This window comes from Anomalospiza imberbis, chromosome 6, assembly GCF_031753505.1.
Source record: "Anomalospiza imberbis isolate Cuckoo-Finch-1a 21T00152 chromosome 6, ASM3175350v1, whole genome shotgun sequence".
Lineage (NCBI taxonomy): Eukaryota > Metazoa > Chordata > Aves > Passeriformes > Viduidae > Anomalospiza > Anomalospiza imberbis.
In genome coordinates this window covers 53,234,515-53,338,440 of record NC_089686.1, presented here as the reverse complement: position 1 = coordinate 53,338,440, position 103,926 = coordinate 53,234,515, and the positions used below count along the sequence as shown (strand labels likewise).

General features: G+C 37.2%; 2 protein-coding genes and 1 long non-coding RNA gene across 5 annotated transcripts; 2 read left to right on the top strand and 1 right to left on the bottom strand.

Annotated features, from left to right (window-relative positions):
- The first annotated feature begins 6,108 nt into the window (after positions 1 to 6,108).
- On the top strand, positions 6,109 to 11,145 carry SVIP (small VCP interacting protein). Its single transcript, XM_068194193.1, has 4 exons — positions 6,109 to 6,289; positions 7,195 to 7,245; positions 9,470 to 9,583; positions 10,383 to 11,145. Exons 1-4 carry the CDS (start codon positions 6,227 to 6,229, stop codon positions 10,395 to 10,397), a joined length of 243 nt encoding a protein of 80 aa, XP_068050294.1. The 5' UTR covers positions 6,109 to 6,226; the 3' UTR covers positions 10,398 to 11,145.
- Positions 11,146 to 15,304: 4,159 nt separating this feature from the next.
- On the bottom strand, positions 15,305 to 100,776 carry GAS2 (growth arrest specific 2). Of its 3 annotated transcripts, none has more exons than XM_068194196.1 (8): positions 100,604 to 100,774; positions 91,338 to 91,497; positions 84,806 to 84,930; positions 68,798 to 68,939; positions 59,856 to 59,919; positions 55,198 to 55,342; positions 51,905 to 52,012; positions 15,305 to 16,626 (listed from the first exon to the last, which is right to left on the bottom strand). In XM_068194196.1, the coding sequence occupies exons 2-8, from the start codon at positions 91,477 to 91,479 to the stop codon at positions 16,408 to 16,410; spliced, it is 945 nt and encodes a 314-aa protein (XP_068050297.1). In that variant the 5' UTR covers positions 91,480 to 91,497; positions 100,604 to 100,774; the 3' UTR covers positions 15,305 to 16,407. The 3 variants fall into 3 exon arrangements, with proteins under 3 accessions (XP_068050297.1, XP_068050296.1, XP_068050298.1); XM_068194195.1 differs by having other exon boundaries at positions 91,338 to 91,498; positions 100,609 to 100,772; XM_068194197.1 differs by lacking the exon at positions 15,305 to 16,626 and adding an exon at positions 36,778 to 37,952 and having other exon boundaries at positions 91,338 to 91,498; positions 100,609 to 100,776.
- LOC137476131 (uncharacterized) lies at positions 28,425 to 33,348 on the top strand. Its single transcript, XR_011000263.1, has 3 exons — positions 28,425 to 30,190; positions 30,983 to 31,082; positions 32,481 to 33,348. It is a non-coding gene; the product is annotated as an uncharacterized lncRNA (long non-coding RNA).
- Positions 100,777 to 103,926: the final 3,150 nt, after the last annotated feature.

Here is a 103,926-nt window from a genome sequence, read left to right as displayed (position 1 = left end):
CCACTCAGGGCCACACGTCCCTGATGGCATATGCCAGTCATTTTCCCTGTGAAACAAAACTCACCACTCCAGGTTCCTGGTGTCAATTTACAGGATGCGCTTGGCACTGTCAAGGCATCACTAATTCGAGGTGGTGGCAGCTTGGATCTCGGACACATAATTCCCCGTTCAGATTTTTTGGAGGAAGATGACCAGTCAGAGCCACAGGTACCTATCACAAGTGCAGGCCCATTTCCCTGGAAACCAAAGCTCACCACTCCACATTCCCAGTTTCAGTTTGCAGGATGCTCTCAGGACTGTCAGGGCAGCACAAGTTCGATGTGGTGGCAGCTTGGGTCTGGGACACATCCTGTGCCATTTGGATTTTTTGCAGCCAGCGGACCAATGAGGGCAGTAGGTGCAATGATCACGAGCTGCAGCCCTTTTTCCTGTGAAACTAAGCTCACCTTACCAGGTTCCCAGTGTCAGTTTGCAGGACGCGCTTGGGACTGTAAGGGAAGCACAAGTTCGAGGTGGTGGCAGCTTGGGTCTGGGACATATCCTGTGCCGTTTGGTTTCTCTGGAGGCCACTGAACAGGCAGGGCTACTCATCCCTGATCGCAAACACTGGCCCTTTTCCCTATGTGAAACAAAGCTCATCACCCCAGGCTCTTGATGTCAGTTTGCAGGATACACTTGGGACTGTTGGGGCAGCAGAAGTTCGAGCTGGTGGCAGCTTGGGTCTGGGACACATGCTGCGCCATTTGAATTTTGTGGAGGCAACTACCCATTCAGGGCCACAGTTACCTGAACAGGAACGCTGGCCATTATCCCTGTGAAACAAAGCTCACCACTCCAGGTTCCTGATGTCATTTTGCAGGAAGCGCTTGGGACTGTCACGGAAGCTGAAGTGCACGGTGATGACAGGTTGGGTCTGTGACATATCCTGCGCAGGATTTTCTGGAGGTAGGCAAACACTGAGGGCCAGAGGTCCCTGATCACAAATGCTGGCCCTTTTCCCTGTGAAACAAAGTTCACCACTCCACCAGGTTCCTGATGTCAGTTTGCAGGATGCACTTGGGACTGTGAGGGAAGCACAAGTTCAAATTGTTGGCCGCTTGGGTCTGGGACTCATCCTGCGCTGTTCGGATTTTCTGGAGGCATCTGAACAGGGAGGTCCCTAACTATGAGCGCCAGCACTTTTCCCTGGGAACCAAAGCTCACCAGTCCCGGTTCCTGATGTCAGTTTGCAGGATGTGCTTGGGAATGTCAAGGCCTCATGACTTCTAAGTGGTTGGGTCTGGGAAATATCCTATGCCATTTAGATTGCTTGGGGGCGGCCGCCCACTCAGGGCCACACGTCCCTGATGGCATATGCCAGTCATTTTCCCTGTGAAACAAATCTCACCACTCCAGGTTCCTGATGTCTGTTTTCGGGATGCGCTTGGGACTGTCAGAGAAGCACAAGTTCGAGGTGGTGGCAGGTTGGGTCTGGGACACATGCGGTGCCATTTGATTTTTTTTGAGTCAGCTGTCCGTTCAGTGCCACAGGTGCCTGAACACAAATGCCCGCCCTTTTCCCTGGGAACCAAAGCTCACCACTCCAGGTTCCTGATCTCAGTTTGCAGGATGTGCTTGGGACTGTCAAGGAACCATGGGTTTGAGGTGATGGCAGCTTGGCTCTGCAACACATCCTGCGCCGTTTGGATTTTTTGGAGGCAGCTACCCATTCAGTGCCACAGGTACCTGAACACGAACTCTGGCCCTTTTCCCTGTGAAACAAAACTCACCCCCCCAGGTTCCTGATGTCAGTTTGCAGGATGCGCTTGGAACTGTCATGGCGCCATGAGTTTGAAGTGGTGGCAGTTTGGGTCTGGGACGCTTCCTGCTTCGTTTGGATTTTTTGGAGTCCGCTGCCCAATCAGGGCCACATGTCCCTGATCATGAATGCTGGCCCTTTTTCCCGTGAAAAAAAGCTCACCACTCCTGGTTCCTGATGTCAGTTTGCAGGATGGTCATGGGACTGTCAAGGCACCACGAGTTCGAGGTGGTGGCAGCTTGGGTGTGGGATGCATCCTGCGCCATTTGGATTTTTTGGAGGCGGCAGCCCTCTCAGGGCCACAGGCCCTTGAACACAAATGCTAGCCCTTTTCCCCGTGAAACCAAGCTCACCACCCTGGACATGCTGGAACTCCAGTAAGAGCTTGAATCCAAGGCGGCAAGGTAGTATGCCACCGTTGACATTGCTAACATTTTTTTCTCCATTCCTCTGGCAACCTAATGCAGGCCTCAGTTTACTTTCCCCTGGAGGGGCGTGCAATACACCTGGAACCGACTGCCCCCGGCGTGGAAGCACAGTCCCCCCCTCTGCCATGGACTGATCCAGGCTGCACTGGAAAAGGGTGAAGCTCCAGAACACCTGCAGTACATTGATGACATCATTGTGTGGGGGAACATGGCAATGGAAGTATTTGAGAAAGAAGAGAGGATCATCCAGATTCTGCTAGAAGCCAGCTTCGCCATCAAGAAGAGCAATGTCAAGGGACCTGCCCACGAGATCCAGTTCCTTGGAGTAAAGTGGCAAAACAGTCGGCATCAGATTCCAGCTGAGGTCATCAACAAGATCACTGCAATGTCTCCACTGACCAGCAAGAAGGAAACATAGGTTTTCTTAAGCGCCATAAGTTTTTAGAGAACACACATTTCTGAGTTTAGCCAAATCGTGAGTCGTCTCTACCTAGCTACCCGCAAGAAGAACGAGTTCCACTGGGGCCCTGAACAGTAACAAACCTTTGCCCAGATTAAGCAGGAGATCACTCATGCGGTAGCCCTTGGCCCAGTCAGGACGAGATCAGAGGTGAGGAATGTGCTTTACTCTGCAGCTGGGAACATTAGCTTGTCCTAGAGCCTGTGGCAGAAGGTGCCTGGGAAGACACGAGGCTGACCACTGGGATTCTGGAGCCAAAGTTACAGAGGATCTGAAGCCAATTACACTCCCACAGAAAAAGAAATCTTGGCTGCCTATGAAAGAGTTCAAGCCACCTCTGAGGTAATTGGCATGGAAGCACAACTCCTCCTGGCACCCTGACTACCACCTTGGTGCTGGGGTGGATGTTTACAGGAAAGGTTTCCTCTACCCACCATGCCACCGATGCCACACAGCAAATGGACTGCCCTCATGATATGGTGCGCCTGTATTACTGTATTAGAAACCCAAATTGCCCTGAGATTTTGGAAATAATTACAAACTGGCCAGAAGGTGAAAACTTTAGTCTCACTGATGAAGACGAGCAGGAACAAGTGACACGGGTTGAATAAGCTTCACCATATAACCAACTACCAGCAGAGGAAACACGCTATGCTCTTTTTGCTGACGGTTCCTGTTGCATCGTAAGGATGAAACAAAAGTAGAAAGCAGCTGTATGGAGACCCACATGACAGGTTGCACAAGCTACTGAAGGAGAAGGTAGATCAAGTCAACTTGCTGAACTCAAGGCCATTCAGCTGGCCCTAGACATTCCTAAAAGAGAGAAATGGCCAAAGCTATACCTTTATACTGACTTGTGGATACTAGCCAATGCTCTGTAGGGCTGACTTGAAAAGTTGAAAAAGGCCAGCTGGCAGCGTAGAGGAAAACCAGTCTGGGCTGCTGATGAGTAGAAAGGCATTGTCACTCAGGTAGAGAAGCTACCTGTAAAAGTCTGCCATGTAGATGCCCATGTCCCCAGGAGTCAGGCTGATGAAGAACACCGAAACAATGAACAGGCAGATCAGGCTGCAAAGATAGAAGTGTCAAAGATAGACTTAGATTGGCAACATAAAAGGGGGAGTTGTTCCTAACTTGATGGGCCCATGATGCCTCAGGTCATCAGGGCCACCTATAAGTGGGCATGAGACTAAGGGGAAGATTTAATCATGGAGAGTATTTCTCAGGTTATCCATGACTGTGAGACGTGCTGCCATCAAACAGGCCAAGCGAGTGAAGACTCTACAGTATGGTGGGCAATGATCCAAATATAAGTATGTGGAGGCCTGGCAGATTGACTACATCACACTGCCCCAGACACACCAAGGCAAGTGCTATGTGCTGACCATGATGGAAACCACCACAGGATGACTGGAGACTTACCCTGTGCCTCATGCTTTGGCCTGGAACACCATCTTGGGCTTGGAAAAGCAAGTCCTGTGGAGACATGGCACCCCTGAGAGAATTGAGTCAGACAACGGCACCCATTTCAAGAACGGCCTTACCTGGGCCAGAGAATATGGTATTGAATGGATATATAATGGATATATCATATCCCTTATCATATACCAGCTACCAGGAAAGTTGAACAGTGTAACAGACTACTTAAGACTACCCTGAAAGCACTTGGCAACGGAACCTTCAGAAACTGGGAAATGAACTCAGCAAAAGTGGATAGTCAACACCCAAGAGTCCATCAATCAAGCTGGCCCTGCCCAGTCTGAACCCTTGCACACAGTGGATGGAGATAAACTCCCTGTGGTACACATGAAAGATATTTTAGGAAAGACTGTTTAGATTAGTCCCACCTCAGGCAAAGGCAAACCCATCTGAAAGATTGTTTTTGCTCAAGGACTTAGTTATACTTGGTGGGTAATGCAGAAAGATGGAGAAGCCCGCTGTGTACCCCAGGGAAACCTAGTCCTAAGTGAGAACTGTGTGTAAAGTTTCATCGTGTAGAGTTCATTGATTTGGGTATGATGCAGATGGTAATAAAATAAGGGGTGGATAAAGTCTTAGGTTGGAAATGCAAGATGTGGCTGGGGGTGTGTATTCTATTGCCATCTGTTAGATGTGGGGCAGTTATCTTCTGTTAATTGGGCCGCCTGTTGAAAACAGGTGGGACAGTTTTCTTTTTCTCTTCCACAACCAATCCTCCCTCCAGAAAATATCTTCTGTTAATGGGCCATTGAGTCTCACTGCATGACTGAAAAAATTCCATCATCCCATTGGGAGATGCTCCGCCCAGGGGGAGGAGCCAAGAATTCCTACCTGGATATGATCTGAGATTTGGAACACCACAGCAGCTTTTTCCCCACTAGATTCCCAGAGGAGCAGCTGCCTTTTCCACTGGATTCCCAGAGGAAGACCAGGCCCATCTACACCACCACTAGAACTTCAGAAGAAAACTACACCATTCTACAGGATCACTGTTTCAACAGAACCACATTTGTCACTCCAGGAGGACTGCAGCCACCATTGAATGGGACTGCTGCCACCACCCTGACCCACAGGGTATCAGGTCATATTCTGACTCTGTCAGTTTTCTTTTATATTACTGCATTTTTATTTTTTAATTTTTATTTTTTTCCTAATAAAGAACTGTTTCTCCTACTCCCATATCTTTGCCTGAGAGGCCCTTAATTTCAAAGTTATAATAATTTGGAGGGAGAGAGTTTACATTTTCCATTTCAAGGGAGGTTCCTGCCTTCCTTAGCAGACACCTGTCTTTTCAAACGAAGACAGGGGTCATTAAGATCCCTTCCAACCCAACCCCCTCTATGATTCTACTGTCACATGATTCAATGACTAATTACAGATGCATGGAACAAATACAAAAACTTAAATTTGTACTTCACAACAATGAATGACACCACAAGCTCATTAAATAAATGCTAGGACAGGAACAAAAAAGATAAACCTTGATAAAAATTACCGAGGTAGGCAAGAAGCTTGGCAGATGTTGCATGATCGATTATTAAGAATACATTTTATACTCCTCACATAATCCTTGGGGATTGATATATGCATCAACACTCAAATTCAGGAAATGTTGTTGAATACGGTAATGCTGGAGTATACTATAAATAATTGGAAGAGAAGGCTTCTTTCTTTTCTCTCAAGAAAAAATTGTAAGAAACCGCAGAAGAGCCAGAAAGTGACACCTTCAATCACCTGAGCAGAGACAGATCTGCGCTGGCCTCACCAGCTAAGCTCCGGCAGCGCCGACGGAGGGCAGCGCCGGGCGGGGCACGGCATCGGAAATGATGGCTACCGGCGGAGCACGCCGCCAGCCGGCCCTGAGCCCGGCATCGGCCAGGAAACCAATCGCACATTTCTCCCTTTGCCGTCACAGAACACCTTCCATTGAATTCACTACCGGGGCACTCGCGCGTCCCCGTTCCAGCCTCCGCCCCGGCCCCGCCCGCCCCCGACGGTCCCAGGCCGGGGCGGGCACTGCCGGCGCTTCCTCCGCGGGGCTTGTGGGTGGTCGGGTTGGCCATGGGGCAGTGCCTACCCTGCATGGGGGGCGCCGTCAAGGACGTGGTGGAGACGCCCGACCCGGTGAGTGTGGGACCGCGGGGGCGCTGCCCCTTCCTTCCCCGCGTTGTTTATCAGTGACGCCTGGCGGTGCCGCGATGAGGGCGAACGCAGTGGGCGGTGACCTTCCTTCCTCAACATGGAGGCCCGGTCGCGGGGCTGTTGCAGTGCCCCGGGAGGCAGTGGCTGTGCTGGGGAAAGGGAGCCCGTCCTTCGGCCCCCGGCCCGGGGTGGGGAGAGCTGTTGGGCCGAGGCCAGCCGGGGCACCCCGCAGCTTGGGGCCTGGCGCCCCAGAACCTCGTGCTGCGCTGCCCCACAGATCACGCGTGGGCACTGTGGTTGTATGGAGACCGGGAGTTTAGCGTGAGACGTGTTGGTGCATAATTGTGGCCAACGTGACCCCCATTTTTACAAGAAGTAGGAAAAGCTGTGCTTTTTTTCCCGGTGGATAGTGATGCTCGCTTCTAACTACCCTCCACTGCGTGACATTTTTCCTAGGTGAGTTAAGAGCCCATCTCTGGTTTGTACCCCTCATGTGAGGATTTCATGGGGGAGAAGGGAAGGAGCCTGCTTTGCCTGGGAGAGCAAGCATTCCCCTTTCCAGACTCTAAAAGAATGTTTCATACGCTGCGTGCCGTTTCACCGCAGTCTGGATTTTTTGAGTGAAGATGCAGAATAGCTGAATAGTGATTTCTGGTGGGGTTTGACTGTATATATGTCAGCAGCTGCTCTTCTGGCATATTAGTCACTAAAACCACTTCATTCTTGCAGGCTGGCAGTGCATGGAAAGATTATGCTAATTGACTTGAAGTTGTCATTTTGTGGGAGTTAGTATCACAGATTTGAGTTGTACTTAAAAATTAAGACTTTAAAAAGAATGCAGAGACTATATTGAAGTAGAATTTCATTGTCTTTAACATTTTATCTAGGAAATAAAAAGAAGACAACTAGCAGAAGCCGCTGAAAAGAGGCAGATGGAGGTAATGTCTGATAAAATGTCATTTGTTGAAATTATTTTTAGATAACTGTTTTATGGAGAGAATGGCTGTGGCTTCTCTGGTGACACTGGGTATCATGTTTGGATTGTGGGAATTGCAGTTGAGTACTTTCCTGGTATTATTAATGTTGTGCATTTATACCTTTTTTATATGTATTAAGAATTTCACAGGTAGATGCTCTAAGTCCATTGCAAAGTAACTGAGATTGTTTGGATAGGAGGTATTTTACAGTAGTTTATAAAAAAACCTAAGAACTGGAAGAGCAACTTCAACATTATTTTTTCCTTGTTCTAAGACTTGAAAACAAGAGATGGAGAAGTATTCAAATAAGAGATGGGAAAGTATTCAAACCAGAGTGGTCAAACAATTGTTGCAGTGGCAATTTCAAGTACACTTGTTCTTTTCTTAAAAATGCAGGTTGTATGCACTTGCAGGTTCTTCTTTATCAACAAGGCAAAAGTTTGAACACGTTTATCAGCTCAGATTCCAGCAAAGATGTAGTATTAACTTAGTCTTTTGTCTTTTTAAGGTTGCCAAGCTTTAACTGCTTAGATATCTTAAAAATTAGCAGAGGTTGGATACAAATGTTCTAGTAGAACAGCCAACCTGTTTTTTTCCTTACATGCCTTTAGAAAGACTTATAGCATATGCTCTTATTGTAGATTTTGAATGGTGTGTCTTAGAGACCACAGCTGAACTGTGGAGAGAAAAGATTGTTATTTGTGTTAATGTTAGTGACATGACATATTGAATTATGAACTGGCCATTATGCATGGGGACCATGTTGACCTGGTTTGAAGGGAGTTTAGTAAATAATTGGAGCAACAGCTGAGTGATGCATTAGACTCCTTAAAACCCTTGATTTTGTGTCATTCTATGTACAAAAAGCAATCCACATGTTGTTTTCAACCACAAATGGGTTTCAGTCACAAAGAGATTTTTAAGCATAACTGTAGGAAATAGCTAGCTCTTAACTGGCTAAAAAGCTTTCCTGAGAGGAAGGAGAAATGAAGCAATTAGGGTTGTGGATGTCCTTGAAGCTTTGTGGGACCCATTATGCTGACAAAGAAAAATGGAAGTATCACTGTTACTTTAGCTCTTTGTCTTCCAAGAAAACAAAAAGTATCTACCAGGATTTTTGAGGACTATCTTTGAGGTCATTTTAGCCTCTGAATGTTGGGTAATGGAGATGTCTTTCAAGCAGCCATACTTAGTTTCACCCTTGTGAGGGGACAAGAGAGTAGATCAGATGTCCTTCCTTTTCTGCTTAGTGTTTTCTTGTACATGCTTCTTAGCTGCTCATTATCCCTCCTGACATCATATGAGCTGTTCTTCCTTTTGGGGTGCTGCAGACAGTTTGGGAACCTGACTCACTTGGAAGCCCAGTTTCCTAAGAGGCGGAGAACATATGGTCTAAGTAGGTTGTTATTTGGTGGTAAGATTTGTCTTGGTATGCCACTGAGAATTGAGCTTATTGTCTGGACCTTGAAATTCAGGTGAGAACATTGCTGTTTTGTCTCGATAGATTTTAGCATCTTTTGTATAACTTCTGCTATGTTGTTATAACCCTAAACTTGGACAAGAATCAGTTTTTAAAACATTATATTTTTTTTTTCCTATTTCATGGTGTTAACTGTAATTCTGATGCTCTTGCCATCTAGTCTAGATTGTCATTAAACAGTTCTACAAGGATATGACGCAGGCAGTTCATGACAGATTTTTCATTTGGTACTCCTGGTACCCACACACCCTGTGACATTTTGAAGGGTGGACTATCACGCAGGGTATTTCTCACAGATCACAGTTGAAAAATTGACCAACTTCACAGCCTGGGCTAGCACTACAACACAGCTCTTTTTTTCTCCCCTGTTCTTGAGGGTAAAAGTAGGCCCTGACACTGAAAAAAACAGACTAAAAATTTCTGGACTTTTGGGAAGTTCTGGTTCTGCATCTGAGGATTAAATATCTTCACCTGGATGTAATAACAAAGGGAAACAGAACCACCCTCATTTACCTATGGGACCAAGACTTCACAGAATGAGGAAATATCCTGGAAGGGCTATCTTGATGTAATAGTAGCATTACTAAGTGCTTCAGAGTTTTCATGCAAACCACAGTTCATAAAATAGCGTTGCCAACACTTGCAGTTTGGTTTCTCTCCAGAAAAATAGCTAACTTGGTCTTACTGAAATGTGTTTTCTCCCAGGCTTCCTCTCGAGGTATTAAGAATGCTTACTCCGTAGAGCAGAAGAAGAAGAAACAGGAAGAAATAGACAGAAGAATTGCAGCTTCACGTCCTGGAGGAGAAGGAGGACTGAGAGTAAGTTGAAAAAAGAAACAATGTGATACAACTATTCTTATATTCACTTTGAAAATCTGTTTTGTCATGTAACTGAATAACTTGAGGAAAAACCAAGAGGAAGGGAAATGGATTAGAAATGGAAGCATGTGTCATTGTCATGCAGTGTTCTTAATGAGACTTCATCACTAGGACAGAAAGAAAGCGGCGATGGCAGAGAGCTTTTTTCCCTCCCCCCACCCCTGTCTTCCCAGTTTCTACATATATGATGCATCAGTTTTACAGGTCTCTTAGCACTGGGGACCTCATCACTGTGTTATCCTGTACTCAGTGTCCCTTTTCAGTGCTGGTTAAGATTATATCTCTTCCTTCAGAGCTTATAGAAAACATTTGAACTAAGTAGGGTGATGGTTTTGGGTTTATATGTCTCTCATTACAAAACAAATACAGTGTTGGCGTAAAATTACTACTATTGCTATTCTAATGTGCACTTTACCTCAGAAGGCCAGGCAGAGAGTTAATGAAGAATTACAATCTCTCCAAAACAATAGATGTATCTGATAATTGAAACTCAGGCTTTGTAAACCTTCATCTTTTGCCCTCATTACCTTACATGATTCAGGAGGCAGGAGTTTGTATAAGTTGCCACTGATACACTGCATGTCCATCACTTGCTGGGATAAAAGATTGAGAATTTAAAGATGAATGGAGAATTTATTGTAGTTCGACAACCTTAACGGTGTTTGTTTGCTTTGGGTTTTTTTCCTTTCTTTTCCTTATCTCCATACAAACCTGTGGTGTGGTTTATTTGTTTCTTTAGTGGCAGGTTGGATAACACATGACTTCTGAAGAGAAGATGATTGATGTTTACTGCCAGTAACTTGTCAATTTCTGCAGCCAAGTGGCACTTACTCATCATGTGCTGTTTACCTCTGAAGACTCAGCAGTACTTTTCCATTGTGGGACAATGGATGTGGAAACATTTAACAAAGAAACTTAAGAACTAATTCTGAACACTATGGTTTTTCCAACTTTGTTTGTTTGTTTGTTTTCCATGCATGTTTTATTGCTTCCCTGTCAAGACTTCCTGTCAGCTGGAAGCGGCCTCCTTATGTGTAGTCAGTCAATATGTGTATACTATCTGGTCAGCTGATGTCTGTCTGTCTGTGTATGACTGGCCTGAACAAGCTCAGGTGCCCATGTGTTGGTTTTGATGCTTATTTCAAGCTCTACAATTAAACTTTCTCCAAATCCTCATGTAGAAAGTTTTTCATATATATATATGTATTTGAATATGTGGATGACAGCATTTTTTTTCTGTTTCCTAATGACTCTTGCACTGCTTAGGAATTTAGTGCCTTTTTGAAAAAAGAAGAGTCATGGTGGGTCCTTAGAAATGGAGTAATTTTGTGACTAGTAAAAGAAAAAATAGAAACCTTTATACATCCTGTGTACTTAGATCAAGAATGTAATTTTATTATATGTATAATAATTGTTCTCATTTTCTCATGTGGGTTTCTTTTGAGTCTGTAAGTATTTATATTGAATACTGAAAGTTAAACATGAAATTAAAAATCCTGTTATTACTTGTATTCATTTATTACCACAAGAGAGCAATGCTAACCTTGTCAGGATTTTGAAAAACCAACAGAAAAACAGTTACTATGCCACCATCTTGCCAGTTCATTTCCAAAAGTTTCTGTGTTATCTATTTAGGTGGACTACTTCTGGTGCAAAAACATTTTCTTTTCCCCAGACAGCATTGTGCACGTTATGCCTGGGCTCAGTACCGCAATTGCTGCATTTCTGACCTAGTCAAGATATGGAGGCTTTTTTTTCACCCCTTGAACTATGTATTTTGTCTTTCACATCTCAGTACTGCCCAATGTTGTCCCGAGAGTGCAGTCTTGACAGTTTCCTGGCTTAGCCTTCAGAATTGCATTGAGAAGGGAGAACTTCCAATATTAACATAATGGTGTTTGGGCTACAAAAAGCTGAATCCTTGGCTGAAGACTGCCTTCCGTTTCCTTTGATTGATGGCAATTGCTGTCTTCAGTGTATTAACTGTTCATTATAAATTTTTTAAAGTCAAGTGAAAATGTATTGAGTTATCAAAGGGTATCTCAGACATTAATTTGAAATGAGAATTTGAGTCTAGCATCACAGTAGGTGTCCTACGAGACACTTAAGTAACACCTACACTTAGCTGGTCACTTGGGGTATTTAAAACTTGAAACATCTTTCTCTTCATTCTCTGTCATATGCTTCCCCGAAACTGCAAGGGGAACAAATAACCATGTCTCTTGTCATCCAAGCCTCTTCTTGCATTAGTGCTATGAACACTTTCATTTAAAGCCATTGAAAGAACCTAGAGAAAACAATCACATTCATCTCTCTCTCCATCCTTTATGTAAAAGCCAGAGTTCTCTGTGCTTCTTAAGAGACCTAGTTTTGAATGTTGGATTTATTCCACAGCTAAGGAACCACATCAGATGATGTGGGAGTGTGTAGTTCTAGATTATGAATCACCTACATAGCTGTTTTAAAAGATGTTCCTATGTCATACATATCCAATTGGCCAGGCTCAACTGATTGGGAATTATTTGAGTAAATAAAACCACTTACTGTTAAGGTTAAAGTTTTGTTTCAGTTGACAATGAAAGCAGAAACTACTGCAGATCAGTAGTGTACAGTATTAGCAACCTGACATGTGCCACTAAACAGGCTGAGAGCCACGTAGATGAGAGCTGCTCTCTCCTTATAGATGTCTTCCCTGTCTTTCTTATTGTTTAGTGCAGCAGTAAGTTTATGTGAACCACAACAGGAGTTTTGTCCTTATTTCCCTCAATCCTGGAGGTTTACTTCACCTCAGAGGCTGTAAAAATGCACCTTTTCATATAGATTATCTAGATGGTTGATATTTTGTTTACATCAGTGCAACTCTTTTTTTCCTTCATCTTCTGAAAGCGCAGTCTTGTACTTCAAAAACTGGTAGGTCAAAGCCCAGTGCTGGTAAACTGGGCTGAAAAGCTGACTCTCCATGACTGTGATAGCATCATCTTTGTTGCAGTAACAAAGTGAAACCATTTGCCACTCCATATGGTTAAAATACAAAGATTATGCTAGAGAGAGAATATTTGTAGCAGATGTCCTGAAATTTGGGAAGACACAGAAGCTGTGTCTCCACAAGTTTGGGCAGCATCACAGTGGACCCTGAGGAGCACAGATGACTTCAGCATGTGGATTTGGTATAGTGACAAGACTAAGTACTTGAGACGCAGCTCATCAGGCACAAGCAGTGCCAGCAGTTTTTCCAGAGTCTGGGAAAGCCTGTCCAGCCCCATCAACATTTGTATGATCCCACCTGTCTGTTACACCTTACCTTAGTCGACACACCAGAGGCTAAGAAAGTAGGAGACACAGCAAAGGAGCACTGTGCCTCCTTCCCTTGTCAGGTACTCTCAGGCTGCTGCCAATGAGGCAGTACAATGCGTAAGCCCAAAAAGAGCCCATCCCTTGTCAGCATCTCTAGGGAGATGCTTCTGTAACTCTGTGTTGTGGCAAACAGCTCATCTTCCAGATCTAAAGCAAACGTGTGTAATAAATTCAGGATTATGTCTTCAGTTATAAGAAACTTGCTGTACCTTCCCACACATATATTGCCTTCTCATTTCACTCATCCCCACCAACAATTCTTTAACTAGCTGCCATAGATTTTCCATATCTTCTCTAAAATGCTGTTGGAAAAAAAGGTGGTACTGCAAAAGAAGGAGCAATTATCCCTATAATAAAGATGTGAAAAACCCCTATCCTCAAACAGTGATGTAAATAATCCTGCTTAGAAAAAAATCTCCAGGTAATTTTTAATGCACTTCCTATAAAGAGCAATAACAGATATCACAGTTACATTTCCAAACTAATTTTGAATGGCTTCCAGCATGATCATGATCCAGCAGTCATTTTTGGCATTATACAATAATAATTTTTTTTTGTAAATAATTTTGCATAATTTATCAATTTTGAGATTAAGCACAGTTTATTCGCAGGCATCTCCCATGGGGTTTGGTCTACGAGGACTTTGAGAAAAGGCTTTGTTGTAGCTCCTATCATTTAAAGTTTTTAGAACTTCAGCCTCCTCAACATTCACATTCAGCCAATTTACACAGCAAGATAGTTAAAATCACTGCATCATGGAAAATGACCTAAATTTGTTCTGCCCTTATCACTGCAACAAGGGCTGTATGTCTTTAAGCAAGATTCTGCTGCTCAGCTTTAGCTTTATAAATTGAGCCATAGGTTCCTAACAAATTTTCCAATTCCTACATTGCTGCAGGACCTGATACACTATGAAAATACTATTTATCAGATTAGCAACACTTACTGCCAACCCCTCCTTCCAGACTAACCAGTTTACTGCATTTCTTTGGTTTTTTGTTTTATTGATGCTTTCATTTCCTCCTCTATTATTCACACTCACATAAATGCAGTCAAAAGCAGTAAGTCCCACCTGCATGTTTTTTACATCAGGAGGTACTGGCAATACTTTAAAATAAAATCCTATAGTCTCCCATTCTGGAACTCACAAAGTTGAAGTTTTAAGTCAGGAAGTGTTTTAATGTGATTTTTTTTAAAGACATTTGAGTAGCCCAAAACAAAAAAAGACGATTTTGATAGGTACAGTCCAAGCACATAAAGGGATTCATGTTTAGTTTAAAATCTTGATTTGGATTTACTGGGACTGTTGAAGTTTACTATTAAAATAAACTTGCAAATGCCTTTTTTATAATTATCTGCACTGATCTATTAATATGTAAACAACTTAAAATATTTAAAAAACCAACATCATAATAACAACACTAACTTAGTCTTGGATGATGGAAATAAAGGTTGAACTTGAAGATCTTGGAAGTCTTTTCAACCTCAATGATTCTGTGAAATCCAATTAATTATGTTTAAAAACCTAGCCATTATTTCTAAATAAACATCTTATATTTTTACGAGTGATTTTTCCCTTTCCTTTTAATTTGAAAACACATCTCTCAGTGCTTATATTAAGATCATGATTTTTTTTTCAGCTATGCTACATTTTTTATAAAATGATGTTGCTTGTGGTCTGCTTTCTGCTCCCCTATGGAGGACATATGACAACTTCTGTGACTACTGAGACTTCCTATGGCTTTTCAAAAGATTTATTGCTGAATATGTGTTTAATCTTCCTAGAAAGTGTTTTAAAATAATAATAAAAGGCTGTAACTTTGGAATTATGTCCTGCTACTTTGTCTGCTGCACCAAGCAATTGTGAACTGTTTGTATTCAGCAGGTATTTTTAGATGGTGAGGTAGGCCTTTTCCACAGAAGTGAGATACAATGTGCTGATTTTAATAAGGCATGAAACATGAAAGGTGGTCTTGATCCTTTCTAGCCCACAGACATTTTTCTGTCACAGAAGCAGATCATAAGACCATTTAAAAAAATTTAACATAGAGAAAAATAGAGAAAATAGAGAAAAATACTAGTCAGGACTAAATATTTCCAGGATGTTTTTGATTTTTTTTCCCTGCAAAGAAAAATTAATTTTCAAAAAATATAGGGATTTCTGTGTTACCTGTTTGCCCCTTTCTTTGCGCAACTCATTATTAGGGCAGCAAGCAGTGTTGTGCATTGTAGGCATCCAGTCGGTAGCAGCAAAGTAGAGATGAGTGATTACAAATAATAAGAGATTCAAAATATATGAGTATATAAAAAAAAATGATTTCATTTTTAAATTTATACAGTCAGTGAAACAATCCTATGAAATGATTTTTCTAGGATGTTACAAGGCACATAAATTACCAAATATAAACATAGAAAAGTAGCCAAAATCATGAAGCCCACATACACCTTTAGCTATATTAGAGGTGTGTGAATGATTTATGAGAATGTGAATCACTTTATTTACAGGGTAATGAATATTTCACATTTAACAATAACCAACAACGTTAAAAAGAAGGGGAAGGAAAAGCTCATATCCAAGAACAGTGCCATCTTTTATGACTCCAGAGGGACTTGCATTTTCTGAAGCTCGTCCTTGGGTCTGAGGGCTTCACGCCTGCTACTGCTTCCCTTATGGGCTGCAGAACATCACCTGGTATAACCAACCAGCTCTACTCTCTGACACAGGAAGGGGCAATCTCTCCACTTCCCCATGCTTCCATATTGGGCAACTTTGTGAAAGAACAGAAAGGATATACACATAGATTGAACACTCAGCATTGTCTTCAGCTTTAAATAGTAAAATGGTGTGAAGGGGCTTTTTCTTTTAAGTAATGGCTTTGAGAAGTTGTTTGGCATGCAATAAGCCATTATATTCTACTAATTAAGAAAAGATTGCAAAACATACAAATAGTCAATTTTTATTTCATTTCAAGAGACATTACCAAATAATTTCTCCAAATACCCATTTTCCACCTGCATATATATATTTCAACTAGACTAACAGTCAGGGATTCAAAGTAATAAGATTTTGGTACAAATATATTTCATTGTGTATTTTCTTCTATTAACAGGATCACTCCTTTATGTAGCTTTAAGAATACAATCACATAATAAAGAGTAATAATTTGGCTAAAAAGGTATGTCTGTTTATTATCTGATTGTGGTAATCTGCCTATCAAGGGTAATTTGCTATGAAAGATACAGTACTAGAAATAAATAGTTCTAAGTTCAAAGATCTTCAAAATGGGGTGTCATTTCCAGTCTGTGTTAAATTTGCAAAATTCCTTTTAAAGCATTAACTAAATTCACTAAACTTGGGAGAATAATTTGGACCTACATACATGAAGTCCCTCTTACATGAGAAGCTTATTTCACTTAATTTCCTTCTTGGTTTTGTAATGGGCAGAAACAACCAGATAATTGTCTGGATTCATGTCCCTGATGTTTGGAGATTTGCTCTGGATTGGAGACGTTTTCCCATCTACTCGGGAGATCTGAAGCATTCGGCATGGGTCATGCTTCAGTAAGTAACCTGCAAAAGTCTCCCAGCCTCCTCCAACACGAACCATCACATGCTTGTTGTGCAGCATCTGAAATTACATAGGCGGGGAAAAAACAAAAACACTCTTGAGAGGCAACCATTCACAAAGAAATCATACTTTTTTTTTCTGTAAAAAACTGCTTACTTTAATTGAAAGCCAAAAACATATGATGATAGTACATAAAAGGAAAGGAAATACTGTACAATAAAAGAAAAGGAAAAGAAATAGTAGAGTGTTTTTTATTTGCATTTTAAAAGTAATTTTTTTAAAAAGGTAAGAAAATGAGCTGGTATTTTAAACTAAAGATTTTAGTATTTTATGTAAATAAATGCTACACGTTTTTCTAGTCTTATAGCATGGAGTCTTTCTGTTCCTCATGTGTTTAGTAGAAATATGTCAGGGAACATGAATACTTAAAGTTTTTTTTTTTTTTAATATATTAGTAAAGACGCCATTTTACATTGACTTGAAACTGATTTTCTTTACAGGAGTAGTAAAGGGCAAACAACCAAAACAATTTCCCCTATCTCTGAAATATTTAAGAAAAAAAAAATTAAGAAAATGAAGTTACATTTATTTTAACAAGTCTTGCTGGCAATACATTCTAATAAAATAGTTTAATGCTGTAATTAAAATAATCCAATGAGGTACATCAGAAGTAATTTATCTGGGTTTGGAAACACCTTAATTTTCTGCCTAAATTCAAATAAAATTTTTCTCCAAGTGCCAGTGTACCTTCTCCCTTGCCTACCCTTGAATTCAGTTGGTGATTTTACTAATTTCTTCCTTTTGTTTCTCCATGCTGAACAGTAAAATAAATACCAGTGAGGTATCGTAAAGCAGCACATTCTATATTTTATTGGTTTATTTTATAACCAACGTAAATTCCACATTGAAAAATGCTTTGATCAGGATATCTCATGAAATGCTAAGCAACATTTAGCTGTAGTACCAGAAATTAAAAATTGGTCTGGTGAAAGGTTTCTAGAAGACATTTGACAGAGTCTGAGTTTTTGAATTTGGATGTATGGCAGTGATGCCGATATCGAGATGTACAAAACTCCCTTGAGGGATGGCAGTATTTGCAGTTGATACTTAGATTTTACATAAACCTTTTGTAACACAGCATAGCAAACAACACAGGAAACATCCGCAGTCAAACAGAATCACACATAATAGAAGGCAAAAAATTAACTTAAAAAAACTCCTCAACCAAAGAACCCCCCCACCTCAGCCTATTGTTTGAATTCTGTGACATCAGGAGACAGATTCACCTGGAGTGAAGAAAGCATGGCCAGCTGTACAACTTACTGAAGTTTGAAAATCAGTTTACGTTTATAAGGAATGGAACTCTTCATTAGAATAAGCAGCTGCAGATGAAATCTTATTTGACAGTTTTCATTTAAAACACTTACACAAGGAAATTCTTGCTTGTGCACTTGGTTTTTATGTGAAACACAATTTACAATCAATTATGGATACTGAAATAAAGTTACTTCTGATCCATCATTAAACTCTCAGTTTAATGAGTATCTCTCAGCTATTGAGTCTGCACTGTTGCTCTGGGTTGTATGAGTGTTTGCTTCTACAATAGCTGTACACAAATGAGGTTTTTCTCTAGATTTATGGGAGTGAAAAGAGAATCAGACTTTTTCTCTCAAGGTTTGTATTTTAGTTTCAAGACTTTGAGGTGACAAGGATATGAGATTCGAATCATGCCTTTAGTGTGGACAATATATAATGAAAGAAGCAAATGATTTTTGCATCAAGTTTGAAAACTGAAGTTCAACTGGAGACAGAGCTTTAAGACAGTCTAGAGAATTTTATTTAGCAGCTTCTTGTCTTTGAATGTCTTAAAAAGCTTTTGAGAAGTGCCCCAAAAGCTTTTAACATTAAAACAACTTAAGCCAAACTGGTGCAATACAACGTGGGGTAGGGAGGGGTTGATTGTGCCTGAATTTCAGCTTCCCTATATTATCATAGGGTGATTCATGTTCAAGAGCAGTTAGTACCTGGGCTTTTGATTAAGATGCAAAGTTAGCAAAAAGTATATTTGGTTCAATTTTCCTTGCTGATTACTGTGCAAACACACTATAAACACGCTATTTCCTGATGCTTAGGTTAAATGCACATCTTTTGTCTTTCCCTTCTTTGATCTTTATCTTTTATGTTATTATACTATTACAAAATTCATTGAGTGTTTGCTTTCTACAGGCAGAGTTTTTCTACATCCTAAATGTAGTAACTGTTTATGCTGTGCTGTGTCACAAATGCACCATTTTACTCCAACAGTTATATTGTGATGTTAGTAACATCAGCATGAATCCAAAATAATTCTGCTAGTTTCAGAATTGCTCCAGCCCCACAGAAGTATGAAAGACTTCTTGGCATGGGAAAAAAACACCAACAACTTGCTCTACTTTCTAACTGAAAAAGCAGTTTTCTCCCCAAAATGCTTCAGCTGAAGATGAAACTTTGAGATTTCATATTCCATCCAATTCACCTTTTCAATTGCATGAGATCTCTGAGAAGAAAAAAGTTGGATTCTACAATAATAAAGTTTATTAGTACCAATTTAAATACATTCATGGTGTACATGTATTTTCACACTGCTATCCAGCCAACTAAAACTAAGAAAATCCTTTCTGAAAAAAAAAAATCGAACATATATTTATGATTGCCATAAATTCCATTATTTCAGTCTGAAGCAGGTCTGTCACTAAAGCTCTTTTCTCTTGAATCTGTCACTGAATCTACAGTGAACCAAACATATAACAAACCAGAGGACCAGAAACAGCATTACAGAAGAAGAAATGATAGATTGTTTTGGTAGGCACCAAGGCTGTATCCAGAGATAACAAGGGAAATAGTTAATAGAAGTTAGGTGACACTAAGCTGTCATTGCATAGGACTTTGGCTTCAGAGTAAAATATAGTCTAGGCAGTTATGGTTTTCAGATACTGTAAGTTTGGTGAGTTTGATGCCTTATTAAAGAGATAGTCTGTATGTAAAGACAATAAGTTTATCTAAATAAGCAGCATTTTACTGACTTGAAAAAAATCTATTCTGTTTTATAGGAACTAAAAATCTGGCCCACCCAATATAGTTACACTTCTGTGGATGCTGACAGTTTAGTCAGAAAAAGAAACAGGTGACTTTTGCAGGCATTGTCCTGGGGAAGTTATGAGAAAGCATTAAAACAAGTCTTATCTTAAGTCTCTGCAGCTGGTGTTTGTGAACATGTGGAACATGTTATATGTGATGTTATGGAAAGATATTTACAAAGAGGTGTTGTTTATAATTAAGCAATGGGGTGACAGGTGTCATTAAGAACCAGTCAGGTTCTGGGTGAATGATGTTACTTATAAAAACATTAAGTTTTGTAATAAAGTAGCTTTTATGCCTTCTGAAAATGCATGGAGTGTTTCACCTTCATTCCCATTCCTGACTCAATGGTGACACACTCGGATTATAACTTTCTTTCAGAATATTTCAGGATGTGAGAGGAAGAAGGAGGAATTACATGCTATAGATCTGATCCAAGTACTACAAAAGCCAACACAAAACCCCTGCTGGGTTTTGGAATCTGAAAGTTAAATGTAGCAACCTAAGGCAAATAGTTAGTTGGTATGACTTTATACCAACTTCAGAAACAGTGTAGGCTACATACTGGGAGAATATTGACTAAAAAATTGAAGGTGTTTGGCAAAATAATGCAGACCGTCACCTGGCTGTGCAAAAAAAATTACACACTCACAAAAGTGAAATATTAATGAGATTGCTAATGATAAGAAATCAAATTTTACTGAATATAAGCCACTTAAGACTTACTGTCATGTAGATGTATCTTGTTGCTTGTATCTTAGGACTTAAGGATCCTTCTTTGAATGGCGTTCAGAGCAACATCATGAACTGGGCTTCTAGATCAATACATTTCACAGTATCCCCAGAAACATCACAGGTCAACACTAAGGAAATACCACTGTTCTGAAGACTTATGTGCATTACTGTAGCAGACTGCTGCCCACAGCAAGCTTGAAGGCTTTGCTGCCTCCACTGAGAGGTACACACACCCATCCACTCACCCACAAACAAGGCACCCTCAGATATGGTACCTCTAGGTGATGATTCTGCTGCAACCCCCACTGATGCTATTTAGGAATCATTTTGCTCCAGCTTGTCCGTACCACTTTTGATGATCTACTCTCCTGTCTATGAAAAATAAATTACTTTCTCAAATCTCAGCAGTATTCAGCATTCACTAACCATTCTTAGTAAAAAACCAAAGTGAGAGCAGGATACAAATCTCAGACCAGGAATGGGACTCAGATCTAGGCTTTTAGTCCGCCCCAGTGAGTCTCTGGGCCTGTATCTAGAATATGGTGTTGTCAAGTAATGACAAATTATTCTGCAGTGCGACATTTTCATGGAGTAGGACATCTCTTCCACATAAGAGACTGTAGTATTTCTCTTCCCAGTTGTGAGAAGAACTGATGTTTGGTGCTGGCAAAAGGTGAAGTCTTGGAATTTGATGCACATATCTATATGGAAAATGAAAAAATATTATCTGCAGACTTGAGACACTACTGCTTCAGGAAACAGGGCCAGCAAAATTAGTCTTCAAAATCCCCAGAGATTCCAATGCTTGGCAGTTACCCAGGTCTGCTTGAAGGTGACCACTGAAAATTCTCACATTTATCACTTAATGTGGAAGCAGGTCTAGCTTGGTGAAGTCCTGAGAAAGACTCCAGAAGACTGGCAGCGTGCAGAAAAGTCTGTCCAGCTGTATGCCTTCCCAGAGGCTCTGATGACAGTGGTTCAACATCCCTGACAGTCACCAAAACATGCAAAAGTTCTTGCTAACAGTCCATGCTAATAGTCCATTCAAACATGATGGCTGGGGGCTGGCCAACAAGAGGACACCACCATAGCAAGGCATTTATACAAAATTAGATGTTTTCTAAATTCATTCAAACAGAGATGTGAATTTTCAGAAATTTATAGGTAACTTTGTTACTACATGAAGTTTTTCTACTTCTCTGAGAATTCAGTGACCTGAAAACACCAGAGTGTGTAACAGGCTCCTGATTATTTGCTTGTAAGCCAAATGTAGACATTAAAAATATCTCATTAGCAAAGATTATGCAACTTCATCACTAGAATTCCTCATAAAATTTACAGAAAAATCCTGAAGTATGATCTGATTTAATCATCAGCCAGGTTCTATTTAGATACAGTCCTATTTTAAAATGTTTATAGACACTGTAGCATAAATATTATAAAATAGCAGTACTACTCTTACACACAGAAGACTCACTTACACACAAGGAATCATGGGAGTAATTCCCATCAGAATATGGAAGAAAATCAGCTTTCAGTGGGAAGGCTAGACAGCTTCCCTCCAACTACACTCTCTCTGGGCTTTCATTCCCCTTTTGTCATAGAATTTGTGTCTTCTTAGAGAAATGTTTTAGTCTAATAAAACATTATTTTAGATTTTTAAGGAGTGACTTATGTGCCTGAGTGCATGTCCAAGGGATTAAAACGAAACCTCACCTCTACAAACTGAAAAAGTGCAAATTATGTAGCCAATTCCAGGTACTAATTATTCAACTATACTGAAGTAATCTATTTGCAGTCTATTAATGTATATTTTGGCAAATGATAATTTGTTAGTCCCTTTATTAGTCCTATTATCCTAAAAATAAGTAAAAATAAGTCTTTCTCCACCTGAAAACCAGGAAATACAAACTCCTGATTTTCTTGTCATCCCTCATTAAGTCACATTTTGCCTAGCTCCCCTCTTTATATAGGATTATACAAAAATTTTTTGTATAAAAATGTCTACTAATTTTAAAAGTTCCAGATGATGCAACCTCAGCCATTACATATGGATTTGTTTAAAGACCAGCTCTGACTTTCTGTGTTGTCATTCTAAAACCCCAATAAAAGAGTCTGCACTTCCTCTCTCTTCAAGCACCGTGATAATGACATGGAAAATAGATGGCTCTCTGGATTAACATCTTCCTCTCATTTTTGGGGAGTTATATGTTGTAAATCACACTAAACAAATCTCTCTTAGTTGGAAAAAAGGTCATAAATAAGCTCGGACTGAAAAAAATATGTCAAGAACATATGCTAATTGCTTGTCACAATATTTCTAGCTATGCTACAGTTTGGTTTTAGAATTAACATACTTTCTGAATTATAAAGAATTTTATTCTAATGTTACATCTTGGGCTGTATCAAACACATTAACAGGTATCCACTTAATTCATTTAAACAACCTCTGTTTCAGATTAAAAGACCAAACAGATTTTGTTTATGCAAACACAAAAGGCATCTAAATAATAATTCAGATATGTAAATACACAAAGGGCTATTTAAACATTAAAAGTATTAAACAGAAAATGGCAGGTGTAACTATCTACTTTTTTTATTTTCAAAATTTAGCTGTCACTTCACTCTGTAAACAAAATTCATCAAAGAGGACTGTAGACATCTCTCTGCATGCAGGACATTGAGGAGGTCAGCTACAGTGAAGACGGTGGTTTTAAGCAAACCCTTATCCTTTCAAAGTTAAAAGTAAGTGAGGTTTTCTGCAAAACTGTACTCAGTACTAAATGCCATGTAATCCTCCTAGGCAAAAACTATTATGATAATAAGAGTACCAAATTAAAAAAAAAAAAAGAATGGCAGCAGAGCAGTATATTATATGTAGTGGCATCTTTAAGACAAGCACTATCTTTTACTTAATATATGGCAAGATCACTCATCTGCCCAATGAAGAATTTAGGGTTCCATTTCATATTTTGGTACCATTTTCCATATTCAACTCCAAACTGCTTCAGATACCTGCAGCAGACACACATTAATAGTGAGGGCTTTTTTTTCAGCAGTAAGAATGAGATAGTATTATTATTGTGATCTATCACAGATACCACTGTATCTTCAAAGAAGACTTACTCTTTAAAAATAGCCATCTCTCTTCAATTAAGACATAATGAGAGACTCATAAGATTTAGTGGGCAACAGACACCCCTAATAGTCACAATTCTAGGACAGAATTTTTTAATTGTGTGTTTTCATTCAATTTTATTCCCTACCCATATTTTTGCCATTTTTCTAGTACACAGTTGAGTATTCAGGATTTGTAAAGTGATACCAGCTTATAGTATCATTATAAAATACAATATTAGGTACTATAACTTGTTACTGTAATATAATATTGTATTATATTATTAAATAGATATTACCTATTGTTTCACACTTTAACCTAGTAATACATTTTGAAATAAAGTAGAGATGGAAATGTTTAAATATATAAATAAAGTGAAGATGTACTCCTCGCTGGACACTTAATCAGTAACAGATACACTTTTTTACCAAGTGAAATCAGTTACACATTTTCAAGAAATGAGTGATGTAGTTCTTACTGACGTCAATGGGAAGTCCAATTCTTCAAAATGTATTTTGGATTATGTGTTTTGGAAATCTGAGCCAGACCCTTTTGCTAAAATAAGTAAGATTTTTTTTTTCTTTTATGAAAAGGCCCCTAGGATAAAGGTTTTAAAACCCTAACCATTATATCCGTTGTTAATTAAATCCAATCCTTTCAAGCAGCCTTTTCGTTCTCCTTTTCATCTCACAGATATTTCTATGAAAAGATGTATAACAACATCAGCTGCTTTATTTCACTAAAAGACATAGCAGAGAGCTCTGTCATTTAGAATAGGAAGTGAATTGCTTCCACCCAACTCATCTTTACTTAATTGATTAGTCACTTTGCTTGTGTGTTGATTTCTCCTTTTTCTAAACTGATATTACTGTCCATTTGGCAACTGCCTCCATTTTCAAAACCACTCCTTTCTGTGAAAAACTTAAGCAAACAAGGGTAAGTAAAGCAGAGTTAAAATGAGATTGCCTTTGTCTTTTGGGATTCAGTTTCTTTTCAAGCCTTTTATATTTCATTTGTAAATGCCTTAGAGATTACAACCTCCTTTGAGATTTCTACCTCATGACTTTCCAATTTATTTTTGCAATAATTACTCAAGTTGTTAAACTACCTTATCAGTCAAAAATCTTGGTTTTTACAGTGCTTATGGATGCTAATATAAGATGTTATATTTTTGGCACAGCGCTGGTAACACAACTGGGAATATGAAACATCTGTGCTGAAGACAGGCAGAAAAGTAAGTGACTAGAGATTCCACTGAAATCAGACTGCTATAGCTCAAAAACAAACACTTCATACATTACTATACCTTGTTGGTATGACCTATATTATGTTAAAACACTGCTTAAGCAACTTATAATTCATACATGATTGCAAATTACTCCTAGCAGGAAGGCAAGTGGAAACTGTAAAACCATTTAAAAATCTGGGAACAGTGCTCCCAAGTATCTCAACCCTTTGCCTTTCACCATTGCACAGAGCTAAATCCTACTCCACTCTTTCAGTTTGTGCAGAAAGCAAATCTCCACCAACCTGCACAGCAATATGAAATGAAAACAAAAATTGACTTAGATTTAGTCACAGCTCAGGAAACTAGCATGTAATCAGATCAGAAACCCAATACTACAGGGAAAAGGTTTGCAAACTGTTCCTAGAGAGTTCCCCTAGAAGAGGTACAGATGTGAAAAAGCTGATGGCTTACTTACATCTGGATTTATAAAGGTCTGAAAGAAGCTAGGAAACACATATTTGATCATGAAGACACAGAGTGTCTAAAAATGAATAGAATGCTAAATTATTAAAGCCCTATGTGATCTAAGAGAAAAAAGTAATTTCACAAGCCTGCATTTATAGCAGAGAGCAGGTAAATTATATGTTTGCAGTGGTATCAGGAACAATGTACCAGAAAAATCTTCCATTTGATGTATCAGCAGAACATCATGCTAGGACAGCACCACAGCCTCCCAAAAGGGGCAACAGCAATTGCTGAAAACAGTACTCTGATAAATCTAACAGGGTATTACTGAAGACCAGCCAATTGTGGATTGTGAGAAGTACATCAACAGCAGGGTAGTGACAGAATAAGAAAGTAGAAAACAGGATGTGGGGATGAGCAAAATGATAACAAACAGGTGGCCTAGAAGTACCCACTGGAATGTTAAAAACAATAGTACTTGAGAGCCAAGGTGTCCTGTGGTGGTTGATACTGTTATTGTATTCCATATCTCACCACACATATCTATCTGTGCCAAAAAACTCTTACTGTCTCTTTCAGACCCTGATGCCTTGAGAAGGCTAGAACAGAGGCTAGACAGAGTTAAAGAATAAAGTAGGTATTTATTAAAAGGCTTTAATAGATACACCTTGGGCAGTACAAGAGCCTGGCCAGGGCTACACCCAAGATGAACCAAAATGGTCACAAAATGGATGACTGGTCATGAGGTCTCACACTTCCATAAGGTTTGGTCCATTAGCATATTTGAGTTAATTATCCAGTTATAGCTTTAGGAAGTCCCATCCTTCTTGTTTTCTCTCTTCCCATGCTCTTTGGCCTGAAACTTATAACAGTTGTCCTTGGTCCCAAGCTAGAAAAGGAATTATTTTGTCTGCCTACCCTGTGAAGAGAACTTGCTAGCACTTAATATGAAGCTCAGAACTACACAGCTAAGCAGCACAGAATCTGAAAATATGAAAGCTAAAACTTAAGGCATCACCCTGCATCTGGGACCCTTGTGTATGTGGGGTTGTGATCATGGGCGTTTTCAAAATCTCCCCACCCAGGTGGTTTGCTGCTTTTCACCACAAGCTGTTTGCTCGTGGGCTGCTTGGTCTTTGCTCAGGGAAAAGTTTTGGTTTTTTCCTTTTTTTTTTTTTTTTTTTTTTTTTTCCCTTGGCTTGGAGAGAGTGTAGTTATCAGGTTTGAGCTTCCTTGGGGGGAGTTCCGCACATTCCTTCTGGTGACCCTGCTCCAGGAAAGAAGATGGGAGCAGAGCTCTTGCTGTTTTGTGGCAGCTTTGGGTTTCCAACTGTAGCCATTTGTAGAAAGCACATTTTAAAATTAGAAACTGTTTCAAAGTTGTTATGGTTTGACATTGGTGCAATGCTAGCGCTTCCATGAAAATGCACCTTCTTAAATAATTGTTGTGAGATGTGATCAGGAACAGAGTAGAGCAGGCCTAAGCTTAATAACAAAGAAAAAACTTTATTAAACTACTACTACTATAAAAACTACAAACATTAAATCCAGGATGAAGACTTTCTAAAACACTCTTCCTCTTCCCACCTAATTTCTAAACAAACTTACAGTGAGACACCACTTAGGATCCTGATTAAGTTGCCACTCTTCAGATAATCAATACTCAGTCTATTAAGGGAGACAGGAGTTTCTCCTGTGCCCTTAGGAAACACAACTGCCACCCTTGTGTTTCCATGTCACACATGGCAACTGCCTGGAGAAAATCTGCCATGGTGACACTCTCTTTTTCATGTCACAGTGCTCTCACCACCGTGCGTGGACAGACTGCTCATAGGGCTCCTTTAAGGATGCTTTGCTAAGGACTAAGAAAAACAACAGTCCAGTTTCTCATCTCAGGACTACAGTCCCCCTCATTTCCCCCTGGAGCTGAGGGTCTAAGAACAGAGATCTTCTTCTTCTCTTCTTCTTCTCTGAAGACAGAGGGCCTTTCCACACTCTCTTTAGCCTTCTTTTGTTCTCTCCACTCCTCTGTTGGTAATCACTGAAACAGGTCTTTTGGCTTACCAACGCATCCTCTTAAGTGCAGCCTCTGTCAGGAGAATTTGGTTCAGTCTATGGCTAACAAGAAAAGTCCAGCCGCAAGCCACTCCATCATCTCCTCTCAACTCAAAAATTTCTTCTTCTAACATCTCGGATCTCAGACTGTCTCTCTTCTACTTTAAATTAAGGAGGAGTAATATTTTACAAAGCCTTCATTTCTCAGAAAGGGTTAAAAGTTCAGACTCCCTGGACGGCTGAAATCTCTGCCCAGCAGCCGATTCCCAAGGCCAAGCCTGGGCGCCTTCCCCCCCCACCCCCTTCTCCTCTGCGCCAGCAAAGTTACAGGTGCTGTCCGGACTCTCTGTCTCTTCCCTCTGAGGGGGGACGACAAAGGCATCTCCGCTTCTCTCCACCCTTCCGTCCACAGGAGCTGGCTCGGTTCCAGTCCTTCTACCCCTCAGCTCACCTCGACCAGGCCGCATGGCTTCCCCTCCCCCACCCAGCCCCATGCCTGGGCAGGGGAGGTCCGCACAGCACCCTGACCGGAACCAAGAGAGCGAGCTCTTGGGAGTTCCTGCTTTTAACCCCCTGTGTTCTCAGAGGCGTATCCATACCTTCAGTGGTCACTTAAGGTACCAATATCTAAACTTAACCACTAATTGGTTTGACTCAACTTCCTAAAAGAATTCACTTCCATATCAAACCACAACAGAAGTGAACTTTGCAAACTCTGCCAGCAGTGAAAAAAAAAAGCCAGTGAGGTGCTGGGGCTGGGACACCTGGTGTCCCCCAGTGGCCTGGTCCTCCTGCTGCCACCTCACCACTGCGATGCAGAGCACGGCAGCAGCGGCGTGGACCCCACATGAGCCAACAAGTTTCCATCTGCCTCTAGAACTGCCCTTCAGCTCCTGCCTTCCTGGTAGGGGCTGTCACCATCCAGTCTTTTGTTCCTGGGGCCATGCAGTTGCCTGGGAGGCACCATTTTAGAAGTGAAGGGTGTGATGTCATCTCCCCTCCATGTCCTTCAGCCATGTGGCTGCCACTGATGGGCGCCATTTTGGGAATGGCATTTCGGGCCTCTCTTTGCTCTCACGGGGTTGTGAGGTCTAGCAGTTTAGTAACAGTTATTTACTTTTTCTTTTTTTTTTTTTTTTTGTCTCCTGCCTGTTGACATTCTGTTGGTTAATAAATTTTTGTGGGTTTTTTTCACTTCGATCTACTCATATTCATTCCTTATTAGTGGAAAGGGATTGTATGAACTCTTAAATGGAGACAACTCATTCCAGAATGTTCTCCATTAAATTGTCTCAAACTAAGAGACAAGGGAAAGAAAGTTTATTTTCAGCAGACATCTAGGAATAAGAAAGAATCTAGCAGCCCACTGAAATCCTGAACTGATGTAGCACATGGGATAATGAAGGATAGAGAGGGAAATCTCAAGGCAACTCACAGTAATTACAACTTAAAAGACTGAAAGGACAAACTGGAAGCGGGACTGTCAACACTGTCCCATAAAGTACGGGATCCAGCACAGCAGTGATTTTTAGCTGATACACAGTCTGCTGAAAAGATAGTAGAGATTGTTCCATAGTTTCAGTGATAAAGAAAACTGCACATGATACCTGACCTCAGGACCTGAGATATTTCCAAAGACCCATATGGAAAGCTGTGCCTGGGAAACTGAAATTTTACAGGAATGGGATAGGAACAAAGAAAGATCCACTTGCACAGTGAAGTGAATGGAAAGATTTCATGAAGCCTGACACATTGAAGAGCAATCCTTTGGTTAGTGTAGAAGTCCCAGTTTGAAGGTGAGCATTTCTGCAGTCATTCTGCGTATCATTAAGGATACTTAGAAACCATGAAATAACATCTTGCCTTCTGCAAGGCAAGTGAGGAAATGGAAATTTTTCCCTTTTCACATTGCAAAAAATGCAACATCCTTTATCTTTTTGTGCATGGCAAGAGATGAAGCCAATATGCTTGGTATAATGGCAAAAACACTAACGCACAGACGTTCAGCTATTTGTATACCTGAAGCAGCCAGGAATTGTTTTAGAAATTGAAACCACAGTCAGGTAAATCCTGTATGGCACAGATAGCTATTGACCTCTGGAATTAACAGTCGTGTTTCTACAAAGGGAAGGCATTGGGACGGACTGTAGCAAAGATATTGCCGTTAATGAAACTGCTTATTTCTGTTTCCAGACAATAGCAGGCTCATTGAAATAATTATTCCAGGTAGTCCTGCCTAACTAACTGAAATTGAGATACATTTTTGTATTGATAAAAATAATATGACAGTTTGGACAGTTGAAATTCTTATTCTTGATTTAATTTTCCCTCAAACGTTACATTTGGCTTCTGTCTGAAACTATTTTATAGAACTTGGAAATACCATATGTTTCATGTCTAACACTAGATCTTGCTTTACTGTTTGAAAACAGTATCCGGTATAGGTGAGCACTCTGTGTGCAAGAAATAACACAGATGCAGAAGTAAACACAATTCCTGTTCATTAAGAACACGTGTATTTCTGACAAGTGAAGGAATTTATGCCCTGGACAAAAATTAATAGTGTCAAGGAAAATTATTTAGACATGGGATTAATGTTCAGAATGGTATTTGCAAGTAAAGGGACTGTGCATTTCCAAGCACTTTGGGTGACATCTGGTGCATTGAGGTCTGAGGGCAATTAAGGTGACACTTTTTTGTTTCTTACTCTCTAGACACACATGTCTGGGCCAGCCACAAGGAGGACCTTGTCCCTATCAACTGAAATGTGTGATATTAAGCAGAAATCTAGTTGCTCTTAGCTGCAAAACTGACTCATAAGAAATATTTTATGCAACACTCAGCAGAAGAGATGATATGGCAAACAGATGAAACACATAAAAAGAAATCAGACAGAGTTTATGAGAGTAAGTGAAAGTGTCAACTTGCAAATGGTATGTCTGGATGGAGTTATGGAAAACCATATGTACTAAAATCAAATAATAGGGGTAGGGGAAGACTCTATTTAAGAAAAAGAATTAAAAAAAACCAATAGCATTAGCCTGCTAAAATAAATTTATGAGAGATTTCTTAAAAAGAAGAAAATGACTTTACTCTTACCTTTGAATAAAAACCCAAACAAACAACTAATTTTCTTAACTGTAATGATTAATCTTTCTATTAGCATTTGGAGCCCTGAAAAGTTTCTCTTAAAGAAACCCAAATAGATACAGACAATTCTCTCTCACTTTCTGAAGTCAACTGAAAGTTTTTACCCCTCCAGAAATACCTCTAAAATTATGTATTAGAGCAGTGAGGTAGTATTCAGAATAAGGCAGAAGCAGAACTTAATAAGAAATAAAAATATGAGTTCTATTTATGAACTGTGCACAAATTTAAAACAGAAACCCCACTGAATACAAAAAGGAATTAATTTTACCCAGACTATCAAGATTCTCCTAAGTTACATTCCTTTAAGGATGTTGAGTCACTTACAGAGTGTATTCATGCATAGTGATCATCTATTTAGATTTTGCCACTGAATTCAGCTAGTCTAGGGTTTCATCACGCAAATGTGTGTGGGTTGCATGTGAACATGCTCGTGTTATAGGATTGCAGAAGTACATGAAAATGTTCTTATGAATCCTGGAGTGCCATCTGTTCTCTAGCTATTTTTTCATTACTCATTCTGTCTCTTCTAATTTTCTGCCTCAAAACAGCCAAATAAAAGAAAGTACCTCCTGCAACTAAACAAAAAACTGCATATCTTCATCTACAGAATTCTTCTCACTGTCAGCCTCTGGAAGTGATGTGCATGTGGTAAGTGACAGTTGTTTTAAGTCCAGCACTGACTGATTTCAGTTACCACATACATCCAACTCTAGAAATTTATGGGTTTCCCTGTCTGTTTTTTTCTTTTACCTTCCAAGTTGCTTTAAACAGATACTTTCAAGTGTATGCAAGATTAATGCAGAAGCTGGAGTTAAAATGCTTACTTGTTTCTTTTATTATGCGTCCCCATCCTCTGGGATACCAGCACAGCAAACCCAGCAATACCTTCCCTGTAGTTGTGATCTTTGTAATATTTGTCACAAAAGTGATTGTTGGCCATTTTCCCCAGATCACCGACTTTTGCCCCCTGTTGAAATAAAGATGCTGCCAGTCCTTTAGTGGTTAAAATCATGACCCATAAATTTTAAAATTGTGTTTAAGGTATTTCAATTTACCCAACATTCAAAATTAAGTCTAGCTGAGATAGGTATGGTAACATCCTCAAATTGACCATAGCATTTCAGTTTAATATGTGAAGTCCAAAATAAATAAATCAATCAATCAATCAATGGCACATCTAGAATCATCGCAATTGAATTCAGTAGCTTAGTATAGCCTATTAAAAAATTCAACCCCAAACTAAACCAACCCACCAACAAATAAATCAAAAAACCCCCACAAACCCAAAACCATTAAACACGCCAAGTCAGGATTGCAGTAATAAGGAAAATCATAAGGAGGCAGGCAAACATCACAATCAATTAAAAGCCTGAGAAATAAAATAAAAAAATATACTCCAGAGAAATGAAGATCACAAAAAGGATAGCATTTTTCATTTCCTCATGCAATAAAAACTAATAAAAATGAAACATTTCCAGATACCTTAACAAGGAGCTGAACACCATGTATTTTATGCTGCAGATTTATCTTTGGGAAGAACTAAAAAATATATGACACTGTAGAATCTTCTGCACTACTAGTCAGTGTCACAAATGCTTTGATTTTTAGATGCTTTTCTGCCTTCTATGAATTTATTTAGGCTTAGCAGCTGCCTCATTTGGTTTGGCACTATCAAGTAATCAAAAGGAAATTCAATAGTTTTAAAGTGAGGGTCCCAACAAAAGAATACCAGAAAGATTTGAATTTTTCTGGACATTTTCAGAATTGTCTTTACACTTTCAGATGCAGAAACTGCCTACATATTTTTGCATAAAAACTTCAATAATGCCTTTACAACTCCGACTTTTTACTTCCTCATGGTATCACTTTCAGGAATGTCAAGTGCTGAGGTGTCTGATCCAACCCATAAGAGAAAATAATATGTAATGACTACAATAGTATTTCACTTCCTCAAATTTATGAGATGTAGGTTTAATTATAAGCTCTAAAGACATATTTTTCACATGTCCTTCAGCAAGTAAATATATTGTAATTCTATACCTCAAGTCTCTAGGCTTGGCATAACAAGACTTACTTGTTCCATTTCATCTGTGTACAGGCTTGCTGGCTAGTCAAAAGTCGAAACTGTGAATATATGTGGATAAAATATCAACATTAAAAAGTACAGTTTCTGATAATTGAGATAAAACCACTCAGAGGGTAGCAATAGTTGAAATTAGGAGTTTTTAACATTTAACATATGCATAACATAACTCCTCACTGAATGCTTGCAGATGAAATTAGTCTATGCACAAAATTATTGAGTTGTCTATATGTTCCTGAAGATGAAGAACCTATAGTGCACAATTTCAATGTGCATTAGCCCCTGCCTTACTGTGACTGAAGCTTATTAAAGTAAACATATAAAAATAAAGAAACAAACATAAAAGATAACCACCAACATGATGCATGGCAATGATGGTAGCTATGAAGTTTAATTAAAGTGAGACATGTAAAACTGGGGAAGTTTCATTCATATGACTACACTGGCCTGTGGAGATCATGTACTAAAATCCAGAAGTTTTCCAAGAGAAGCTGTAATATGATTACAATCAATTTATCCCTGTGCCAAAGAATGAATGTTCTTTTAAAAAGCTTTTTAAAGCAATACAATATACTAGCCAGACATAAAGCCATTTGTCCTTGGTTGCTTAGCAATCCTAGAATAGAGATGTAAATAAATTCATCCAGCCTTTATTTCCGACTGATTCAAAATTACATTCTCTTGTCCAATCATCATAAATATATTTAACAATATAGTCCCTTAGAAAAAAACTATTATTTATACTATCCTCTACAAAAAGACTCATTAAAATGTAGCTATATTGAGGATACTGCTTACAAGAATCTCTTCTAGTAGCATCAGCAATAAATAAATAAAATTGAGATACATCTATTTTTTTCAAGCATGAGTTATACTTCAGACATTTAATCCATCTTCTTTTCCGCCATCTTTCCTCTACAGGATATTTATTTCCTGTACTTTCCATAACCTAACCCACAAGCTTCATGGAAGTCTGATCCCTGGATTACAGGTGAGAGAAAATTAAAACCTCCTTAGGAAAAGAGGTAGAAAGAAATGAGCATCGAAACAGAGAGGAGTGCAAACCCTATCTTTACAAGTGCCCATGGCAATCCAGTACTCCAGAATGGCAAGGAGAAAACATGGAGCTGCTCTTGTTCCAATCTCCTAGCTGTCTTGTATTCTGATGCCAGAATATTCCTCAAAGAGATGCAGTACAATTTTAGTATCAGTCCAGTAGGAGCTATTGCTTAACATTTACATTAAGGTGAAACACTGCATACGAACATTTGTTGTGGAGTAGTAGTAGCTGCTAACTCACATTCCCAAAAGTAATTTTGTTCATTTGCCCAAAAACCTAAGTTACAGTCTAGTTCTACAGAAATGTAAATTAATTTCCAATATACTGAAAGTGATTTTCTAGTCTGACTCTCTCCCAAAAAGTTCTGCACCATGGTGTGAAGGGTTGGCCTTCAGTTGCTTCTCCTCATTGTGTAGGTGTAGCAGTGGCTGTAATCCCATCTCCTCCCACTAAGACTCTGTTCTGAGTTCCTAGGTTTCCACCACTCCAGACTCCACCTTCTTCCCTTGATGACTTGCACCTACCACCCTTACTATGTATAACAAGCAGTAAGGAACTCTGGATGCTGGACCAATGCCACTCTTTATTTATCCTGAACTATATAATGTATACTTTTAAAGAAGGAAGAGTACATGGTCAGAAAAACAAATAATGAGCAGAAGACTTCAGAAAAGAAAAATACTTCCTCCTCCGGTTCATGTTTGTACAATTCCACTTCTACAGCTTCATTCAACTTGATGTCTTTTTCTTCTTTTGAAAAATCTCTCCTAGATTCATAACCCTGTACTTTCATAAGCCTGTAGGTGGACCATGGTAAGGTTAAAAACATCAGCTGACCAACATTTAAGATTAAAGGTAATAATGTGTATAAGTCTGTATTTGGTCTGTTATTTGCTGTATGTCTCGTGAACAGACAGCAATTAACTTTTTTTTTTTTATTTGTAGAGCAGTTATCTTTGAAAAATGCATCACTCATATATTATATTTCACTCTTTTTCCGATTATCTCCTCATCATAGTCCTGAGTGCCAGCAAGTCTCTGCTAACATTGTCCTTTGGCCTCACTCTTTAAATTCACAAAAGAAAAAAATAATTAAAAAAAAAAATTGACCCTTCTATCTTTTAACAACACTATGTTCTCACTGTGGCCAATTTCCAGCTCAAATTGCCATTACATATAGGGCACATTATAAATGGAAGCAATCTTTGTAGTTTCATGTAAATTGAAGGAAATATCTGAGAAACCCAAGGTCCCAGGAAGTGAGTACCCTGCTAGCCAACTCTACCCTGCATTATCACTGCTTCCATTGACCTATTACTGGAAGACGAGCAGCTTTCATGGGAAAATTATTTCAGAGAAATGGGAAAATTTTTCAGATAAAAATATCAGTGAGCTGGCAATATTCAGAAAATATTCTTTCAACTAATATCAATTATATTTATGAGAACTGTCAGGACTCTCTAAGGTACTTCAGAAAACCTATGCAAAGCACAGATAACCCATGATTCTGGTTGGCTGCCTACAGAGTGCCTCAGATTCCTTCTGTTTTATGATTCCTAGTTATGCTGGAAACCTTAGTCCATGTGCTTTTAGATAAAATCTAATAAGCAAAGAACAGAAAAGTCTCAAGGTATGTTTTCCAGTCTTATATGTGATCAGTTAAAAGCAACCAAAATCATGAAAACGATTACACAGAAATCTGGAAACTGTCTCCTACCTCCATCCCCTGGTTTTTAAATCAACACAGCTACATGCATAAGCAAGAAAATTACATTTGGAAAGTATCTAGAGGCAGATTGTTTTATTAGATCTTGCTTGAATTTAGACTAGAGGTTATTCTTTTAAATATACAGGCCTGCAATAAATTTATTTAACTCCATGTGTTTCATTAAAATGCCTTCTAATTTACAGAGTTATGAGGGGAGAACAAGGGTGGCATAATTTCAATAATATTTATCCTTAGGCTTAATTTTCTTTAAGTAGTACAAAGCATTCTCTCAAAGTTTTCAAAATGATGTCAGTGTTAGTCTATGGGGCATGACATTACAAAGCTGGAATGAAATTATGTCACTGCAAATCTATGAAACCAGCATTGTCACTAATAAACCAAAACTATACTAATATCTTTAAAAAAATGTGAAAATCATCTGACTGGAATGAAAAACTTTAAATAAAATTAAGGTATTGCAGATTGCTAACTATTTCTCCAAGACTGCAGTCATTGGTTTTGACTATAGATCCAAATACACGTATATATTTGGCTAGAGAGTCAAATCTAGTCCAATGCCATCTGTAGTATTTTACATATTTCAAATCTACCATATGTCAAGTGACTTGACTAGCATGGAAGTCTTTGGGCCAAATTTGACTAGAGTATGAGTAATACTGGGAATTACATACCAAGTACATCCACTGGAGAAGAGTATAAATGGCTGGAAAATTTAAACTAACATACTAAGTGGACAAGATTTACTCTTGCTGCAATGTGAAAGCAGGAAATCCACAACTGGTCACTCTCCCAGCTTCTAAAAATACTCATCCAAATGAAAGTCAGAGGTGAATTAGTTGCATTTATGAGGATAGCATGAGCAGAAGTTAACATATGGCAACATGGCCACATGATATTTCACTGATACCAGATTTTCCTGCTACACCTTTTTCTTTTCTTTCTGGGCCCAGATTAGCACTTGCCATCATCTTGAAGCAAATTTCTAATATATTTGAACTTAAAATGGGTTTGCTCTGTAATTGTATTGCCACAGAGAAATGAAGTATCGGCATTTCATCTTAAAAAATGTATGACTTTTACATATTTAAGTTAACTATTTCATTTCATACACATTGCTACTTCACCACAGTCATTACACCCATTTTTTGAATCTCCTTACCAGTTCTATGTGTATATCCTTACACTATTACTCCGTTAGTAATGAACATAACTAAACATACAAATTAGAAGTATTTTTTTTCTCAGCCACATTAATAAATCTTACTAATGTCCTAAATTGTACACATATAAATCACTTCAGAACTTTTTTTATTCAGGCTTTTATTCTAAACAGTTTAGCACAAAATAAATTTCAGCTGAAATCAGTCTCATCTAGTTTGATGTGTTAATTTTGAATTTTTAACTGCTTTGACCCAAGGCAAGATATTTTATATGGACATGAAACTGCCAGAATTCAACAGTTTGGTAAATTTGGGTAATAAAAGACAAAATACTGATGTTCTTGTTCTTCACAGCCCTACTTTGACAACACATCTGATACTAACTTTGTTCGTAATCCTCACTTTTCCATGAGACAGGTCCAGGAAAAATCATGGTAATACTATCACTTTTGTTCTGTGGAATTCATAGTTTACCTTTGGAATGCTTTCCAGGAGTTTACTGTACTTTCATGACACTTGTGAGTGGCTGACCAGGTGCCAAGCCCTGAAATCCATTTCAAGTGCAGTGAATGTTACCAAAAAACCACACTTCCTTGGCATGAAATTTTAAAGATAAAAAATTGATGGGGTTAAAAGGAGAAGCAATCAGACTTAAAGAATGCACAGAATTTTCATATTGTGCTATTTTTCTGTGGGGTATTTAATAATTTTAGGACTCTGGTAACTCTCTTGACACAGGAATGAATTATTTAAAGTTAGTAATTCAGTTTAGTTTTGATAGCTGCTAGCTATAACCTGACAGCACTTCAATTCAGTCACATGGAAATTCCCTGTTGTATATATTCTAGTATGCTGGATCTCTTTGCACTCATCAGTTTCATATCTTTCTGCAAATACCAGAAGAAACATTGTTCTAGGTTCTGGCAAAGATCTTGGAAAGGGAAAATGTGCTAGTTGCCAAAAAGACACTGATTACTCTAACAGAGTAGCCCAGAGTTTCTATCCTTTCCCTTTTAATATGTAAACTTGTTTCTGATTTAGAACTGTTTCCTGGCAAAGGTGTTTTCCTCAGTGCTCATTTGTGTATAGTTAGGTTCTATGTTGACTCTCATCTTAGAGAACACAAACCACTTTTCACTTACTCAGAAGCATGAATAAATTTTATAACATTTAGTCCTGTATTTCAGGACAGGAAGGCAGAGCGAGCACACATAATAGGAACAGAAGCAGTACTTCTATTGCATGTATGCTTTTAAATCATTATTGCAATAGCAAGAATTATGTAAAACTTGCTTAAAAAAAATGTAAGAAAAAGAAGAGCTATGTTTAGACAAATCCAGTATGTACACATCAAGTATGCAAGTATCCTTGCATCCTTCAATACTTAATCCTTAGATTTCACTTCCTTCAGAGATGTATGTTTTAATTAATGCTGGAATAATAGATTTTCCTTTGATACAGTGATGAGGTGATGCTTTGGTAAAGCCTGAAAAAGCAATGGAAATGTTCTCGACTGAAATGCCTTCTCAAATACTGTCTGCCATTCATTGCTGCTACATCTGAACTGTGCAGTAAACAGTGCTTCCTCTGTTCCACACCTGTATGGTATGCCCTGGCCATATCTTAATCCATGAGAAAGCAAGCCTTTTTTTTAACCTTACCTCTCCTCCTATTTTCAGGTTATCAAGAAGAGGCTGCATGCTCCATCTGAACATTTAAGAAATCCTGTGTGTCCAAAATTATATCTACTTCATATTCTAAACACAGACCTGACCAGGAACCACTGTTGCAGTTTCTAAAAATTTCAGTTGACTGCCTACAGGTCTGTTAAATCTTTAAAGCTTTATTCAATTTTTATTGAGGAACCAGTTTCCCAGCTGGCACTGAGGAAAGTAATTTCTACAGAATCTTTGCGCACTGATCTTTGTCTTCACAGTTTCTCTCCCTATATGCAGTTTAATAGATACTTTTCATTATAGTGCATTTGTTCTGCAAAACAGTTTGACTAGATTAAAAATTAGCATGCAGACATAAATATTTCAAACTCAGGGCCAAAACAGAGAAGGTCAAATCAACATTTCCTTCTTGCATTTGCCAAATTTAAAAGGTACAGTTTTCTCTTTTAATTCACTTGGATGTCTAAAAATTACCCATTTAACATATTAACTCTCCTTCATGTATGAGTTGACATTTAAATTTTTAGTCAAAGGACTGTGGTTTCACAGATGATAGTGTGGCACGTGTGCATTTGTACACACCCATGTATAACTGTGTACACACACAAACACACTCACATAAAATACATGAAGTACCCTGTGCACAGGTAAGATGGGGTATAAAGCAGACAAGAGTTCCTAAATGCAAACATATGTATTAAGTTGGTAGATCATAATAGATGTTCATAACATTTTTTCCACTTCTCTATTATGAATTAAGCAAAATGGATGTGTGTTGTAAAACAAAGCTTCTTCAGACTGGAGAATCTATGAAGTTAATATTAGCTTTTGTTCTAAAAAGACTTCACTTTTTAAACAGTTTTTGTTATTATGCTAATCTTGAAAATAAAAACTAATTGTTAGGACAAGATTTTTAGTTCTAATTGCATCATGGATAGCCCCAAGCAGTAGCTCTAAATGGAGATAAAGCTACAGAGATCTTCCCCTTAGACAAGCTTTGCCAATGCTAAGCACCAGTGCTGAGAAATTCTTTCCATGTAATTTCTTCTCAAATTATCTCCTAAGCAGTTATTATGAATTTTGAACAGTTAAAGAAACATGAATGTGAAGATCATAGTGTAAAGTGTAATTATGTCTATTTTCACACCAGTATAATCTTTCATCATCAGGATACTCTTAGTTTTTGAATTAGACTCTTTACTTCAGTATTAGCAAAAAGGGAATATTACTTAAAAATTCCTGAAGTATTAAATGTCAATATATTCATATTCACTAGAATCTGCAAAAAATTACTTGATGGCTCGAAGTCAAATACTGCCAGAGTCTTGGCTTCAAAAAATACTCATTGATGAACCTTTTAGATATACATATATACATATGTAGGTACTGCCAGACCTGAATCAAACACTTGATCTCCATATTTCCTACAGCAAAGATTTCATGCCACAGACACCATGGTATATAGCATAAAGCTTTGAGCTTTAAGGCATCTCCTCTGGCTCAAACCTCAGGCCAGTTTTTGGACTAAATGGAAATAACAGTAGAGAACAGACAGAATTAAAGAAGCACCATCACAAGCCTAGTCAGTATGTTACAGACATATTGCTTTTCACCATACTAAAAGAAGGCATGTGGATACCTTGCACATTTGAGAAAAGTCTTTGCCCTGCTATTCCATATATACTGAGATACTCCAAAAGCACTGTTTACTTACTTGTCCTCAATACTTTTTTGTACTGATGTGATTTCCTGAAGCACTGAGAACTAGCTTTACTTCTCAGAGCTTTAATTTTTTTTGGTGCTGTTTGCAAGGGACTGAGGGCTAGGTCAAGACTGAATACTAAAATGATAACAGCTAATTAAAAAACCCCTGAACAAAACCACATTCCCTTTGCTATTACTTTTCCTAAGCTGAAATGTGTTTTAAAATTAGGCCAGTAAGACTGTAACCCTGAGTAAATTAGCTACATTTTAGCTGAATCTGTAACAAAATTATATGCAATTATCAATACATGCAGACCAGGTTTTCATGGCCTCTTTCAAAATCTGGGTTTATGTCCAGAGTTGCTAAGAATTGTTAAGCAGGACTTACTATAGTATCTTTTGCAAACACTGCATTAAATTTAAAAACAAAACAGAAAAAAAAATCCCACCACTCTAGCAAAGACTAAAGAGAAGGAGGGAGATGACAACAATGTACACTTTCAGCATGAAATTGCCATGATATCATTTTTTGGCTTGCCAGTACTTTGAAAAACTGGGGTGGAGAGGAGAGAATGAAACAGAAACAGGGTTCCTTGTACCCTTATGAAATGCTAAATTTTCCTTCTCCCTCTTGCCTGTCAGTAAATCATGACAAGGTTGTTAAGTAAGAGAAATTTGCATGAGCACCAATGAAATTTCTGAAAAACTGAGTTTTTTGCAGCCTACCATTTTACTTGATTTATGTGAGTTGGGTTTGAAGGTTCTACACAGAATTCTGAATACTACTATGGTTCTACAGCTTAGACACAACAGAAATACATTTTAAAAGGAAAATGAAAATAAAAATTAAAAATATCTAAAATACATTTAAAATACATACATTTTGACTGGGAAACATTTTAGGTTAGGAATTTTTAAACCCTATCATATGAAGAATTCAATTTATTGTTCAAAACAATATTTAATTATTATTTCAGTGTCTGAAAAGAAATTAGCTATATTAGTTTAACTGGGTTTATAATAGGCTAGCTAATGGCAACATGTTTCTCAGGTCTGATATGGGAAGTGAAACCTGAGCTATAAAAAGAATAACTGCTTCAACAATTTTTATGTGTTCCCTTGATGGGAACCAGGAGGTATTTTGGAACCTAAAGTGATACCAGTTTAGTTGAGCTCAAATATTTTCTGGAGAAAGCAACATGCTAAATGTTATCAAGAGCAAAATGGTATCAAAAGGTTAAATACCTATGTCAGTTAAAAAAAATATTCTAATAGAAACACATTTTGCGACTTAGCTGGGTCATCTTTAAGCGACCTATTGATATGCTCCATGTAAAATCACGCTAGTAGAACAGGGCCAGGAAGCCATCAGTTGGTTTCCAAGCCAAAAGACCCTGGCTACATTTGTCTTTGAATCTCCCTGCCACACCAGAACTACTTGCACCAGCCCAGATCCATCGTTATTCTAATGGAAAGATTCAAAATTGTGTCTGGGTTCCAGATCGACATTCAGAGTGTAGAGAACAAATATTCCTTGAGATCTTCCTTCAAAAATAAAAAAAAAAAAAATTGAAAATTTAGGAAAAGGAAGGATTTAAGTTGGGGGGTTGCAAGCGCAAAACACAGATGTGGTAGAAACTAGTTCCTTTACAGGTAGTCTAACACATGAAAAACTTTGACACAGAGGCAGAAACCCATTTCCCTCATATTGAAAAAGTCTTTGAGATTATTAAAACTTACTTCAAATGAGACAGAAAATTATCATGGTTATACATTTGCCAGATTGTTATAAACATATCTCCTTATGAAGAAATAATTACTCTTAAATACATTAAAGTTCATGTTAAGCTAATGTGGTATTATGTTAAACGTTGAGAAAAGCAAGACTGTCAAAGGCCATAAACACACCAGAGGAAGCAGCAATTGTCCGTATGCTGTGTTGTGACAAGACAGGGCAAGGGATAATGGTTTTAAACTGATGGGAGAGTTGATATAGATTAGATATAAGGAAGAAGTGTTTTACAATGAGAGTGGTGAGGCCATGGCACAGATTGCCCAGAGAGATTGTGGATGTCCCATCCCTGGAAATATTCAAGGCCAGATTGGATGGGTGAGCAACCTGGTCTAGTTGAAGATAACCCTGCTTATAGGAGGGAGTTGGACTAGATGACCTCTGAGGGTCCCTTCCAAACGAAACCATTCTATGACTCTACGTATGATAAAACCTTAATGCAAATTTAAAAATTACTTAATATCATTTCAGTATTATTTACAAAAGCAATCACAACCTAGTAAGTAACACAAATGGCATGTTTTGGACAACAGTTCTGGCTCTCTTCTGAATAGTAAAAGCTTCAGATCGAGTTGCATCTGGTTGGTTAGGACTGCAAAACCTAAAATATCTAGCAAAATATCTAATCAATTCCAAAGCATATATTCATCTAAATAGAGTGTTTATAACAACTAAAGCACTTTGGCATCTGTTGCCACGATTTAAATACTAGCTTAATAAAATAAGACAGTTTTAGTGACCTAGTATGTGGAATTTTGTGGGGGGGAATGGGGGGAGCTTGAGTTTTCTTTTAAACCTTTAGGTAAATCCAATTTTGATGAGTTGAAAGCAAATGGTGTGCTTATGATAGCACACTATTAAGCAATCAGTATCAAGTGATGCTGATTTATGACTTGATGAGCCATCTTTATCTGGTCTTCAGTTTAGTAGTCGCTGGTTTTTGGTAAATACACTTAAGATAACAGTTGACTCTGAGATCTCCCGAATTTACTAATCTTTGGCAAAGAAAATGTTTTCTGTGTTTAAAACTTCCTTATAGCAACATATTTTTGTTTTGCTCTGAGTTTCAAAAATCAGTGACAACAAAAAGAGTAAACAGAATACTCCTAAACATCCATTAAAACATGCAAAAAAATGTTTAAGTGTCAGAGCAGATCTTTTAGATCTCAATGAGATTTGTAAAACAAACTGTTAAAAAAAGTATTAAAACAGTTTTAGAAATTTGAGCATTCACCATTTTAAAAATCAAAATAAAGGGGAAAGATTGTTTTTGTGTACAGCTAACCCTCAGTGAAATAGTTTATTATTAGAAGACATGTTGAACTATATTGTTTTCCAAAGGGGATAAATAAGGGCAACTGCATATTCAGTTTTAACTCCAAATTCCACATTAGGACAGAAGTTTTATCCCTTGGCTTGTGTGGTCTACCACTGACTTCAGGGTATTTCTAACAACTTGAACCCTTCTCTAAGCTGGTACTTACTCTGTAGCATTCATGTGATAATTAATAAATGTTTAATCAAGGTGAAAATGCAGTAATTACAGTTTCCTTAATGTTCTGTTGCTAAAGGAGAGAAACTACACAGCAAACTTCAGTGAAAAGTCATTATTTGATGCACAAAGTATGTAAGTGGTCTTGGACTCAAACTTAAAATGTCAAGAAGAAAATAAAGAAAATAAACAAAACCTAAGAAAATAAAGTCAGGGTCAAATGATAACCTTTGTTGGGCATTTATTATTTTTGCTGGTGGAGGTGCCATGGAAGTACAATTCAGGTCCCATGTGGACTGGCATAATCGCTTGATACAACTATTTCCATTTGTAATATACAAGGAGGTGACTAGCTCAAGCAGCAGGAACAGTAACTAATACTCACTAGTCTAGGATCTTACCTGTACCTGTGCAGAACTACTAAAACCTGTATTTTAATCTCTTCATGTATTTTGATAATGAACTAAATTTTATAAAGTTCGGCACAAATAGCTTGAAGGACAAGTTGTCATTATATTCAAATAACACGTGTAATCAAATTTGAGTGCACTTAACCTTAAAATCTTTTTCCTTAGTTCTACCTTAATGTAGGCAAGAATATTTGCCAGTCATTTTTACTGAATTATTAACATTAACAAATGGAATTTAAAATATGAAGTAAAAATAGCTGTTAATACTACCTAAATTATTAGAAGCAAATTATATTTGAAAGGAAAATATTTTATGTTGTAGTTAGATAAAAATCTAAAAATCTGCACTGAAAAAGCATTATTCAATGTATCCTAAGAATATTATTTCTATGTTATTGCAATATGAGAGAGATACACTGAATTTATCATGACTGTTTCATAGTCTTTGAAATAGTCTAGACTAATAAATAATTAAAGGACATAACTGTTATGGATAAAAGTCTCATTGTTTTATTCCATTGCTACGATAAGAGTTTCTTGTTAAATAATTCTTTTTACTTTTTGAAAGATAAATCCATTCTTACTGACTGATGCAGATGCAGCTGAAGTTTTTTAGTTTTTTTTTCTTTTAAAGTTGCAGCATAACATCTCAAAATAGGATCTAAATAAATCAATGTAAAAAAATCCCCAAAATTTATAACAAAAAAAAATCAAATTGACAGTTTAATTTTTACATTTTTAATCTGAAAGATAAATAATATAAAATGCTATGTAACTCTGTAGTTTGATTATCAATCCCATTAATCATCATAGAAAATAGAGAGGAATTTCTTGCTCCTCTCCACTGAAAGAACCCTGAAGGTGAGATGAAAGCATCCCTCTGATTCTTAAAAAAAAAAAAAAACCAAAACCAAAAAAACAAAAACAAAAACAACCCCACAACAAACCACTCAAAACTTTTTTAGAGATTTTCAAAGAGATTCAAATTCAACTTCCTGCATCTCTCGAGAAAGAGTGGGCATGTGACAACTTCTGCTAGCAAAGACAAAATCCTAGTGGAACAGAATAGTTGATTAATTCTCTGCCATGCAAATCATGACTATTCTCATTAAAATACGATGTTCTGCATTTCAGCACGACAAAGGATTTGGAAATATTTATTACTTTTCCTCTGGTCAGAACTAGAAGGCGTCAGAGAGGACAAAGTCATCAATAAACACATGGGATAAAATCCTGCTGTGTTGATATATTGCAAAAAGTACTTTATACCTTTACATGCATATTGCCAGAGGTGGAGTTTGAAAATTAAAGATAGTAGATATATTTTTTGGTGAACAACATGAATGCTTACAAAGTGTAACTGAATATAACAAGAGGAAAAACCTTGCTTTCACACTGACAAGAGAATGACAAAGAAATAAAATATTTTCTAAAATGTACTCTAACTTCCCCTTGTTATTTTAGGAATGGCAAGGTAAAACCACATTGTATTAGATATTTTAAAAGCCTACATACTACTTTGTTAAATCGTGGCCAGCCCAGTTCTAGGCAGAACCACCATTCCCGAGTTAACATATAAAGCCCAGTGGGAAATTCCCATGCAGGCTAAGATTTCTCTAAGAGTATCACACCAAAGCTAAGGAATATAGTATTAGATAATCAATGCATGTTCATGCCTGAATCCTAAATGTCTAATGACAATCCCTTATAAACAGTGCAGAAGCTTTGGTTAACAGATGCCACCATGAGCCACATTTTTTCTTTTCTCCAGATGGCAACAGAAGTTACGTTTACAGTATAAAAGTATACTGTACACACTGTATATCAAAGAATCAGGTGGGATTTTTTCCTTTTCAATTAGCATTGTGTAGCAATTATCAAAACCCACAGTGAAGAATATTAATTTAAATTCACCCTAAATATATTTTAGCATTCTTCTATAAAAGACAGATGTACTTATCTTGACTCTGTTAAATATAATTCCCATTAGCATCATACCTAGTCAACTCACCAAAGAAGTTTAAAGAAGAAATGTAAAGCTCAGTGCTATCCTTTAAATGCAACACTACAAATTGCAGCATCTCCATTTCTAAAGCATCAGGTTTACTAAACTGCTTTCTAAACTGCGAGCACATGCTGCTGTCCCATCATTAATGTAGAATATATTATTGTCTAGTAAATGTCAAATGGATTCTTATAAAATGATTCATCTATTTAACAGAAACACAAGATAATAACTGAGAGAAAGGAAATACTTTCCCCCAGTAACATTTTCAGTATAAACTTATGGGACCCAATCCTTAGTTCTCAACAATACACTATAAATAAAGGTGTTTTTGTTTTGAAAATTCTTGTCTGTAGATTAACGGTGGACTTGATTAGCAGTCTATATGTGTTCTTAGCTGTGGAGATGCTGGTCCATTACCTGTAATATAAAAGGAGTAAAAGAAGCAAAAAAAAGGAGAAGAGGGGAGTTATATAATTTTGTCTATTTTTGTAGTTTTGGTATTGAGGGGAAAAAAAGTCTAAAATAATGAGATCAATACTACATATTTTTCTAGCTTTGTTATTAATCTTTATTTACCTTTAATGCATTGACAATTTTTTGTATAATTAATTACTACACAGAAAATACTTCTGATGCTGTTGTGCAGGGTAATTTTACCCCAGTTCACTCTTGCCAGAAAAGGAAACTCAGACACCTGGGGAATGTCTTGCTTTGCCATCTTTAGCTCTTGCCTAAGGAAATCAGCTGAATTTTAGGGTGTTACTTTTAGACACAAAGCTTCAGAATACTCTACCCTAGCCTCTACTCTAGCCTCCTCCTGAGAAGAATCCTCTTTCTACTGATTTCAGGCATTGTAATATTGTTATAACTTCAGTTCTAGAAGACTAAATTATAAATACTATTATAAATAGCAATTTTCTACTATGGCAGAAAATTACCACAGGTGCATTAGTAATTTCAAGAATTAGAATGTTACTCTTCTTGAAGATGCATTCCACCCTAAAAAAGCACAATATGATTTGCTAAAAATTTTTCTAACCTCCAAATGGAGTTCTCATTGTGCAATAATACATAGAGGGAGACACTTGGAATTAAAGAAGACACAGTATTTGATTGTCCACAGAAGGAGGTCACTGCATCAAAGATATATTCCGTAAAAAAAATTTCTACCAAGTCTAACAAGAACTTCATTGCATGAAAGTAAAAAGGAGTAACTTCAACAGTTTTCCATTAAATTAGGAGCTAGTAATTTGACTTACAAAGGGTTTTTTTGTAAAGAAGTTTCTGATGAACCCTTTCAAAGTTCTAGCCACTAATTAATATGAATGGCTGCACAAATGCAGTACACCAGTGAAAAAAGATAGAAAATTAAATCAAGAGGGGCAAAAAATGTATTTAATTTCTCATTCTTTATGGGTTTGGATAACCCTCAGTGAAAGTCAGTCAACTATTTAACTAGAAATGTCAGTTCTTCAAAGGACCAGATAGTGGAGCTGTAACTGCTTTTTTATTCAGTGCAAAACCAGCATCATCAGGTACAAAGTGAAGAGACTTGTCCATGGGCTTCTGGCTCCATGGAGGCATCTAGGCCTAAATAAGAAAAGCTGCAGGCAGGAAGGGGAAAAAAATAAAGAATAAAGGAGGAGGCAGGAGAGAAAGGGTAACTAAAAGAACAAGTAAACTGCAACTTAAGCTGGGGCAGGGCAGGTTTCTGCCTAATGTCAACAGATTAATGATAGTCTAGAACAAAACTGATTTCCTGACAGTTCTATAGGCAGCACTCAGTTCCAACCACCCTACTGACACCTTTCATAGCACTGTTTGTCCAAGAGTTTCTGAGTCTTGTGGAGTGAATTTTACTGGCCCTTTAAGGACTTATTTTTTAAAAAACAATAAATGAAGCCTGAGAAGGTTGAGAAGAATTCCACCTTCAGTAGCACAAGTAAGACTGAACTGTCATCTTTTCTGTGATTGTAAAGCTGTTGGAAAGGAATTGGCACAGAGTAAAGAAGTGTCCAGCTGAAAGGTCTCCAAAACCACCATGTATCTGGGCATAAACTAGGGCTGGACTTCATATATGCCTTCCCCCACGTCTTTTGCAGTCTCAAGTTGAGAATTACTGTAGCTGTCTACAAACACAAAGAAGACTGAGATTAAAAGTCCAAAGAGACCAATGAATGTTGCTGTCCTGAGGCTCAAGATGTGTTTTCAGAATTCATTCACAAGATCCCAGGCATCCCACTATATTTCCTTTGGAGTTTGGTTAATTAAAACTCCTGATGTGCCCATGATTTTGATATTTTAAACATCCTGGAAAGTTATTTCTTATGGATAAACCTTAGGAAAGGATTTTCACTACTAAAACCATAAACTCTTTCACAGATTGGAAGTGAATAGGCCTGGGAAAAACAGAACAAGTGTGAAAATCTTTGGAAAAAGGCAGATAAAAAAGCTAGGAAAATTATACTGAAGGAAAAACAAAAGACAGAAACACACTACAGAAAAGCTATGAGTACAACTTATGCATTTGAATTGGAAAGGCAGAGCAAAGTGTTTGAGTCTTGAGATCTGTATAATCAATCTGCTTTCTATTTCTCCTTCTTTCCAGTTCTTATCTGGTATATGGTACATCATCCCTACCTGGATGGTTTTGATTAAAATATACTTCTGTATTAATACACAAGTACATTTTTCTCACCAGGAAGAGGCAGTAGTGCATACTAGACTATCTGCAGAGTGATATATATATATATATATATATATATATATATAAACATATATATTACACATATATTATGTAAGTGAATCTAAAAATAAGGTTTCTACACAGGTGCTGTAGCAGGTAAATAACACCTTTCCTTTCCTGGGATTTAGAAGAAGAAAGTATCAAATAAACAATTTTATTACAATAGCAAAATAATATTACATTCTATTAATTATTAAGGATACAAGGTCAAATATTTAAGAGCAACCACATACTTATCAACTGGTCTGCAAGATAGAGAACATCTATATGTCATAGGAAAAATCAGAAGCTTTAAAACCAGGACCCATTACATCATCTAATGTGACTCCAGTTGCACTAAAGATAATTTCCCAATGATTTGAATATATGGACCAAAATGACAGATCTTTCTGAGAGAAGCTGGTTAGTTTGTGGGAAATTTTCATACTAATGCATATACAATGCAACATGAGGTAACTTGAAAACAGAATTCTTGTCACTGGAACTGTTAAAGAAGTACTTTTTGTAAAGGTGTGACTGACAATTCTTACTATAAAAATCTCGACTTTGCTGCCTTCTGCAAGAAGCAAGCACTTCAAACTCTATGACTCTCTTCCCCAGGTTATAAACCAAACATTTGTACAAGTTTTCATGACTTGTTATTCTTTATATTTTAAAAATAGGTTTATTAATTCAGTTCCATTCTGAAAGATTAAGGCATATTGGTAGGATGGTAGGAGAGTGAAAAAGCAAGTGATTAATTGTATGTTGCACACATACAGAGATCCCACTAATTGTAAACCAATGTTTCAATTTTAAATAAACTGGCCATTTTTTTCAACTTGTTAATATAATTCATTACTGTAAAACATGTCTTCTGTCTTTTCTGTGGAAGTGGAATTTAGAATTGTTCCTGCTTGGAAGGAAGGAAAAAGAACCTACAAGCAGATACATTTTTATTGAACATAAATTTTTAGCATCTCAGCCACCACAGCATTATTTTAATCATATTCAGTTTATGTGCTAAGGAAACACTTCATGCGTAAAAAATTGCTTTTGGGGCATGCAGTTTTATTAAGATTTAAATATCTTAATGTTTTTATGAAGTGTCATCATTTCCCTTAATTCATGGAATTAAAACTTCTATTAGGAATTGCAATATTTTCCCACGTTACAAGAAAAAATTTACTCTAATTTTAATGGGACCATTTTTTGCTACATGTTCCAAAGGATTTCCTTTCCTTAGAATTACTTTAAATTGACACATGTACTTTGTTTCTGTGATTTTTTGCATGAAATCTATGTTTTGCCATATTTTATTTTGCTCTGCTATTCCTTGTTCACTTGTTTCATATATAGATACAAATTAATAAAAAGAGGAACTTGGGACACTTTCTCTTCTGGTTTAAATGCTGGTTTTGGGTTTTTTTCCTAACAGAACCTGCAGAATTAGAAAAAAATTTACAGATATTATTAAATAATTTCTGAAAAAATAATCTTAGCCATCAATTAATAGGAGTTAACTCCTACCACATGGCATACTTGCAGCATTACTAAAATGATAGTGGTTTTAAATTCTATAGAAGTTACTGGAAAAAGCTAATAGGCTAATACAGTAGTAGATATACTATGCCATCTTAAAATAAAGAAACTGTTGATCTCAATTCAACTAGAACACTTTGGGTTGTAAACAAATGGCATGTATTTGGCTGTGTCACACTGTGTAAAGAACATACTGCCTAGGAGGAACTACCTCAGTGGCATCAAATTCGGTGCCAGATACCAACAAAATTAAAAATCAGCTACACACCTTAAATCTGCTTTTTTACAACTGTCCAAAGGATTCCAAAGAAAGGCTGATATATCTAGTTATGTACTCAAAAACATGTAGAATGAAGAGTAAAAACTTACTGTGATCCAGTGAAGTGTTCCAAAATGAAGTTTAAACCAACCAGAACCAAAAGACAACTGACTTTTAAAACCTAGGAAAATGAACTTGTTCCCACTGAAATGCATGGCAAGTTTCCATTGATAAAAGTTTTGTAGGAATGATCTTTAATACTGCTGTTTAATACCTAATCTATATTACTGTTATTTTTTTTGCACAATTCAACTTGGAATGCAGGAGAGTGATATAAAAAGGGATTTTTGTTTGCAAACTTGGAATGAAATCTGGCTTGGACTAGGTTGCATAATAAAGAAGCCAGCAAAAAGGAATTTGACACTCACCATTCTGGCAGAACTCAAGTTTATCAAAACAAAAAGATTAAAAATACTTTGATACTATATTTAAAATGAAAACCAAAAGGAAGAAAATGTAAAAGTTAAACTGTGCCAGATTACTGAGGTCTTTGGTTACTAATCATTACCTTCTTCAAAGTGGTTTGAAACGACTAATAAAGCTATTACCTAAATATACTGCAGAATTAAAAAAAGTCTCTCACTGGCTGCAAATCAGAAAAGCTATTAATCCTTTATACTAGCATGTTGAACCTCAAACTATCTGTTAGATTTAACAAATCCCTTATTTCTTCTTCTTTATGACCTATTACTGAATTAATTGGGAGTTCTCAGTACTTATTCAGCACAGTACTTCTACATGTTCGTTCCCAACTTCACTCTCCCGAGAAAACCCAAATCTTTATCTGGCTTCATTGACTTCATTGTAAGTTGTGTTAAGCAGAAGTTTATGACTGAATAAGCGCTCTGGTATTTTGTTGAACCGGGAACTTGACTTCTGCAGATAAGAAAGAGTCCCTCTGACTTCTGTTTACATGTACTCAGTTTTATTAGGTAACAGTTATGTGCCTTTAGCAAAATATGGATGACAGTTATTTGAGAGTAAGACCTATCATTTTGTCAAGTCATGACTCAAGAACAGTGCATGTGGAGAGGAAGATGGAAAGAAATGCAATATGAATCAAATTCTTAACATACAATTACAGAATAACAAGATTAGCATATTTTCAATTATTACCATAGCCATATATAGAGAAGATTAAGTGGATCAGAAGAATTAATCTTTGAAAGTATAGATGTGCTAATTTCAGCCATATAATAATGGTAGCAAATATTGATACTGATTAACTTTGTGCTATGGGAGATAATAATCTACATACAAAGTCTGAAATACAACTCTAGGTTTGGAAATATCTGTTAATCAAATGACATACTATGGGTTTTAATGTTTTCCTCATGCTGCTTTAGCAATATATCTTAGTCATGACTCGGCAATTCAATGATCATGAAGCCTTTGATCTGTTTCCTGACCAGTAAGACAATATCAGTCAAAACAGAGTGGGAGAAAGGCTGTTTCAGTGCAGTGGATAGTCTTTCAAGCCAAACAGAGAAGTCACCAGGTCTATTTCTGAAGACTTTTGTTGCAATTGATTAAAGAGAGAGCAAATTCAATGACCTAAAGTCAGAAGGATATTTATCACATAGTAATAATTCCTTGGGTCAGTTAACACACTGTGGGTTATTTATTCTCCAACTGTGCCATAAAAATGAATCAGTGCTGGTTAACCAGAAAATATTTTTTCCTGTTAAGCAGTGATGTAATTTTCAAAGTGGAAAGTAGCAGCAAAGTAAAAACAAAGTAAAAATAAAAAAGTGAAAATAAAATCTTTACCCTAATAAAAAGGATCTTCTCTCCAACTCTGTATCTTCCCTGTGAGAGACGCTCCACACAGAACTTATTAGGGCATTTACAAGGTGGATCTTCAGAAATGTGTTTAACCTATAAAACAAGTTATTAATAGGAACTGTTTAAAATAGCATGGATAGCAAAACATTCAATAAGACTCTTGTCATATGTATCATTTAATATAAGTCTTAATTTATGATATTTTGGTTGGTTTTGCTTAACATTTCTGTAACCCCAGAAAGCCCCCTATGGTGCTTCCAATAGCAATGATTTAGTAGCTGAGTTTAAAATGCTATATAGTTCAGCATCAAATTTGCACTCTTCATCTGAAGTCAAGCAGTCTGTTACATGGAGTTTAACATAAAACTTTTGTAACTGTATTCTCAGTATTTTATGAGTAATCAGCTCAAAGTGCTAATACAGCTAACAGGCAAAATAAAGATGTCATAAGATGCATCCTACCTTCTAAATATATATAAATAGAGAGGCTCTGCCTCTTTAAAATTGTGCACAAACACCTTAGGAAAAAAGCATACAGAAAATACTGTGACATGATTAAAAATTAATGCCAAGACATTCCTCAGTAGTTTCAACAGCCATTTGATGTTCTCCTTGTTAGGGCTAGCTCAATCAAAGTTAATTTAAAGGGACCTTAAGAACACTATCATTGCCAAACCTAACTACATAACCCCAAAAAATAAGGGCTGAGAAAAAACAGATGAAAACCACTTTCCTGCATGTTATTAATTGCATCAGCTTGACTTTGGCCTCCTTGCTCTGGCATGTGCTACCAAAGACAGTGACATTTAGTAAAAGTACATTTTGTATTCTTCAATGATGGGAAAGTAGCAAAGGCACCAATATCAAAAGAGCAGATCTGGCTGTGAAACTCTTCCTTGACATTCAAATTGCACTTCTGCATAGGAACAGAAAGAATAAGTGCAGCATTTTCATACACTGTGGTATACTTGGACAAAATATGTACCTAGAATGTCAGCATCAAACAATGCAAAATGCCAGAGGAACTTGTAGATGTTTGTCCACTTCAAACAATATTCCAAAGACATTTTAATATCCAGTTTGTAAACCAAGGCCTGTAAAAATGGTCTGAGGCCCAGGAAAGGATATTTTCTGAATACCTAACAAATTAAAGTCTTAAATTGTTTCATAAAAAGAAAAAATGCTTGGCCAAAGCTGTAGCACTCTAATGAGTTTTTTATTTATCATGAATAGATAAGGCTTTTGAAGTACAAGGGTTTTTCAGATCTGTTCTAAGAATTAAGTTACAGTATATTAAATAAGCCAAAAAGAACTTATAAGGCAACCAGTTATTGTTTCTATACTTTTGAAACTAGCGCTGTTGAGTGGTTCAAAGGCTTTCCAATTATTTCTGAAATGGTTCAATGCCTTTATCTGAATAAATTCATCACCCTGTGGAGGGTTTTTGATAAGTATTCTTAAGACTTATTTATTTTTAATCAGGACATAATATTTTTATAAAGAAAAATAATTAAAATAAACTTAACAGAGGAACTCTACTTGTATTTTACACACAAAAAGTATTTCTCAAGTATCAGATGAGATGTCCTCAGTTTGAATGAATCATGTTTTGAATTTTAAGATCAGTTATTCAAATTATTTTTATCAACATGGATGAGACTTAGCTCCATTTCTGGTGAATAAACTATTTAGATAGTTAATGTACAATAGGAATAACTTACATTAAATCAGTGGCTGATGACTTAAATCCAAGTGCAGTTGCTGAGGATGAAAAAAGTGTATTCCTGTATTTCTTGGAAGGTGGTACCAAGACTGGAATCATGCCTAGGAAGTCTTTTGGTATTGGCCCTCTAAAAACTATTAAATAATGAGGGATTCCTGACATAATATCCTATGGCATTATCACCCTGATAGCTGAAAATGGGTAGTAGGAACTTAATGCTTCGTCCACTAGAGTTCATATAAGGAATCAAAAACCCAGGATAACTGGGCCTAAACAAGTTCAAAGTTGTTTTGAACTGTGTAAGCAAAATAGACCCATCTTCTGCCTGTGGAGAATGAAAGCCAACAGATCTATTCTGGTGTGAAACAGAGGATAATAAGATCTTCACTGCTGATCCTGCTGTTGCGGGTTCCATTGCCTTACTGTCCCAAAGGACACAGAAGTATTGAGTGGAATTTGGAAATCAAATAATGAAGCAGAGGGAGGAATTATATTCTATTTTATTTTAAGTCTGGACTATATGAGAAACTGCTGCTATTTTATGGTGTGAGTGTCTGGGGCAGTGCAGGTCAGGACTCTAGCTGGATGAATTCCATTCTGTTTCTATCCATACTGCTTTCTAAATTAAAGGAGGTGGTTAGAGAAAACCTACATTCTCTCTGTTCAATTTCTACAAGATATGCAGTCACTAGCCTCCTTCTACACATAACTGTTCTTTCTCAATTCTTTTGAAACACAAGTGCTTTTGCAAAGTTAAGGAAGAAATACAAACCAGAAAATTTTAAATGTAATTATAGTCATCAAATAAAAAAAGTGTTTCAATAAAATGAAGGAACATTATATTCCATCTGCTCTTTGTAACAGCAACATGGATTTTTCAAGAAGTGCTTTGTAACTCCCAGGTGGCACATCTACCTTGCAATGTAGTAGTTACTATGGTAACTGCTTCTTTTTACAGGCTAGATTTGTACTTTTCCAGTTTAACCTCTTCATGGCCTCAAAATGTGTCCTTTTCATCTGATTCCAGCTATTTCAAATGAACCCCTGTGGGTTTGCACCAGAAACATGAACACTCAATATGCTGCAACAAGTTTAATGAAATTCAAAGCCAGATTCTAACAATGAGGAAAACAATGCTTGTTTTTGTATTATGTGAGAATCATGCAGAACAGCATAAAAATTAAGCTGAAATATCTCAGAAGTGTTTGTTAACATTCAGTACAAGTCAGTATGGGCCAAATCTTGTCCTGACTCAGTCCTTCCTCACACAAAGCACCAAGTGGGAGCTGGTGAATAAGGAATAAAAGAGTAATAAGAAGGGAATGTGGCCCTAAGCACAAAGCTAGGCTAAGCTGCAGAGCTCCTACACAGTGTGACTTTTTTTTTTTTTCCTAAGCTTCAGACATAAATAATTGCGGTCAAAAAAACAAATAACTCTATAAGTCTACAAATGTTTAAAATAGAGTGAGATGTTAAACTTAGGCTTGTGTGTGTTTTGCAAGTAAGCGCATATCAGAATCAATAAGATAGGAAGAAGCTTCCTCCCACAACTTACAGCATCATCCAACAGTTTCCCTGTGCTCTTTTTCCCAGGAGACTTTGTGGGTGATGGTGAAGGAGATGGAAGGGGAGCTGAAAGTGTTTCCTCTTGTTCAATCTCTTTTTCCAATTTAATTAATCCAGGAGGTTCCACCCCACACCTTTTGGAAACATGCAAATAATAAATTTACTAGCCCATTTAAAGTATATATTTTAAAACAAAACAGTGGAAAGAATTTCTACTTTGTGTGAATAACAGAATGATACACACATTAATAAACATGTGTAAAATAAACCAACCCATACTGCCATAATTTCAAATTAACAGAAAAATAATTTAGATGCAGTCTTTCAGTTAATCAAATTTACAGGAAATACAGGTACTTTTTCAGCTTCTCTGTCTGATATCATATATGCTGGTGAATAATTTATGAACAACACTAGTCCTCAAAAATTGCAATATCATGCAGGACAGAATCAAGTTCAGTACATTTGCACTTTTTTCTATTTTATTTTTTCCTTCTCAAACAGCATCTTTTCAAATTACTTAACAACTTATATTCCATGTTAGTATTTTCTGAAGAAATACAAATGCAAAGGGATTAAGGGCTTTCCTGGTTTCAGCTATTGCACTGAATTTATAGATAAGTAAACCGAGACATGGCCACTACTCTTCAGAAGTGGTTAGTGTTTCTACTAATTGATTTTTGACAGCCAGTCTTCAGATGTCTGTTTACAGTGGCAACACACTTGTAGCTCCAGCTAGAACAAAATACATGCCACTTCATCATGGATAAACTCAAACCAGAGCAGTTGAAGAGCAAGGTTCTGTTTTAAAGATCTTCTGAAAGCTTTATGGCAAGTGATTGAGTCAGTATCTCACAGCAAGCAGCAGAGCTTGGACAGAAGTCAAAAGTCTAAAAGCGCATCCCATTTTCCCAATTACCGATAATCCCCTTCTGTTTTATCTGCCAACACTGAACAAACCCCAGAAAAACACACAGAGTTCCTTTTTCAGAGAATGACTTCAGCTTGGAAAAGTTATCATGCCAGGTATACTTCTCATAGCAAACTACTTGCACAAATGAAATTATATTTTTTTCTGTAGCAGAAAAGTCCACAGTCTAGATGCAGAACTATACTGACTTACCTAGATAAAGACCTGGACACTAAAATATTGAGCAGTAACAAATACATATCATGAAAATTAAAGCTAAATACCACAATGATCTTAGAATTGTACAGAGAAAAGATATAAGCACACATACTAGCTTTTGTGTTTTTCTGATAATGTTTAATTTAGTCATACTACTGCCTAGTAAATTAATAGAAAGCAAACCAAGAACCAAATCTGTGCTTGTATTGGCTTCTGACTGGTGCAGTCTGCATAATGAAAAGTCAGCCAACATTGAAGCAAGCACTTATATACAACCTATTTACTTCCTGTCTGTCTGCAGATGCTGACAGGCTGTAAATCATGTAATTCCCCACTGGGCTCTAAGCCCACTTCTGCATACAGCCTTACTCATCAAATAAAACTCTTCCACTGTAAGAAATGTTGCCTCTTTGCTTCTACTACTTTTCATAGTTTCTAAATTTTGTCTTTGTGACAGATTTTTAAAGTTTCCTGTACTTAAAATATTCTTAATTCCTCTGACGAACAGTTGAAAAATAAAATCAGCAATCAAACAAACACACACACTTTTTTCCCCCCCAAATGCTGTATGAACCCAAAGCAAAGTTGCTGGAAAGCTGTAATTGTAAAAAGCCACGTCTTTTCTGAAAGGGGTAGAGGTGCAAATTCTGGGAAGGTATGCTGAGCATTTCCTTTTCTGCTCCTTTCTAGCCTGGCTTCTCACAACTACACATGAAGCAGCATTGGACTGTAACATGATCTCTACTAGACTTCACAGAGCACCACTTTCCATTTTTATCAAGGTAAAATTGAATACAATAGCAGAAAGACATTGAAACTGCTCAACAGTAATTCCAAAAGACCTGTGAGGGTTGTTTAACTCTGCAGAGTTTAACAGTAACCCAAGAACTTCATCCTTTGTGCAGAAAAAATAATTTAGCTGTTTTCCATTGTATAATCGCTAACTTTCAAATACTTATGAGAATGTTGGACCTGTGTAACCCACTGCAATAGTCCTGTGCATTTTCAGAGGTCAATTCCACCCTGTAGGACACTTCCCTCTCTCATAAATCTCACTGTATTGACATAACATCTGCTAGTGACACAAGGCCTCATTTTAACTCCTGAAGTTTTGCAGATGATCTCAGAACCTTGTTTTCATAAAAAGCTGAAATTCAGGATGATTTATCAGGCAATTGTATTTTTATTAATATCTTTGAACTGCCACTCTTTGAGCCAAGTGGTCACACCAGTTTCCCACTCAATGTGCAGTCCATCCACCAAGACCACCTGCCCCTAATTTGTCTAAGAGGACACTATGAGATAACGTGTTAAAAGCATTACCAAAGCAAAGGTAAATGATCACTTGTCTCCCTTTCTCCAGAGAGTATCTGTTGAATACAAGTTCAAGTTCAGCAGAACAGACCTCAATTTAACTCCTCCTCCAGCAATCCTCATTCTTCCTCACTTGTGCCTCAAACACAAGTCCTTTTGCATTAAATAAAAAAGCTTAGGTTGACTTTTGGGAGTTACAGACCTGAAGACTAACAGTAATCTAGCTGGGCAAAGTGTGCCAAAGGCTGAGCCCTTGTGATGAGTAAGCCACTTTGAACATATATTTCTGCTTCTAAAATTACTCAGTGTCTCTTACACTTTTAGTTCTTTAAAAACAGACCAAGTCACTTTGTTTCAAAGATCTCTACAGCTCCTGTTCTGGAAAGCAGATCCCTAAGACTGCAAACAGACCTGGTTTGCTTTACAAAGCATACATCTGACTTCTCTCCTGTTTAAAGCAGCACAGCAACCTCACTTTAATGGGCTCTTTCCTACACTTAAAGAAGGCAATTATCAATTCTCCTTTCCCATACAGTTCTAATTTACCACAGCTCAGGCAAAACAGGCATCATATATTTAGTTTTCAATTATATTAACCTGACATTCCAGTTCATTTTTTGTGTACCTTAGAAGTGCACAAGATTATAAATGGGGATTTGTTTGTTTTCAAGAGAGACTAGAGCAGGGAAAAGTAGACAGACATGTTGTTTGACCCCTAAGCTATAAATAAAATTAAAATAAAGAAACATAAATACAGAAACACAATATATAAAATAATCATTATTGACATATGGTAATACTCATGCATTATAAATAAAAAATACAATATAAATATTTTAAGGGTAAAGGGATAGATATGCACAATAAATGAAAGCATGGCTTATTTATTTGTTCAGTACTTCTTTTCATGTCTGTAACAGAAAGCATCCGAGACATGAAAGCTTAAGACAAATATAAAGGATAAGATTCTATTTTCATTCCCTTGTAGATCTATTGAGTCATCAAATCTCACTGCAAAATGAGATTAATATAACTCAACCAACTTTAGCAGAGTCCAACACTGCCTAACCACAACCATGCATTACCTGAGGAAGCTGGATACTATAAAGTAACCAACTGGGACAGATACCCCTGACATGTTATGCCCCAGGCACAGAGGTTTTGGGTGCTGGTAGATCTATCTCCAAACTGGTCTTGAAAGCACAGTTTGTTTGCCCAGGTAAATTAAGATTCATTAAAATTACTTTTGTTATGCACTTGCAGATCAAAATACTTTCATCTTTGTGGGAAATGAAAACAATTTGCCGTTTGAACACAAGCTCTAGAGATAACAAAATAACTGAAAACCTGAAATCACTATTTTTTTGATCATTGCTGTTCCTATGCAAGCTTCCACTGACAGCAAGGGTTTTTCTGAAACTTGACCATGAGACAAACTTCTAGTTTTCCATGTGAGTTCATTCACAAAATATGAATTCACATGATGCAATTTTAACACAGCCAATACTAGTTCTTAAAATAGGAATAAACGGGGGTCTCCCTCACCTTGATTGTTACCACAAGGAATTCTTCTGAAATTAACGAAACTATCTGAATAGCAAGGTACTTGCTATTTTACACACATTAATGAATGCAACTGCAATTTACATGCAAGACTGGGCAGCAGTCCTGCTGCTCATGTATTTTTCAGTAAATCTTATGCACTATGCTAGTTAAATCTACATCTGCAGAAAGGGAAAAAATCACATTCTAGTTACTGCGATTTTGATTTTTTAGCAAAAGTCTTTGTCTTGAAGTCAAAGATAACATTACAATACACTGAAGGTCCAGCACACCACAAATCATCTTGGTCAGATTTAGATCATGTGAAGGTCATCTTATTATCAATAAACTTCATTAAATTGCAGTTGCTTATAGAGAGATCTGACTTTTGAAGGGAAAACAGCTCAAAGCTTTATAGAAAAAAAAATCTCAAATCCTTCCTCTCCTAATAGAAGGATAACCTACAAATGTCTTCATTGAGATATTGATATTTTGTAATATTTGTTAGCAACTGCCTTCAAGAGTGACATCAAGACAAACATTCTATTTGAACCTAATGGGCACAAAAGTTAGCTTGAGATGTGCAGATTTAATATGTCTGTCAATATCACCTGCTGTCAAGAATGCAAATATTTCAACAGTCTTTAAATATTTTCACCTACCTTGCTGCAATTCTTCCAAGTTCCAGCAAACAAAGGCACACTTCTCTTGGCTGCTTGTGGAGTACTAGAAAAGCAAAATGAAGATGGAAAACATTGATATATAAAAGCGATTTTAAAGATCTTAGTGGTGGAATGGAACCTAATCATCAACATCTGTTACTCTTGACTCCGATAAACATTTGTTTTCTTTGGCTTGCAGTAGAGTTTTATTGGTATAAAAAGGATGGGATTGATGAGTGGTTCTCAGAGTTCAGACAATTCAGAAGCTCCATTTAATTATCTAAATCACTGAATAATTATTTGGGGTAATTGGTAATCTGCAAAGAGTTAATAACTATTTAAAAATAATCAAGAGATCTGGCACAACACTTTAATTTGTAGAAAGTCAAAAATAATAACATTAGAGTGATACTTTTGTTTCTACAAACTAAGAGAATACATATCCTTTAGATCACTATTTTTCTTAGCCAATTTAATTTTAAAAAATAACAAAGCTGCATTAACAAAGATGTACCTCACTATAAATTTGGTCCTGAATTTTTTTCACATCTACTCTTAAAGTAAATATGAAACTAGAATGCTTTAGGAATCAGTTCTTCACAGTATAAAAATCTAAACAGACAAAAAAGAGTTTCTTCTTTATACATACATACATATAATACAAGTCTGCATGCCTGGATTTCTCACAGAATAGGTTTTTTATGATTCAGAAATAGCTGTGACACAGCATGATCATCTCATTAATGTGAGAGATTGAAATGTTAGGGGTTAATGTCCCAACCATCCATTTGCAAAAGCAGCAGGTGCTTTGCTGAGGCCAGGTTTGCACTCCTTATTGGAAAGAGAGGGGGAGAGTTTTTGGGTGTGTGGTGGTGAAATATCTCAACTGTGTAAGAACGGTCCAGGCACAGAGGTGGTGCGCACCCACCACCAGAGGATGACCATGACAAACCAAATTCTGTTTAGCAACAAACTGGGTTTTGAGCCAAATAAGGGAAAAGACTCATAAGAAGCAGATTCTGCAAAGTAGAATAGTGCTTTTTATCATGGCAATGTCCTCCCTTACATAACTGGCTGAGGTGTAAAACTCCCTTCTGTGGAAATTATTGGGACGCTCACATGGGCTGGAAGGCATACATCACTTCTGATGGGGCATAACTGGCTCAGCTATGCTGATGTGACAGGCACCTGTCATGCTTTAGGTGTCACAAACGATCAAAATCCTCCAAAACGTGCCCAGAGTAATTTCTGAGGCTTTCCACCAGAGGACTGCACCTGATCCAGTGTTGGAACAGACCGTGCAACACCCTCGCCTCAGGGGTGGTATCCTGGATGTTGTCACCTGAACCTGACTGTATTTTAACCCACTGAACCCGGTGTTTCATGGGCTTACCCCACCCTCAACAGATCAAGACTGTGACCATCACTTTAAACAAGAGATATTGAAATTGCAACAATTAAGTCTCACTTCACTCTCTGTTCTTATCCTTTCTCTCTTTTCCCTCTGTATTTTCTTAACTTTGCTGCATTTCTATAGATGATAGTAGCCAAAATGGCTACATGCCTCCTTTCCATTGCAACCAAACTGATCTAAAATAAACCTGCCAAATACATATATATATATATATATATATATATAAACACTAGTCGCTCAGTGTGGTTTCACTCTCACCTGCCTCTTCTTGTATTAGCAAGAACCTCAGTTACCCTTGCCTTCAGAAGCAAGTTATAACAATTATGAAACACCACTACAAACCAATATATTTTTTTTCCTCCATGATTCAGAATAGGTAATGTTCAGTAAAGAAGTTCAGCAAAGCATATAAGCAAAATCCAAAATCAATAAATCAAGAAAGGTCTGTGGCTGTTTGTATAATCAACTCGCTAAAACTTCAAGAAGAAGAAAGGAAAAATAGAAGAAAAGAGAAGATAGTAATTAGGAGTACATTATAATCTACTCTTCAGAAATACCTACTAAAGTAAAGTCCTCATGCTATTGTAAGTAAAAATCAGGTTTTAAAAATTTCCACAATATTAAAAAAAATGCACCTTACACTTCAGATTGAATTTGGACCAAAAAGTAATTGTGTGACTCTTTGTATAAATCAGAAAAAACCTGAACAACATCAAAAAAATTTTTTTTGAGTAAGTTAAGGTCAAGACATCAGCTACATAAACTTTTGGTAATCTAAAGACTCACCTAACTTAAATGCATGAAGAAAAAATACCATACCTGAAAAAGATATTTTAATGTCTAGTTAAAGCTCTGAAAGCAATTACTTTGTTCTATGTATGTATGAAACCCAAAAGAGACTGGAACATCTCTAGGTAACTAATGCCCCGAGGTAGACCTCCAGCCTCTGTGACTTCAACTTGCAGCTCCATGGATATGAATAAGTGTAAGTGGTGTGAGTTGAATGCTCATCCCAATATCTTTTCCTAGTGTCTGTGTAGCCCTTTGAGAGGTATGCATTTGTCCTCTAATCTCATCCAAATATATTTCCAGAAGTGAAACTGCAGAGCATGAAAACTAAACAAGCACTGCACTAGGAAAAATATATTTATTCTTCAGCCATCTGTTACTAAGAATATAAATGATGAACACTTGGACATTCAGCTATTTTCAATTGTCTTCCTTTCCACAACATAGTAATTACATTAAATATTTACCTTTACTAGTAATCAGTATTTTTAAAGTGTTACATTCATGACCCTAGAAGTGTATTCTGCTGTTTTGGTTTTAAACTGGTTTTGACAGCCCCAAAATAAAACTTGATTTTAAGAAGTAAGACATACCCCAAAATATAAACTGGGTTTGGAATAGTCAAACCAAGTAAATTGCAATTCATACATATGTACATCAGAATGACTTTGGAATGGAAGAAAAAGAGAGGTTCAACTACCACTGTTTGCAAAAAGATCCATAAACATATAGCTAGAAGAAAATTTGACTAAAAAAGTAAAAGAATGATCTACCCAAAAAAAATTCATAGACCTTTAGCAAGTCTGACTCAACATAATCTAGACACATTTCATGCATTTCACACTGAACAATGAGGCAGAGTGACATCATTGTTAGAGGATGAAGATGTGTGCAGGCAATAACCAACCACAAAAACAAACATCAGGTCATCTCATAAGACAGTGCTTCTAACGAGAAAATAATAGCATTCCTGAGGACTATACAGCATATGTATTTGGGGACTTCAGAGACCAATAAATGTTATTTTATGCAGATCCCCTGCATAAAATGAATGGAAATATCTATCTTTCTAGAGAATCTCACTGTTGGCATTTGCTTGACAGGAATGCAATGGGGAGATAGAGAAATAGTGGAAACAAATCTGGCTTATTTTAGGTGTCCTGCCTTTTCAATTTTCATCTCATCTCTTTAAATGCTTCTTATTTGCCATCCTCATTGCCTGCATCTTTGCATGCTACCTCCAGCCGCTCTTTGTTAACAATAATTCCTTTTCAGTTCCTGGAAGTTTTCATCCTTGCTTCTCTCTGGCAATAACATTTCTTCACACTGCTGCCATCTTGTTGCTGTCCCATTCTCTTTTTACAGGTATTCCTCTTTTGTTCACTCAACCTTTGTGCTTCCTCAAAGGTCCTTACCTCAGTGCCTGAATGCTACCAGGAGAAGCAGAGGAGGAGCAGCCTCTGCTTTCAGCATTATTAGAGCCTGTGAGTGTGAGGAGACAGAACACACAATGCATATGCAGTCCATGTGTTTACTGAACAGGTTTAAGCTGAAAGTTCACAACAACATTCGGGTTTTTTGTTTTGTTTGTGGTTTTGTGTTTGTTTTAAATTAGTAGAATCACAATGCAGAAATAAAATTCTCACAACTTCCTGCCAAGTTTCAAATCTTGGCTCCTAACACTTTTATAAACCATTTTTAATGAAGTCAGTCTTCCTTCTAACATAAACTGTTTTTTTTTTTTTTTTTTTTTAAAGATTAAGATATCAGGCATAGCTGAATCATAAAAAGTAGATAATATTTCTGTTTCTAATGCATTTCTTATCCCACTAGAAGCAAAGAATTTTACCAAGTGCCTTAGTATTTATTGTCACAAGCTTCCAATTGCCATCAGAACTCACATTAGTTTAGGGAAAGTTTTCCAGAAGTATGGTCCTTTGATCCTTCTTCCTATTGTCTCTCACATTTTCCTTTAATTTTTATTGTGATCTTACAGAAGGCTTTTTGTTCTTAAAAAAAACCCAATACTGTTTTGTCAACACTCTGTTAACTTAAAACAAACTTACCCTTGCTTTTGCATCAGAGTTATCCTATGAGACACTTGTGCTTCCCCTACATTCCCTGCCCCATTCAGATCAATCACTTATGGAAATCTCAAAACAATTAAGGTGTCAAACATACTAGATCCAAGGATAGTAAAGAATTAATGTAGAAGGGATACAGAGTCATCTGAACACTAATAATTTACTGAAATTCATTAGTTTAACATGCAAATCCAGTGGTAGCAACAAAGAGTCTAGGATGCTTCTATAGTCCTCAAAATTAGACATATTCACTAATATTGTGAGTAGTTTAGTAAAGAATTGTGAAAGATGGGACAAAATCTTGTTCTGATGCAACTTCAAGTAAATTTTAACATGGTATTACAATATGTAGATGTTTCAGTATAAAAGAACAGAAAAAACTTGCATCTTGAAATCAGATAAACTACAGTAATAATTTAAAAAATAATCTTCCCTATGTATAAAATATTTTTAAGCAAGCAACATTTGAGTATTTTTTAAAATAACCTTTAAACCAACAATGTTAAAAGAGAGATCAGAGGTGTTTGTGCTTCAGTTTACTATTTCCACTAAAATACGAAATGCATTTATTTAGGAAACCTGTCCATGAAACTCAAATCAATTAGTTGCATCAAAAGAAGTCCATGTCACATAATGTGTGTAGAGGTGCATAGAATACACAAGCACAAAACATTAACCATCAACAGCATCCAACAACTCCCAAAGCAGATGACATATCAGCATGCTAGCACACTCAGTGGCAAACCCTTTTCTTGCCGGGTAGACTTTATCATGGAAGAGATGCAGAATATTCATTGGTTCCAAATCCTATAATCACCCAACAACACTCCATTACCACAAAGAGTTCAGAACTTATGCTTTATGTTCACTGAACTAAAGCAATCATAGAAAATCTTACCATTCTTATTTCTCCAAGAAGAGTTTTCTTTGAGTATTACACATTAAGGCATGAGCAAAATTACAAATATCTCCATCTAGAATGCTTCCATAAAGCTGTGGGGATCTGCTGCCCTAAAACCTGCAGGGGCTATTCCCTACAGGGGAATTTACAAAGTATATTTATGGAAACAAAGGAGTTAAAGGCAGTATTAATATCATCACACTGCTCAGTGAGGAGTTGGCACATCATGTTCAGAGTCCCACATAAGAAGGCCATTCAATGACACTGTACCTCAAGATTTGCACAGATGATCAAAATTTGGATTTTGGATCATAATTTTTGGTATTAACAAAGCTAATTCCTTCTCCTTTAAATACACTAACTTTAAAAGTAAAAAATATGATAAGCATGATAATTTGGCAATGAGTGCAGGGAGCACACATGGTGTCCCTCTATTTTGCAGCACTCAAGATTATCCCTACGTACTGCGTTGCTATAATTTTTACAGAGGTTCATGAGTGAGCTGTAGCTCATACATCAGGTATCCCAGCCACCTTTTCTTTGCAAAAGCATTAACTCTGAGACTTTCCTGCCATGCCTCTGCACTTAGAGATAAATTGCTACCAGTCAGTTCTGACTGTATTACAAATCTTAAGAGGAAACTCTGTTTCCAATTTGTTCGCATTTTAACCTATTTTAAAGCATGATAACATTCAGCAAGACAAACTACATCATATAATAGACTACCAACAAATTAGCAGTACAAGTCTTCAAAATTTTGAGCTTTCTCTTCCAATGATATTTAAAGTAACTAGTGATTAGATAGTATAATCATATCTACTAGTATATCAAGCACCTCTATTTTTCATTCTATTTACTTTTCCTTCTATTTATTTTGAAGACTTCAATCTTGTTTCCTTGTTTAGCTCAGCTGAATAGCCCAAATCCAACAAAGCATTTGAAACTGTGCTTAACTTTAAATAATTACATAAATTGCTAAATTAGTCCACAAGTGAAGGACAAGAATAAAACGACATGAACAGGACTGCTCACTTGCTTGTGTGGATCAGCCCTGAAATGTTAACCCTTTGCAGAAGCAAGCATCTAAGAATACTCAAGATTCCCATTAAGATCACTTACCTGCATGCTCATCAGGCATGGAATGCCCCTATCTGCTCTGGTCTTTCTTTGAGACAGCTGCATTCCAGTGAGGAATAACTTGACTTGAGTCTCAGTGCTAAAAAGTTAGGTGTGATGGATGCATTTGTGTGCAGTTATACTTGCATGATTTCAAAGACTTCAGCACTTATAACAATAAGATAGTATTTTTAAGTCATGAGAAACAATAACAATTTCTTAGCCAGTATAGACTTAATTTTGCTGATCTTTAATATCCTTGGTACTTTTTTTTTTTTAAATCAGTGCCATAAATCCATCATTCAAGGAGTTCAGTGCATTAAATCTTCAATATCACTCTTATAATTCTAGAATGCATATTTGCCAGAAAAAGACCTCAGGATGTTTTATATGATACAGTAGCATGATGAAAATATTACTATGTGCCTTTAATTAAATAACACATAAAGCATAAAGAAAATAAAGCACACAGAATAAGATTTAAAAAATGAGGATAAAAATCCACTCAGTTGAGAACATTGATACAATAAGGTTCTCCAATACAGACAGAAAAAAGCCACTTTATCACTAACAATTTAAACACCAACTTACTGAGTTTATTAGCTGTGAGGAAAAATAGAATCAAATACAAAAATGGTTACAGTTACCTCTGTAACCATAATTTCACCACAATTAATAATAAAAAATGCAGAATTCAATGGGGCAGTGCAAACACAGATGTCATTCACACACATTTCTCGCTACTTTGAAAAGAACCTTTGATATTACTTACCTTTGCTGAATTTTTGCTTCCTATGCATTGGTGATTTGTGGGAGAGAGAGGAACATAAAAGCTTTAGATTGGCAACTGTTAAGATTTATCATTATTTGTAATGCATTAGGAAAATCTCAAAAAAGCAAAACTTTGAGTTAATGACTAAAGGAAGGAGAATAATAGCTACTGTTTTTATCTTTTTTTTTTTTTTAAGGCATTATTACCACCACCTTCTTAAGTTCAGAAAAATGGGTCCAAAATGTTATCAAGTCCTAATCCTATTTCAAGCAACACAAATCTTTTCTATTAGTACATTATACAATAAGGGAAAAAACCCCAGAACCTAGTTTTTTATCGGTGAAGAAAATCAGTCACTAATCAAACAAAATAGAGTACAGGCTTGCGCACTCAGTCGTATTTCCCTTCAGTTTTCTGAGAGAGGAAGTCCTCTAGAACACACGTTTTCTGTTGTATTTGCACTCTGTTTTACTATGGCAGTCAAGGCAATGTGTATGTGTGAAAATTAACTATCAGGAAATATCAGTGTTCCAACTATGTCAATTCCATCTCTAAACAAGATCTAGTTTCTTAAAAATGCACAATAGGTTTGTGGAACAATGGCAAATGACTGGGCTTACCATAGCAATACAAACTTCAAATGCCTTGAAGTATTCTATTAACCAGAGGTGGTTCTGCCTATTTCAGGCATTGGAGGTCTGCATCTCCTGGTGTTTACAAGACTCTTGGTAAATGTCCAGCTTCTTCACCATTTCAAATCATTGAAACTACAATTATTGTTCATCTTCCACATGATTTACCATATCAAATAAGAATTTAATCTTAAAGATTTAAATAACAAAACAGCGTCAATACATATATTCAACTTACTATTTGTCACCTTCGAGATACTAATCTGTCCTCTGCCAAGCATTTTCTCCCAGACATATATAATAATGTAATTAAAAAACTTCCCAGGATAAAAGAACAGACAAATGAAAAACTCTCTCAGAAATATTTGTGCTGGACTACAGAAGCAGAACAAGACTGTAAAAGAATGGGAATAGATCAGTCACAACACAAGTAAGAGCTTCAACAGGCTTTTTGAGCAACAGAACAAAGAAGCTTCAGCATAGTGTGTTCATTTTTCTTCCTTAGAAATTGATCTGTCACTATGACTACTTTACACTTTTATCTGATTTCAGATAACAAACATTGGATTCTCTTCATTTCATGAGATTTGGCTGAAAAACTGTGAAGTCAAGATTCATAATATTTCCTTTGAAGAAAGAAAAGTTAAAACAACACAGACTATGTAGTATTAGAACAGCAATTTCCTGAGCAGTACAATTCTTTTCATGAAACACCACAAAGCAGTAGTACTGGATAATTTTTGTCCAGAACTGCACAAGGGAATCAGCTGGAAAAAATGGTCTGCATGGGAAACAGAAAAATTTTGTATCTTCTTGCCTCCTGTACAATTGATTAAATCTCCACAACTAGCCAAATGTCTGCAGACAAAACTGCACATGCACTTGGATCCTACTCTCCCAAAACAGAAAAGCACCATCTTATACATTGAACTAAGGAACAGCATTCCATGCTCAGAAAAGTATGTGTAGGGTGAAAAATCATTTGTGTGCAAGAAAACATAGCAAGAGTCTTCTCTCATTTAAGTTCCTCTTAAAATTGACTTAAATGAGTAGTATGTGATGTGTACTTTCTTTGTTCATTCTGCAGTCAAGCAGCAGAATTAACACAGTCATACAAAGGTCAGATTTCAAGTCAGGACCTATTAAAAATCTTTCTTTCAAGGCTAAACACAAAGGAAAAGTTATTTTAAATTACCAACTATTACATAAAGAATAAAGAAATACATATACATACCCAAACCTTCTGATTCAAACAGGCAGGTATCATCCACACCTACATCTCTGCACCAGGATAAAAAATTTGCTGTGTTGTCCCGTGCAAAAAAAGACCCTGAAGGAGCATTGGCTTTGCATGGAATTTTCCGAACTGGTAAGGTCTGAAAAACAGGAATTCTTTATTTAGCTAAATGATACATGCTATCATAATACTTAAGTATTATGAAGTCACTATGCAAGTTTTGCACAGATGGGTAACTCCCATCAACTTATTTCCTTGGCCATTAAAGAATTCCGAGCAAAGAAGCATGAGAAGTGAATTTAACAGCATGAAGTTCTCAACTAAAAAGTCCTTACAAAAGTCCACACAATGAAGTTAAGAGCTGAACCAACATTAGCTACTTCTTAGGAATACTAGTAACTACCGGCTTTGGATTTAGTGTTTGGTCCAGTTGACTGATTAAAAAAAAAATAATTATAAAGACAGACTTTAAACTAGGAGCTGAACTTTCTCACAATTAAGGGTGAATTACTTTCAGTTCTATGTTAGGAGATAATCATAGTGTAAAGGAATGGGTCTTGAGGCCCAAAGACTACAAACACTTCAGAAAGGTCACTTTCTCCTGTTTAACAACACCCAGAAGTGCCCAGTGCACAACACAGGACTGTAAATCTAGTTGGTACAAAGTCAAGGACTATAGAGACAGGCTCTCACTCTATCAGAGTAGCTCCATTTACATGATTTCAATATCAGAAAGGATGCTACTGATACAGCATCAATATCTGTACCAAACAGAGTAATTACCACAGCAATCCTGCTGCCTGCATTAGTAGATTTACTGAGACACATAAAAAATAAGTCCTTAGCATTTAGTTCTCACTTAAGGCTTTTTTTTCCTCAAATGAAAAATAGCTGTACTACATGGCCAAATGAAGGCAGAAAATGAAACGTTGCTATGTAACTTTAGGGATCCCTAAATCATGGAGGAATTCAGACCTTATGTTGATTTGAATACAATGTTTTTCCAATGCTGATTTATGAAATTTTTACTTCTGTCTGGAGTCAGTAGTTACTCAATCAAAAGTGAGCTAAGAGGTAGAAAACTGCAAATATGGTTTCTCAACTCATTTGTAGCTTAAAATTACTGGAAATGGGGAGAGCCAGGGAAAAAAAAGACATAGGAGTAGGCTTCCCCTTACAACAGCTTCTAGCAGTATAATAACATCAGTATTAAACACAGCTTAGAAGGAGTTTAAATATTATACATATTATATATATGACAGCAGCAATGTAATGGCAGAATATGCCTACATGCACTGAGCTACTCACTGCTATCTACCCAATAAGCCAAATAAACTGAAAATAGAACAACTGCAGGCTTAATCACCATTGTACTTACCAGTATGTCAATGAGGACTAACAGATTGTCTTAGATATATAAATATGTCTCAGAGATTTATGCAATTACATCTATTCCTCAAATCACCATCTAGCTTTCATTCCCCCATGATTCTTACTCCAATTACTCAATTTACATTTCCTTGTTTTGGAAAAATTAACTTATGGTTCAAGCTATTTGCAAGGAGGTATTATTATTTTTCTATAATTTATATAAAACACCGATCAAATTTGCATGTTATTTTAAACAAAAAAATCTTATCTTATGCCACAGATACCATATCACTTCCTGGACCATCCTGGAACAAGGAGGGGAAAGCAAGAAGGAAGCAGGGAAGTAAAACCAGCTCTTCTCTAATCCAGAATAAATGAAAATAACTATACAACACAAATTCTTTAAAGGGCCTCTAGATATGGAACAATCTTATGGATCAGAGCACAATGAAGTTTTAAAACATTATTTCTGCCCTTTTTTTTTTCTTCTGGAGGGAGAAAAAAAAAGAAAAAAAAGTGGAAATAAATGCTCAGTTCCTTACATATCAGTGATTATTTTCTTTACTTAAAAAATGTAATAACAAGTTGTCGGGACTAGACACATTTTTTAGGCTAGCACTCTTGTCATATTACACTAATTTCTTCAAAGAAACAACAATTATCTCTTCTGAGACACATACTTATACTCTACAGACAGTTTCTCCCATTGAATTTTCGTCTCAGCAACTTAGTCTCTAGGAAGAAGTAATGCAGCATTTGTCCATCTCAGTCTCTTCCTACCCTTTCTCAGGATATTTTAACTAGACAAATCTAATATAGTCTCTAATTATAATAGTCTTAAAAGTACACCCATTTCTTTTAAAAGGAGTCATACAAGTCTCTGGCAGCCTGTTGGAAGAAGGTCAGCTAGTCCAGGCTGCAGAGGAAAGCTGTCAAAACAGGACTTCCATGTCATGATATTTCATTAAAACATTTTAGAAACCTTAAAGAAATCCCTTCTTCAAAATTATTTCCCAGAGAAGGTTCAACCCAACAGTACCTCTTTGAGTGCAAAAGAGGAACAAGCAAAGTGAGGAGGGATATTGGACTGGCACAAAGCAAAATGGGAAAAAGGCAGAGAACAGCAACAGCTGGGCTGCTCCATGAGTGAAGATAATCCAGGGTCAAAGGGTGACCCCAGCACAGGCAGTTGCAGCCCTCACTGGCAATGGTGCAGTCCTAGATTGCCCAAATAAGGCAATGCTGGGAACACAGGAACTTTAAACAATTGTTTTATTAGAGGAGGAAGAGCCGAGTCAGGTCTAGTGTGTCCAGGGAAGGCAAGTCAGAAACAGCAGAAGATAAGGCTGGACTCAGGGCTGCAGCAGACACTGACCTAGCCATAAAACCCAGCAAGCAGACAGCCAGGCTGGAGATGGTCTGCTCACAACACAGGCAAGAAGAGGGGCTGAGGTAAAAGGGAGGTTCTGGGCCATGGGCAGAGAGTGCAGGTCAAGGTCCCAGGGCAGGCTGGTCACTATTATTGAGGTATTTTGATTCCCTCAAGTCTTGATGATTAATTTGTGGTTTTTAGTGTTTCAGTGGAATCAGAAATACTCAGTACTTGGCATGGTTTGACCCTGGCACAATGCCAGTACCCCTATGAAAATACACCTTCCCCAAATGAGTGCTGTGAAATGCAATCAGGAACAGAGCAGAGCAGGCTCAAGCTTAGAAATAAAGGAGAAAATATTACCCTACAACTACAATAAAAGACACACACTGAATCCAGAATGAAAACCTTCCAAAACATTCCTCCTCCCCACACCCAATTTCCCACAAAGCACATTGAGACAAAACTTGGACCATCAATCAAGTTACCACCCTTCAGATAATCAATACTCAGACCATCAAGGGAGACAGGAGTCTCTCTTGTACCATAGACCCCCAGGAAACACAATTGCAATCTCCCGTGTTTCCATGTCACACATGGCACCGCCTGGAGAAAATCTGCCATTGTGACACTCTCCTTTCCATGTCACAGTGCTCTCACCACCGTGCATGGACCAAGACTGCTCATAGGACTCCTTTAAGGATGCATTGCCAAGGACCAAAAGAACAGTTCCGTTTCTCATTTTTGGGACAACAGTCCCCCCCATTTTCTCCTCCCCTGGGGCCGAGGGTCTCAAGAACAGAGATCTTCTTCCTGAAGACAGAGGGCACCACCACACCCTCCTCATCACTCTCTTGGCAGCAGGTCACTCTCTTGGCTCCAACCATTGCATCCCCCTAAAAATGCAGTCTCTGTTGCAGGAGAAATTGGTTCAGTCCATGGCTATACAAGAAAAGTCCAGCCAAAAGCCACTCCATCATCTCCTCCCACCTAGGATTCTTTCCCCATCTTCTTCTGACATCTCGGGCCCCAGGCCATCTCTCTTCTCTTTCAGATCAAGGAGGATTAATATTTCACAAAGCTTTCATTACCCAACAAGGGGTTAAAAGTCTCAGACTCCCAGGATGGCTGAAATTTCATAGCCCTCTATCAATCCAGTTACATGAAACATCCACTGTACATACATCATACTTGATCATAATCTCATTGAACCTAATTATCAGCAGCTCTAAATTGGTTTAACAACAAGAAAATCAAACAGAATAAAATTATTTTCCCATATAAACCTTATAAATCTCTGCTTGGACCAGATTATCTGAAGTGGTACATGAATGTTGAATCAACTGAGTTAATAGTCAACATAAGGGGACCAAATAAACAATATCTGACACTGCTATACTCTTTGTAATTTTTGATTTATTATGTCAAATTAAAAGCACAAATTCTGGATCATCTATTATGGATGAACAGCACTGTGACAGGAACAAGATGCCAAGAAGCCCGCTCCAGCATTCCTGGCACTTGCAGACTTGTGCATAAGAACTTCAGAGAGAATGGAAAGGAGATAAGGGTACAGTTACTTTATGTGTAAGAGCAGACCTGCAGTGTCAAATCATGTCACCTCTCAGTTCCCTCTTCAGTTCTCACCTCTGGATTTTTTCCACAGTGTCCATGCTCTCAGGCTTGCCTTTGCAGAAAACTAGTGAGTCTTCTCCAAGAAAAAAACCTTCTGTTTGTAATGCCAGGAACAGCTCAGAAGAGCTAGTGACATCATACTGGGTTTGTTTGCTTCCACACAGCTCTCCAGCTCTAGACAGTTCTGTACCTTTAAACTGCTTTGTGCTGAGACAACCATAATAAATAGCCTATATTCTTTCAAGTCCTGCTAAGGATACTGAATACGGTTCTGGAAGTCTGTAATAAACCACTTAGATTACCTTAGAACTACTGAACAATAGAAAATGCCAAAACAACAACAACAACAAAAAAAAAAACCACTAAAAAAAACCCCCAAACTAAACAACACAAAAAAGAAATTCTTGTGTGTATGACTGGTGGCTGCCATTTGGCATTCAGTGGAGATGCGGGCTCAGTGTGGGCACAACCCATCTGCTCTCCTTGGCCCTGAGCCCAGCAGCACGAGCAAGCCTCCAGCACTGGTCCTGGAGACCAGGACCTGCTGTGTGACACAGAGCCTTCAGCAGTACAAAAGCAGCTAGGAGTAAGGAGACAGCTAGGAGAACCTGCACTGCCTCTCTTCCAAGGAGCCATTGGGAAGGCATTGCAATGACTGGCAGGAATGCAGAAAACCCCTGGTGATCCTTGGGTCACTGCTGCTTCGCAGTACTAACAACACATTAATAAATCTGGTTCTAAATAATTTGTATCTTTTGATTTATGTACATTGCAGTGACTGAATGTAGAATTTCTTTCAAGAAGAGCAATTCAGAACAGATGGTTTGTGTCAGTAATCACCTGAAATTTCATACACATAAATTACAATTCTATGCCTTGACAACTAAGACTTTTAAACACATCATTTAATCTAGCTTCACTATGAAGCTTAGACGTTCATGGAACTTGCAAAATTACTTTACAGTGTCTTTCAAAAGCACATTTTTGGTAGTAAGAAGTACTTACAGCAAATAGTAAGAGTCTAGGTACAGAACACCAAACTTAACTAAGCAAATTTGTGATATTCTGAATCTCATAGTGACAGAAAAAATGTTTGATTAACAGATGTCCTAAACAGCTCAGAAGTGACAAAGAACCACATGTACAAACAAGACATTGTTGCGAACAACAGCTACATAATTTAATGACCAAAAAGACCACAAAAGCTTTGAGTCTTTTTCTGGAGCAAATACTACACAGACAAATATCCCTGACAATGCATGATCTCACTAAAATATATAAAAGTTTCATCCCATTTCCCATAGTATTAGGGTCTTGCTGAAGAGAACACCCTCTTTTCTATTCAGTAATTGTCCTACCAGGTTTATCACACAAATTATAGGGAAATACTAATATTTTCTAATCACCTACTAAATTTTCCTACCACCTCTTAAACAGAAGTTTACTTTTTTAATATTTCCAAAACTGTCACTGTACTGCTCAAACTATAACACATGAAAGCTTTTATTCAAGAAAGGTTTCATGCACAAATATTTTTTACTGAGTTGTATAAATGGCCTGACTATTTTAAAAGATCTTTCTAACAGATCATTCTGAAATAATTAGGTTTCCACATGGCAAAACTGACTTTTGTTGACATAGTATAGTATAGCCACAGTTGCTTTGAAGCAGCAGTGGCCGCAATTACTCCTATCAAGTATCAGGAAAACAATTCCCCAGTCACACTCCTTTTACAATCTTGTCTTGTTGACGTGCATGCATGTGGTTTAATACAGGATGTGAAAGTGCGAGTGAAACATATGACGCAATCCTGGAAAAATGCTGTCAGGTTCACTTCTAAATCCAAAAGGGACTCTCTTACATCAATGCTCTGAAATCACATGGAAAAATGTATTTTTCGTACTGCTTTTTCAAAACGAGTTCACGAACACATGCTAAAATCCCCATGTATTTATGGCACACTGAGACTTGACCCATATTTTGAAGTTTGTTCATCACATTTCCCCCTTTGAAAAGAGGATTTCAGGACATTTTGAACTATCACTTATGCTTGAATAAAAAGAAAAAGATGAGCAATTTTTCTGCTATGAAAAAGGGTTGCAGTTACTGTGCACTCATAGGAAGAATTTGCTTTTAGCTCCTGATGACCTACATTAACCAAAATCGGGAGGGTGGGGGGGAAATTTTGCAATGCAGTACCTAACTGCTGTGGTGTCTTGCTAGGCCATTTAGTGTTACGTGAGCATAAATTCCTAATGAAGTGTGGTTATATCACCTAGATAAAATATGTATCTATTTCAAAACTTTCTATCATTTGCATTTGCCTTTTAACTTAGCTCTGTGGCCAATACCAATCCTTTCCCTCCTTCAATACTTTCCTCATTTTGCTCAAGTGCTCTTAAACAACTGGACCAATGGTCAAAAGAATGTGCTAAATGCATGTATAAAACAGAATATGGAAATACATACATAGAATTTAAAATTAAGCATTTCCCACTGGAAAAAAAATGAACTAAGAAAAGAAATCTAACCCCTTAGCCCTCTGAAAGCTGTTAAAATAGAAGTTAAACCGCATGGCAAATTTAGAATATGAAAACTCAAAAAGGAAGTTCTGAAGGCTTAGGAGACACAAAATAAAAAGCCAAACTTTTCCACAGACATAGAACTAAGAACAACATGTACATTGATGAGAAATAACATTGAACATACAACAAAGCAAGCACCCCTAAGCAATTCACTTAACAAGCAGCAAAACCTTGTCCTTCAGTGAAGTATGGTCTTTATATTGTCATATCATGTCATTTTAATGGAATAGGAGATTGGATCTCAAGTTTACAGATCATATTTTTACCAGATTTTTACCCTATATAATAACCACAGAGATCATCAAAAGCCAAAAATCACTCATTATCAACTTTCTAGATTCTAAGACAGCATTTGTGAATACTTTGGAATCCCTAACATATTTACAGTATGTCAATAAAAATAATTAACATCATCAAGGCTTTATAGAAATATACAGACTTCAACATTCAAATAAATGCAGGACTAAATTAATGCTTTAACCATGTTATTAAGTGACAAGGTAGAACACATTCTTCGATGTGGCATTAGTGTTAGCTTCTTAAAAGTAAGCATATATGGAAAATAAACTTAACAATATAATTTTAAAAGTTAAGCATTTTTTCATGTATTTTTTTCTTCTAAGCTCTCTGTCCAAGACACAGCTTAGTCATCACACAGCAAAAGATTAGTTATTCAAAAAAGATATTTTTAATAGTAATGAAAAACTAGTTTCACAACTAGAAACAATGCAGCTTTTGCTTCTAGCAGTGTGCCAGAAAGCCAAGGAATGCGAGAGCCTATTCAATCCACAGACAATGCACTGTGATATCCAGAAGTAAATAGTGTCAGAAAACAGCAAGGCAGAAACTTCATTCACCAGCTATAGCACTTTCCTTATTTGACTAATATGTAATTTAAATGCAGTCTAAGGATATGTGCATTTCAAACCATTGAGGCAAAATCCCAATGTCTGTCAGAACTAGAAGGCCATCCCTCAGAGGCTGGCTGACCCAGGATAACACACAGAGATCTACAACCAGGAGTCTTGCACTGCAGAGCACAACTCATGGAGGATCACAACAGAAAGCCCACCTAAACAGATGTGAGACGCTGTTCCGTCCCACTCCATTGTGTAATTGAGGGTGGGATTAGGTCACTATAGTTCAAAGACTTGGGGAGGTCGAGAAATTGTCTTTTAAAACTTCTAGACATCTATGTCTGTAACATATCTATGCCTACTGACAAGTTCACTTTTATCAACAGTCTTTCAAAATCTTGAAGAAGTAATTTGCAAACTCCAGGCATGTATGCACCAAATATTGAAATACATTGCTGTTTCTCTCTGAAAATGCTAGCAGGCCAAATGCAAAAATCAATGGTGGTTTGTTTTGGTTTTTTTTTTTTCCTAATACTATAATAGCATTAAATAAAGTGACTAAAATTAGATAGCATTCAAGAGAGAGATTTCAATTAATTTTATTTTAAGTGTACTAAGATTTTATAAATAGAGACAATAAGAGAGAGACACTAGGGCAAGCCCCGGCAAAGACCTCCCCACAGTATCCATGAAAACAGGGATTCAGTAGTTCATTCACATTCTATAAATGGTCTGTGTTTTATCCTCAGATCTCTGGGTTTCAGAATTAACATTTAGATGGAGATTTTTTAAACTGGCATTTCATAATGGGCTTCTTCAATAATATTTGATGAGAAAAGAATGCAGCAATTCTCACAGTTGGTCTTTCAGAGGGCAATTACACCTTATCCTTGGTAGATGATCTTGAGCTTTTCCCCATCACAATGTCAGAACTCAGAGCTGAATTATCAAAGAGTTAGCTGAAGAAGACAAAAGAATTCTAGTTTCTGAATTTCCCGCATTTTTATTACAATTAAATGAGAAAAAAATTGGAGGACTGCAATCAACAGGAGAATTGCACGTTTGTGGCATTGTCACACAGCATGACTTGTGAATGAACATGCCAATAAGCACCAATTATTCCATGAGATGTGAAAATATTTCCATGAGATATAAATGGTGAAATCTGGGTGGATTTTCATGGGACATATTTTTAAAAGATTCTTATGTATTATCAAATTATGTTTTATCAAACATCACATTCCTAAAGGGGACATGATTCTCTCAAAATAAACCATAAAAACCACTAAATTTTGGCAAAAGCAACTAATTTTAGTAATAGCAATTTCAAAATCACTTTACCCCTTAATTATTCCAGAAGAACCCAAGCTAAGGAAAATGCTTCAAAAAAAATCTAACTAAATGGCTGAAGTTCACCAAAACACATTACAGGTTCTAAAATTTCTTATTGAAAAAGGTTTCCATAATTTCACTGACAGTGTGGTCAAATAACACATTACTTTGATTTATGGAATTATAGTGAATAGCCTTTCACTGTCAGTTTAAATAACAAATGTAAGAAGCTATTCAAATTCCTTGATAGTGGTGCATATACAGCTGTATTATCATTGTGTCTCCTCTTCCCCTTCTACCTGGTTTTCTCCTAATGATCAATCTCACATTTTGTGGCCTTCTAAAGTGCAAGAGAAGGCGAGGGTTTTCCAGCCCTTTTCTGTAAGATAGTTCCAAATGGTGCATTACCTCCCATGAGACAAATGTCAAGGAAGACTCTGAAATATCTAGACAGTCTAAAGAAATACAGATTTCTTTAGTATTTAGAGTTACAACCACTTGCACAAAAGAGCAAGTAGTGTTCGGGGTTTAGGGGGAAAGTATGTGTCGCTGGCCAAGAACCGATGATACCCCTAGCGTTGAGTAGCTATGGCCTCGTGAGAAGCGCAATCAATAAATAACCTTGCCTTCTGGCTTGGGAGCACTTGAAGGCTGTTGGACTGGAATATTACCTAGGAGGTGGGCGAATTCAGTAGACTAGGAGAATGCAAAGGTGTACAGGGACATTCCTCGTTCACTAGGTTGGTAAGTGTGTATAACAGAGAAGTTACTAGTCTTATGGGTAACGCTTGCGGCGTGGAGGTAGGTAGGATCACTTGGGCTATATGGTACCTGAAACAAGAATGTGCCTGGAGGGTAAACTGTCCGTAAACCATCCGTTTTGGAGAGAATGTTTGGGCTTTTGGTGGAGTGCCATAGTGTATGATGTGGGGTGTCTTACATTTCAGTATATGTCTGATGGGGCGGAGGATGTGATGCATTATTATACATAAAAAACTACAAATTTGAATATTTATTGAAATAAACAAATTAAACATAATTATGGTAGTTATAAATTTATGTCTATGCCTCAAAGGGACTTTGTTTTCTTCTTCTGCATTGCAGCCATTCCTTATGTTCACCGTTCCCATTGCCTCAGAAATTTTGGCTTATCTTGGTTCAGTAGTCACTATTGGCAATTGCATCAAATTCTGTAGTTCTTCCTTATTCATTATTCCCAAAGAACTGCTACCACTAACTTAGCCCTAAGAATTGTTCAGTAAACTGGACACAATTGGTCTAAATTATGTTGTTTTCTCAAGTTATATGGTAATTTCCATTCAAGTCTCTGTTACATTTCTGTTCCAGACTATTCTTAGTAGTATAAATAAAAAGCCATATAGAAAGATCTGTTACAAAGATGTCTACAGTTTGCTTTAAATGCTTAACAAAATAAGTAACAGGAACATTACAATTCATTTCATATAAGAGGCAAAATCCAGCTAATCTAAAAATGGCTGTTTCTAAATTTCTCTCAGAAAATATGTCATCCCTATCTTTAATACATGTATTGAAGTAATGGCAAAAATGTTATGAAAACGTCTGGGTTTAACATAAATTTTATGAAGTGTTTAAGTATTAGCATTCCATACAAAGTCAATGTTAATTAAAAATATCTGGAAAAGAACTTGGTGTTCTCTCGTTAAATTATATTATTAGAAATCAAAATTTGGTCCTCATGACCTGATTTAAAGTCCAAATCATTATATTTTCCAAAGCTGGAGCTACCAAGCAGTTAAATACTTAAATCTACCCTGCTTTTTCCCTGAAAATTAGCTTGTGATGCAAATTCTTGTTATTTCTGCAATGTTAAAGAGAAGCAGAGAGAGAAATATGCAGGAGAACCACTGAAAAGAGCAAGGCCAGTTCACATACACTGTTCTTCGGCCACACAAGGGAACAAAGCATGCCTTCCCAAGGACAAGAAGTATCAGTGAGAAGAACAATCCAGAGGCACATGATGTCTTGGTGTTGCCTCCAGGATTGTATAGCTCTGCTTCCAACAGAGTGCATGGCTTAAAGTGCATTTAAAACCTTTTTAAGTAGTTCTTCAATGTATTCTCCTGGAACATGCCAAGCAGACAAACACATAATATCCTGGAATTGTTCAGAAATCTGCTTCCATAGTCTGATGGGTTACACCACTCTATTGTACCATGCCATCCTCCTGCAAGCATAAACTTTAGTTGTAGGAGTATTTGCTGAGGCATAGAAGGTTTGTACATGTGACCTATTGCAGACAAATTCTACAATATCTGCAAGAAACCTGGTAGCAGCCCAGCTGAACAAGCAAGCTATTGACATGTCTGAGAAACACACAAAGAGTTCTCTAACAAGCAGCTTTACAGTCTTGTGGAAATTATCCCTTCTAGATGGATCAGCAATTGTGAATCATTTTGCAAGATCATTCTTTTCCTCTCACATCCACATCAGTCTGCCACTAGAAAGATTAATACACAAAAAGACAATGCTGTAATTTTTTAATCCTCCCAAGTAACTAAGAGGCATTTCTATCATGCGTATGATTAGAGTTGTCTCCATGAGCTTTCATTGCAAAATAAATCCAGAAAGTACAAGTGTGCAGAAAAGCAAATTGCTGCTCCAGACCATAAAGGATCTGTTCGTAGCCTATCAATTCATGTAGCCCTATTCATGAAATTCTCAACTGGAGAGTCAGATTTATAACTTACAGAGGTGATGTGAACCTGACCTCACTGATGCAGCTGACGTCTCTTCACACTGGGCAGACAGGTTCAAGGCACAAGTTTACAGAACACCATACATTCATCCCATCTATAGGACACAGATAATCTTGAGAAACTGAAGCCTACAGTATAAATAAAACCACCGTGTTGATTAGATCAGACTTTCAGCTTGGCCATCTGGGGTCTAAGAGCAAGATACAGATTCCAGATCTAATTCTGAATAATTGGTACAGATTCTTTTAATTGTAACTCTTAAAATGCATAACATGACTCTTAAAAATAATTCACCTTCAACCTGCTTCATGAAGACATTGTTTTAAGATTGATGCAAGTCATCTGCTTGTAATTTTATAAATGCACATTATTAGATTTATGACTCTAAAAATCTCCAGAAAGAGGAAAAAAATTACTTAGAAAATACATTATATAGTCACACTGCCCTCCCCGTTTAAAAAATCCACTTTCATCTAAGACTCAAAAATTTTGTCTGTTTGTAGCAAAGGATCAGATACAACATCAATGCTTTCAGAATTATCAGGTTTTGAAGCATGGTTTAGCTGCTTAACAATGAAGAACATTGTCTTCTGGGATTTGCAAAAGAATCCTAGGACCTAACATCTTCTGAAATGAAGAATTTTAAATGCTTCCTATTTAGAAACTGAAATGCTTTTAATATCTTATTACTGAATATTAACCAATCAAACAGCAAAGTATTGAGAGTCACGGAAGACACAGAGTACCTATTATGAAATCCAAAGGTGCTTATTATGGCATTAGGCTCACAATAGCAACACGCAGAGACTGCCTAAATAGCACCAGAGGCTGCCAAACTCCTGTACTCTAGATTCCACATCACTCTCCTTAAAAACAAATATCAAAGAGGAGTGTGGCCCAGGTGGTATTTTTAGATGCAGGGATTCAGTCCTAAAAAGGCTTTATACAGAAACAAAAAATCCAAATATAATTCAAAATAATTTCTTTCAAGTTTGACTCTTGTGATAGATTTTCCTTTGTCCACCAGCACAACCAGCAGGGTATTCATCCCCAAGAAACAATAACATACAGAAACTATGAGTGACCCTTATGCTTTCTCAAGTTCTAATACTTTCCAGCTATAGGGACTTCTTCCTCTGGGTGGGGTTTCTGTGTATTCAGCCTTCCAAAAGATCTCTCTTCCAATACCTTATTCAGTATTTACTTTTAAATTTATTCAATTTAAACACTCGACAAGAATTTTCCAACTAGTATGTCAACAAGTGTTTTGTAAACAAATGTGTGTAAACAAATGTATGTAAACAAATGTATGTAAACAAATGTCTTGTTTGGCTTCCACCAGCTTAATTCAATGTCCCTTTTGTATAGAAACTGACCATTTACCTCACCATACCACACCATTCCTGATTTTGCAAGTTCTATCAGATGCCCCTTTTTCCACACTCAAGCATCCTAACCTACCCAGTCACTCATAAAAGCAACTCCATTATTTCCTTCATGCATAAAAAGTTATGCCTTTTTTGCCTGCCTCTGACTCTTAAGGAAAGAAGACTACTTCCATTTAATCTCCTTTTCAGTCCCTTAAAGCACTATCCCCAAGTCACATTACCACTAGTTCCCTATGTATTTTGAAAATGTCCCCAGTATCCACAAGTGTTTCCACATGACAAAAAAAGGAAGTGTTGATATCAACATGACAATCTTCCCTTCCAGATTTGGAAAACACAATATTTTGGGAAATTTTTTGACCTCTGTTTTCCCAATTTACGCCACATTCAAAATAGCTGATGCTGGCCTAGGGAATTCCTGAAATCTGAAGGAAGGTCAATGCTCACTAATAAGAAAGGGAATGATAAAGTTTAGTTAACAAACAAACTGCAAAACTGACATTGACTTGAAACTTATTGCACAAGCTATTAAACCAGAAGCAATAGGATTTAACCTCTGATATTTTGTAGAGTATTGCAATATGAATTTAGGGAATTATGGCAAAAAACTGATGAGTCAGTGCATGTAATATTAGCTTTTAATGCCTTCTTAAATCTGTTGCTATTGTTGCTAAACTGGCCAGGCAGCCCCAAAGAGCTGCACAACAAATTCATGATCAGTAGTACATATCAATCAGAGCAGGATATATAATCTTTCTTTAAGACAAAACTATATCCAAAATATTATATGAAGCTTTTCCATAGGAACAAGTTCACATAGAAGGTAAAACTTTGCTTATGAAAACAGACCAGATCTTCAAGCTTGTGGAAGGCTTAATTAAGATTACACACACTCCCTCCATTAACCACATAATTATCGTGACTTCCTCACTCAAATGCAAGCTGGTGCAGCAAGCAAACTGATCCTTCTGGCTCATTTTATATCAGCTGCTTCTATCTAAAAAATTTTGAAGTTACATTATATAGATAGAAAAGTTCGTTATCTATTTTGACAGATGCTGAACTCAATAGAAATCAGTGGCTTCTCCCAGCTGCCAGTGAAGTCATCAGAACATCTTGGTGAAAGAATATGTTTCTGTTATCCTGAGCAGAGCAAGGGTCAAATGACTTCAAAATTCCACATATATTATTAATAAAATGTATAAAAATTATTCTGGGGAGGATTGTGGAATTCTTTCTATGCTAAATTTCATACAGCATTATCTCCTCATAAATGGTCTTGGCACCATAAGGTCAGATTTCTCACCATGAAGTCTAGTCCTATTGCCCAAGAGTGGTATACAGAGAATTAAAATTTGAAAGGTTTAATAGCTCCGTAAGGGTATACAATGATACAAATCTATTATTCTACCATTTCTTTGAATTCTTACTAAGTATGAAATAACATACATTGAGAAAATAGCACTGAGATAGATTTTTTCCCTTTAAATGCATTGTCAGTTGTACAAACCTGATAAATAAAGACCAACAAATCTAAATAATGACCAGGTATGGGACTGCAAATGTTTAATTGCCTTCTAATGTAACTTAGAACACAAAAAACAGTACAAATAACTCTTCTTTCTGCCTAACTAGTTCCTAGGCTCAAACAAAAAGACCGCCCTATGTGTTTTCTCACTTGAAAACTCCATGATACTTAGGTGAAGACAAGCCAGACCATATTATGAAGAGGAACTCCAAAACCACCCAAAACTTCTACTAAAGAGGAAGTGATTATAATTTGAACTAGGAAATATGACAGACAATTTCTTCTATAACAATTATGAATGTGAAACCAAGAAAAACAACGTACACAGGTGCAACTGACACAAGACTCTCAGTTCTCAGACCAGCTGATAAAATTTATGCCATGCCCTAATTTCTGCTACAGGCAAGTTATGAAACATCAAGAACAGAAAATGCATTATGTGATTTCTGTTCTTGGCCTCTTTTTTATCTGTTCTTTATTTGCCTGTTTTAGCTTTCAAGGAAGATGTACCTGAATGCAACCAGAAAAATAAGAACAGTTTCACATTGAATGTGTTAATGTGTCAACCATTTAATTCTACTTCTCCAAGAAATAAACTTGCTGCACTCTTGAATGTTTCCCAGTAAGATTGTCCCATGAGAATAGTTTAAATTAAAGCAAGGTTGTGTTCAAACAAGTGCTTAAACGGATCCTTCCAAGACTCCTAAGTAAGTTTCACATTTTCTGTATAATTCCTTCAACTCTGTACTGAAACCCCTCCCGATACACCAAGAGGATCTTTAAACTCAAGGCACCAAATCTAACTATAGAGTTTTATTATTGGTCTCCCTAGAGCTGCTCTTAGAGGAGAAGATACCTTCCCACAGCTACTTAGTATTCCCCTTGAAAATAAATAGAAGGATCATATTTTCACTATTGCCTACACATCCCACTGCTAGATCTGGTTTATTCTTATTCTTCACATATTACAAGTACTTTTTGGGTAACTGTTTTGTATAGATATTTAAATAAATACCAAATAAGCATTATTACCATCAATTTCATATTGCAATTTTTCTACACAGAGCAATTATCTCCCCATCCATTTGCAGAATCTCCACATATAAAATCTCTTAACTGTTCAAAAAAACACTCAGTACCAAAATGGTCAAATACATCAGATATTAATATTAAATGCTAGAGTGTTGACCAACACTTACTTTGCCAGGCTTGTTTGCATCAAAGCTGTTTTCTTTAAATTTCTCCTGCAGGGTCTCAGCTAACCGGCAAAGCAAGGCACCATTATCCAATATCTCCATAAAGGTTTCTGCTGTTATTTCTCTACCTGAACATCAAACAGAAAGTTAACATGGCAGAAAGCATGCAATGGTATAGACTGCATTTGTATAAAAAGAGAAATGAAAAAAAAAGAAGCTTTAACTGAAAAACTTGCATTATTTTGAATACTTTATGAATAACCTCAATACTACGTTACTGGTAGATACTTCAGTATCTTTTGGGCGAAATCCAAAATGTGAGTCTTTTCAGTTTGGTAAGTTAAGTTAAAAACAATAAAGATTATTGCAGCAAACCATCTTCAGATACAGAACACTTCTGTTTTTCACTGAAGCTAAATTTTTTTTCTAACACATTTTACTTCAGAAATATCTTTTTAACATGAAGATTTTCCTTTTGTTACTCCCACTTAATTCTATTTGCCATGTAGCCCACTTTATAGCTCCTGTATGCATAAATGACTTCTCCAGGCAAAACAGCAGTAGTAGCACTGCAGACATGCAGAGTTAGCTTATGCCTAACTGATAATATTTTTGCCATATCTCCAGATTAAATGAAGCCAGGAATGAAACTATAATAGCCCAGACATAAAAAAATAGAACAGCTCAGCATCTCAAAAGACTTTGCCACCATTCTAGCCTACATATTTTCCCTTTTGCCCCATCAGCACTTTTATTAAATGCTCTAAAGCCACTAGAAAGCTAAATTTTAAAAACAACTATGCTTCAGGAACTGCTTGAGTATTACATTGTATAATACACTCCTTCTCTTCTAAAAAATTTATTTCAAGTATCTTTAACAGAATAAAAATTTTTATTTTGATTTGCAACACATAATATTTTCACAAAGATAAACAAAAAACCCCACATTCTACATATCTCTTCTGTCCTATGATTTATAGATACATCATTTCATAATAATAGAATGTTATAACAGCCTTAAAACTTATTTATGGATATTTTATTTTTCCAAAGATAAAAAAAAAGTTGGTTTTCTTATTCTGCTATTTAACAATACATTTATATTACTTTAAGTGCTGAATTGCATGAGCAGTCTGGTCACTGCATATTGTACACTAAACTGGATGATTTGAGTTCTATTCGCCTTTATGAAATCTGAAAGAATGAGTTTTGCATTGAACATCTGTCTCCAATGAAAAGTATATTAGGTGTCAGCTTTCAGTTCACTGTATTTTATGGCTACATAAGGTGGCATTTCTTTGCTAAAACAGACACGCTGACATATTTAACAGTAGAAATGTATTGATTCAACTAAGAGTAATGTTCATAACCCGAGGAAAAAAACTGGTCCATGTATTTGTATGGAAAAAACATCAAACTCCATTAAAAATGTACAACTCCCCCTATAATTACAAGAAAGCTGTTGCAATGTTTTTATAGAATGGTAATAACATTAAGTATAATAAACAAACAACACTGAAAGTATGAGAAGAAAATCCAGGAATATGAAGGCTTTCAGAAACCTCTCAAGTGCCGCCTACCCTTTCTTTTACCACAACCAACAGATTAATCTTAAAAAGTTAAACAGCTGCACCTGAACACCTACCACTTGCAAACTGTGAGCAACTATCTGTAAGGTCACCCAGTCCTGGGGGACCTAATAAAACCAGACTAGAGGTCCATGAAAAAATAATGGAAGAGAGTTTATGCTTTGGGTGTGTGCCCAAGAGGTTGAAGATAAAGTCTTCCTTACAGTTATCAGACATCCAGAGCCTTCAGAAGAAGAGATGGACTTAAAGACCCAGGTACCCAAATCTAGTCAATTCCACTATTACACTTAGTGTAATAACTACAGTGCAAGACTGACTCCAGCCTCACAACTTGCTGATGAACTATTTTAATTGTATATTTTGTATAGTAACACAAAACTAGTAGTTTGCAAATAGTAATATTTCACTGAAGTGAATCTCTGAAACATCTACAATACTGAGGCACTACTGAAACAATTGCTCCTGATCCTCTCAATTCACATAGCATATAAACGCAAGAAAACAAAATGTGATAAAAATAAAGAAAACCAAGGCCAGTGACTATGCATATACAAAACTGGCTCTTTTCTGACAAGACTACTCTGTTCCCTACAATAGTTGACAGTGGGAGAAATAATTTTGAAAGCATTGAGACATTATTACTTACTTGAAATGGGACATATAAAAAATCCAAAGGCATGTTGATAATAAAGAAAATTATAAAGCAACTCAACTAAGTAAGAAACTATATCAGTGCCAGTAGAATCACTGGAGGTATCAGTACTGTGAGTATCTTGATACTCAGACAATTAAAATCTATATTTCCCACTGGATCAATCTGAACAAACTGATGTTGAAAATACATATTCTGTTACAAAATGCTCTTAGGCAACAAGGTCAGCAAGAACACTAAGCTGACACAGATTTAATTCAGAATCAAAGAAAGACTGTTTTCTTGCAGAAGACTCACCATTCTCCAACTTCAAACTGTGCACCTCCTTCAACCTTTTAAATACCTAGCCTTGTCTTCAACTTGATACTTCTCCTAACATCCTCACCTCTGTTCCTTTCCTCCAATCCTCCTTCACTTTTGCACCCAAGCAACTTTTACATGCATCAAACAATATTCAATGTTTACATGTCCAATTTCTCAGCATCTTACATTCCCTGGACCCTCAGCTATGAGCTTCTGAAGCCCTCTTCTGTTAAGAGGCCTCAAGACTGAAACCTTGGAACCCAACATATGCCTGAGGTGTAGTCAGTCCCACGTGCTACATGAAGCTGGATAGAATAAAAAGAAAATATAACCCTCTGCAGCTTGTAAATAAACTCTGGGAGTGGGGAAAAATATTAGAGGTCTGCAAAACTGCCAAAGAGGTGACAGGGAAACCATCTCTCTGTACCTGTCCTAAACTACAGGCTGCTGAGGAGGCTCACTCCTCCTCGTGTCAGCCATTTTGCTTCTGCAGACACACAGAAGAAAACAAGACAATACTAGAGAGTAAAGCAGACAAGCAAATCTTTCAAATTGCCATTTTGCCTCTACTAGAAGAGTTCTGTGGCCCAAGTGTGCTAATTTCCGTATGAAGCTTGCTCAGGGTGGAATAGAACTTTTCAGTATCCACAAGAACATTCTACTAAAGTATATACACAATCTACCAAATTTGGAGTTTGTCAGAAGTGAAAGCATTCCCAAATGCTTCATTAGCTCTATACCTAATAGAAACAAGGCTCAGAGATCATCATGACTTGCAAGTAAGCTTGATTAACACATCTCGGTAGCTTTGTCACTGCCACTGTGGACTGAGACACCAAAGCTCAAGAGAAAGAAGCAAGGACAGGAGACACAAACATCTATGGCTACAATCTTCCTTTCCAGCAGACAAACCACAACACTGACATGTCCCACTTTGAAAATCTTCTAATGTACAATATCATATGAGTTAATTCTATCTGACACATGGATTTCATCTGCAATGTCCTTTTTCCATCCCCCAGAGTATAGACAGCTAAAATCTATTCAGCAATGGAGCTGTAAAGATGAACTGTCCTCTCAGAAGCTCTGAGTTTCTCTGACATGGTTCCAAAAAATAATTAGCAAAGTGCACACAAAAGTACTAGTGATTACTAAACAAAAACCCCCACAACAATGTCCATGCTAAATTAAATATGCAAAGTCTCAGGATTAAAAATTCTTCCTATGTTATTTCCCAGCTGCACCATGTATCTCACTTTTCTAATTTATCAATTGGGTAAGGTCAAATTCTAGCTATGCCTACTTTCTATCTGTTATCAAAACACTTCATTCATATTATACAGTGCAATATCCTGATAGTGTTTTCCAGTTTGATTTTGAACCCACATCAGGCTATGCTGCTGCAAAATCATCACCATTCCAACTTCCAGTAACACTGTATAGGACATAACTGTCCCTCCACAAAAATCTCCTAAAGGACCATCACTTGATCAAACTAACTCAAACAGTTTCAGCCCTGTATTTGCCTAAAATACTATTTTTAAAAAAAAAATCTCTATTTCTTTTAAAAGATTATGTGTCATTGTTGAGTTCTAGTACAGATGAATAATGAAAATATAAATTAAACAAAACAGCAAAAGTTAAATGAAATGAATATTAATTTCCCTTATAAATTGAGAAATTCATTGCAATAGCATGAAAAGTGCAATAAGGCCACTTACAATGAAGCCACACAAGATACAGACAGTGCAAGCTAGGATGTGGATACATACAGTATTATATCTGCTCCATGTTACTTGCACATCCAAGCATGATCTATTGACCATTAATTCAAAATACATTATTTCTTCCATGTAGACAGGCAAAAACCCAGAACAAACAAACAAAAAAAAAAAAAGCCTTCCATATTCTTCTATCCTTTTGGACGCTGAAAAATGCATGCTGTATATTAATTTCTATTTTACTGTACAGCAGCATGCTCACACATACCTTCTCTATTAAAAGTTTATCCAGATTATGCAGTAATTAAACAAAATTTGAATTCTGAGTTAATATATTTTTATAAATAATAATTTTTTAATTCACATTTATTTTATTTCTAATGTGAATTTTAACTTAACTGAATTATTAATTTGAATAACAATGTCTACATAGGAATTCAAAACACTCTAACAAAACACTATAATTTCAATTCATCAGCACAAACTCTGAGAAAAAGAGAGTTTGGTGCAAGGAGGTGTGGGGGAATGCATTAAGCAAATGAACTGTATATGCTACTTAATTAAAAGAAGATTGTGCCAATTTAGTTCTGCAGTGCAGAACTTGGTGTCCATATGAAAAATCAGATATTTAATTACAGTTGGCATTTTGGAACCTCCTGCTGGTTGCTACTTTCTTGCTCAAAGAGTGACCTCATTCCTAAACTTATCACTGGGAGAACTCTGTTACAAACTGCAAGCAAGCTACTATTTGTTTTAGAGTGGATCACTAAAACTTCATTGTTCAAAACATTTAAACAATATATTGAATTCTTAATGGAACATGCTGCTTCCAATTCAAAAAACAGTCACTTGGATTACTGTCTTGTGATAACTGGAATGAAAAGTTCTAAATTTTGTTCTGGTTTTGCATAGACAATTTTATATTCAAAACACAATAATTTAAATGGAAGTACCATACAAAGAAGTAATTTAAAACACCTGCTTTTTTTTTTTCAGGTTTTTTTTTTCAGGTTTTTTTTTTTTTTCAGTTGTGGATTCATAACTCAACTCCAAAATAGGTATAGTCTACCTGCAAAATATTATGTTCTGTTGACACTGTCCTTATTGACCACATCTTTCATAAGTGATATTTCCTTTCCTTTCTCTTAAAAAGAGGAAATAGAGCAATATAGAATGTGCTGATGAAAGACACTGGATATACTCTGCTACTGTATGATATCACTGAGATGGTTTAACTACAGCATTTGCCATGACAAGACACTGCACATGTCTCACCAGAACAGATTTTCAGAAATTTTTGTTTAAATTAAATAAATCTTCCAAAACCATGCACAACAAATTTTCTTCCAAAATCCCATCAACTAAAGTTCCATGTAAACATAGCTTCTGAAATATTTTTCTTCTCTTTATTTAATGAGAGGAATTACTGGCATGTCTCTCCCTTAGGATGAGGTATTGTCTAAGTCATCTATTACTTTGGTAGTATCTTCTGTATTTACAGAAATCACATAGAAGACATTTTTCCCTGAGTGTTCTCTGCAAACTACATACTATTTCCTGGCTCATAGTTTCTAAATTCCACCTTCTTTAATAATTTGCACATCTGAAAGTATTGTCTCTTTCCTTCCTTCCTTCCAGGGACAATCTCATTTGCTCTTTTTTATATGTACCTAATTTTTTTTTCCCTCAGTTTTGGTTTGCATCCTCTTCTGACAACAACAAACTTTGTCTTCACGCACCAAGATGTACATCAGTAAATCTCCAGGTCCCAACTACACTAGGTCAACCCTTCTATGCACAGGCTACCAGAAGTCTTAGCATGCACTGCCTTGGGCAGCAATTATCAATTACTAGACCACTTGGTCAGAGAAGTACTATTAAATGGTTCCTTCTGTTCAAGACAGTCACTACACCATACTCTTTAGGAGGCCTATCAATAGAAATGGAACATACAGGTGAAGGCAGGAATTAGTATCATTCATCTTAGTGGTATAGATACAGAAAATACACACACAAAAAAAAGAATTACAAGAAAATTTGAAAGAAAACTAATCACAGAATATAAAATGTTCAGTTACGCTACTCACAGCAACACAATGGAGGCAAATTACTTGTTAGCTTTTCTGACCTTGCTAATATTTACGTTATATGATGGTAGCTACGTAATCATAACTTTATTTTTGAAACACAAAGAAATCTGAATTCCCAGCTAACAGTGTAAGGAGTTTACACACTGCCCAGTATCTGCATTCCATCTTATTGTACCTTACCCAGTAGGTTTGTGAGCCAGAGGGCCAAATCCTCTTTCATTGGCAGCAAGTTGGCCTCGTGTCTACTTGCAAGCCACTGACTGTACTGATGCATGTCGGAGAGGCCAGGCCCACGCACCTTCGGGCTCAGGGCAGTGCACATTGCTTATCTTGTCGTCCCTGTTTAATTATGTAAAAAGAAAAAAAAAAGAAAAAAGTTCTTCATTATACCAATTAAAGTCTCATGCGCTCTATTTTTAGAACTGTAGAAAATAATCCCAGCCAGAATATAATCCCCATCTCTGGAAGTGCTCAAGGCCAGGCTAGATGGGTCTTTGAGCACCCTGGTACAGTGGAAGGTGTCTCTGCCATGGTAGGGGAAGGGGCTGGAATTAAGTGTCTTTAAGGTCCCTTCCAACCTGAACCATTTTGTGATTCAATAATGACAACAGTAATTGTGTGTCTAAGAGATCAGATATCAGACAAACAGAGGTGGATCTAACACATGGCTGCACACACCAATGACTGAAACTTCATTTTGTTAATGGATTTTTTTTGTAAGTGATTAAATCATACAGATAAATGTTAACTTCATTTGTACTCACCAAGCTACATGTTGCCAACACAACAAAATGTTCTGCAAGGAATTATTAAAATCAAATTAAAAGAAACATTTTGCACAAAGCTAACAACTCACTATGGTGCCTGACCCAATACCCATTCAGATTCCTTGGAGAGCCTCAGAGATTTTTGGATCATGCCCAGGAAAATCATGGCAACAACCAAATTACACTCCTACAGCAAACTTATTAACAATTAATAAATGCTGTAACCAAATGGAAACAGTCTATTCTACAGCTTCAAAATTATTAAAGAAAAAACTACACCAAATATATTGACTAGCATTATTTCTTCAGAGAGCAGCAGAACAGCTAGTGTTGGTCACTCACACTTGCCACTTCCCAAATTCTCCTCTGTTTCAGTGATGACTTACTGAAACTTTTCAGGTGAGAAAATTAGTCTTAAACACATGATGCATTAAGTGTTGTCAGTCGCAGGAGCCACTGCTGTCAGAACCACTGGACCTATCTCTGTGTCTGAAGGGCTAGTTCTCCACCTGTGGCAGAAGTGTGCAAGGTTATTTTTCCTCTCTGAAAGAAACTTGTAGCAATGAACTGAAATACTTCTTTGCCTGGTAGGCTGTAGCCTACACCAACCAGCATAGGCGGCACTAGACAGACATTAAGTGAATGTGAGATCCATAAGGAATAGTCCTTTGCTTATTTTTCACTGCTTGATCCACACCAGTTGTAGTAAGACATGTCAACTGCCTTCAATTTATGAATTTGTAAACACTTTCCCTCTGTCCTTTGCATACCTTTCATACCAGGTAAGAGATATTTGTGACCTTAAAAACAATAAAAAAAAGAACAATTTGTTATACTATCCATTATGGCTTGAATATCAAAAATACTGAAACCAATTTCTTTGTCCAAAAAAAATCACCTTTCCATAAAATTGTGCTGTAACTGACTTATCCAAATGTATGTAATGGTAGTTGGGATATCTTAATATTTGTATTAAAATACTCCAGCATTTTTTACTCTACTCTGTGTAACTAAACTGCGTGTTTGCAAAAAGATCTGTATAAGCTCTTTTTGACAGTAACTCACCCCAAGTCCTGAAGTTTAGCTTGCCCTTGAGATAGGCACAGTGTTCACTACAAATATACTTCTTACTGAAATTAGACAAATTTTTTCCGTTGGGGAGAAGCAAAAACATACATTAAAAAAGATTTATTCTCTTTTATAAACACATATTTCTGAATTATGAGCAGATTTTACATTTTTCTAACAAAAAAAAAAATCCTTATGTATCAAAGTTTCTTTGAAGGCAGAGGATTTTAAAGCAGACTTAAATACTTAACTTATGCACAGCTCTGTTGTGAAACTGACTTTGTAAAAATGTCAGCTTGGATTTATGGCTTCCTGGTCAATTAAATTCAAATCATATCTGTTCATTTAGGGCAGGCTGTGAGGTAGGGGAGGGAGAAGACTTGGACTGTTAGCTCTGTAAAAATCAATCTGGACTGTCACTCTCAAAATAGATTGATTCAGACTAGAAGCTACCAACAGCTAAGGAATTTCAATGACAGTGTATTTAAAGCTTCTCTAAGTTACTCAAAACCACATAAATTACTCTTTCAAATCCTGCTTCATTTTGTATAGAAACAGAGGCAAGACAGATAACTGACACCAGTTGTCATCAAAGATTATATGGGAAAGATCAAGTATCTATCACATACTTTCTTTCCAGAAAGAGCCTTCAAATAATTTTGACCCCTTTCTGTCTATAACCTCCACTCATACAGTGAGAGCCAGAAGTAAAATAAGTTTTTCTCTAGAATTACCTCTGCAATGATAGCAGTAAAATGCAAAAAATTAAGAGTTCTTATTCCTGAATGTATGTATCTAAATATTTAGGAAAACCCTGCAATTTGTTTCTCTTTACATACAAATTGGAAAAGTACAACAGAAAAAGCAGAACTATTTCACTAAAGGAACAGTTAGACCCTGCACTTCTTCAATGGGAATAATTTCACATTTCATACATGCTTTGTGGAGGGCGTTAGACTGGATGACACTTGGAGGTGCCTTCCAACCTAAACGGAAATGCATTAGGTTGGGAGTTGCATTAGAGAATTGGAGGAATGGGGATGTTATTTCAGTTTGTCTCTAAAATACAGCGTTGTCTTTAAATATATTTCATACTGACCTAAGTCAGCAATCAGGCTGTGTAAAGCCCCAAGAAACTTTTGAGACTCATTCAGGGAAGAAAAGTGGGAGAACAAAGATTTTGGAGGATGCAAGGGTGCTTCAGTCTCTTAGTAACTCTGGTAGTAAGAAGAAAAAAGAGAGACAAGAAGGGTATTCTGAGTTTAAGGTAGTTTTCATAAGACACATCCTCAGAATGAGAAACTAGAAAGATAAAAACCAGGTGACAAAAGTCTCTAGGAGGTGAAAATTATTAATGCATCTTTATATTGGGACTAGGTCTGCTTGAAATAGTAGCCCTGAATTAAAATAATGTATGTGCATTATTAAAATAATGTATTCACATACAATAATGTATGCAATGGGCATGCAAACTGTGGATTGAGGAATGAGAACGTTAATACTGACGAAGAGCCTGAAGAAATACAGATAAATCACATACAAGCCAACCTTACCTCTGTGTAAACTTTCTTTAATTTCATTTCCAAAAAAACCCCAAAATTTTTCACTTCTCCACTACTTTTCTGAAAAACTGCCCTACACTTCAGTAAAATCCACTGAATTCCTACCTTGGACTCATAAAATTAATTCTTAAAAAATTAAAACTCAGCTTTCAAGGAGCACAGTATCTCCTGTCACAAACTCTACAAGTTATACTGGAGGTCAGTTATCAAACTGCAGGCATCAGAAACTTTCAAGCTCTGAAATTATCCTTCATGCAAACACTGATCTCTGCCAAACTTATTAAATTCAACTTAAGCCTTCACAATACTTCAGTACTGAAGTTCCCATGTTTCAATAAAAAGATCATCTACTTCATCAATTGTACTAGCAGATACATATTAGAACTTCACCACACAGTAACTGGGATCCACAAAGAAGCCAAAATGCGATAATTATGTGAAGGTGACAACAATGGAGTACTGAGCTCCTTCGAGACCTGTTTGAAGATTCTTCCTGTGGTGAAGGCCAGGCCCTTGTTTCATCACTCAGATACCTTCAAATCTCTTCCTTAAAATGCCTTAATATATTTATTTTTTAGTGAACTGAAGAAAAGTTTGTTGACAATTTATCAGTGAGGAATCAGGTCAGGGGAATGGATTAACTTGCATCAGAGGCAGACAGCAGCTTTCAAGGATACATCACCACAGCTGAGGCAAGTCTCTGGCCCCAGCCACTATTTCATCCTTTCCTTTTGGCAGACAAAGTATGAGCAAAGTAGCCAAAAAATATTGGGTTTCCTAATCTCACTATTTTATAACAGCAACATCAAATCACCATACATACAGCTGTTTAAAACTAGCCAACACAAACATGTCAAATATTTTATAGAATGTTAAACTTCTCTGCAAACTCTTGAGGCTGACATGATATGCAGAAGCATTTTCAAAACTTACCTCTAAATGCTTTAAAGCAATTGCTTCCCCTTGCTATTCAGAATACAGATGAGGAACAGTCATTGACTATTTTTCATCCTGTTTTGTTACAGTTCATATTTATGTGGCAAAATCCTTTTTTTGGCCTCTCTCAATAAGAGGATGACATCTCAAATTCTTAGCCTTATTATCTAGATGAAGAATTCCGTGTGGGATGGTTTACAGTACACCCAGAAATGTGTATCAGATTCAACACTGAAAGGTCCTATTTCTCTCTGCTTGCTCCTACTGAACAGTGAAGTTTTTATTTTGCTTTACAGTAGTGCATTTAGTTATCGGTTTATTGCAGTTCATTGCTTGTATTTTGCCAGCAGCATAACCTTACACTATCTGATGATTGTTATCAGTGATAATCAGGTGAAAGCAATGAGAATCAAATAAGTGATCTTCTGTGTTTCTACTGGCTTTTGTTGGGGTTAACAGGTAGGAAAAAAGGAATCAAGAATGATACACTGTACTCAAAAACACACAGGAGGCAAAGACTGTTTAATCTAGAAAGTAAAACTGGTGCACAATGAAGCACTCACAGTTGCAGATCCCCAGATTCAATTCCCTTTCCTATTCCAACCACCCTCCTTACCTGTAAAATTTTGATAATTTTTTTCAACCAAGTATAAAAAGAGAGGAAAAAAGGTATATATAAAAGCTTGCATGTATGCATAGATATACATACAAAGAAAATACATGTACTCCACCCTGCTAGATAATCATATAAACCAATTGGCTTTTACTCCAAATTACCCATCCAGTTCCAGCATGCATGCATAACAGTTTATACTGAGTAGCTGCTGGCTATGCAGTGCTCTCTGTACCACATGAGTTTCATTGTCACTTCAACCTGGTTCCCATTTACATGTGAATTAATTCTCAAACACAAAGGTGCTTGACCCATTTCTTTCAGCTTGCTCCCACATACAATACTTCTAGGTCAGAAATGAAGAAGTCTTGCTGAGTCACTTGCTTAAGAATTAGTGTAGAAGTTAAGTATCCAGTGAAACAAACATTTTTCTTTGTACTGGGTTAGAAAAGAATAAAAACAAGTTAAAAGTGTCTATGGAGGGGAAAAAAACATCATAAAGCAAATGCAGAACTCCCTACAGTGACCAATCAAATCACCTCTGATGCAAAGGTCTTACATGATGTGCCCTTTGCATCATAACAGCTGTCGGGGACACTGCACAGACATCAGGTTTGGCCCACCCAGGCACTATTGCCTAGCAGGCAAGTTCGTTGACTGGCTCTGTGCAGTTGGCAGCCAAATCAGAGTTATCCAGGACTGAAGATCTGCACATATGCCAGTTCAGTGGCTCTACAAAGCTGGAACAAATGGAATAGAAGATGCCATAACTCTGCCTCAGACCCTGGGCTCAGAGACTATTTTTCATAAATCTTATCAGGATTAAATATGCAGGCTTTAAGCTTGTGCAATGAAATCTGTTATAATATGACTGAGGAAGCATATTAGCCACCAGTTGTAGAAGAAACTAAACATCATACACACAACTGCGCAACTGCTTTACTGTCAGTGATAGAGGAAACAGACAGCAACTCAGACAAGATCAGCAAGTTTTTCTCTGAAAGAACTGGAACTTGAGCACTAGACAGTACATTGGCTTTGACAGAGGGGTATCAGCTATAAATACAGACAATCTCCTGCTGTCTTTGAGAGAAGGTAATGCTACTGGACAGCAGCCAGCCTGGAAGGAGAGGAGACAGAGGATCAAAAGCCAGAACAGAGCTCATGAGTGTATCTGGCAAAGGTCTCTGCTGGATCTCCCTGCTAGTTCTAATGACCTCAAGCAGATGGAAAAGAACAGAACTTTTGAAATTTTACTAGAGTGTAAGTAGACTGTGTGCATCATTCACTAACTTTAACAGCAAGTTGAGTGCAAAAAAGGCGTAAGATTCAATGTTCATAAACAGATTAAGCTGCAGAACAAAATGCATAATTGTGCAAGTAGAAATGAAGCTGCACACAATTTGGGATCCATATTGCAATCACTACCTTCACATCATCAAGTGCCAGTTTTATAGACATGGCAGAACCAAGGATAAATACATTCACATTTTAAAACTTACTTCAGTTTTCCTGTCTCAGTGTTGAAATATTTTTCAGTATTGGAGAGTATAACATCAGTTCACAGGCTAAAGGTTGCTCTTGTTTTTCCATATATATACATATGTGTGTATGCACACATATATGCAGAAAGAGGGAAAAAAATATTTATGAATGCCTTCCTTTGAGAACCACAAAATAACTAAAAAATTTTCTTTTTTTGTTGTTAGGAAACTGTTCCCCATGGTGAGATCTGCTAGACAGTGGAATGACTTTCACAAATGAAACTGTGAAGCTCCCTTTCTTGAAATGCTAAAAATGGAGTAAAATAAGCAGTAAGAAAAAACCCAGAGACTTGCCACTCACTGTTAGATGTTACTTAGTCTTTACCACCTTCATTTTCCAATTTACTACAGAAGAGTAATCGCTCTCCTTTTGCCCTTTTACATACATGAAAACAAACACAATCATTTTTAAAGTAATTATGCTACTACCTTGCATATTTCCTCTTCTAGAGCTATTTGCAGAGCTTTCCGTTCTATAAGAAACAACAGGTCATTCTTGTCTGCATTATCATACAGGTATCTTACATGTAATCTTAACTTTGCTCACTACTCTAAACAAGCAAATAAACATAAGCTGACAAATGCATATCTTTATAAAGAAATTTAATTTTTCAAGATATTTTATTATCCTTATAAACTATACCACAACCAATTTAGCCCAAGGTTTCGGAGTTTTCCCAGATTAACTTGGAACATATTGTACATTAGGAGCAGGGGGAGGGGCACTGAAGGGGAACCACCATCTGAAACTCATTAATCAATTAGAATTTTTCATGGCTCGCACCAAAATGTGATCTACACTGATAGAGTAAGTTTTAATCACAAGAAGCCTTTGTCCTTTGCATTATGAATATACATTATGAATGTGTGCAGTACTTAGAGGGGAGGATGCAGAACCTGGCACAACAGCTTACCGATACTTTATGCCTGTAAGGCCCTTGGTCTGAGGCCAAACCAAAACAAAGTTAACTGCATTTAAAAATCTGTTCTAATCATCGGAAGCCTAGACATTTTCAGGACTATGCCTAGTAGAAACAATTTTATTGCCTTGATAATGTCTCCCTTACCAAAATTAAAGCAGAAAGTCTTTCTCACACAGACAAACTGAATGTTCCTAAAGCAAAATTTTAGTAATATTCAATATCTACTTGCTCACTAAATTATAACTTCTGGAAACTGAGCCTTATTCCTAACACTGTCCAAAACCTTTGAAGTTGATACCTCTTTGCCTGGCTCTTACTATATGTTTTTCTGATTGTCTAAGCAGAATAGCCATGAAAAATTAGTACAAAAGAAGTTTCAACCTCCACCAGTTAGAAAATAAAATACATATTTAAAATGACATATCACATCTCACAAGGAGTAGAAGTGTCTCTTGCTGTAAGGACACTATGCAGACAGTACTACAAGCTGACTTCCAATCATCAGCTTTGCTTTTAATTATGATGTTCCATTTCTAAATCCTGTCCTGAATATAGTGTTAAGTTTAACCGAGAGGTGAAAAAAGGAGTTGAAGAGGTACTGTAGATAGTAAGTGTGCCAATTTAAATAAGACTGTAGGTAAAATAAATAAAGTGACCAAATAAGTCAGCAGGATAAAGTGACAGCTAGAACTTGAGGATAGTATTGACTATTCAGCACTTCACCACCTTCATGTAAGTTTGACCATGGTTCCAACAAGAGCAGTATAATCCTGATAGATGGCCTATGGCACCATACAGTATGAATTTAGGAATGTCCTATTTAGAAACTTCCTATTAAATCACAATCCATGTCACAAAACACTCATAAAACTGTTACACTTGGCACAGCATCTACTTCGCAATGAAACAAATAATACATAATGTACATGGAAAACCAATAATAATTCATTCATTTTTCATTGCAAAGTAATGTCAGAAGTATGTTAAAACTGCCCTGGGGAGCCTGCAATGCATCTGTCCTGGTGTCCCAGGAGCTGTACTCCTTTAGGAGCATGCAGAGACAGCAGGCTCAGATGACACCATTGCACCGAGATGCACATAGCAATCCTAGATATGGACAGCAGCCTTCATTCCTTACACGTAGAACGTTAGCGAAGAAAGAGAGCCTTCTTAAAAGTGAAACTCCGTCCTCGGAGATCTGAATCTAGAGCCTGAAGGGGAAACCAAGAGCCCTGGGCCAACCAAGGGCGGCTTTTGATACAAGAAGGGTCTCGTTCTCTTGCCACCGGGGCGGCGGAGGGGCGAGCTGAGAGCGCCTGGCGCAACCGCCCGCGCTGCAGCGGAGCTCGGCCGCCTCCCGCCCCGCAGCTGCCGCAGCCTCGCATGCGGACGCTCGCATTTCCCGCGGGCGCTGCGGACCTACAAACCCGCCCTCCTCCTCTTGCACTACCAGCACCCCAGGGCTGTCTAGAGAAGCCATAAAGATAAACCAGAGGTTGGGGCCAGGGGTAAGTGCACAGTGAGTAAGAGCCATCCCCCATCCCTTCTTGCCCGCCCCGCTCTCACCCGCCACGGCGTCCGATGCGTTTGTCCTCCTCGGGGCCCCTCCACAGTCAGGCTGAGCTAATGGCTTTGCCATGAATGCTGGAAGTGCTGCTCCCAGGTCTGTCCCTCGGGGTCAGGACCAAGCAAACCCCCCGCAGCCCCCGGACCTCCGCGGGATGCCCAGGGCAGCCCGCCAGCAACCCGCATCCTCACCGCGGTGAGCCCCGGGAGAATCACGCGTGGACCTCCGCCACACACCCACGCACACTTGCATTCCGCCTCCGCCATGCTTTCAAACTCCCATGGTCAGAGAGGGGGAGGAAAAAAAATCCACACCAAAACCCCGCAAATCCCCACAACCAGACAGAGGCAGCAGCCACCCCCGTCGTGCGGCGCGGTGCCCAGCGCCGAGCCGAGCCCTGCTGCTCCCCCGACGTATCCCCACGGCCTCCTCGGGACTGAGGAAGGAAGAAAGGAAACAAAAGCACCTACTCCCCACCGAAGAGCCGCCGGGCAAAGATCACCTTCCCGCTTCGCTCTGGCCCCTTTCTCTTTAAACTCGAGAGCAGCCGGCGAGACACACGAAACGCCCTCAATTTAAAGGAGCCCGCGTGGCGAGCTCCGCCGTAAGGCTGACAGCGAGCCCCGCTGCAGGGGCAGGCAGGGCTCCCACCTTGGCCGGGGCGGGCAGGAAGGCAGACAGGCAGAGTTCCCACCTTGGCAGGGAGGGGGGAGCAGGCAGGCAGGGCTCCCGCTTTGGCTGGGGCGGGCAGGAAGGCAGGGCTCCCACCTCGGCTGGGGGGAAGCAGGCAGGGCTCCTACCTTGGCCCGGGCAGGCAGGCAGGACTGCGGGCGCCGCCTCTGGGGCCGCACTCGCTGCCCTCTCGCCTCCGGCAGCCGCCGCCGTCCGGGCTGGGAGCAGCCGTGCTGCCTCTCCTCGTACTTCTGTCCGCTCAGCTTGATGCTGTCTTTGGGAAACCGAGTTTTGTTTTTGTTTGTTTGGTTCGGTTTGTTTTTTTTTTTTTTGTCTGTTTGTGTTGTTGTTGTTTTTGTTGTTGTTATTTTTTTTGTTGGTGTTGTTTTTGTTTGTTGTTTAGTGGGTTTTTTGCACTTTCCCCTCCCCCCTCATTTCCCCCCCCTTTTTTTTTTTTCCGTCTCTGACACCGATTTCTTACCCTCGAGCAGTCCGCATTGACTGAACGGAAGTTTAATACTTAGTTTTTTCAGAGGGACAGCAAAGGCTGTTCAAACTGATTTACCCTTTAAATGCTGAGATATTGTATTACAGCCCTTGGCAGCGAGTTGAGTCTTGGTTCCATTTATCTTTTATTATTGCTCCCTTTCCAAGACTCGTGGATGTGGAAATGGAATGAAAAGAAGAAAAGAAAATGTCACATTCAAGATAAAACTCTGTTTTTTCTTTCGTTTGACTGTTATGTCTGGAATTTTTTAACATTTATAGACACATATTTTAATTGTCACCATTTTTTTAATGGCTAGAGAAATATTTGGTGGAAGTTTCTTTATTGCATATTTCTCCAAAACCATTTCATGACACCTTGTACATCTTGAATAAAAAAGTATGCTGTTCATAAACTGATCATTCATTGTACACATTTTAAAGAGTGATGGGTAGAGGTTTGGCTTGTTCTTGTTATCTGTGCTTCATTTGCCAAGCTAAGTTTTAGCACACCATTATTTCAGACATTTCATTCTCACGTTACGTCATTTTTGTGATACTTGAACATTTTGTTAAATGTCAGAGATAACCTTCTCCAACTATTGTTTGTTCACTTATTCCTTGCCCAGTGAAGCCCCTTTTGTGAATTCAATAGTGGGAAACAGATGTTCAGACTTCTTCTCTTAATGCATGGATGTAGATTGTCTTGTTGAGTTTCCTAATGGTATCATGCTATCACTTTCAATAAGAGTGTTCCAGATGAACAGTGCACTTATTTTTCTCTTTCAGTGTAGAGTCACTTAATTAAATTGTTCTAGCCAAAACACATGTATAATCATACTGAAAGAATAGTTTTAACTTGATTGCTGAAACACTCATCAAAGTGACCCTTATTTTTTATTTACATCGATTTCTTTGTACACTGATCTGCTGGGAAAACTTGATTTGTGTAATTAATGCTGGGCTATTTCTCAATAATTGCATTATAAGCAAATTCCTATTCTATAGATAGCAGATATTAATTCCTGGCCAATCAAGTGCACTCTTGTTATTTATTGTATTCCTATACTATTATTATGCTTTTCTGGTGGACTATTAACTGCTGTGATGAGTGCTACTTAAATGAGAGCAATTCATCAACATGCTGATATAGTTAACTGTGGTGAGCTCTAGCCATCTACTATGTGAGTAACAGCACAGAATTAAATTACGTCCTAGTTTTGATCCAGTTAGCAAAATTGTAATGCCCCTGGGCATGACTGTTTTCATTGGCTCATCCATTTTTTTTTCCTTAGGAAAAAAAAAGGAGAAAAAAAAGCCCTAAAAATATATCCTAAAAATACACTGGATTGGAACCAATGGTGAGCTGATGAGCAGATTCCTGCATCCACTTGATTATCTTACAATTTTCTACCTGACCTTGAGACAGATTTTATTTGTCACTTAATAAGGAGCAGCAATTCAAATCCAATTTATGTCAACTCAATATAAAAACCACCTTGAAATGAGAAAACATATTTTGTTAAAATGTCCCTTGTAAAATGTCCCTTAAAATCCTGCCAATTTCTAGAGAAGTTGAAAAACATTCTCCTAAGCTACAGTTACATCTTGACTAGAAGCTTCTCATGGTTCACGTTCTCTTGAAGTTACAAGATTACTACTAAGTTTAGGAGCAATTCTGCACAGGGAATTAAGCTGAAGCTTTTCCAGATCTCATGCAATAAATCTTGTTGTGAGCATTTGCACAGGTACCAGTAGGAAGGACTAGAAAAGCAGTTGTAAGATTTTGAAGCTGAGGTTGGTTGTGTGCTCCTTTATATGGTCAGTTTGTACCAAAGGATAATCTAATAGCATGAGAGTATTCATAGATACTTTATGTATCTTTTTGTATTGAGGATTGATAGTAGACAAGCAATATGTAACATCCAGTACAAGAGTTAAGAAAAACAAAAAACTGTGGGTTAGATCAAATCTTACTCAAGCAAAAGGGATGGAAAAACAGTGCCAAGTATGCATCTGAAATGTCCATTATGTGAATGCTGTGGAAGTTTCAGTAGCACCAACAGAATTATAAACGAACTGAGATTCACACTTCTTCCATCCTTTAACATTAGTATTTGGCTTTCAATTTGACACAGTAACTTTGGAGCCCCAACAGAAACACATTTTCTACATAAGGTTATTGCAATAACAGCTTGCTTACCTTTGCAGAGGAAATACACAAAACTTTCCTAGTCAAATGTTATCATTTTCATTCCGTCCTCCACACAATTAATCTTAGGTCCTCACACTTTCAACCTCCTGTGTCCACATGTTCTGATAATACTTTTGAGAGTCTACTTCCAAGCAAATAATAGGATGAATGGGTACGAGAATAAACAATGATTTAAAGACAGACATAGGAAAGGAGAGGAAGAAAGATAAAGCCTATTTGGAAGTCATATGTGCATGTAGGAAAGCTGAAAGATATTAATACCACAACAAAATGTTTCTATATCTTGTAATCTAGATAATATCCCTTTCCTACAGTTAAAATTAATTCTCATAATAAATGTGTGTACGTAGCTGAGATGCAAGAAATTCTATCTAAAGATGTCATAAGCCTTCTATGATTTAGGACAAAAATTCAGG

Coding starts and splice junctions, on each gene's coding strand:
- GAS2 (XM_068194196.1), bottom strand. CDS start 91,479: ATGTGCACTGCCCTGAGCCCGAAGGTGCGTGGGCCTGGCCTCTCCGAC. Junction 84,931..91,337: donor CTGGCTCACAAACCTACTGG/GTAAGGTACAAT, acceptor TTTGATGTTCAG/GTAGAGAAATAACAGCAGAA. Junction 59,920..68,797: donor GTTTGAATCAGAAGGTTTGG/GTATGTATATGT, acceptor TTGCTTTTCTAG/TACTCCACAAGCAGCCAAGA.
- SVIP (XM_068194193.1), top strand. CDS start 6,227: ATGGGGCAGTGCCTACCCTGCATGGGGGGCGCCGTCAAGGACGTGGTG. Junction 6,290..7,194: donor TGGTGGAGACGCCCGACCCG/GTGAGTGTGGGA, acceptor CATTTTATCTAG/GAAATAAAAAGAAGACAACT. Junction 7,246..9,469: donor CTGAAAAGAGGCAGATGGAG/GTAATGTCTGAT, acceptor GTTTTCTCCCAG/GCTTCCTCTCGAGGTATTAA.